General features: G+C 43.1%; 6 protein-coding genes and 1 pseudogene across 13 annotated transcripts; 3 read left to right on the forward strand and 4 right to left on the reverse strand.

Moving 5' to 3' along the window:
* Positions 1 to 1,311: 1,311 nt before the first annotated feature.
* LOC308498186 (large ribosomal subunit protein eL37-like) lies at positions 1,312 to 4,953 on the reverse strand (annotated as a pseudogene). Its single transcript, XR_013995427.1, has 2 exons — positions 4,047 to 4,953; positions 1,312 to 2,475 (listed from the first exon to the last, which is right to left on the reverse strand). The product of XR_013995427.1 is annotated as a large ribosomal subunit protein eL37-like (transcript).
* Positions 4,954 to 5,089: 136 nt separating this feature from the next.
* LOC308498182 (polyadenylate-binding protein 2) lies at positions 5,090 to 18,897 on the reverse strand. Its single transcript, XM_081049693.1, has 7 exons — positions 9,384 to 18,897; positions 8,927 to 9,041; positions 8,170 to 8,237; positions 7,759 to 7,865; positions 7,159 to 7,246; positions 6,916 to 7,067; positions 5,090 to 6,012 (listed from the first exon to the last, which is right to left on the reverse strand). The coding sequence occupies exons 1-7, from the start codon at positions 9,735 to 9,737 to the stop codon at positions 5,973 to 5,975; spliced, it is 924 nt and encodes a 307-aa protein (XP_080905819.1). The 5' UTR covers positions 9,738 to 18,897; the 3' UTR covers positions 5,090 to 5,972.
* On the reverse strand, positions 16,156 to 21,079 carry BCL2L2 (BCL2 like 2). Its single transcript, XM_081049699.1, has 4 exons — positions 20,976 to 21,079; positions 20,589 to 20,676; positions 19,683 to 20,122; positions 16,156 to 19,069 (listed from the first exon to the last, which is right to left on the reverse strand). Exons 3-4 carry the CDS (start codon positions 20,112 to 20,114, stop codon positions 18,920 to 18,922), a joined length of 582 nt encoding a protein of 193 aa, XP_080905825.1. The 5' UTR covers positions 20,115 to 20,122; positions 20,589 to 20,676; positions 20,976 to 21,079; the 3' UTR covers positions 16,156 to 18,919.
* On the forward strand, positions 20,149 to 40,663 carry PPP1R3E (protein phosphatase 1 regulatory subunit 3E). 6 transcript variants are annotated; one of them, XM_081049697.1, is made up of 3 exons: positions 20,149 to 20,475; positions 21,475 to 25,198; positions 25,504 to 29,984. In XM_081049697.1, the coding sequence occupies exons 2-3, from the start codon at positions 24,782 to 24,784 to the stop codon at positions 25,924 to 25,926; spliced, it is 840 nt and encodes a 279-aa protein (XP_080905823.1). In that variant the 5' UTR covers positions 20,149 to 20,475; positions 21,475 to 24,781; the 3' UTR covers positions 25,927 to 29,984. The 6 variants fall into 6 exon arrangements, 4 of the variants coding, with proteins under 4 accessions (XP_080905823.1, XP_080905820.1, XP_080905821.1 ...); XR_013993440.1 differs by lacking the exon at positions 20,149 to 20,475 and adding an exon at positions 40,591 to 40,663 and having other exon boundaries at positions 21,144 to 25,198; positions 25,504 to 27,716; XR_013993441.1 differs by lacking the exon at positions 20,149 to 20,475 and having other exon boundaries at positions 21,144 to 25,198; positions 25,504 to 27,716; positions 27,795 to 29,984.
* Positions 34,376 to 47,285, forward strand: HOMEZ (homeobox and leucine zipper encoding). Its single transcript, XM_081049692.1, has 2 exons — positions 34,376 to 34,562; positions 39,764 to 47,285. Exons 1-2 carry the CDS (start codon positions 34,523 to 34,525, stop codon positions 41,350 to 41,352), a joined length of 1,629 nt encoding a protein of 542 aa, XP_080905818.1. The 5' UTR covers positions 34,376 to 34,522; the 3' UTR covers positions 41,353 to 47,285.
* Positions 43,518 to 64,144, reverse strand: RNF212B (ring finger protein 212B; the record flags this gene model as incomplete). The annotated part of the gene is made up of 14 exons (XM_081049700.1): positions 64,027 to 64,144; positions 61,805 to 61,857; positions 61,329 to 61,403; positions 50,639 to 50,754; positions 49,942 to 50,002; positions 49,220 to 49,248; positions 48,121 to 48,167; positions 47,859 to 47,901; positions 47,635 to 47,695; positions 47,194 to 47,242; positions 46,199 to 46,238; positions 45,814 to 45,914; positions 45,064 to 45,125; positions 43,518 to 43,583 (listed from the first exon to the last, which is right to left on the reverse strand). The coding sequence occupies exons 1-14, from the start codon at positions 64,124 to 64,126 to the stop codon at positions 43,518 to 43,520; spliced, it is 903 nt and encodes a 300-aa protein (XP_080905826.1). The 5' UTR covers positions 64,127 to 64,144.
* A 17,837-nt stretch (positions 64,145 to 81,981) lies between these two features.
* Positions 81,982 to 131,711, forward strand: SLC7A8 (solute carrier family 7 member 8). 2 transcript variants are annotated; one of them, XM_081047844.1, is made up of 11 exons: positions 81,982 to 82,861; positions 95,588 to 95,792; positions 96,962 to 97,113; positions 116,726 to 116,851; positions 118,433 to 118,586; positions 119,584 to 119,707; positions 121,157 to 121,260; positions 124,840 to 124,936; positions 126,595 to 126,744; positions 128,864 to 129,041; positions 129,573 to 131,711. In XM_081047844.1, the coding sequence occupies exons 1-11, from the start codon at positions 82,711 to 82,713 to the stop codon at positions 129,737 to 129,739; spliced, it is 1,608 nt and encodes a 535-aa protein (XP_080903970.1). In that variant the 5' UTR covers positions 81,982 to 82,710; the 3' UTR covers positions 129,740 to 131,711. The 2 variants fall into 2 exon arrangements, with proteins under 2 accessions (XP_080903970.1, XP_080903971.1); XM_081047845.1 differs by lacking the exons at positions 81,982 to 82,861; positions 95,588 to 95,792; positions 96,962 to 97,113 and adding an exon at positions 107,385 to 107,543.
* The last annotated feature ends 4,220 nt before the right edge of the window (positions 131,712 to 135,931 follow it).

Genomic DNA, 135,931 nt, shown 5'->3' on the forward strand with positions numbered 1-135,931 from the left:
AAAGTTACATGAAGTGACATGAAGGCCACTCCCATTCCCCGGTCTACCTAGCCTGGCCACCACGCAACCAGTTTGTACTGATTACCCACTACGGTCTGGTGCTGCCTTAGGGATATGGTCCTTACCGGCAAGAGCTCAGACAGCTGAGACAAATCATTACAATCCTGTGGGGCAAAGGCAGAGAAATGTAAAAAGTGCTGCAGCAGCTCTGAGGAGGGAAGGATATACTCTATTGGAGACAGTCAAGGAAAGCATCTCAGAGATTTCGACTGAACCTCAGAGGCAAAGGCTCGAGTTTGCTGTGGACAGAAAGGAGGAAGAACAGTGCAAAGCCTAGAGACATGACAGAACGTGGTGTGCACTGAGAACAGCAAGTGCTTATTTTAAACATCTATGGAATAAAATGCATCTGTGAAAACCCACAGCTAACATCTTATTTATCAGTGAAAGGCTGAAAGCTATTCTAAAATCAGGAACAAGGCAAGGATGTCTGCTCTCACTACTTCAACACTGTACTGGGGGTTCTAGCCAGAAAAATGAGGCAAGAAAATGAAATAAAATGTACCCAGAATGGAAAAGACAATATAAAACTCTGTTTGCAGATGACATGATCTTGCATACAGAGAATCCAAAGAAATCCACACAAGAAACCATTAGAACTAAATAAACAAGTTCAGCAAGGTTACTAAACTGCAACTGAACTTGCAGGATACAAGATCAATATACAAATCAATTACTTCTCTACAGTAGCAATAAACAATCTGAAAACAATTCCATTTAAAACAATTCCAAAATACTTAGGAATAAATTTAATAAGTGCAAGACTCATACACTGAAAACTACAAAACGTTGAAATTAAAACACATATGGTGTTCATGGATTGGAATACGCTATTATTAAGATGAAAATCCTCTCCCAAATTGATCTACAGATTTAATGTAATCCCTATTCAAATCCCAGCTATTCTTTTTTGCAGAAATTGACAAGCTGATTCTAAAATTCACATGGAAATGTAAAAGACCCAGAATAGATAGATAAACAATCTTGAAAAAGCAAAATTGGAGGTCTCAACACTTCTCATTTTCAATTCTTATTAAAAAGCTACAGTAATGAAGACAGTGTGGTACTGGTATAAGGACATATAGGTCAATGGAATAAACTTGAGACTCCAGAAATAAACGCATACAATCATGGTCAATTGATTTTCAACAAGGGTGCCAAGACCGTTCAATGGGGAAAGAATAGCCTTTTTAACAAATGGTGCTGGATGAATGCATATTCGTATGCAGAAGAATGAAATTGGACCTCTACTTCACACCATACACAAAAATCAATTCAAAATGGATTAAAGACCTAAACGTAAGAGCTAAACTATAAAACTCTTAGGAGAAAACAGGTGTAAAGCTTCGTGACTTTTGTGTTTCAAAGGACACTATCAAGAAAGCAAAAAAACCCACAAAATGGGAAAAAATATTTGCAAATCGTATATATCTGATAAGGATCTAGTATTTATAATATGTAACAAACTCTTACAATTCAATGATAAAAAGACAAATGACCCAATTTAAAAATGGGTGAAGATCTGAATAGAGGTTTCTTCAAAGATATAAAAATGGCCAATAAACACATGAAAAGATGCTCAACATTGTTAAGTCATTAGGGAAATGCAAATTGAAAACATGAGATACCACTTCACACCCACTAGTATGGCGATAATAAAAAGATAGACAATAACAAGTTTGGTGAGGATGTAGAGAAATTAAAAACTTCATGTACTGCTAGTTGAAATGTAAAATGACGCAGCTGTGTTGGAAAACAGTCTGGCAGCTTTTCAAAAGGTAGAAACATGGTTACCTTATGACCTAGCAACTCCACTCCTAAATATACGTTTCCCCGAAAATAAGACCTAGCCAGACCATCAGCTCTAATGCGTCTTTTGGAGCAAAAATTAATATAAGACCGACGCATTAGACCTGATGGTCCGGCTAGGTCTTATTTTCAGGGAAACACAGTATACCCAAGAGAAATAAAAAGGTATGTTCACACAAAAACTTGTACAGATGTTTACAGCAGCACTATTTTTTTTTAATTTTAAAATCAAAACATTTATTGTGCAACTAATCGTTGAAATCCTTAAGAGGAACTGGATGCTGCAACAGCTGCCCTCTTGGGTTTAGGTGTCGTTCCTTCACGGAATCCAGGCCTGAATCTGCAGTATACAATTTTTAGGTGCCTCATTCGACGAGTCCCAGTGCTATTTCGTCTTTTAGCCTTAGCACTCCAGTTATACTCTCTTCCGCTTGGCAGGGTAGTCACACTTGCCACAGGTAGACTTCTGAAGGTGGTAGGCCTTAGAGCCACAGCTGCGGCATAACGTGTGCGTCTTATTGTGACGCTTTCCGAACGATGACGTGCCCTTCGTCATCTCGCTTCTGCCACCGAGACCAAAAACGCCAGAAAAACAGCAGCACTATTCTTAATGGTCAAAAAATGGAAACCCAGATGTCTATCAACTGATGAATGGATAAACAAAATGTGGTATATCTACACAAAATATTACTCAGTCCTAAAAAGGAACGAAGTACTAATATATACTACAACGTGGAGGAATCTTGAGAACATTATGCTAAGTGAAAGCTAGACACAAAAGGCCATATACTGTATGATTCCATTTATATGAAATACCCAGAATAAGCAAATCCAGAGACAAAGATAAATTAGTGGTTGCTAGGGGCTGGGATGAAGAGTGGAATTGGGAGTGCTTGCTAATGGGTATAAGGTTTCTTCTTGGGGTGACAAAGATGTTCCCAAATTCGCTAGTGGTGATGGTTACTACACTCAAACCCACACACACACCACTAAATACCACTGAATGGTACTTAAAAGGTAGATTTTATGGTATGTGAACTATATCTCAACAGAAAAAAATCCAGAGCTTTCTGGTGAGAGAAGCAAGTCTGAGATATGGCAAATTGACAGGTTCTTCAGCAAATAAAATTTCCTCACTAAGTTAACTGTTTTCTGTAACAAATTCTAGCACCTAAAACAGTGCCTAGCACTTAAGTACGCAGTAAATGTCCCCCCACCCGCCCCGCCAGTAAATGTTTGTTGAACAAATAATTACCATAGACATAAAAAGGGGGAGGCATGAGAAATTAGAAGAATTGAAAGACATTTTAAAATTAGCTCGATTTGAGAAAGGCTACTCATTTAAACTACATATAAGAGCAAGGAAAGCCATACAACTGAAAAAAAAAAAAAAAACCAGCAACTGTTTTCTCTATTGTTGATATCAGTTAAGGCAAACCAAGCCTGAAAATGCAATGGGTTGTCTTCATTCATTTTGTATCACCTTGAGACCCTCACTCTAGAGAAATTTGGTAGACAGACTCCCTGAATGTCTCTTCTTTGAAGACACTTCGCTCCTACGGAATCCCAATGAGACCAGACTCATTCCTGTCCTGTGGTTAAGAGGGAGCTTATCAGGAGTGATTGACAGAAAACCAACCAATCTTTCCCAAGGAAAGCAACTTTCTTTCCATGCCACTTCCTCTAAAATCAGAGAATATAAGAAAAAACCACCAGGTTGAGTAGGAAATCTTGATTCTTACTAGATACCAGTAGCTTCAGGATAAAGGGGCCTCTCACCCTCACATTAATTAACATCTTCTAAGCACCTACTAAGTGGTAGGCACTGAGCTCGTACAAAGGAATAATCCATGCCCTTAAGGAGCTTGCAGTCTAATGAGGAAACAGTAATGTTAATTATTTTAATTATAAAACCATTAAGTTCTAGAGATAGGAGCAGTTTGCACCGAGGGCATTGATTCTTTTTGACTAGGAAATCAAGATTTCCTAACTATGGTACTTGGTTTGTCTTGATTCTAGCAGGCGGTTTGGGCACAGCAGGCTGGAGGAATAGCATAGGCAACACATGTAAGTAAAACTCCCTGGAATGCATAGTGCATCAGTTGTAGGGCAGAATATGGCAGGGAAATTTAATCAGGACCAAACTGGACAAGGACCACACTTGAGTTTATACTTACTGGTGGTAGCATAGAGGTTTTCTGGCAACATGAACAGTTTGGAGCCAGAGACATCTACCAGGAGCCCACTGCAATGGAGTCGGGCAGGTTGCTCAAGCAGTTCAAGTAGAATGGAGAGGATGTTGAGAATTGACTGAACATACAAAATTGAAAACAAAGGACCCAAAAATTGACATTCTCCAAAATCCAAGAATTTATAGGAGATTTCTGATAGCCATTTAGCGTCCCCTGGTGGATAGAGACCTTCCCAGCACTGATAGAATTAAGCCATTTAGGATGTTTCACATTATAGTAAAAATATTGAACTTTAGCCAGCCTCTTGCTAATCAGCCCCTGCATAAGTCTCCACAATCAATTACCAGGTGTTATTCTAGTTGAATCTATTTAAAGACAGATCTTCCAAATGCCTAATAAATCACACAATAGGAGCTAGTACACAACAAATGGCCAAATGCTAAATTGGTCAATACTGACCTGAGAATTCAGAACACAAAACCATTGAAAAAATGAGTTAAGGCTTCATGCACATACGAGAGTCACTTAACCTCTCCTCATCACTGAAGAGAGCATCTATGTCAGAGGCAATCACGAACATCCTGAAAACAGGAGCGAATGGCACATATAGAGGTTTAAAAATCTGAAACCCTGTTAAGTAATGGAGTGGGAGTAATGCCCAATCCGACATTAGAATATAAAATGGAGAAATTATTAACATGACCAAGTAACTAAACTTAAGGATACTAAAACAATGAAAACCAGTTTTGAAGTTCTTATTGATCACTCCAATCTGGCCATTCTTTTACTTACTTTCCCAGGCTCATTTAATTTACCTCTCAAATGCCAATCAGGGCTCCACCCTGTCCAGAAAACCCATCATCCTCAACTAAATACATAATGCTACTGTTAGTTCTAATTTTAACTCCTACTTAATTCATAACTGAGAACTTTCCTTCCACAACACCAGCACTTCCACAAAGGACAATTAACAGCCATCTGGGATCTAAGAGAAAATAGGAAGATAGATAAATAATCCTTACACCCAAAAGGCCAAACAATTTTTATTTTCAAAAACAACTTTATTCATGACACATATTAAAAAAAACTCCCACCCCCTGGAAATGAGCTAAAAAAATAAACAAAATCCACCTCCCACCTCCCTGTTCCCACTTCCTCCCATTCCCTCCAAATAAAAGGGAAAAAAAGGCAAAGGAAAAAAACAAAACAAAAAAACTGAAAAACAAAAAACGCCCCCAAATCCCCCCAAAACAAAGTAGTGCATTTCCCCAAGGGGAAGGGGAATTTACACTGGAGCCGCTGGGAGCGGAACGGAGATCTTCCGGCTACAGAAACCTGCAAAGAAAGACACTCAAAACAGAAAAAGAAACACAAAAGGAAACAAAACAGATCACCAGGCAATCTGCAGGGGCAGGGAGGCGGAAAAGAGGGGTGGGGAGGGTGGTAGACCTGGCAGGACAGGAGCAGGCAGGCAGGGACTGTGAAAGTTAGGGAGAAGATGGAGGGAAGGTAACAAGCAGAACAGTTTGGTGTCCTTCCAGAGCCCTGGGTAAAAAAAAACCCCTACCACCCATGCCCACCTACCCTTGAGCAGCCCCCAAGGGGGTGAAGTGGGGACAGGGAAACAAGGGGAGCAGCTTGCGCAGTTGACACGTGTCCATGGAGAATCCCCAGAATGAATGAGCAGCCCCCTGCCCCACTCCCTGGGCCTTCCCCTACTCCCCAGAGCAGGTCCCTCCTCAGCAGTTAGTTATGGGATTCTCCCCCCTTCCACAGTATATCTTTTTTTTTTTTTTAATATTTTTTTTCCATCAAGGTCATCTTCTGTTTTTCTTTTTTTTTTTTTAATTCTTTTTTTTTTTTCCTTCTTTCCTCTTTTTTTCCTCTCTCTCCTCCTAATACACACTTTTTTTAGTAAGGGGAATACCATGAAGTCGCTCTAGCCCGGCCCCTGGAAGAAAGAAGGAGAGTTAGGTGTTAACATCATCACTAGATAGTTCAGTCAAGCCCCTCCCCGTGGGCCCTTGCCCCAGTTACTGTGAAGGGAAGGGGGGAAAGAAGTTTCCAAGTGTCCTAAAAATGACCCCACAATCCCAGAAATAATGACACAGCTGGCAAATGGGAGGGGGGATTGACAGAATACTTCTCCAAACAGTGGCAATAGAGAAGTGCATCTGAGACACAGGGGCAAGAAAAAGGGCTCATTGTGTATCCAGTTTTTAATTCTCCACAGCTCTTAAACCCTAGGCCTTCACCAACAGATCCTCGCTAACTCCTGGGAGCAGACAGGTAAGTATTATGAAAAGCCCAGGTCTACTACATGTCTATCTTATCTATTTAAATGAACAGACAGAAGTAAAGCAAAGTAACGTGGGCCCAGTAAGAAAATTAACCTTGAGAAAGACTGACTCAGTTGAAGAATAAATATCGCAATATCCTCCTACATAGCTGTTGAGGAGGAGCAACTGGCCTCTGGTATTCCGCCAAGAGACATTTAAGCTTCAACACCTCCCTAATTCTAGGAAAAATAGCAAACGTCCAAGCAGTGCTTTCACTGACTGCTCTGAGGCCCTGCTCTTCCCCGCCTTCTGTGTAAACATTGTCACTGCCACCAACTCTCAAGGAAAAAGGCAGGGGGAAAAAGCATCTCTCCGAACAAAGTGGAGAGATCCAGCCCTTATCACCAATTCCTGTTCCAGAAAAAGATGATGAGACTGGCCTCCTGGCCCGGCCTGCAACTACCTTCCTGCAGGCTGAGGGGAGGGTAAGGGAGGGAGGTTCCTCAGATCAGGAAAGAAGGAAGCATACAGGGCTCATGGGAGGCGGGGGAGAGGAGCAGCCCATCTATCCTGACCTGTAGACGCGACCCCGGGGCCTGCTGTTGAAACCACTGTAGAATCGAGAGCGGGAACTGTTGTAGTTGGTGGTCCGGGCCCGGTATCGCGCTCTTGGGAAACCCCGGTCTGTTGTGCTGATGCCTGGTCTGTTGGTTCGTTTCGGGATCACCTGAGAGGGAGGGAGGTCCAACAGAGAGCCTCCGAGTCAGCCTCGAGACCTTACAGCACAGAACCAGAGCAGCACTGAGCACGGGGCTTACCTTGATTTGTCTTCCTCTAAACAGGGACTCATCTAAGGCCAGGGAAGTCCTCACGGACTCTTTGTCTGAGAACTCTATGTATGCAAACCTGCAAAGAGGAATTATCACTTCAGCTATCTGAGGTTGCAAAGAGCAGCTCAGAGACCAAATCCAACATGCAGGCAGGCTTTGTTTGGGTACAAGGGATTCACATTGTTACTTACTGGTCAAAAACTTTTTAAATGGAAGATTTTAATCAAAATTTCCAGTTACTCTTGGAAAATGATACAACAGGACACACAGGGCCCGATCTCCATATGGCAGAACCAGCTGGGGCCAAACAGAAGCAGGCCCTTACCTACCGTGTTTCCCCGAAAATAAGACCTAGCCGGACAATCGGCTCTAACGCGTCTTTTGGAGCTAAGATTAAGTAGCTTTCATCTGTTTTCTGTCTGGCCTCTGAAGGCATTTATGTGCAACCCAATATATACCAACATTAATGCCATATCTTAAAAGACAAAGACCACTTGTTTTAACAGCAAGTTAATTTAGTGCTCAATATAAAACACAATTCCTTTTTGAACTGTGGTTAAAACGATCTCAACTTACTTTCATACTTACCCTTTGGGATGGCCACTAAATTTGTCACAGAGTATGGTAACACGGTTGACTGAGCCACAGCCATGAAAGTGTGCTTCTAGCTCTTCTGCTGTTGCACCATAGTCCACCTGTGGGGTGGGGGCAGGTACATTAAACAGGTACTGGACAAACTCCTGTCTCAACAGGTACCTTGCCAGCCTTTGGGCTGGGCATCCATATACAGTAAGGCACATGAAATCTGACTCGAAGGAACTACTCTCTTTTCTTTCCAACACCGAGCCTCTGCTGATTGCCATTACCTTTTACCTCCTCCCAACCCTCTCTCCACTCCCTAAATCCACCAACTATCCTGGAAATGTTCCTTTCAAGACTATTAAATAACTCCCCCAAACAAGAGCTTCCCCCAACCTCAACCAGGGCCCTAGTACATACATTGCCAACATAGATGGAACGGGCATCAGCCTCCATCTTCTCCTCAATAGACATAATCACTGGGCCAGCTTTGAAGAAAAACAAACAAACAAAAAACACTTGTTTTCTGCTTGACCAATATAGGCCACCACCACCACCTCTAGCGAACACAAAGATTTTTGTCTTCTCTTTGCTGAACCCATTACCTAGAATAGTGTCTAGTACATAGTAGATGCTCACTAAATATTTGACAAATTAAGAAACAGATTAATACATTCTTAAAATCAAAGAAAACAGTACAGGAATCTGCTCCAACCCCCAAATTAAGTCTCTCCTGAATAGCCTTGGTTGAAACGCTTTGAAAAATGAACAAAATTATGTGGGATTTGACATTTGTAAATTAAAGGGGAAGCCCCTGAAGCTGAGCAGTTTCTCTTAGGACTCCAAACTAAAGTCTCTCCAACTTAAGAAAGAACTATCAGACTTGAAGGTCAAATGCCAGCTGGCAACCTCCACAAAAGATAGAAGTAACTAAGAACAAAGAGAAACACATTTGTAACAAGGACAAAGGGAGGCACAAGTCAATCATCACAAAAACATAGCTTCTGTCTCATAAAGGTCAGAGGAACACACAATGGACTATGACCGCGGTTCCTGACCAGTAATTGCTCGGACAAGCAGCTCCACGGTCCCCAGCATCTAATCCCACGTAACCCGTGCTCCCACAGCCCTTCCAATCCGAGGACCTCGGCTCTGCGTGTAACCGACAGTTACTCACCATTGCCTGGAGGTGGACTCATATTCATCTGCTTCTCCACCTCGTTCTGTAGCTCCTTTAGCTTTTCAGCTTCTTCCTCCATCTCCCTGACTCGCGCTTTAATCGCTTCCAGCTCCTACAATGAGTGGGGAAGATACGGAGAAGAGCTTAAGAGGAACCAACGCAGGGGCTCTGCCCTGCTCTCGGTCTGCTGCCCCAGCCATGCTCAGCCATTTCCCTCGCCCCACGCGAGGGTCATGATGAGAAAAGCACGCTACCTTCTCTAGAACAACACTAGGTACCCATGACGCCCGAATCAACCCAGTCGGGCCTCTTCTGGCGGTCGAGGATCCGTCGCCGGCCCGGCCCCAGCCACGTTATTCTCCGCCCACCCCACCCCACCCCCACCCGCCTCCCGCTAGTAGCTCTGGGCCTCCCGTGATCCCGCCGGCCAGTTCACTCGCCCTCCTTCCCTCACCGGGTCCTCAATGGCGCCGTCCCCCGGGTCACTCTCCACCAGTCCCGGCTCCTCCTCCTCCTCCTGGCTGCCGGGGGCTCCCGAGCCAGGCCCAGGGCCCGGAGCTCCCGGGGGGGCGCGGGGCCGGGGAGGCTCCTCTTCGGGCTCGGGCTCGGGCTCCGGCTCCAGCAGCAACTCCCCAGGCTCCAGTTCCTCAGACTCCAGGCCGTTCCCGTAGTCCCCTGCGCCCCCTGGGGCCCCCTCCCCGGCCTCCCCACCGGCCCCGGGCACAAGATGGCGTCGCCGCCCCGGCCCGGAGCCCCGACCGCCCGCAGCCCCCGCTGCCGCTGTCGCCGCCGCCGCCGCCGCCGCCATCGCCGCTCAGACTGGGGCCCGCCGCCCAGCGATTGGAGAGGGGCGCCGGCCACGCCGAGGACTCATTAGTCAAGCGGCCTGCCCGTCACCACGAGCTAGGACTCCATTGGGGAATATTACTTGGCAATCAAATAAGACCCCACCTCTAAGGCGGGATATTACGCCAAACTCTCAAATCCCGGTAGGGGAAATCAGTCTGTCAATCAACACACGCTCCCACTTCCTCTCAAGTCCTTAGGTAACAATACCGCCACGCTATGACGACATTCCTGCTTCTCCCGCCTACTGGCGGGTCCGCGAAATATATGACGCTCCATGATTGGCCGCTGGCAAGGCGAGTGGAAAGGACCAATCTTCCGCTTGCCTCGCCGCAGTGGCCGTCTCGATGTCGATTGGCTCGCGAGATTTGAAGGACTGACACGTTTTTGTGACAGGTGAACCTTGCCTCGAACGGACTTGCCGGGCTTACAGCAAGGGAACCCGAGGTCACATGACTAGTCATTAGGGGGCCGCCATCTTGATACGATTGGCTGCCAACTAGTGAGCCGTTGGAAGGTAGAGGCCAGAAACATGCGGCGGTTTCTAGAAACTGGCGTCCTGACCAGGAAAGCACCAATAAATTGTATAATATCTTGTTGGAAATGGAGGGTAGTACTGAACAGAGCTCCCCAGGAAGGAGCTTACTTTTCCCATCCAGGTTATTGGCACCACCATCCACCAGGTCTCTGAAACTAGAGGAATCCTCACTCCAGAACTGCTATGCACGAGTCCTGTCCGTTCTCTGCAGAGGCATGTTTTCCAAGCCCTCTGCACATGCCCCAGTTTCAGCCTGTTCCATCTCTTGGACTGCTTTGCTGCAACCCCCTAATGGGTCTCTCAGCTTCTAGTGCCACCTCCAATCGGCACCACGCCCAGACTGAGCTGGCTCCCCTTCGCTGTCCAAGTAATCTCAAAACTCCCTACTGTGGCATTAGAGACCGCAGGACTAGGCTACTTCCTAAATGTTATTTCCACACTCCTCTTTCCAGGGGGTGTACCTGCACCCAAGTCAGTGCCTCTACATGCAGTCCCTCTTCTACAAGACCACTGCAAACCCCACCATCACCTCTCCAGAGGAGCCTTCCACTAGCCTCCCTTGCTCTCCCATGACAAGTGGGCCTACCTCCACTGTACCGGTAATCATTTCGTCGTGCTACGTTTCCTAACTAGATTGTGAGAGCTTGGAGATGACGCTGGCTTCTAATTATAGTTGCATCTCCTCCTTGGGGCAATATGCCTAGCAGATGGTAGGTGTCCGATTATGCTTGTTGACTGAAGGATGCATTGATCGGATACCTGGGTACCACCCTTCATCTTCATAACTTTCCCAGCCCCCAAAACCTTCCTTCAGACCCCAGAGGAATTTCCCAGGTCAGGTTCCCACTACACCGTTGCATTCTGAGATACCAGAGACCTAGTCCTGGAAAGCAGAGTTGCCATATTTTAGCAGTGATCCTATGTATTTATTAAAAAGGAAGGAACGGCGGCGCTAAGTCTCCAAGAAGGATATTTGTAGCCAGACCAAGCTACAGCTTGAGAGCCAGGTTAACACGAGCCCAACCAAATAGTTAAACAACCCCCACAAGATGTTCATGGCTAGAGTAGGGGGATTTAGAGTAGAGGAAATCCCTATTAGCAAAACCAAAAGTCAAAACCTTCTCAGTATACCCCACTCTTCCCCTCACACTCACTTTTTCTCACGAATCCTTACCTCAAGAACAGGGGAACTTGGAGCAGTCACAGTTGCTTCAAGTTTCATTGAAAATTACTTCATCAGCCATCTCAGCTTCAGTGGTCTGGGAGAACTAAGTTGAACACCGAAGATAAACTCTAAAAGATTGTCAGTTCACTGGAAGAAAAAAAAATCTTTTCTACTGATCCTAATCTGATTAAGATATAGATATTTTATTGGTACCTAATTTAATCTAAGGAAGCCAATTAAGGGTAATAGGATTTTTTGTTTTTTAGGCCTTGAATCCTAATTTTGTTGAGCACTTGATTTTGTAATAGGCACTATCCTAGGTTCCTTATCATCTCATTGAATTCTTACAACAACCATAACCTTTTTTAGGGATGAGGAAAGAGTGAAGTAACTCACCCAAGTCATGGAACTAATTATAAGTGAGCAGGGAATTCAAAGTCAGCTTTCAAAGCTCAGATCAAAATTACTGTAAGGTCTGCTTTAATACACAAAGATTACATTATGTATGATATTGAAATTGAGAAAAAAACTAAGTTCCAACAATAGACAAATGTTTAGGCAAACTATAATTACATCCAAAGATTATTATGCACCTATGAAAAGATTTGCACACAGTGTGATAACATGAAAAAATAATTTTTGTTCATTCAAAGAAGTAGGATGTAAAACTGTATATAAAGTAGATTAAAACTAACTTACTTAAAAAAACAAACAAACAAACTTGGGCATTGGGGATTAAAAGGAACAGGAACCAGTAGAGTCTTTTCTTTGGCAGTGTGTACCAAAAGTTTTAAAATGTTGAAATTCTTAACCCAATAATTGTATTTCTTATAATCTATTCTAAAGAAATAATCTAAAAACTGGGAAAACATTTAAGAATAAAGATGTTCATCAAAGTGAAAAAATGTAAACAACTCGAATGTTCAAGTGGGCACTTTCAGGAAAATTATTGTACAAACATAGATGTAATTTTATAAAGTTATTATGCCTTCAAAACATTTTTAACGACAAGGAAAAATGCTTGCAATAATGCTAAGCAGGACTGTTTGAAGTATAAAAAATTATATATACAGTATGATCATAAAATATAAGCACAGATAAAATATGGGAAAAAGTATGCCAAAATGTTAATAGTGGTTCTCTCTGAGTAGTAGGATTATGACTGATCTTCTTTATAATTTTCTATGTTCTATGATTTCCCCACAATATCATATATTTATTTAAAATTAAAAAAATACTGACTTCCAAAGTTATTCTAATAAGCAGAATTACTTTTACAAACACACACATTTAAAAAGATATTTGAATGATGACTTGTAAAGGTAATTCCCTATTAAACTAAAAACTGTAAAAGGCATGGACACCGTCTTACTGATATTTGTATTCCCATTGCTTATCACTGTGTGTGCAATAAATAAATGTTAACTGAAGGAATGCTCTTCTCTAATAATATGATTTAATATTTTGCATGTTATTATTGCATAGAGAACATCAAAAAGATAGGTTTCCCTCTGAGAATGAATTTTTTAAAAAATTAGGATGTAATAATGTGAGATTCATTTGTTATAATAGGGGGCCATGGAGTTTTGGGGAAAGTTAAACTCAGTGATGTTGTGTCCTAGAAGAAGGAAAAATGTGTTAATAAAAGAGAGTGGCAGTGGAGTTGAACAAAGGAGAATTAAATCAGTAAAAATGGATGAGGGCATCTCCAGTTCTGTCCAGAAGGGACAAGTTTTCTCACTTAACATAAACATTTGGTTTCTTGGTAGTTTTATGCCTATTTTCAACTCCCACTTTGAAATTTTTACCAGCTACAATCATTCTCTATAATCTAGAACTATATTGTTTAATATGGTAGTGACTAGTCACACATGACTACTGAGTACTTTAAACATTAGTAGTCCAAACTGAGATGTGCTGGAAGGGTCAAATATACACCAAATTTCAAAGATTTAGTGTGTAAAAGGGATTGTAAAATAATTTGTTTAATATTAATTACAGGATGAAATTATAATAGTTTTTATATACGGGGTTAAATGAAATATTATTAAAATTAGTTTCACCTGTTTCTTTTTGCTTTTTTAATGAGGCTGGAAAATGTAAAACTACATATGTGGCTTGCATCATATGTCTATTGGACAGTATTGATAACAGAACTTTAGAGCCTTGATCATTTACTTACCTCTCTTTTGGAGCAGACTCCAAATCTTTTCTAATCAAAGTCTGGCCCCACCTACGTTAACACCCTAGGTCTGCCAAGGTATGGAAGTGGGGTGGCTATTTAAATGAGAAGGAGCAGTTGGGCTGCTTAATTTCCATTCTGCTTGGTTGACGGTTTAAAAACTTTGTACTTGAAAAACTTGTTTTAATATACTGCAACAGAAATGTGTCCCTTACCAAGAAATGAGAAAATACTGAAAACAAAAAGAACAAAATAAAATTACCCATAAAATCCACCACCCAGAGATAATCACTAATGATATTTTGGTATATAACATTTCTGACATTTTCAATACACAATTACATATAAAGGCGTGCATGCACACAAAATATGTATGTATGTATGTATGTATGTATGTATTTAATGGGATCATACTGTACATATTCTTTTCTAACCTATTTTTCACCCAATAAGATACAGAAACACCTTTCAATATCAATAAAAATATTTTTCCAATTCATTTTTTTCATGACTTTACTCAAAAGTCACCTTAGAAATGAGGCCTTCCCTGACCACTCTATTTAACATTGAAATCTACACATACACACACACCTTCCAGTCCCACCCTAATAAAATCATTTTTCTTCACAGCATTTGTCACCTAACACGAAATGTTAATGAATACTGTGAAATTTATTTAGTTTTTGTTTTTTTCTCTTACTAGAATATAAGTATCGTGAAAGCAGAAATTTGTGCTGTTTGTTCATTTCCTATCTCAATGTCTAGAACTGTGCGCTTAGCACACAGAAGATGCTTGAATGTTTGCTGCATGAATGAATGATTGAATGAAGAACTATAAAGCATTCCACTACATTATGTTTTCTGGTTGATTTAAAATGTTGTTAATTTATTTATATCTCGCCTGTATGCACATTTAAGGCAGCTTTTAAAGTTTTCAAAGAATCTGACCTCAAGTAAAAATAGTATTTCTAATCCATCCATTGGCTAAAAATTGTAACTAAATGTTGCTTAACTTTTATGAAAAGTACCATGTGGAGAAATAACATTCACAGAAAACTGTCTGAAGGATAAACAATCCATCTGTCCATTTATATAGTCTGAAATTAGCCCTATATTAAACTAGAGCATCATAGAGCTATTTGGGCTAAATTGTGATGAGCTCGATAAAACAAGGGTAGGACCTACTAAATAAATCCTCATTTGGTGTTTCTATAAGAAACAACGGTGCAAAACTCAACATCATATTTGCTGCCAGCTGTTATAGAGGGTGGTGTCCTCTATTACTCAGTGTCTTCTTGGAAGAGCTACAAAACTTTTTGCCTATCTTGGGAACTGATAGGCTTTTATAAATCCTAAGAGGAATGTGAATCTCATTAAGTTTTCCAATTTGTTTTAGCTGCCAAGAAGCTCAGAGCTGAATTCACAACCTAGCTTTAGTATTTGGGAAAACTGCTTATAGAATGCATTTCTGTGCATTAATTTTCCTTTTGCTTTCATTTTATTGTAATATTTTCAATTTTCCCTTTACCCCTACTTTAAAAATCTGTATTTTCATATTGTTTTGTCTTTTGTGTATTCTAGTAAGATGTCTCAAATGCTTATTGGAACTAGGCAAATGTAAATCAATCAATCATTAAATCAATCACATTGTAGTGGAGACATAAATGCACTATCAAAGCCTGATGATATCAACTATTAAGAGCATCTAATTCCCTTTTCCCTAGTGCCATGTTCATCAAGCTACTCTCAGATTTTAATATGGCTTGCCCTGTGGATTGTTCTAGAGAGAGAATGGAAATGCAACACTGGATTCCTATAAGCAGTATACTTCTCCTACAATTTAACACAAACCCAAACATTTTATTGCACTGGATTATAGAAAGACTAGAATTTCCTTTTTGTAAATTAAAATTAGGATCACTATCTCTGTCAGACATGATTTTGATATCCTAGACCCGAAGTACAGCGAGATGGGCTGAGAAACTCCTGTAGTTTCCATCCAACTTAGAAATTTGCATTAAATTTCTTGAAACCAGATGTCTTGGGACCAGAAAAGGAAGGAGGGGCTCTGTTTTTGCCAGACTTTTTTTTTAAGTCTGAAGTAGACAGCAGGGTATTGTGGAAAGAGAAATGCTCATTATCACACACTCCTGATTAGAGGTTGAACCACAACTGGGGATTTGATTACCATCACACAAAGATTTTTAGTAGGTTTTCTTTTGTTTTTTGTTTGTGGCCATCCCAAAGTATACACACACCCTCTTAAGGCTTGGGCTGGCACAGATGGAGTTCTTGGCTTTGCGCATTTGACCGGGGTGGGGGATAGGGGAACAACTCTGATTTTCTTTTTTACATTTTTTTTTGTCTCAACACTTTCCAAAATCTCTGTTACTCTAATTCTTGCCCTTAACAAGGTCATGAAGAGATGATTGGATCAAGAAATGTCCTGACCCCAGGCTCTATACAGTGTAGAAGTCACAAACCCTGCTCAGTCCTTCTCATTAAACTTCTGGGCTTTATTTATTTTTTAATACGACCATTACATATTACACAAAAATAAAAGTCAAATGAACTTGGTATTTATAAATTATTAAATAAAAATACAGGAATATATATTTATATTTATAGAGCTTTTTCTTTTCTTCTAAACTAACCAAATCTGTTCTCCCGCCGTTTTATGATTTAAAAAAGTAAAATAGTGTATGCCCTAGAATAAGTGGGGGATGGGATTAATAATCGCAGGACCCAGCTGCCCTACTTCTGTTCCTTCCTTGGCCTAAGCAAGTCCTTATTTGTCCCTTTGGGCTCTGGAGAGCAAGAAACACCCTCTCCACCTAGTTAATCTCTGAAAATGACAATTAGATTTATTTCCCTTATTTAAAAAAATGAAATAGATTTAAAAATTGGGAGCCATACTCAGCCTTCCTGGCCAAGAGCTAATCCCAAGGAACTATATGGCTCTAGAAGACAGTCTCTACTTTTCCCTGACAGAAGAGTCTCTGGGGTTTCCGTTGCCCCTCTAGCTAAGAAGGGAAGGATAGTTCAAAACAGCCCACTGTGGTCCCATCCAAGCTATGCTTCTGGGAATCCAGACCATGCCCTTTATACTTTCAGAAAACAGCCTCTCCTTTCACCCTGGTGTGAAGGCCTCAAAGCAGGGCATTTTGGTAACCATGGGCCCTGCTGCCCGTTTGCTAAAGGCCCCCCGAAAAGAGCAACAGGGATAGGCGTCCTGTGGTAGAGGGTAGGGTGATGAGTCTGCCCCAAACCTGGGGGAGCACAGGCTCCAATAGGAGCTGATGGTCTAGTCAGTGGTTTTCCAACTTTTTTTCAGCAGCAAACCCCTTAATGCAAATAAAATCTTACCCTGAACCCCGATATGTAAGACAGCTACAAGGGGAGCTGTTCTGTTTGAGGGCAAGTAGCCCAGCCTGCTCACCTCCCCCACCTTCATCTCCCCGAAGGACTCCTGAGGCAACCCCTAGGAAACTTCGGGGCTCTGCCAGGCAGTTTGAAAACCACTGGCCTAGTTTGTCCTGAGCAAGTCAGAGACCCCCCACCCCAACTGCGTGCCACAGAGCAGCTCTGAGTTTCTGGTACCAGCATACTCACAACAGACCAAGTGGCACATGCAGCCTACCACCTCCCCCATAAATACCATTAAAAAGTGCAGCCCTCTCTAAAAAGCAAAAGTCTGGGCTAAACACCTGAGGCCAATTTTGGTCCCACATTCTAGTGAGTACAACTATGTTGCCACCTTCTGGGACCAAGTGAAAATCTCCAAGAAGAGTGAACCATGGTCAAGCTAAGCTGATCAGTGCTCAGGATCAAGGGCAGGGTTCTAGAGCACTGTGTCTGAAGGAGTAAGCATTGGAGAGCAGCAATTTTAGCACCTTGGAAAGTGCAGCAGTGAGGTCTGGCTCAGGGCATGCATCTGGAGTGAAATCATTTCCTTCTCAAAAGAAAAAGCTATCATCTGAATCTGTTCTAGAGGACTGTGAGCTCTCAAATTAACATCCTCAGACTCTGAGGTACAGACACGTAACACCCATGCAAACAGCGTGGCTCCAAAGAAAATATAAATGCTTCCAGATCATGGCACGTACTCTAGAACCCACACACCTGGCCCTTGATAAAGCAGCGCCAAAGCCCACCACACAGAACAGGTCACAGAGCACACGTCACCCTCACACCCATGGGGTTCAGAGCTGGAATGTTCCTCTCAAGGCATCTACAGTCTCACTGAGACACAGTGCAGGACCCAGAATGTATTCTAGATCAGCATTTATGTCACACACTCAAAAGGAAAACTAATTAGAGCCCCAATTTAGAGTTTCAGTTTGGGTATAAAAGGTCCCAGAGATAGGGAACACTTTAGGCACCAGTGTGCCCCAGTGGGAGAGGAGGGCGGCAGGCAGGTCCCCCTACCAAAGCCTCTACCCACTGCAGGCTCCGCAGCCCTGCCTTTCTGTCAGAGCCCAGGAGGCAGCAGCACGTGCGTGATGCACATGGAAAGGGGACCGTGAAGGAACAAGGCCAGCTACAGAACTGCTTTTCTCTCCAAAGCCCTGCTAACCACTTTCTGCAGAGAAGTGCCCAAAGCCCTAGTCTGGATACAGTGTTTCTCCCTCAGCCTTGAGGCACCAGGACAAAGGGGGGGGGGCGGGAGGGGGGAAGAGAACTGCCCCTTGTTCTTGCCACTGCAAGAGGGAATGTTTTCTCCTGATGTATCCCACTGCCACCAGATTAGACAAGCAGCCCAGCATGCACATGAGCACGCGTGCACATGCACACGCGTGTCCAAGCAGCCCACTGTCACAGCCACCTCTCCCTATCACCTGAGAAACCGAGCTTCCATTCCAAGGGATGTGCCTTCTGTGTTTTCCCCAAGTCCCATTCATCCAATGGAGACGCCAGCCCCTCCTGCAAGCCCACCTTCCTCAGGCTGCAAGCCAAGCTCCAGTTCCAGATGCCCGTGCCTCCACCTACAGGCCTGACCCCCCCCCCTCCACCTTCCCCCAACCCCAGGATGACTCCACCTCCTGGCCTCCTGACTTGCCAGATACATTCCCCAAGATCTCCAGATCACTCTTCCTACCATCTGCCTGGCACACTCAGCTCCCTCACACACTACCCTGCCCACTCCCATCCCCGTGTCATGCCTATCTAGTCACCCCACTTCTTTCCAGGGCATTTCTCTGTTCTGTTCCTGCTCTCCTGTCCCCCAGCCACACAAAGCCCCACCGGCCCTGGACTTCTTCACTTGCTAGCAAAAAAGGCCCCTACGGTTACCAGGGCCCCCAGTGCCACGGCCCCCGTCAGCACTGTCCTCACTGACGCCCAGTTCCCCTCCCGCAGACGCCGCGCCTCCTCCAGGGCCCCGTCCCCGTATAGAGCTGTGAACTCCGCCTGTGGGAGAGAAGGGAAGTAGGAGAGAAAGAAGGAGAAAGGGATATCAGGAGAGGAAAGAGTGGAGAAAAGAGGAGAGGAAGAGTTCCAGTTCCATCCACTGCCAGCACTACCCCACACCCAGCTCCTCTCCAGCCAAAGCTCCACTGCTTGCAGTCCCCCATGAGTGACTGGCTCATCTGCCCTCCCTGCCTCAAGTGACTCCCAGACTTTCCTTGGCCAAAAAGTCTGCTCAGAACAGGTGTCATTTGCCAAGGCTTGCCTGACCACCACCCATCCGATTCCTGTCCCCATGCGACACGTACTCAGGTGTAAAATGTTCCTGACGACTGGATGCCATTTCCCTGCAGGCACTCCCCTGAGTACTGTGTATTCTGTCCTCTGCTTTGGACCATGAGCCCATCCAGTGATGACTGCATGGCAGCCCTGGAGTGCAGAGCCCAACATGATGCCCAGGGGAGGGCATGTGATTCCACCCAAATAGGGAGACTCAGCAGCCCCCAGGCCTCATTCCCAGCACAGCGGGGCCCCAGCCTCCAGCCAGGGCCACCCCCCTTACCCCCCCTCCGCTTTACAGGTGGATAGGCAGAGCCACAATTGAGAAGTTTCTTACCCAGCCCCCACTGCTGTGGATCCAGTCAGCTAGCCGCGTCTCCAGGTAGGCCACCATCCACTCCTGTACTTGTCCCACAAGTGGCTCCATCTCCTTGTTGACACTCTCAGCACACAGAGCAGCTCCAAAGACAAAGAAGGCCACAAGGCGGCCCCAGTTGGGACCCCCTTGGAAGAGTTCGTCAGAGACCTGGGTGAAGCGTTGCTGAGCTGAGCCCGGGGTCACATGCAGCTGAGCCGCCAGATCAGAGAAGGTGCGACGGAAGCGGGTCTCGAACTCATCTCCAGCTGCCCGCATGGCTTGGTGCAGCGGATCAGCTGCTGGGCCCTCCCCGGGCCCAGCTCCACAAACATAACCCTTCTGCCTCAGCTTATAGCCTACAAAGTCTGCCACTAGAGCCCGTGTGTCTGGGGCTGAGGCTGGGGTCGCCATCCGGGCGGCTGTAACAGTCAAGGATGAAAGACTGGAATGAATATATGGTTGGAGACCCAGAATGGGGCCTTTCAGGTTTGGCGAACCCAGTGGGACAGGGAGGGAGGTGGCAGGAAATGCTCAGAGACCACTGGGCAGGGAGAGGCAAGAACAAGGAAATTAGGTCGTGGTGAGGGGCCAGAGCAGGAGGGGCTGGCCATTAACTTTGTAATAAGCCAAGTTAAATATAAACAAGTCAATTTTATTTTAAAAATATTTTAGATTCTTTCCATAATAACACCAGCTCTATGACACCCCTACAAACCTCTTCTCCACACTACACACCTTTTGGCTAGAGAAGAGGCTGAGGACCTCCCCAGAGGTAAGATGTGAAGATGCTGGCAAAGGCACAAGATGGGGGAAGAGACAGGGGCTGAAGGGAAAGGTGGGAGAGGCAAAGGGTTGCCTGGGACAGAGAAGGAAGGGAACACTCACCCAGCCTGGATGGCAGCTCTTAGGACCCAGCGCTGGTGGCAAGGAGCCCCCAGCTGGGGCCTTTCATCCTCCTGGCCAGCGTGGAGCCCTGGGAAGGGGAGGACGACATCAGAGCTAGGTGGAGAAGGCCAGGGATCAGGGTCTAGGCTGAGAAGGGCTGGGGTTGCAGCTCCTAGGACAGGGCCCCAGCCCCCATCGCTCTACCAGCTGTGTGGCCGAATCCATGTTTAATGACTGTCCTCCCGGGAAACCCAGGGCCAAGGGCTTCCTGCCGACACCATCTCTACTCCAGGCTCCCCCCAGAGCAGCCCAAAGGCCCAGCTCCTCCCTCACCCCCACCCTCAGCCTGTCTCCAACCCCGCCTGCCAGCCAGGTTAGGGATCTCACGGGTCAGGCCGCTGCCGGGATCCGGGCTGTTTCCTGGTGCAGGAGCTGGGAGGGAGGGAGAGAGGGAGGAAGGGAGGGAAGGAAGGAGGGAGGAGAAAGGGGGGGTGGGAGGGAGGGCCCGGCGCCGGGTGATGATGGGGCCCAGAGATGCGTCCAGAGAGAGGGGCGGGGCTGGGACGCAAGCTTGGGAAGGGCCACAAGTCAGGAAGAGAGAGGGCTGCAGGAGGCCAAGAAGAGCAGGGCCGAGGGCCAGGCCGGGCTCCTGAGCCTGGAGGCTGCCCAGAGAAACTGGCTGGGCCTCAGGAAACCTCGGAGCATACTCAGCATTTGCAGAAGATCTCTGACGTTCCACGCACTTGTTGAACTTTTCCGACCCTGGAGTGGGTGCCTGGAAAGGAGCAATTCCCAAACTGGTGGGAACTGTCTGCCAGGTGACTAGTCCTGTGGAACTGGCAGGCAAAACCTGAACACCAAACATTTCACTTCCTCCTTTCTCCAGGACCTTTAAGCCAGCGGTCCCTTCGTGGGCTGGGGCTCTAGCCAGGCACCAAGGAGCCAGGACTTGGATAGCAAGCAGTTGCTGCAGGTAACTTTTCATCTTCTTTTCTCCTTCTTTTGTAATCAGGTTGGTTTTGTTTTTAATTCTTTTTAGCTAATACATGAGCTCATTCTCATTATGAAAAAGTCAAACAATAAAGAGGTATAGAGAAAAAAATACAAGTCCTCCATCTCCCTTGCTCTGCCCCTCCCACAATTTCTCCTCCCTTTCTGGAGGTTGCCAGTGTCAATCAAGGTTGACATTTATCCCTTCAGATTACACACATATATATATGCACATATTTGTATGTTTATTACTTATACTCGTACATGGCAGTACATTTACACAGGGCAGTTCCCAGGGTTTGAAGCTGTCTGCCCACAGCTGATCCACAGGAGGGCACTCTCAGGCATTCTGACAGGCCCACCAGCTCTTGCAGCTGTCACTTCCTTCAGCTCCATTTGGAAGGATCTCCAACCAAAGGCCAGAAAGAGGTAAGCCAGTTCTCCTTTCCTGCTGGTTCCCTTTGCTTTTACCTTCAGTCCAAGCCTTGGTGTTCCCATCTGCCCCTATGGGCACGGGACAAGCAAAGTCTTTTCTGTAATAATAATAGTAACAACTAACATCTTTTGAAGACGTCTTAGGTGCTAAGTGCTTTTTTTACATGCAGGATATTTTTCCCTCACACCAGTCCTTACGTTGTTCTATCCTCATTCGATGGATAAGTGAAGCTTGGAGAGGTTAAGTGTTTTGCTCCAAGCCACTTACTGAGAAGCCGGACTCAATCTAATTGGGACTTGAAAGCTTTGTCTTAACACCGTATTGCTTCGAGGTGCCTTTTTGCTTCCGTTTTTCAGTGTTGTTATGCTATTTCCAAGTCCAAACTGAATCCGCGCCATTTATAAGCACAAACTCAGTTTTCCTTTGAATTCTGAATGCACAGCCTATTCCACTCTTTCATGACTGTATCCTTTCAACCATCCTCATTTCTTCTTTGCTCTTAGGCTGATCATTCCTGCTTCTACCAGCAAGGTCGCTGCCTTCTTTTGAGAATAACCTAGTCTAGTTCTTCATCTGCAATATTTCTTCTAAGACATTTAACTGAAATAAAAATATTTTGAAGTATCAAGGTCCAAATATATTTCTGTCTGCCCGCCATTTATTTGTAAGCTCTGTGAGAGCAGAAACTGAATTTTATTCACTTTTATGTCCTCAAGTCCTAACAGAACTTCAGTAAATGTTGACTGAATGAATCACTCAACTCCTCTGGCCAGTTATTGAGCAGGCCCAGTTTGAAGATAACTGCAGTTGAAGATAACAAAGATAACTGCAGTTTGAAGATAACAAAGACTGATTTGGAATAAAGGTTCAATGTCAGTCTGAGCTGCCAGGAGAACAAGGTGCTGGACCAACACAAATTACATCAGGTCCAAAGCTGTGTACCTGAAGGATCTTCTCAGACCAACACCACAGAGTCAAGGAATGGCAGCTCAACAGTAGACAAGACAACAGAGTTTTTACCAGAAAACTTCACGCCACATAGGCTAACCTTGAACATTATCTATTTCGTTAATGACATATTTTACCAGAGCAAAGAAGAGTTTTAAACTGCTTGACTGTAAAACAAATTAGTGTAACATTATTTCATACCGTAAGCTATAAAACGAATATTCCATGGGTTATATACATACATATTAAATAAGAAAATAAAACTGAATCACTTTAAAAATCAGTCCTGGCTTGATAGTATTGCTATAGTTAATACTAAAGTTAAAATGCAAACAGGAATGAATTCTACAATAATAAGGTAGTATACGTCTCCCTGTGTATTTCCAACTTAGTCACTTGTTACAGTTAAACTCTCCTGCTGTTTTAAATTTAGAGATTCCATTTCTATTCTAAGACTCCCCACTTCAATACTCTGAAGATGTTAACTATTACCATTAACTGTTTTAATCTTATATAAACAAGTAAATAAGAGAGTGGACTCCAGAGGTGGACTGCTGAGGTTCTAATCCCAGCTCCCTAATTATTATCTTATGTGGCTTTGGGCAAGAGTCTTAGCCCCTCTCTCCATCAATTTTCTCATATGTAAAAATAGCCATAATAAGACTCCCTGCTCCTATGATGGCTGCACTGTATGAGTTAATGTTTGTAAAACTATTACAACCGTATCTAGCACACTGTAAGTGCTATGTAAGATCAGTAGGGAAGTAGAAAAAAAATAAACAAAACTTCACACGCTCTTTTCACTAAAGTAGGAAAAAAATGAAGAAAAACACCCGCCCTGTGCCCTTCTTGGAACCTCCCACTGGAACTAGAACCCTATAGTCCCAGCTCCAAGAGTGTGGTGTGTTCATTCATTCGATAATTTAAAGGCCTACTATGGGATGAACTATCAGACACATCCTCTGTCTTCAAAAGGCTTAGTCAGGATAGAGATCAGAATTCGAACCCATTTTTTTACAGATGAGAAGACTGAGGTTACAAAGATGTTGTGCCTTGTTCAAGGTTATACCGCTAAGTAGCACCAGAAGTGAGACCAGAAGCTTTGTCTTTCTACGACTTTTAGTTCAGAACTTTTTCCAATGGGCCACCCACCCTTGTGGGCCGCATCTCAGTTTTTATTTGGGATTCTGCCTAGTTTTCATGACCTTCCCTTCTTTGCACCCCCCGCCTCACCAAAACCTGTAAACTAGAGTTTAGATAATAGTGAGCCCTGAAGAGAAAGTCACACACTGAGCGTTTTGAACCTTCCCCTGCAAGAAAAGGAAATGTTACTCTTTACATCCTCCATTAACTCATCCCATGCCATAAAGGTTGAGGTCGTTAAAAAAAATTTAAAAGAGCAGAGTGGTCTCACTCAGGACGGAAAGGGTGGAGTCCCCGCCCCCTAGTGCAGCAACGAAGACAGATGGGAGCCACCTGTCAGAGGGCTGTGGGCGGGGGCCTGGGCCGCGACGGCCGCGAGACCCGAGGATGTGTGCTGCTGAGCGCACGCACGCTCAGAGCAGACAGCTAGCAGGAGACAGGAGGTGATCGTCTAAGATCCTGGAAGCTGACAGCAAGAGGGAAGAAAAGGTAGTCATCAAGGCAAAGCAGAACTACGGGAGGTGGAGGATCCTGGAGGTGATAGCAAAGAGTACGCAACTGCGAGGGGCGGTTGAAGCGGGCCGGCGGCTTCTGCGTGGACGCAGGCGAGTGGGCCATTGGGAGCGAGGTCAGAGAGGCGGCGCTGCGGGCGGGCCCTGCCGGGGCGGGGGATGCCATGTCTCGAGAGCGGCCCCCCCGCACCGACATCCCCCGCAACCTGAGCTTCATCGCCGCGCTGACTGAGCGCGCCTACTACCGCAGCCTGCGGCCCAGCCTCGAGGAGGAGCCGGAGGAGGAGCCAGGCGAGGGCGGGACGCGCCCCGGGGCCAGATCGCGCGCGCACATTCCGAGTCGGGGCCGCCGGGCTCGCTCCGCACCCGCCGGAGGCGGCGGTGCCCGGGCGCCTCGCAGCCGCAGCCCCGATACCCGCAAAAGAGTGCGTTTCGCCGACGCGTTGGGGCTGGAGCTGGCGGCCGTGCGCCGCTTCCGCCCTGGAGAGCTGCCCCGGGTGCCCCGCCACGTGCAGATCCAGCTGCAGAGGGACGCCCTACGCCACTTCGCGCCGTGCCAGCCCCGCGCCCGCGGCCTCCAGGTAGGCGGCAGGTGCACGCACGCCCCTTCCCTGGACCTCCCCATTTCGACTGCGGCGGGCATGGGGGAGTGGATTAATCAAGGAATACCCATCTCCACCTCCAACCCCGGGATTGCTCTTGCACGTCCCTTTTGGGGCTCCCATTGGCGAGGGACTATCGGCCGCTCTCGCAGCTGGGCCGCACTCTGAGGGCCCGGACTTCGGGGTCGGCGTCGGATTGGTCCAATTACTCGCTATGACCCCGCCCCTCTCTCTGCCCTCACTTCGCCAGGGCTCGGTGCTCCCTCTCCCTCTTTCGTCCCCAGGAGGCGCGCGCCGCCCTGGAGCCGGCCAGCGAGCCCGGCTTCGCCGCCCGCTTGCAGGCGCAGCGTATCTGCCTGGAACGCGCCGAGGCGGGCCCGCTGGGCGTGGCCGGGAGCGCGCGCGTGCTGGACCTGGCCTACGAGAAGTGCGTGAGCGTGCGCTGGAGCGCCGACGGGTGGCGGAGCCAACGCGAGGCGCCCGCGGCCTACGCCGGCCCGGCTCCGCCCCCTCCACGCGCGGACCGCTTCGCCTTTCGCCTGCCCGCGCCGCCGGTTGGGGGCGCCCTGCTTTTCGCCTTGCGCTACCGCGTGACAGGCCACGAGTTCTGGGACAACAACGGCGGCCGTGACTATGCTCTACGTGGGCCCGAGCACCCGGGCAGTGTTGGAACCCCGGAGCCTCAGGGCTGGATTCACTTTATCTGAGACGCCTGCGGTACCCAAAGATTTGGCGGGCTGCTGTCCGAGAGCGTCAAGGGCTGGAGACATCGAAGGGGTTGGGGGAGTGGGTGGAATCCGCGAAGGTCGAAGAGATAGGGGTGGAAAACACCAATTAGATGTGAGTGGAAGGAACCCAAGGTACCGGAGAAAGGAGACCGGAAAGGGCGCTAGGAGGATTCGAAAGAAGCAAAAAATGAGGATGGTGACGTTCTCTTCCGTGAGCGGGCACTAGGAGAAAGTTCGGCAGGCCTAGGCAGTGGAAGGTTAGGGCACGTCTTTGGGGCTGAGTTGGTGTGTTGTGTGAAGCAGCAGCCTCCTCAGTCATTTTTATTTAGATTGCTGGCTCTTTCTTTCCCTTTGCTTATCTACCTTTGCCATCTCAGGTCCCCCAACCCTGTCCATCCTAGCTTTAACTCAGCTATAGTTGCCTTGCTGAAATCCCAGAAACTGGCCGTTGCTCCCCAATCCCTGGCATTATGACAGGATTCCCTTGTCACCCCTGACAGTCCCTGGCTTGGGTCTTGGAGAACTGGATGGGGAGTGATGGGACGTAGTAGTCAGAGCTCCTTCCTCCATCCTCTTTGCAGCCCTGGGGGTGTGTAAATGAAGACAAAACCAACTCCAGACTTGTGCTTGTAGCCAAATAACGAGGCGGCTAATGGGTTGCTACACTCAGGGGCTTCCAGAAAAATGCCAGCCTTATCGTTCTGGGGTGCCTTCTAATGACCTCTAAGCACTTTATGGACTGTATTTATCAAGGGACTGTGAATCACAAGAATCACTATTCTGATTCTGCCTCAAGAGTAGGAAGTCACTGACTAGCTGTATAATTTTGGGCAAGTTCCTTCACCTTCCTGGGCTCCCATTTCCTCCTGGGTAAATTGGATTTGGTTTAGGTGATCTCTTTTGGCCCTTTCTTGCTTTGACATTTTATGATTTGTGAGTGGCAGAGTGTAGATCAGAAGCCACATTCTCCAACCTACAGTTGGAGTGCTACAGTTCAGAATGCACAGCACCCCAAGTGTTTGGTTGGGGCTGAGGATGGGTCCTCCAGTTTTTGACACAAATGTTCCAAAGCCAGGAAGCATCCCCAAACCAGCCTGCAGCCTCTGCATATTAAGGCTTCTTTCAAACCACAGCTCATCCTCTGCCTCTTGCTTTTCGCTCTGGCCCTCACAGACTTCCAGCCTGGATGCTCTGAGACAGCTTTGGGAAGGTCTCTTGGGGGAAATGATGATTGGGAGTCCCAAAGATGAAAGGAAACAATGTTGGGGAATTTGTGAGGATAAGGGATTACGTGTGTAAGAAATAGAAAACACTTCAAGAATCAAAACAACTTGAAAATTAAATGGCACCAGAAGATGGCAGTGTGCTCCATATCCTGAGCAAGTGAAATGGGAAAACTGGACTCTTACCCCTACACATTCATGCCATATGTCTCTCCTGGTTAACCTCTGCTAGTTGTTGGGGTTTCACCCCCCCACACCCTATTCCTAAGCTCTGCTTTTTTCTTGTCCCTCTCTTTTCACTTCCATTTTTCTTTTAGCATAATAGAGTACTTACCTTCATTTTCTCTATTTCCAATTGCTTCCCTCTCGTTTTTTGTTGATCTGTGCTATTCCTTCTCCCTCCAGAAGGGGTGGAGAACCTACTTGCTTTTCTCCAAGACCATTGTAGATCCACCTTCCTCCTTCAGGCTCCTCCTTAACAGTCTTCTAGAAGGGAGAAGAGGGAAAAGCAGCAGTTCCTGATGCACAAGAACAAGGAGCTCCCAGGTAACCAGCTCCCCACCCCTTTATATCTGTTACTGATTTCTCAAAGCAAAATTTCTGGATCCCCTTCTTCTTTATCAGTAAGTGAGAGAGTTCATCACGTGTACCTGTACATGCATTCGGAATAGAGTATGGGCTTTGTTACCATGCCCATCCTACTGAAAGCCTTAATCCTTTGAAGAAAGATGCCTGAAAAAGAGGAACCCCGAGTCATTCTTCAAACAAAGGGCCATTTAAACATCATCCTTACCTGGTGAAAACAATCTCATACATCTTATGGATCACCTTCGGGTCCAAGTCCCAGCAGCGTGAAGAACGACACTGTACTGGAAGCCACCAAGCAATGCACTTGGTTATCAGTGAAGAGCCCACGGGAGGGTAATGGAGAGGGAGACTGGCTCCGTGTGTAGTAATCTTGCTTAATGTGTGTGCATTACTGTCATGTTGTATTAACAATCGTAATAGCTCACATTTACTTACCCACTAACTCGGGTATCTTGCTTGCATTATAATCTTCAAAATAAACCCAGGAGTTGAGTCATATCATCCCTGTTTTAGAGATGAGGGAACAGCTCAGAAAAACTCAGTAGTTTGTTCAAGATCATACAGCTAGTAAAAGCAGAGCTAGGATTGTGAACCCAAAAAATCTCCAGAGCTCCAGTGCATAACCATGATGTTATATATTTTTTCCATTGAAAACCTTGCCACATATCATCTCCTATTAGGAAAATAACACAGTTTCTAATAGTGCTCTGTCTTCCCATCCTCCCAGTCTCCTGAACTGGCTTGGAGAAGGCAATGCACTGAGGGTCCCAAACTTCATCTGTTCCTTCTGGAGCTTGCTGTCTCCTATGCCAGTGTCCCAGGTCTGCACAATCATCAAGGGACTAACTCACCTGCCTGCTAGAGAACTTGGAACCCATTTGAACTACAGCCTTTGCATACAATTCTCCCCTGGCCTTAGTCAACCCTCCAACCTATTGGTGTGCCACCCCCCTTCCCATACCCACCACTAGCCTTGAACAGGCCAATTGCCTGAACTTTCTCCTAGAAAGCTCCCCAGCTAGAACTGGATGCTCTGTGCTCTGGCCCTCTCTGAGAGCCGTGGTATTACTGAGTGGATAAATGCAAGGGGAACCAAGGATAATCCATTGTTCCCTGAGCTCTTTCTCTGTAAGAAATACTGTGGCTCACTCATGCCCCCATTCTCAGCTTTACAGACCCAACATGTAAGTCTTCTGGTTCTCATACAGTGCTGCTCCAGGGCCTGGGGATGAGCTGATAGCCTAATCTGATAAGGTAAACAATAGGAATTTGGGGGAATCTTTAGGGGTGTGTTGTGTTAGGCACTGTGCTAGGGACTTGCCTCTAAAGGCTGATGACTGGATGAACAGGAGCAATTTAGGGTATAACGTGAGCTGTGGAGTCGGAAGTGCCACAAGAGAAATCATTACCGTGGTCAGGGGCTTGGGTCCTTGAAGCAACACAGCAGGAGCACTGTTGCCCTTTCCTCTCATCCAGACCTCAGATGTCTGATAGCCTTCCTTCATTTCCTTTGTTTCTCTTTATGAATGTAGTTCATCATTTCTCTTCATCATAACCCCTAACCCCTCAACTGTCCAATCTAACTCCCACATTCCTACTAACACCTGTGTTTCTCTGGCGCTCCTCTGGATTCTTGTAATCTACACATCATAGAATCAGAGACCTGGAAAGGCTTGTCTTTAGAGATCACTGGATCCTCCACAAATAAGGACAACAGATCCAAAGATGAGAAGTGACTCCCAACAGGGTCAGATGATTTTTCAGTGCAGCTTGAGATGGGGCTTACACCTAGGCCTCCTGACCACATCCCATTTCCAGGGTACAAAATAGGCCTTTGCACAGTTAGATCCACCCATTTTTCATGGCAAGGGATAACATCAGAAATGTTTCATTTTTTGCTACTAGTTTCCATTCCCTTCCCCATCTAGGCATAAGGAAAAACAAAAGGGACTGGTAGTTTTTTCTGTGTCTCCAGCTGTGGCACTTCTTTGGTGATATTGCTAAAGAAAAATGAAGTTGCTGAAAACACTGAATAATCCACCCATTGAATAGCAGAGCTGGAGAACTCAGGCCCTCCCAGAGCTTCCTCACCCCCTTCATAGTGCAGCCCTGTTCACTGGGCCCCAAACCCACTAGTACTGTGCCTCACTTCAGCTGCCTTATGTACCTGCTCTCCCTTCTGGATAAAACACCTCATGTTTGAAATAAAGTTGAAATATGAAAAGAATGTATATCATCGGATATTGAGTATTGTTTGGGCTGTGGGTGGCAAAAGACCCAGCAACAAGGTTCTTCCCTCGCACCCCCCATTTCTTGGTCATTTCATTTCTTAAAGGTCCTGTTCCCTGTTACTGGAGTCCTCTGGCTATGCAAAAGTTGAGTGCATATGGAGGAGTTGGGCAGCCGTGGTATAAAACACTCCACAAGATCCCACCACCATTTGGGGTAATAGTAGGGAAAGTGACCAGGGCCCAGCGATTTAGTTCCCTGGCACCTAGGACCAGTTGCTGGTGTGGTTAAAGGCAGGAGCTTGGGTAGAAGCCCCTAGATTCCCCTTTGGTGGGGGTTTTTCCTTAAGGGGGCCATCTAAGTTACATTATGCTCCTTAAGCACTGGAGAGAAGAGCAAAGCCCTCCCCCCCACCCAAAGCCAAGGATGAGAAATATGACAGGAAAAGCAAGGACCTCTGTCTAATCCAGAATGGAGCAATAAAAATAGATATTAAAGGGAGGAATCCCAGAAAAAGATAAAGGTCTAACATAGTATTGACTCCTGCATCACCTGAATGATGAAAGAATCCAATTACCTGTAAAGTAGACAACGTTCCTAGTAGGGAAGCACCAGCCCCAGAATAATCAGATGCCTCCCCATTACATCATAATGGCCAAATTGTGATGTCACTGCAGAGTACCCACTCTTTGATATGTGTTGTAAGTGAAACCAGATACACTGAAGAGTAGAGTCAGAATGATGATCAGACACCCAAGGAGAGGTAAGTGGGGGCTTTCCAGGGGTTCTTACTATGGCTTGTTGCCTAGGGTCCCTCTTTGGCACTAATGTCTTTCCAGACTTTGTACACCTTAGTTTGGCAGTAGGTGTGTCTGAAATCTTCCTTCCACAAACTCCTTCATTGCAGCTTTTGCTATCCCAAATTCTCCATACTTGCAGTTCTCATGGGTCAGCCCTCAGCTTTGGTATTTCTTAGGAGATAGAGAACAGGGTTCTCCTAAATAGGGCAGAAACTCACCATATCTATTTAGTTAGGCCCAGGGTAGATCCAACTTTTGGGTACCTTAATCATACCTTTTTAAAGAAAAAATACATTAGTTACAAAAGTGAATATATTTTAGAATGAGAAAAGATATGAACAAATTACAATTTTAAAAAAGATAACAAGTACCACAATATCACAAATTCAAAAATAAATTTTAAAACTTATCTACCCAGTAAACCTATATATCTTTTCCCACAATTCTGTTTTTGGCTGCATGCTCTTTGATAGCTTTTTCAAAGGATGATTATATATAATATTTTCTATAAAGAGTGTAGGAAGGTACTTTATTAGATGGTTCCTTTTGTAAATTCTCGATAATTTAGGAACTTACCACCTTCACACCTTGTATGTGATAATGTCACATAATTTTTTAGAATTTTTGTCAAACTTGGAAAAATTCAAATTTCTTTGGTATATGTGGTATAAGATTTCGGAGCATTTCAAATTTGCAATTACTAATGTCATATACAATAAGTCTTCACTTAATATGTTGATAGGTTCTGCGACTTCAAGCGAAACAATGTATAATAAAACCAATTTTACCATAGGCTAATTGATTTAAATAAGAGTTAAGTTCCTATGGCATGTCAACCTTACAATGAAATGACATTGAACAACATGTTGTTCGAGGACCTATTATATGCTGAATTGTTGACTTTAGGAGTACTCTAAAAGCTATATATATTAGTTTTCTAGAGCTGCCATAAACTACTACAGAGTAGTTTAGGTGGCTTAAACAACCGAAATTCTCTCACAGTTCTCGAGGCTACAAGCCTAAAATCAAGGAGTCAGTAGGGTTGATTTCATTCTGAGCTTCCTCTCTCCTTGGCTTACAGGCAGCCGTTTTCTTACTATATCTTCACATGGTCTTTCTTAAGTGCATGTCTGTGTCAAAATTTCTTTTTATCATAAGGACACCAGTCATAATGGATTAAGACTGGCTCTAAAGGCCTCAATTTAATTATCTTTTATAGACCTTATCTCTAAATACAGTTACATTTTGAGGTACCGGAAGTTAGGACTTGAACATTGTAGGGATACAGTTCAACTCATAACACTATACCTATTATTTAACTATTCACAGAAGTAACTGCAAACCACAAAGCCCAAACTAAATGTATCCCTAACTCAACTTTCTTAGCCACTCCCAAAATGCCCAAACCCCCACCATTTATACCTGACAAAAGAGAAAGTATGATAGAATGGAAGACAGGAAGGAAAGAGACGTCAATCTTAATGAATTACAGTTTAAATATTTTTTCCAAATTTTACAAAAAACGATGACCATGTTAACATTGCTGGGGCTTCTCCAGTGCTTTGGAAGAGGTCTGTGGAAGGGGGGGCCTGTAACTTCAGCTTCCTTAGCTATAGGGTAAATGTTCCGGTGGGCAGTCCTAATATTTGAGCCATGCAAAGAGAGAGAGGATTTTTACCGATGTGGGATTAACATTTCTACACTGAGGATGACCTGATGAGTCCCCAGTCTTCAGTACTAGTGTCTGGAAGAGCTGGGAGGATTATTGTCTTGCTAAAGGAGGGATTGTCAGCCTCTTCCTCTCTTCCACTCCCCGACTCAGTCCACTCCATCTGCTAAAGCTTTAGGGTGAAACCCACATAAAAGCGGGGATTTCAGCCTACACTCCAGAACTGGGGCAGAGGAGTGTCTTCTTTCCTTTGGTTCTTCTCCTAAATCTGTCTTTGATTCTGCTCCCTACTCTTGACTCTCAGGAGTGTCTTTCTGAAACAAGAAAGGTGGCTGAGTTCCCCACCTGTCATAATCCCAAACCCGTGATCAGGGATGCCCAGAGTGACTGATTGACCCCTCCAGGGTTGAGCACTGAATTCCCCACAGATGGTTCCTGCCTGGCTTTCAGCCACACAAGCACAAGTTTAGTCTCATTGTTTGGATCATGAAAGAATGACCTCTCTGCTAAAATCTGAGGGCTGCTGCTGCCTAGTGTTTCACTTCTCCCTTCCTTCATTACATACAAACCATCAGGTACTGTAATAGTCATGGTTTAGAAGTTGTATACACCACCAACCCTGGGTTAAACCCTGAAGGATCAAAAGCTTCTAACTCTAAAGCTGAGTGTGAATGTCTTTGTTACCCTTGTTTTTTTTGCTGAATACTAGTTTGAAGGACGTGGGGCTGGCTCTTAGTTGAGATTGTCGCAAAATATAATGAGGGAGAAGGGGCAGGCAGGGGCAAATACAGGGCCAGTAACAGAAAATAGGGCTCCACACTGAAAGGATCTATCTCTGACGTCTGGCAACCCTGAAGCGCTCTAGATCTTAAGAGTGGAACAATGAAGAATCAAGTAACAGTTATGGTGGTTGGCTTTGGGGGGATACAAGTGGAGGGGTGAGGTCTGCATAATACAGGGCAAAGTCTGCAATTGTTTTCTAAATTATTGCAGCTTATAAAAGCTACTAAATGACCTGAATAGGCAAGAGACTTTTTCAAAGACCAGCATAAGAACAGAAGAGTTACTTCGGAAAGTATGTTCCCCAATTTTAGTCAGAAGACAGAATCCTAACTATACATACTTTTGGCCCACAACGTCGGTGTATGGAATGCTGCTTTGGTGGAAAGTCCATTTCATGGTTATTTCTTGTTTGACGGCGAAAACCAAGGTCCCTAAATATGAGGCAGTGCGCCAAGTCCTCTTTACTAAGTGTAGGGATGGGGACCTGGGGGTCTGATAGGTCCCAATAAGGTGACCCCTCCCACACTTCCTTGGGAACACCTAGGCGGTGCCAGCTGGCCCCGGGAAGCGGCCGAAGGTGCCACGCTCCTAGCATCCTTGTCTTTCTGGGCAGCAAGACATTTGATCCATCTCGAGAACAAGTTCCCGGCTGCTCCAGCCACTTGGTTTACAGTGACCCTACTGACAGCGGTTGGCCCCTTTGCTGGGAAGGAACTGCTCGTGTGAAAGGCTGCCAAGCGAATGCTGAAAAGGTCTTCCCTCAGGAGGAAGTAGTTGGCGGTCTGGACACTTCAGCAAGTGCTGTGAATTCCTTGGAGAATTCTGGGAGGAACATGGCCCCCTGTACTTCGAAGGTCCGGCGTCGCTAGGTCGAGGGTGGGGGAAGGTACCATTCACGGCACCCAGGCCCCGGAGGACATCTTCCCTGCCCCACGCACCCAATAGCCACCCCGGCTGAGGCCCACGCAGCCAATAGCCGACTTCAGCCGAGACACACGCAGCCAATGGCCAGCCCAGTGCGTTTCGCCGGTGCCCGCCTGCCTGCGTCCACCAATCGGGACTCGGGCTACCTTGGCACCGCCCTTGGGACCCGCCCCACCCATCCGCCCCGCCTCCAACTCGCTCGAGCAGGGCTGGGCTACACGGGCGCGTTCTCGGGGGCGGGAGGGGTAGTCCCGGTCCCGGCTCTCCGCGCGGGTGGGCTCGGAGCAGGCCGCACCGGGCGGGAATCCCACTCCCACCCCGGAGGCCCCCTGCCCTTTCTCCCCCTTTTTCCCCGGCCCATGGTGCAAGGCTGGGAGCCGCCGCCCGGGCCGGACCGCGGTGAGTGATCCCCAGCCCCTTCGACTTACCTTCCCTGCCCCTGTGCGGTCTCCGACCTCCGGGAGCCCTTATCCCCGCGCTGGGGGGAGGAGAATTCGAGTTTCGAACTACCCCGGTTCTCTTTTCTCCTCTGGACTTTTCGATTCCCCGTTGTAACTGGGGGAGGGTGAGTGGGTGTGTAGGGAGGGAGGGGAAGGCTGGTTTGGGACGCCCTTGGCGAGGGGAGGATTGAGATTCGCCTGCTCCCTGGGGCTCATCGCCCCAAGTGTAGCAACTTTTGTTCTCTGACCCAGTTTGGAGCCTTCTAGACTGCCTGTGAAATGGAGGATAGGAGAAACGTTTCCTTCCCAGGCCTCCCTCCTCCTCCCCATGACTACCTCCTGGCGACCTCGACACACGTACGGAGACCTGGTCTTACTTCTGGGGAGCAGTGGACTTGGGAATGAAAGGTTTGGGAGAAACCGTCCCTTCTGACCTCCTACCCAGCCATACTCAGAAAACCAACCAGGAAAGTAAGAACCCGAATCCTAGAGGTTCCTGGTGTTGCGTCTTAATCTGAGACTTCTAAACCGAAAGAACACTCAGCTGAGACCTGTTTGATAATGTGGGCCCGGATCAGATCTTTTATCATCTGAACGATACATTTGAAGCCCTTTTATATGATATAATTAGAATAGGCAGATGGCAGTAGAAAAACAAAGAATCCAGTTAGAGTTGGGAATTTAAAAAACGATGCGTACATGTCTTAAACATTGCCATTAAAAGTCTATTCATTTCACCAATCTTTTGGGGTAGTGTCCAGGCGTTTTCTTTTTGTAAGTCTTCTGATTAGAGTTCCCAATTGTCTTTCTAGAATAAACTACACAAACAAATCTCAAATCTGAGAACTGTTTAAACTAGTGATGCCTGGGCCCCAGTCCAGACTTATTAAGTCAGAATGAGGAGGAGGGTGCCCTGCTTTGAGTTTCCCAGGTAATTCTAGTGTGTAGTCTGAGATGGGAGCCACTGCCTCTTGTCATCTATGATTTATTTTCAGGTTTGGTTTCTTTAAAGTGGAGTGAGGACTTCAACACTTGTGCAGCAATCTGAATGCAGAACCCTTTTGAGATATTTAAGTCCTTTGCCCCTCCAATCTTTTATACTTGTCTTGCCTACTCCCAACTGAGCAATTTTTATTTATTTAGGGAGGGCGCAGCTCACGGTGGCGCACGTGGGGATCGAACCAGCAACCTTGGTGCTATTAGCACCACACTGTAACCAACTGAGCTAACCAGCCACCCCCCAAACTGAGCAATTTTTAAAATGTATACTCCTTTAGTCTTTCCAAAGCATTTGTCTTTGTTTTCATAGGAACCATTTTTAATACACGAATTTTTCATAGGTTTATGTGATTTTAAGAACATTATTATATAAATACAGAAGAACCATGGGCACAGTAAGTAGGTAGGTTTGAAATCACACACAACTGACCCAAGTACACAGGGCAGCTGAAGGAAGCAGGTGATTTTGGCACACGAAACAGCAGCCTACCAGCCTCTACCAGTGTACTGTGGGTATTGATCATGTAGTCCAGTGGGTCAGTTAAACCAGGCTCTTGGCCCCGTTGAACACTACTCCCTTCTACTCTCTCCAGCTATCACCAAAACCCACTTATTTAAGTTCTCTTGAGTCTTCCATCCATGCTTTCCATTCATTCACATCAAGCTGTTTGTTCCTCTTTAAGCAGTTACCACCATTGCTTTTATTAAGGTGGGAGAACATAAGGCAGAGGTTCTCAAGCTGGGCTTCTGAGCAGCCAGTGAACTCCCTGAGATTACATACATAATGTGTAAGTGTGAATGCTCATTTGGGGGTGGAGGAGTAGTCATTGCTTTCTGAGGGTCCGTAACTTTTATCTGATTCACAAAGAGGTTCATGATTCACAATGTTGAGAAGCACGTAAGTTGAATATCACTAAAAGTCCTAGGCCCTTAAAAGTGTATCACCAAAACACATTTCAGGCAGTACTTCAATTCTTCTCTGAATAAAGATGTAGGGAATTGAGCAGGATCATATCTAGTCTCTCACTTGAACTGCCTCCTGCTTTAACCGTAAGCCTCGGCTCAAGCCTGAAGTTTTGAACACTTTTTTCCGTAGGATTGTGTGTGTAAACACCTAGACGGGAAGTTTAAGGTAGCCCATTCTTTTCTGCCATCTGCCCAGCGGTATGGAAAGCAAGCCCAAAGGAAAAGAGGGCATTGTTCTGACTCTTTTTTTAATTGGTGACTTAAAATAGCAGTAGGGCATATCTGGCACATTCAATAAGGATACGGATTTAGTAATTATTCCGAACTGATAATCCCACTGCCACCTCGGCCTGTAGGAGTCGTTCCTGCCGCTTTGATTTCCTTCTTTTTCTACCCTCCCCGAATGGAGGCCCAAGAACACAAGACACTGTAGTGTCTTCATTGTGGTTTGGATCACTCTAAGGTCTGCCCTACTGGTTATAATTCTCATGAGCCACTCTGATTATAGTTTCTTTCTATTTCAAAGCCAGATCCTTCCAGGGAGGTACCAGCTGTACAGCTGTGCCTTGATTTAAGCCACGATTCTGTATTAGGACATCTTCCATAACTTGTGTTTTGTATAACTGGAACACTGGATGTATACAGTACACCAAATACGGTATTTGCATTACTGCATGCTATATTGAAATATCAAGATGATGCCATGTGAATCCAAAGGCTAGCAAACCCCATGAATGAGCACAATGTTTCCTCCTAGGCTTATAACGGTGCCTGCTTTATTTCCTGTCTGGCAGTCTTCACCTCATACTGGGCTGCCTTCTGCCTTATGCGACATTCTTCTCATATCCAAAGTGTTATTGTGTCCTTAAAGAACAGGACACAAATAAGGTTAAGTAGATGTCAAGGGCTGCAATCATAAAGTATCTCTAGTTTAGGTTTGGTCCTGTTCCTGCTGAGCCATGGTTTCTAAATGGTGGGTTAGCACCTGGCTGTGCAAGCAGTTTCTCACTGGCCCGTCAGCTGTGTCTAGGCTGAACCTGAAGGGTAAAGGTAGAGCTACGACACTGGCAATTCACCTGGCAATCAAAAAGGGTTTATGTTCAAATTACGGATTTAATTCAGTGATTTTCATACTTTTTTAAAGCAGCAAAATCCTTCTGGAATTATATCCAACTTCCAAAATATAAGAAGTATAAAATCACAGACACCCTGGTTTCCTCCAGTGCTCGTTAGAAATAGGACTATGCAAAAACATTGAAAATAGTGATTTTAAATAGTCTTTGTCTCACTTCCCCCATTGTCTACGAGAAGCAGTACCTTATATCAATTACCCCATGAAGCTGAAGTAATGATAAAAGCTATTTATTGAACCTTTACTTTGTTCTAGGCATAATGTCAAGTGCATTTTTTTCATTTAGTCATAAACTTGTGAGGTAGGTGCTGTTATGACCTCCCCTTTTTCTGATGGGAAACTAAGACTTAGAGAGGCTAAATAACTTGCCCAAGGACAAGCAGCACTGTAGGACGTGGTGGAGCTTCGATTAATCTCAAATCTATTTCACCCCACACTTCTACCTCTAACAGCTGCTCTAAGCCCTGCCTACACAGGCCACCTAGTACGTAGTAGGTGCTTAGTAAAATAACTTTACACTCAGGACTGTCTTCATTTTGTACATATGAGGAAACTAAGGCTCATGTAAGGTCAGTAACTTTTGCTCACATTGCTAGCTGGTGGCAGAACTGGGGTTCAAACTGCAGGTTGGCCTTACCCAAGAATCATATTTCTACCCACTGTGCCGTGCTGCCTCCATTTACCTTCTTAAGATTCTCTTCAAGCTGTATTGCCTTTAGGATCTGCATGTCCTTCGGTTACGATTTGCTTGTTGATGGTGACACACATTAAAATAATTCTGAATTTTTCTAATATATAAAATCCCTGATATTATTTGTAACTTTCTAGACTTGAGATTTTTCTCAATTCATCATGTAGCATTTACATAGGAATCCTGTCCCATCCTTAATGTATCAGAAGTAATATTTATAAACTCGGATGGGATTCCTCTAAGAGTAAAGGGTGACAGATGTGTTAAAAGTCTCTAATAAGGCCCACACAAGTTGCTGAGTTAAAATTTGGTTAACAGGATTATTCTGGGAAGTAACTTGAGCAGGTATTTCTGGAATCAAGGTGGTCAGGGGCTATCCCTGCAGTCCCAGAATCCCGCACCCAGAACCAGTGCTGCTGCTGGGTGGCTTGCAGGACCTGGTTGCAATTTACAATGAATCTGCCCACCTGGGCTCAAGAAGAAAGCTGGTCTGAAGAGATAAGCACTGCCGGCCTTCCGCCCTGTGTGTGGGGGGCTGCTAAAGTCTGAGGGAGCTCTTTAGGCTCCCTAGAGAGAGACTGAGCAGTTGGAAGAGACAAAGGCTGGCGGGGGAGGGGATAACCTTTGTTCTGAGGATGACTTGGAGGAGGAAACATTCCCCTCTACCCACAGGGACCCAAACCCTGGGAGGCGAAAGCCCCATTTATCCTAGATAGCTGACCTATCTTTCATCCTACTGAGAGAAAAACTAAAGCTATCAGGTTTGGGCTTAAGGTTTAAAGGTCCTATCCATCCCCCCCCCCCCCCAGCTTCTACCACCAAGAAGGGAAAGAACAGGGGGCTGGGTTCTGGGCAGAGGAACGATGCTATCCTACCATCTAGCTTCTCATACGTTGTATTCCCATCCTATCTCCATATTCTAGAAATAATAATAAATTGTTAGGAGCTAAAGCATTTGTAACAGTTCGGAAATTACTGCTCCTTTTGTTTTTGTTGTTGAGTCTTCATTTTGTGACTCCTGTTCCATGAACTTGGTGAAATGAGTTTGAATTGGAAAGGTAAAGGCTATATAAGGATGTTTTCCTTCTTCTAAAGACAGAGTTTTGTCTTGGTGACAACACTCCCTAGTCATGTGACAGGTTAATATAACTTCTATGGACTTTGGTTTTCTCATACAATGGGAATTTTAGCAGACTGGTGACTCATAAGGTTATGAAAACTAAATGAGAAATTGTTAAAAACACTTTAAAAACAAAACAGCACAGTACACATAGAAAGTTGACTGTTTTGGAGTGCAACATTTTGTTTGGTAAAAATTGAACAATGGGCCAAAAGAGGAACGCCAATGATTGAGCTGTGTTTCTTATTACAGCTATCTCTGAAGGGCACAAATCAGAAAGCATCATGCCTCCTAATAAAGAGGCCAGCAGTCTTAATACCTCCCCTGCGGGGCTCATCTGCCTCCCTCCAATCTCCGAGGAGCTCCAGCTTGTGTGGACCCAAGCAGCCCAGACCAGTGAGCTGGATGGCAATGAACACCTGCTACAAACCTTCAGCTACTTTCCCTATCCCAGTCTAGCAGACATTGCCCTTCTCTGCCTACGCTATGGGCTGCAGATGGAGAAAGTCAAGACTTGGTTCATGGCCCAGCGCCTCCGCTGTGGCATTAGCTGGTCATCTGAAGAAATAGAAGAGACTCGAGCCCGGGTGGTCTATCACAGGGACCAACTCCATTTCAAATCTCTTCTCTCTTTTACTCATCATGCAGGACGGCCCCCAGAGGAGGTGCCTCCTTCTCCAGTGCCGCCTCCAGAACAAGTTAGTCTTGGAATAGTGCCCTTGACTCTTACTGAGCCCACCCAGGTGAAAGGATTGAAGGTAGAGCCCAAGGAATCCCCAGAGCCATTGAGTCACCACAAAGCAAAGGAGCCCCTGATGGCACCTGGCAGTGGGGCATTCTCCCAGCAATCCGAATTTTGGCAGGATCTTCAAAGCAGTGGCTTCTCTAAGGAGCAGGCAGGCAGGTGTCCGGGCCAGTCACATGGCCTAGGTCCTGCTTCCTGGAACCACTCCACAGCTGCCCACCAGCCGCGTGCTCGGGATAAGCCCCCGCCAATCTCATTACTTGCCAGTAGTTGTAAGCCGGGGTCAGCATCTAATGTGACTCCTTCTTCCTCTACCTCTTCTTCCTCTTTCCAGGTACTGGCTAATGGAGCTACAGCCACCTCTAAACCCATCCAGCCACTGGGCTGTATCCCACAGCCACTGTCACCCACTGAACAGGCACTACCCCCGTATGTGGAGCCAGTCTCGCCCCAGAGGCTAAGGCATAACTCAGTCCTAGGTAGGGTTGGCCCTGCAGAGCACCTTTCCCTAGATACACGCCAGCGAAAGACCAAGCGCAAAACCAAAGAGCAGCTGGCTATCCTCAAATCGTTTTTTTTACAGTGCCAGTGGGCACGGCGTGAGGATTACCATAAATTAGAACAGATCACTGGTTTACCCCGGCCTGAGATCATTCAGTGGTTTGGTGACACACGCTATGCCTTGAAGCATGGGCAATTAAAATGGTTTCGGGACAATGCAGTACCTGGTACCCCTAGTTTCCAGGACCCAGCAATGCCCACACCACCGCCTTCCACCCGCTCCTTGAATGAATGGGCTGAGACACCACCTCTGCCGATACCGCCCCCCGCACCAGATATACGTCCCTTGGAGAAGTACTGGGCAGCCCACCAACAGCTCTGGGAAAGTGATATCCCTCAGCTGAGTCAGGCATCAAGGCTTAGCACCCAGCAGGTACTGGATTGGTTTGATTCTCGATTACCTGAGCCAGCTGAGGTGGTGGTTTGTCTAGACGAAGAAGAGGAAGAGGAGGAGGAAGAAATGCCAGATGATGAGGATGAAGAGGAGGAGGAGGAGGAAGACGACAGCGATGAAGATGTGATCATACAGGACTGAATGGGAGGCTGTGGGAGGGAAGGTCTGTTACTAAAAGATGAACCAACTTAGTAACTGTTTAAACAAACCACATTTTAAAAATTACCTTGTGGCAAAGAACTTGAAAAGCTTTGTGTTCTTGAGGCTGGGGGGCAGGGCTGTAGCAAGGGTGGACCAGGGAGGATGAGCATAGGGCACAAAGGGAGGAAGGGAATTGAATGGGCAGAAATGCAGACCTCTAGCCTCAGTGTAGACAGTGCTAAGGATCTGGTCCAAATTGGGGGCTGGGGAAAGGCTCTTGCTGTCCTCATATCTGCCGTCCTTTTCCCTTAGTACTACAGAGAGGCCATATCCATAGGAGGATTGGAAAGCAGCAGTAAAGAATTCTGATTTAACATGATTTCAGTGCATCCCCTAGTCCCACTATTTTCCCTGGAATATAAGGCTGCCTTGCTCCCCTCCTTTTCTCTCTCAGCACAAGTCCATGCATGATGCAGCTAAGAATATCAGTCTGCCCCAGTCTCACAAATATTTTCTCTTCCTCATACCACCTTGACTTGATATATTTTACCTGCTTCATTACTGAGTTACACAGGAAGCAGACTGTTTTCATTTCTGATACTGGGACCACTTTGCCTTGTACCTTTTTATCTCTTTCCAAAATTCCCATTCTGTTACTATGTCTCAGGGTAAATCTTCCCCCACGGAGCTTGTGAAAAAGTTTAATAACTGGGTGGAGAATAATTTAGACTGGATATTTATTGGAGGTGGGAATTAGGGGAGATGTCCTTTTAAAAAAAGTAGAATTAGGTTACAGAGGGATAGAGGAGAGGGAGTGATTTCTACTGTTCAGAGGACTGCAGGTAGGCTCCAGGTTTGGTTTTACAAGCCTGACACTCCGTCCTGCCTAGCTTGACAGACAGATTTTTCATCTTTTTGGTGTTGGTTCAATTTGTATCCAGAAGAGAGATCTCTCTATAGGATCTGTCTTGAGGACAGAGGGACCAGGTCTTGAACTGAATTTATAGATGTTTTAGAATGGTTTTCATTGGCGTCAGATATAAAGATATCAATGGGTTACCCACCTAGACACAAGAGTGGAAGCCCCAAATTGCTAAAATAATAATAAAAAGGCCAAAAACAAAGTTGTTTCTCCTCCACTTTGCCACTTCTATGGTTTAGAGATTAACGGAGCCAGATCCATTAACATTCTGATCTAGTATACTTTTATTTTTGAAGCCTTGGGATATATTGAGATAAACTAGAGGCACACAATCTTTGAAAGGCAGTAGATCAGTATCTCTCACTATGCAGATTGTTTCCTGCACCTGCTACAGCACAGGCTCTTGCTCAGAATAGGTGTGTCTAGAAATGCCTTTAAAAATAAATTCAGAGTTCCAGAAAGGGTAATGAGTTCAGCTATGAGGTCATTCCCAAGACCTAATTTATTTCTGGCTGATGCTTGCTATCTTTACATTTTCCTAATATTTTTGCTTAAGGTCTGCCTGCCAGTGGTCCACTCATTTAATTTCTCATTTCTACCCCTTAGTAGCCAAAGAAGAATAAATAGTTGACCTCAGTGGCAGTGTTCTTTGCCCATCCCACCATTCTAGAACTTACAATACCAGTGGAGCTGCAGTAGCAATAAAAGGGCATCCTTTATTATTTATGTACTTTAGTAAGCTGGAAGTCTATGTCTCCAATTATTATCAGACAAAAAGGGAAATCAATATATTTAATAATAACTAGGCATAGAGGAAACAATAGGCAAATAGAAAAAAGTATAATTTTTGACAAGGAACAGAATTGTTAGTTGTTAACACTGGCAATGGAAGAATATATTTGAAGATAAAAAATGAAATCCAGAAATAAAACATAGTTAATGAATATATTGCCCCTCATCCCAAAGATGCCAAGAATTGTTTTTACAACCTTTGTTTCAAATTCTAAGAAATGAAAGCTACATGTGTCTTGTGGGATAAATATAAACATCTTCCTGCGACAGTAGCCTTATGTAAAATCCTGACCACTTCGAGGAGATGTATATGGTAAAGACTGAGAGAAAGTACAGAGTGAAACCAGGAACCCTGGCAGGGGTACATTTTCCAAGGCCAACATGCCTAATGGGTATTGGATGCTACAGTCCGTCCTTCAGCGGTATACATAGATCAGACCTTGAAGATGGTCTATCTGGGAGTGGTCCATGCTTCTCTCTCCCTGGCTAATCCCATCTGCCTTTGTTGGTAGAGAGTCTGCAGCAGAGGACAAGCAGATATGATTTTTATAACCGAAAGGGCAAGTCAGGCCCTCTCCCAAACCATTTTATGAATTTATCAGGACAGCAAACCACCACTGTTGCTTCCTCATAGTTTTCGCCATTGCATAACTTTTCCAAACTAAGATTGCTATATCTAGTGTGACATAGGTTTTGTTGTTACTTATGAAACTGTAATATTTCAGTGGTTTCTGGTGTTAATAAGAATACTGGAAAATCAAACTATTTAGGAAGACCTGGAATATTAATACCACACTCAGAGATGATTACCAGGGAGGCAGAATTCATATGCCTCTGGGGAGGTAGCATTTCAGTAACATTTTAAAAAAACTTTATTAGGGAAAATTTTTAAAAAGACAAAAGGAGAGTAGTATAATGAACTCACATGTACCCATCACCCAACTTCAATAACTCATGGCCAATTTTTCATTTTTACTCACTGCCCCTTTCCACTAGATTATACTAAAGCAAAACCCAGGCAATCATTTAACTTCCTATCCATAAACATCTTAGTACTTATCTCCAAAAGATAAAGATTTTTTAAAAATGTAACCACAATAGCATTATACCTACAAGAAAGCTATTAACGATGCTTAATATCAAATGTCCAACAGGTATTCAATTTTCATCAACTTGCTCACAAATAGATTTTTAGTTTGTTTCAATCACGATCCAATTAGGGCCTATATATTTGTAGATAGTTTCTATCTCTCTTAAATCTTTCTCATCTGTAGGTTAATCCCTCCATTTGTGAGGATCTTAGAGAGGGACGTTATTTCCCCAGTTGCCTCTTAGGGCATAGACCCTAATTTCTTGCTGATGGAAATAAAGAGAATAATGGATATGAAAACAAAATATCTTAGTATGGCCCTGGAATCACCTAGGAGTTTAGCATGGAAAAAGGGCTTAAATATCCTCAAAATCTAAGCCATAAAAGTTAACTTGAAAGACTAAACTTTTCATTGAATAGAGCTCATTACAAACCTCGTTCCCATGCCCTTTTCCTCTTTTTATCTGGATTAGAATCATAGTCCCATAAATTTATAAAACATTCTAGCTATTTCAGGAGAAGTAAACCAAAAAAAAAAGGTTTTTCCTAGTTCAAGCAGTACCTCTACACAAAAGGTATATTCCATTAAGAATACTTTTGTGAAATTTGGGAATGCCAATTGTGCCATATACTTAGTTCACCTTGGCCAAGACCTCTCATAGCCTTTCACTACTATGTTACCTAATTTAAAAATCCCAAACCAGGAAGCTAATCTGGGACAGAATCTTTGAAACTGAGACCATTCTGGAAAATTGAGTAGATAATCGTTACCACACTTGAAATCCATGTCATTCTCCACTGGTTACATTCTGCCACCTTAACAGGGGACCAGAAAGAGGCATGTAGTGTGCAGGCCTAACCGTGGGAGTTTTTCATACGCAGACAAGTTAGAATAGCCAGGGCTTACCTGCAGGACCGGTAACTGGAAACCCGGAAGACTCTCCAGTGGGCTTCTGCTGTCCCTCTGACCTGAAGGATAGAATGGAATGGGGAAAGATAACTTCCTTGGGTAGTTCTTTGGTAGTGTTACTCGTAGATCAGGGTAAATAGATAGTTCTTAATCTGTGGAACACTCCTCAGAAGGGAAAAGACTATTAGCTAAGCAATTTAAGAGGTGGGTTATAAAGTCTGTTCTTTTCCTGTGAAGATGGGAAGAGATCTGAGATTTGAGTTTATGAGTCGAAAAATGTAGCAACAATATAAAGATATAGATGAGCTATGGAAGATGACAGCCGCTTGTCAAAAGGACAGGTAGCTGAGGTACCTTTTCGAAAAAGGTGGGGAGAAAATAGGATACTAGTTTTATTCTCATTCAGAACTGAGTTCCTAACAATGTTCAAACATAGGGATCTCAAACAAACAAACAAACAAACAAACAAACAAAAAACCAGTTTAATTCTACAGGTCAACGTTCTGCCCAAATAGCAGGACTCAACTAGTGACTGGATGAGTGCTATTTATGCAAAAATCTTAAACCTCCCTTCACTGTGAAGGAAATGCGAAAACTTAAAGGATTATTAAGGAGTCAAACTGAAGATAATCCTTTTTTGGCGGGGTGGGGGCAAATCCCAACTTCCTTTTTACCTCAAAAGTATTCATTTTAGTATATCTGTCCATGGTTGAAGCTACTATCTTTTGGGAATGTTACTTAACTTACCTGAATTATTGGGAGTGAGGACGCTTGTGTGGCCTGAATCCCCACCATTTAGGGATGGTCTGAAAGAAAAAATCCCCAGTCCAGAAGAGGCAGATGAAGGTCTAAGGAGGAGAAATAAAAGCATCAGCAGACAAAAGGGAAGATAAAGGTAAAAAGCATATGTAAAGGAAGAGCCTATACATTTAGGCTAGAAAACCTGCTTGGAAGTGAGAATAACGTAAATTCCAATGTATATTAGAAACAGTTCTAGTCAACCTCTTTTGTTTACAAGGTAGATTATAAACTTCAGTGGTACAGGCCAGTGGAGAAGTAACCCCAGGGGTGCTGGCAGAGCGTCAGTGTGAACAGATTCCAAGTGAAAGGAAGCATACATGGTGTTACTCACCTATAAGACAGGCTGAGAGTGGAAGCTGGTGAAGGGGTTTCTGGAAAGCATAAAAATGAGCCTGTGAGATAATCCATGAACTGGAGAAGAGATTCAGGTATACTCGGGGTCAGTGCAAAAGAATTGGGGATCAAACATTTTCAGTATATGTGTCAAAGAACCAACTTTTGGTTTTGTTGATTTTTTCTATTGTTTTTCTATTTTCAAGTTCATTAATTTCTACTATAATCTTTATTTCTGCTCTAATCTTTGGTTCTTTGAAATGATCAACAAAATGGACTAATATTTAGCCATGCTGCCCAAGAAAAACAGAAGGAAGCCTCAAATAACTAAAATCAAGAATGAAAAAGGGAACATTACTACTATCCTAACAGAAATAAATTGGCTAGCACATCTACATTCTCAAGGGGGTGAATATGAAAGAATTGGAGGGAGACTATTACGTGAATTTCAAAAATGGTTATCCAGAAAGATTTGCAAATTTCAAAATTGCCTCTTTGGAAAGAAAGGGAAATCTTCTCTGATAAGTATTCTCTATGGACTGGCTAATGCCCTTGAAAATAGTTAACAGTAATAGTTCTAAGGGGAAAGAGACAAGAAATTAAGTGAAACCAAAATATTTCTTCACTGGAATATTTTTGTTTAATACATTACCCTTTAGGCTAACATAATGGGCATCTAGTTAACCTTCCTTTTAAACCTAACTTCTACTGCCATCTTGTGGCAATTTTAAAAATCAAAGTCAATTATTTTGAGTCAAGTTACCCATCTGACTAGAAATTTTCAGACTTTCACTCAGATTTTTATTTTCCTCTTGTAAGTTTGAGAACAGAAATATCATTATTTGAAAAGCAGTAACATATGTCTAGATAACTGGAATCACTGGAAAAAACAAAGTAAAAACGCATTATATTATGCACAGAAAACCAGAAATCTGATGGTGTATGCACAGAACATGTTGGTTTCTGACACCTAACCCCTCTCTCTCCCCTCACCAGTATAAGAGTCTCTGGGAGTGCTCCTTCCCTGAAGGCCTCTGGCTCCCTGAGGGACAAATAATAAACATCAATTAAAAATATATCCTGGTTTTCTGCCTTCCATATTTCTAGCTATTTCTGTGTATCTACACATTGAAGCATATTTTGTTCTCCTGAAGTGGGCATGCCAGTCCAAGAAGGATCCACATTTTACTACTTCCAAAATGAACATGATGACACTGTTCATTTAGTCCTTGAACGCTTCCACTATTCCACCCCTATTCATTCTGTGTCAGCTTCTAACATCAGGTCTGCATTGCCAAAAGAAAAGCGAGTCCAGGCATGGCATCGGGTAATTTATGCTAAAACCAACATAAGTTTAATATTCTCGCCTTAAATCTTTGCTTTCATTACGCATTAGAAATCTCAATTGGGAAAGAGAAGGTAACTATTACTTACTTGTCCCACGCTACCAAAGCCAGCCACTCTATAAGGGATAGACTCCACTGAGGAGGACCTACTGTATAAGGTGAGACAAAAAGAAAAAACACAAAAACCTGGTGTTAAACTTTTATACAGACCTAAAGTCTCCTCAGTCCCTATCTCAGCCACATCTAGATATTTCTTTCATCTTCCAACTTTTGCCAACAGTTTCAATGTTGCTATGTAGGTTTCCTACTCACCTGACCACTTGGCTGCTATGCTGAGAACTAGGTCGTGGAGTAACTGAAAAAGAATAAAGTGCACAATGGAAAGCTGCCATCAATAGTATGCTCTGCCTTGCCTAGCCAATCACCTGTAAGTGGGTATCTGATTGTATGATTTTTTCATATCATACAGAAGATTAGGAAAATTACATTCTAGGTTCTGAGAGGAAGCCATTTTCCATGTGGGAAGAGGATATTTAATCATCTCACACAGATATTTGGCAAAAATGTTCTCTACCTAACTGTGATGGGGAAGTAATGCCCACTGGTCGAGGTGTGGTTGACCTGCAAGGAAAAAAAAGAGTCAGCTCTAATATCTTTAAGTAGAAGTTAAATGCCACATCAGAGGATAAATCAGATCATTGTTTTTAGAAATAATAGCTTCCCCTGTGAGCACAAATTTCTCACTATTATGTATTAACAGGTATTACCCCAAATTATGGAAGCAGTTTTCATATGAGACTCCTTGGCTCTCTAACTCCCTAAGTGAAACCTTCTCCCCTTCTTTATTGCCCATAATAGGAGAAGTTTTGAAGTCCTTCTTTCTTCTCTCAGCGTCTTACCAAGTACTCTCAACTTTACATATATCTATCTGTCCATCCATTACTACATCTACCATTCCCTCACTCTCCATCCCCTCATCCGTCTAGCAGACAAGCACTTATTTACTGCTTATATGTCACAGATACTGAGATTACAAAAAATAACTAGATTATAATTCCTATCTCTGAAAGGCTCATAGGCTAACGGGAGAGAGAGAAAATAAATAAAGCAATGTTTAAGTGTTATAATGGGTAGATCAGAAGTACAGAAGTATGAAAGAACACTAGACTGTAACTTCTGTGAGTACAGGGACCAGGTCTTTTTCAATCCACCAATACAAGGCTGATATTAAAAATATTACACAATTACCAATTAGAATAACTAATGATGTACACCCAACACCTGATAAACAGTAGTCAAGGCTATTAAAAATATTTAACATTACTAATTAGAGTAACTAGTGATGTACACCCAGCATCTGATAAATAGTAGTCACTTAATGAATATTTATTGAATAAATAGACCATCTAACTCTGCCTAATGAAGTCTTCATAAAAGAAATGACACGTGAACTGAATTTTGAAGGATGATAGTATTTCATAAGGTGGTGGTCAAGAGTGAGCATTATGTTCAAGATTTTACTTTACCACTGTTCAGTAAGTAACTATTGGAAAAGTGAAAGATAAGTTCATCAACCATTTCCTCCACCTCATAGCCCACACAGAAGTTACAGCCAAGAGTTAAGAAAGAACAAATTTTCAAAGAGGGCTAGTATGGAGCCTGATAAAACTGACCTGCTTCCTTGGTACCAACTTGGAGATTCCTGTAGGTGAAAAAACGGGACTGAAGCAAGCAGCAGCTTAAGGGTCCTAATCAATGGACCTTACTTGTTAGATAACTAAGCTGCAATGGATGCTAGTTGTGATTTCCAATAGGAGAAAAAAATAGCAGCAGTGTTTCCTTAGGAAATTTTTAGCTTTGGGGGAATAAAATTTTAGTTTCTCTTCATAAAAACACATTGGGAATCCTGCAGACTGATATACGTGGGGAAATAGGGGGAGAGAAAGAAAAATGACAGGATTACAATGTGCTAGAATAGTTATAGGAGTAGGATCAATAGGAACATTATATAAAATACAAAGAACATTTTTAGGAAGAGAGAAATGTCTAGGAAATAGAGTTTGGGGGAGAGGAAGGGTGCTGAGGTGCTGTGGGATTCTTGAAAAGAAATTTTAAGTTACAACAGATGCCTCTTCTATAAGAGATTCCTAAATGGTATGCGGTGACTCACTGATGTTTGAGAATGGGCTACCAGTGTTCTAGATATTGATCCTTTCAGCCCGCCAAGGTCTTCTGTGGCCTCATCCATTTATTACACTGTGCTTGTGGTACAAATATTATCAGTTGTATGTGCCATGATGTGAAAAAGGTTAGGAAACACTGTTCCATTCAGTCTGCTAGATAGATGGGAAAAGTAGGAGAGAAAATAATAGGAAGGAAAATTCATTTCATTCACCTTCAGGATGGCTAGAAATTTCTTCAGTTCTCCATTCTCCTTCCTTAGGACTGATAGCTCTCTAGGCAAAAGATGGAAACAATCAGTTCCAGCAGGTCAGTGGGATAAAAATCCTGATTTTTATTATTATCAACATCTAGTTAATGCTTGTGGAGAGATGCTGAGATGCAGAGTATTACTGTCAGAGATCTAGTGATTTAGAGAGACAATGGCAGGGTTTTGATGGTGAGAAGAATCAGGTGGACAAAATAAGCAGTCACTTGGTATGATTTCAGAGGAGTACATAGAATTCCATTTCCTCTCCACACACAGCCCTGGCCTGCTAATGTCTGAAAATTTCCATCAAGGATTCCATCTTTTAGCTTAAGATTTCCAAAATATACCTTTTTACAGGTAACGTTTTAAATGCTGTCTCTTTATCACTGAAAAAGCTATGTCTGATTTCTCTGAAGAAGCAGTTTTTGATTGGGGGAAATAGAAGAGGAAAGCTATAAAGTGAGGAGGGCCCCTTGAAAGAAGAAAGATAAAAATAAAATGGAGATTAAGGGGACCAAGAATTCTGTACCTGATTTTGTCCAAAACAAACATAAACACACATGGAGCAATTTATAGGCTTTGCAACCATAAGGAATTAAAGGCAACAGCTTCTCTGAAAAAAAAACAACACACAACTCTGGTGATTTGATTTGTTACTTACTTTTCCTGGCTGGTCACTGTTTGCTGTGCCTCCAGCACAACTGCTTCTAACTTTGTAATTCTATGCTTATAAAAGGCGATGAGGAGATCTGTTTGTTTCTTCTGGAAACTCCACACCTACTCAGGAAAAACAGACCTTTGATAAACAACCCCATAACTCCTTTCCCCTTACTTCTGGCACAAAGGGAAATCCACCAATTTATACTTTATTACAGATTATTTTCTTCTGGAACATCTGGGCTAATTCATTACTTTCCAAAAATACAGGATTCAATGCTAGGGAAAGCCAAAACTTTTCATTTTCAGACAATGATTTCCTAATATTCTAATGGGAATATTCTGACATAGTAGAAGGACCATTTAAAAATATAATCTTTCATCTTAAAGAAGAAGAGTGACACCTAAAAAACTTTTTCAAGTTTAGGATTGGTTCTGATCTAACTTATCAGATTAGTATGAAATTATCTTATTAGTTTGGACTCAGCTTCCACATTCCAGAGCACTAGTAACCAATTTACTTTCCCTAAAATATTCACACAGAGGCACTTACAGGCTGTTTATGCTGCTACAGTAATGGGCAGAGAGGCACAAAAGGGGATTACCTATTTCTGAATTTTATTTCTGAACATGGACAAATAATTTGATCTTTTGCTTTACCATTTGAGATACTGATGTGCCTATCATGGGAATACTGAATGAGATCAAAAGTTAATAATTAGAAAGGGTTTCAGCCTTGTCGGGCTCTACTTTTGAATACACAGCAGTATTTATGTCTCATCTGCTTCCTTCCTACTCAAGATTATAAACCTTTTGTCTAAGGTCCTTCCTTAGATCTTGGTATTCTTGTCATAAACGTTTCTTCTCACTTATTTTGCAAGTTGCTTTTGTCACTTTACCACAGAGTTGTACTTAAGAGTTTATATAGTCTCTAGCCTCTTTTCTTTATACTTAAAGCAAACTAAACTAATTCTAGGTAAATAATTCCTTGTCTATTTTTCTTAAGTTATTCTCAATATGCTCATTTCAGAAAATCTGAACAGTGCAGAAGCAGAAAAAAGTCACTCAGAATCCCGAGAGTTACCTAGAATGGTGGTGGTGGGGGAAACAATAGATATTACAGACAGATGTAATATGTAGCCAAGAGACAGTACCCCAAACATCCTAATCTCCCGTTAGGATCAGTTTGTGGTGAAACTAAGTTAGTATCAGGCTAGGGCCAAGAAAAGCCAAATCCTGCCCCAGACTGGTTCTCCTTCTGAGACTACCAAGGGTCATACATGCACAGGGAACAGACCCCACTGTGGAACTCCAGGGAGCCAGACTGGAGTGCTGAAGGGCCTTCTGCCTAGGCCTAAGCAGGCCTACTTTGCCTACTTAGCCCCAAAAAACTCAAACCCAAATCTCAGATCTGATCATTCCAAGAAAAGGAAAAACAGATCCAAAAAACAATCACCCACAAAAAGTGTTAGAGGACAGGAACAAGTGGTTTGGCCTGATGCTAGAGTACAAATGTTTAGCCTATTTCAAATGCATCTACCAAAGAAGATTCTAAAACTTAACTCCGTAATGAATCTTAGTATTTAAAAAAATCTTAATTGTTAGCACACTCATTAATTTTGCTCACTTTTTTTTTGTTTCGTTTTTTAAGTTGCGATTGTTTTGTTAATAAAATAACATAGAGCAGATAATAAAAGTAGTTCTGTTGATAACACTAAACACTATCTGGATATCTCCAAGTGTTAAATATTGTCTATTTTATTGGAACAATGCATGAAACTACCAACTTCTAGATCCAGATTTCTCTCCTATACCTCTATACTAGAACCAGGTAAGGGTATCCTGCTCGTCATTAGGATTCCCAATCATTTCAGAATTGATAACATGGAACATAAATTTTATTTTGTTTACTTAAGAGAGTATTTTAAAACTTCAATTCTGAATTAGGCCCAGGAATGGCAAGAGGCTGGAGAAAGCAATTGAGAGAGGCACCATAATGAAAGCAAAGGGGGAGCTCAGTAGTTTATTACGGTAAGACATAAGATATTTGGTCCAACATGGGGTGTGCATTTTACTGCTTTATTTTTAAAAAGTGGTTTTGTTTATTTATAAAAGTAATATATATTTTAGAAATGAATATTAGCTTGACCGACTGTATTTTTTGTACTAAAGAATGGCTTTCCTAATTCTTATTTTTAAATGTCAGAGTTTTTATTTTATTTTTAATAAATTTTATTGGGGAATATTGGGGAACAGTGTGTTTCTCCAGGGCCCATCAGCTCTAAGTAGTTGTCCTTCAATCTAGTCATAGAGGGCGCAGCTCAGCTCCACGTCCAGTCGTCGCTGTTTTCAATCTTTAGTTGCAAGGTGTGCAGCCCACCATCCCATGCTGGAATGGAACTGGCAACCTTGTTGTTGAGAGCTTTCGCTTTAACCAACTGAGCCATCAGGCCACCAAGAATTTTTCTTTTTTTTTTTAGTTGAAGATTTATATTCCCATGAAATGTTAATGTTTTGAACATTTGTTAGGTTGGTGTAAAAGTAATTGCGGTTTAAAAGGTTAAAAAAAATTGCAAAACTGCAATTACTTTTGCACCAACCTAATATAAAGGCGTTGCTAAGTTTTAGAAATTTACTTTAAAGGGACTGGTAAGTTCACCACCTCCCACTGACACTCAAAACCTATTCGTTTGCCTTACATATCTGTTGTGAAGCTGACTCCTTTATTCCATAATATCTAAAGGTCTAAGTATTTTTAAATTATTTCTCAAGTTAATCATACAGTTGAGAAAAGGAAATTTCTCTTTATAGACATATTCCAGCTAAAAACAAAAATGAGAAAGAAATGACAAAATTAAAATATCAGCATTTTGCAACTCCTAATGACATGGATCAATGTAAAGTTCATCAATGGCTACCATCACACAAGAGACAGAAGACCATTACATAACGCCTGGTGGAATACAACACTGCTATAACATATTCTTGCCTTCCATCCCCTCAGTCAAATGATTCTGATTAAGCCTAAATCTGTTAACTTACCGGAAACACAGAGCACAGATGAACATATTAAATGATGCCATGGAAATATAATGAACAAAATCCACAGGGCTGTGAACAGCTCAACAGAACAAAAGACCATTTTCTTCAAAAATAATAAGAAATGAGTGGAAACATATAGTTTAAAAGAAACTTAAACGATATAACCAACTGAACTATATAGACCTTATTGAAACCCAATTCAAACGAAGTTTTAAAATAATCATGAGACCACTGGGGAAATGAGAATGCTGACTGATGAGTTGATATTAGTGAATTGTTATTTTAGCATGACATTGTTACATTTAAGAGAAGAGTCCTCATCTTTTAAAGACACACTCTAAAATATTTACAGATTGAAATGATACCTAGTTTTGGCTTCAGAATAATTGGGATGACATGGCAGTAGGTATAAAGGAAGACCAGCTATGAGCTGATAATTGGAGAAGCAGGGTGATGGAGATACATAGAACTGTATGAATACTATGATGAATAGTATGGGTCTTTGTCCTTTGATAGTTCATCACCAAATAGTAGAAGAAACATTCAGACATGTGCACCAATAAATAAAACACAGGTGATATGCAGAACCGAAGTATGTCTAAAGTAAGAAGTAATGATTTAAGAGACATCGGAGTGTGGAAGTCAGGCATTCCAGGCACAGAGTTATGAAACTACACGGTATATAAAAGAACTGCAAAGAACTACGTCTACTTTATAGATTAGGTAATAAATAACCTACCTAAGAACTGTTCTCCTTGGAACTTTCTTCCCCATGGGGCTGGGGTGACTTTACACTTAATAAACACTGTTTGACACCCCGCCTCGCCCAAAAAGAGAGTTGTTATTAGCAGAATCTGGAGTAGTTATTATCCGTTCTTTTTGATATTTTTGGTTGTGCACATATTCATCTTTCAACCATATTATATCCTCACAGATCCTGGTTAATTTGTGTTATCTCAGTTTATCACCATTAGTATTATAAATAAACACTTCCTAGCTTCTGGAAAATAAAAAGAAGATATACAAATGGCCAATAATCACATGAAAAGATGCTCAGCCTCATTAGTTGTCAGAAAAATGCAAATCAAAACCACAATGAGATGCTACTTCACAACCACTAGGATGGTTATAATGAAAAAGATGGTTAAAAACAAGTATTGGTGAGGATATGGAGAAATCAAAACCTTTATACACTGCAGGTAAGAATGTAAAATGATGCAGGCACTTGGGGAAAACAGACTGGCAGTTCTTCAAAAAGTTAAACATAGAGTTACCACTTGACACAGTAATTCAACTCCTAAGTATATATCCAAGAGCAACTCCTATTGACAATTACGTTCGCGAACTTGCCACCGTGCGCTTACATTGGCAGTGCTGTACAAACAGCTCGGTAAGGTTTCGTTACATTGGTATATCAGTGTCTCACAGCTGTGTTCGTGTTGATGGGTGGTGGTGTCTTGCTGAGTGGCATTCATTATTGTTGTTGCATGTTTTTGTGTGCTATTGCAAGAAGATCTGAGCTTGTATTAGAGAAACGAACAAACATCAAATTTGTTAAATGTTCTTGTTAAACTTAGCAAGAGTGGAAATGAAATCAGGGACATGTTAGTCCAAGTTTCTGGAAATAATGCCATGAAGAAAACAGCAGTGAATTAAACGTTTTTCTGAGGGAAGAGAACGCATCACTGATGAAGAGAGGTCAGGGCGTCTAGTAACAAGCAGAACTGACAAAAAAATTGCAAAAATTGATCGAATTGTGTGTCAAAATCATCGGCTGACTATGGGAAGCATAGCAGACCAAGTAAACATCGATAGAGACAGGAAAATCTTACGTGAAAATCTTGGCATGAGAAAGATGAGTGCAAAAATAGTTCCGAAGGAGCTCACTGATGAACAAAAGAAAAGGAGAGTCGAAGTTTGCCAAGACCTTTTGGAGAGGCAAGATGATGTTTTGTGCCATGTTATCACTGGTGATGAAACATGGGTGTACCAATACGACCCTGAAACAAAGCATCAAAGTGCACAATGGAAGTCAGCCGATTCTCCACAACCAAAAAAGTTTTTCATCAGTCCAAATCGCGTTGAAACAATGTTACTAACTTTTTTTGATATTAGAGGGATTATTCATTATGAATTTTACCAACTGGACAAACAGTTAATCAAGTTTAGTATTCGGAAGTGCTGAAAAGACTGCATGAAAAAGTTAGACGACCTGAACTTTTCACCAACAATTCATGGCTCTTGCATCATGACAATATACGGCACTGTCTGTGAGGGAGTTTTTAGCCAGGAAACAAATAACTGTATTGGAACACCCTCCCTACTCACCTGATCTGGCTCCAATGACTTCTTTCTTTACCGGAATATAAAGGAAAAATTGAAAGGAAGACATTTGGATGACATTCAGGACATCAAGGGTAATATGACGACAGCTCTGATGGCCACTCCAGAAGAAAAAGAGTTTCAAAATTGCTTTGAAGGGTGGACTAGGTGCTGGCATCAGTGCATAACTTCTCAAGGGGAGTACTTTGAAGGTGACCATAGTGATATTCAGCAATGAGATATGTAGCACTTTTTCTAGGATGAGTTCGCGAACTTGTCAGGCCTCATATTAACACAGTAATTAATGGAATATTAATTATTCTGCCATAAAAAAGAATGAAATCTTACCATTTGCAACATCATGAATGGACCTAGAGGGTATTATGCTAAGTGAAATAAGTCAGAGGAAGACAAATACCATATGATCTCACTTATATGTGGAATCTAAAGAACAAAATAGATGAACAAACAAAACAGAAACAGATTCATAGATACAGAGAACAAACTGATGGTTGCTAGATGGGGAGGTGGGTTGGGGGACTGGATGAAAAAGGTGAAGGGATTAAGAAATACAAATTAGTAGTTACAAAATAGTCATGGGGATGTAAAGTACAGCATTGGGAATATAGTCAATAATACTGTAATCACTATGTATAGCACCAGGTGAGTACTAGACTAACTGGGGGATCCTTTGTAAATTATATGTCTAACCACTATGCTGTACATCTGAAACTAATATAAAATAATATTGAACGTCAACTGTAATTGAAAAATAATAATAATAATAATGATTTTAAAATAAATCAAGAATGACTCTAGATTTGGTTTGGTCATTATATGGATGGTGGTCATCATTCATCATGATAAAAACAGGAAGAGTAATCTGTGTTTATGTGGGGGGGGTGGGCATGGTGGTAGGTTGTTCCGAATAATGAGTTAAGTTTGGGATATGTTGAATTAGTGAAGATATTAAGTCAGCAAATGGATATATGGCTCTGAAGTGAGAGAGAGAGAGAGAGAGAGAGAGAGAGAGAGAGAGAGAGAGAGAGAGAGAGAGCTCTCAGTCATTCAGCAAAGATTTACTGAGTGCCTCCTATATAGCAAAACTAATCATTGCAGGGGACACAACAATGAACAAAACAAAGTTGGTCCTTGCCTCTCTATGAAGCTTACAGTCTATGAAGCATACAATAAATAACACTAAAAAATTGTGTATTATCCAAGTGTTATTAAGGAAACAAAACGGTTTCTATGACAGAGAGTAAAGAGAAGACCTAACTTAGTAATCAATGAAGGCTTCTCTGAGGTGACATTTAAGCTTAGATCTTTACTGGCGATAATAGGTTTGGAAGTCATCCATATGTCGACAATAACTGAAGCATGGGAGTAAATGAAATTATCCATGTAGAATATAAAAGATAAGGAAAATATCTATTATAGAACTCTGAGAAATATAAATAAGAGATAGATAGAGGAAGAGAAACACAAAAAGAAAACAGAAGTTGATTACAGTAGCCAAAGAAAAAATATTTTAAGGAGGAGAAAGTGGGCCTCAAATGTTGCTGAGAAATTGCAGTAAAAACCAAAAATAAGTATCCACTGGATTTGATAACAAGGAGGCTGTTACTGTCCTTGCAAGAGCAGTTTCAGTGAGACAGTCTGAAGCCAGACTGCAGTGGATTGAGGAGAGGCTTGGGGGGCGAAGTAGACAGTATAGACACACACCCATCATTGCACTCGAGTGTAGTTCTCTTTCTCAAGACTCTACTCACCATGCGCTTGTGAGGGTCACCACCAATCCTCATGTTGCCAAATCCAGTCAACCTTCCTTTGCCCTCATCTTCATCTCTCAGTAGTATTTGACTCAGCTCTAGTTATTTCTTCTTTCCTGAAACATTTTCCTTTCCCAGTTTCTGTGACACCACACTCTCCTTATTTTCACCTCTCTCTTTGCGGCTCTTTGCTAACATTTCTTCTCCTGTACCTAATCACTAGATATTGAAGCCACTCTTTCTCTGGGTGATCTTATCTAGTCCCAAGGCTTTAAAAACTATCTATACCCTGATGAGTTCCATACTTATATCTCAATCATTGACCTGTGTCCTAAGCTCCACAATGGTAAATTTTTCTGCCTTTTGTGTTTGCTCTTCCTGGATTTCTAACAAGCATCTATAACCTAATATGTTAAAAATGGTATTTTCCCTCAAAATGGTTTTCTCAGTCTTGGTAAAGTGTACAGTTATTCCTCTTAGCTGTTCAAGACAAAAACCCACATGTCTTCTTTGATTCCTCTCTTTTTCTCATCCTCCACATCCAAATCAATAGCAGTTCTACTAGTTCTTCCTAGAAAACATATCTCAGATTTAACGACCCCTCTCCATTTCTATTGCCAGCACTTTAGCCCAAACAGTCTTGCTTAGATTTCTTCCATAGCCTCCTAACTGGTCTCCCTGCTTCTACTTTTAACTTCTCTATGGTTCATTCTCTACTCAGCAGCCAGATTCTCTTTGAAAATTATGTGTCAGACAATGCCAATTCCTTGCTTAAAACATTTCAATGGTGTCCCACTGCACTTGGAAGAAAATCTAAATTCCTTACCTTGGCCTACAAGTAAGTATACTATCAAGCCTCTCTCTCTGACTTTACCTTGAATTATTCCTCTCTTCCTCCCAACCTTGATGTGCATTCATTCATTTAACAAACATTTCTTAATGCGGCTAATTTGTGCCAGGTACCTAGTTAGGTATTGGGCAATACAAAGATGATACCAAAAGCTTCAGTTTAGTGAAACAGACATATGAACAAATAAATTAAAAACACTTTTGCAGAGTTAGGTATTATATTTTTGCATAGTTAAGAACAAGGTGGGACTGGAGTACAAAGGACTTTTGCATAGTTAAGAGCAAGGTAGGACTGGAGTACAAACTCCGCCTACAGGAACCAAAGAAGGCTTTACCAAAGAAGGAACAATTACTGCATGCATGTGAAAGATGCTAGTTGTGGATAACGGTGCATGTAGTCTATGACCCGGGAACAGAAGAAAGCTAACAGACCCAAATGGGGCTTTCCAATCCTCAAAGACAGATAGTTTTATCTAGAGGTGAGTAAAAATTTCAAAACAAGGGGCAGCCGGTTAGCTCAGTTGGTTAGAGAGCGCGGTGCTCTTAACAAGGTTGCCAGTTCGGTCCCCCCATGAGCTACTGTAAGCTGCGCCCTCCATAACCAGATTGAAACAACTACTTGACTTGGAGCTGATGGGTCCTGGAAAAACACACTTAAAAAATAAATAAAAGTAAAAAAAAAAAAAAGAATTCAAAATAGGCGGCTTGATCAACTATTGGCCATAGAGTAGTAGAGCAGAAAAATGCCCTTGTCAGGTCATTAAAGAGATTGGGGATGATTAAAACACAAATGGATATTTAGATCAACATTCCATTCATTCATTCATTCAACAATTTTTTGAGTGTCCAATACATATTAAGAACTATCTGAAGAGCTTGGTATACAACCATAAACAAAACCAACCAAATCTCTGCCTTCATGGAGTTTACTACATTCTAGTGCAGGATTCAGACAGTAAACAAATATATAATGTTAGAGATAAGAGCTATGATGAAAAATAAAGCAGGGTAAGGCGTAGAGAGCGTTGGGCCTACTATTTCAGATATTAGAATCAGTAAAGGTCTGACTGAGAAGGGAAAATTTAAGCAAAATCCTGAATGAGGCAATCTAGGCATTACTTGGATCAGTTATTCAACTTCACAAATTAGGAAAACACATTTTCAGACATTGCTGACTTCACCAAACTGACCCTTCACTAAAGTGATGATTAACTGACCCCTTTCCATTTATTTTATCTTGATTATTTGACCATGTGTAATTGGTCCCATGATAGGTAGGTTAAGATTCAGACTACATATAATTTCTCTACTAATCATTAACCAATCCTGGGTTTAGTTATTAACCAAAGGTCTGCTCTTTCTCTTGTTCATGTGACCTTGTTTACATTTCTCCTTCAGTCTCAGCTGGATTTTATCTCCCCATAATGTTAAATAGTATCTAAAATATGATGGTTCACTCAAGCAGCTAAAAGCAGGATGCAGCCGAAGCCTCAATTCCCCTTCCTCTATCTCGAGAGTTAGAACCAAGGAGTGAGATACCAAAGAAAAATTAAACCTATTATCTTCAGCCAGAAAATGACTAAGGCTCCTTTTCATATTTAGAAAAGAGACACTCTCCTAAGAATGAGAAGTAAGAGTAAAAAAATAGTGATAAAATCTCAAGAAACATATCAGGATAGGAATCCCATTAGACTATGAAATAATTCCAGTGAAGAATTGGAGAGTGTGAGGGAAAATCCAAGGCTTTTACAATTTGGGAACTCTCTCAAACAGTTGTCCCGCCTTCTCTCTAGCTTCTACATTCCTACTGCTCCTGACCAAGTCAATGGTATGCCAACATATGATGTATCAGGAAAAGAAAAATATTTTCTAAAATTCAGGCAACCAATTATGAACACTAACTGAAGAATTAAATATATATGCATTACTAAGAAAGGTTACTGAAAAGTGAGAATGGGAAACAAGAAGTCCCTTCTTGAACTTATATCTATAAGCAAAAGGTTGAGTTAGACCATTAAATCCAATGTTTGTAGGGTCAGGTCTACATATTCAAATACATTTTCAAAAGATGCATTAATCTGCACAGAAAGATTATAAATCTCCCTAGAACCTTCTTTATTTTTGAAAATTACTTAATAGAACTAGGAAGTACAAGGCAAGATGTCAGCTACATAGTGGTTTTTACAGCCTGTCACAGATTCTGGGTCAGTAAAAAGTTAACTGTTGAGATTTGTATCATCAGTGAAGAAAGCAAACAGCAGCCAATTTCTCTCCACTGTGTACAAATGGAGAGGAAGTTTAAAGAAAACCTTTGGGGGTGGCCAGATGGCTCAGTTGGTTAGAGCGCAAGCTCTGAACAATGGGGTTGCCTGTTCAATTCCCACATGGGATGGTGGGCTGCACCCCCTCCAACTAAAGATGGAAAAAGGTGACTGGACTTGGAGCTGAGCTGTGCCCTCCACAAGTAGATTGAAGACAACAAGCTGCCGCTGAGCTTCCGGAGGGGCGGCCGGATGGCTCAGTTGGTTAGAGAGGGAGCTCTCAACAACAAGGTTGCCGGTTGAACTGATGGACCCTGGAGAAACACACTGTTCCCCAATGTTCCCCAATTAAAAAAAAAAGTTTTAAAAGAGAACCTTTGATAATGAAATAAGATGCTCTTAGAACTAGCCTGGATAATCGGATTTTTTTCACCTTTGTTTCTCTTACCTGAGAGATGTGACTAAAATGCTGCAAAGCTGTCTCTACAGGGCTTTTGAAGTACATCTTCTCCTGAGGTTTCAGCTATGAAGAGAGTAAGACAAACACTGCGTATATCCACAAAGAAATCAAATAAAATTCTGGTAGATACGGCAAAGGATGTACCACCCTGTCTAAAGCACCTGGTATTATTTCACTGAGCGAAGTGAAAGGGCAATCACCACTGCTCCAGGAGATGCAGACTATATGTCCTAATTCTCCTTACCCTGTGTTTCTGTAACAGCAGCCACAAATAATTCTCCCATCTGTTGTTTACCACCCCTACTTTTTTCTTTTTACAATTACTATCATCGAGTTTTGCTTGTTTCTTTTCTTTCTTTCTTAAAAATTTCGGTGATTAGTCCCTCATCAACTATACTCTTTGTATACTTCCTACAGGCCAGGAATGGGATAAGACGGTTTGTGGGAGGGGAAGAAAAACTTACATTATCAGAAAGAGCCAGATGCTTGCAGGCAGCTCCACAAACAGAACATTTTTCTAGGGGGGAAAGGGAAAAAAATGTTTGGTTCTCATGGACATGAGGTAAGATTTTCCTAAAATACACGGTAACAGTCAAGTAGGCTAGCAAGAGAAGAAGAAAAGAGGGTTCTTACTGAATTTAGAATACCATTTGCTATAAAAGGACATCTACTTGAGCTCTGTTCTCTACATCAGTATTTCCAAACTTGTATGTTGATGACATGTAAGCCTTTCACACTGTGCCTCTACCCATCTCCCTCTTTATAAATCCCCAATTATCTTCTGTGGGGGAGGGACAGATCTAACGCCCCAGCAGGAAGTGCTAGAGTACATTTATAAGAGTACTGGGAAGAGTACAAAAGTACCATTGATCTCAATTTTAAGTTACTCTTTTTCATTCCATCTACCTCACACTTAGCACACATTACTATAAAAAAAACTCCCCAATTTTTTCTGCCCTGTTCTTTTTTTTTCTTTTTCTTTTTTTTTTTTATTAATTAATTTATTTATTAGTTTCAGGTGTACAAAACAAGGTAATACTTAGACGTTCATCATTTATATCCCTCATACTGTGAACCCCCCTCCCCCCATCCACTATCCCTCCGACCTCACACTGAACCATCACATTATATATATAAAATTATAGTTGGCATTCATTAATGTTTAGCTTCTGATGTACAATGCCATGATCAGGTATCCACAGTATCCCTGAGGTGGTCTCCCAAATAGGACGCATGTCCATCGGATACCCAACAAAATTTTCTGCCCTGTTCTAACTTTGCTAATATTCCTGCATCTTGTTCTGAAGCTCTCCTACTCTCCTATCTAACGAACCCATTCTGAAAGATGAGAAAATTGAAATTCCTAATCTTTCCTTGGAAGTTGAAATTTTAGTAGTGTTGCTGGTTATTGATTAAGATAAATGCCATGTCAGGAGAAAACATCACATGACAGATGCTTCACTGAGACAAACAGCTCCAAAGTGAGCTGCTGTTACCAGTCAACAGCTTCGTTAACATTAGCAGACAACTTAAAAGAGTCATGAGATTCATGAGGTTAGGTAGCTTCTCCAGAGGCTACCTAACCTGGCTCTTCTTTCATTGGGGGCTAAGCTGTTTCCCAGACTTCCCTCCATATTATTGCCAGAGTGAGCTAGCAAATGCAAACCATGCTTCTGTTTAAGAAAAACACAAAGCAAACTTCCACAGCTCTCCATCACCCGCAGGATAAAGTTCAGTTCTTTAGCCTGGCATATAGAGCCTTCCATAATCTGGCCACTGCCCTATCTCTTTAGCCTCATCTCTCACCATTTCTTACCTTGTTTTTCATGCTCTAAAAATCTCAACCATGTGTAGTCCCCTGCACTATGGTTTTATGATGTGGTGTGCCATTATACATGCTGTTCTCTTAAACTAGAATGATCTTCCCTGCTATCCACTTGGCAAACTACAGGTTTATTATTCAGAACTCTACTGAAGCAACACCTCTTCTGTGAAATCTTCCTTGATCAAAGTATCCTATCCTAAGTCCCTCTTCTGGGCTATTTCCATACTGCATAAGTATTTTAGCATAAAAAAACCCAAACGAACAAACAAAAAAACCCCATCATCTTGAATTCAAGTCTCACTTCTAAGATTTAATGGCTCCAAGAACTTGGTCAAAATCACTTATCCTATCTGAACCAGTTCCTCATTAGTAAAGTGGGTCTACTAACAATTACCTCCTGGGATTGTGGTGAAAATATATAAAATCGGTACATGTGGAAACTTTTTAAATTGTGAAAGTATCACCACCACCACACATCATCATCATTTCGAATCAAATTGACCTTAGAGGCTAGACCACTTCCTATTAGAAATGGCTCTTGTTACCAACCAAACTGTCACCCATTCTATTTGTTATTCTTATTTTTTTCTTTTCTCTAATCAGTGTGATAATCTTGTGGCTTTCCCTGCCACGGGCTTCAAAACACTGACAAGTACCTTTGATTACTCAAGTAATGCACATTCCATTTGCTAAATCATTCTTTATTAATGGATTTCTGCGATTTCCATAATTAAGTTTCCTACCGTATCTCTACCACCTTTGGCCTACTAAGTGATTTTTATCCCAAGTCACACAGATAAATGACTAATCATTATTTCTAGGTTAAAAACGTTTTTGCCTGAAAACAATTAAGTCACTCACCCACAGTCATACACTTTTTACAGAAAATATGGCCACAGCTGGTGACAAAGAAATGGTCCCCATCTTTTCGGAAACACCAGTTGCAGTGAAACCAATCCATTCTGGAGCAGATAAAGAGGAAGAGTAAGAATAACCTGGGACATAAAAGAACTGTAACTGGTCCAAAAATCTATGTAACAATGTTTGCTTAGCTCCTGCTATCTTATTGGGATGTGGGCATATTATTGTGGGTATTCCAACCAGTTGTAAGGAAATACATATACCTCTGAAGTGAGAAAAGCAGATTTCAGACTATGTTACATGATTAAAAAAAATAAATATATATATATTTAGTAAGACTATGATGGGACTCTTTTTAAATGGTGTGATTGTGTGTGTTGCTTTTACAGTCCCCACCCCCCCAAGTTTTCTGGATTAATTCATGTACCAATTTGTAATTAATCTTTAAAAAAAGAACCATCCATTTTTTTCCTAATAGTTTCCCATGATACCATGAGATGAAACCAGGAACAATGGGCCAAATAATAGCCACTCGTGAAACATTTTAACTAAGGGAAACACGGTCGTGAATGATAACGTTATCTCAGCTTGTACACTTTCCCTTCTACTCTACAGAAACTCAGAATCATAGATCTGGAAGGGGTCTTGAAAATCATTTAACATTTTATCCAATCCCATCGTTTTTCAAAAAAGGTACCTGATGTTCACTGACATTCAATGACTTGTCCTAAATTCCGTCTTTAGTTAGTGGCAGCTCTGGGATTAGAACCCAAATCTCTTTATTCCGTGTCAAGTTCTTGCTACCACATTAAATAAGCCTTTGTGTTATACATAGCAACCATACATCCTATATTTTCTGCTAATACTAATTACATATAATTTGTTAAGTACATAAGTATATAAATGGGACTTTGTAAGATTTTTAAATGAAGAAATTGACGTCAAAAATACGGAACTGAGCTGATACATACTGAGCTGTAATTAGCTCATATGGTTAATGAATTCATGTTTAATTTCATTAATATTCTATTTAAGAATATAATATCTGTTAGTTTGATTTCTTTTGAAATTGGGAAAATAATTTAAAGAGAAGGTAAATTTTTCCTCCCACCAAAGTCTTCTCTTTTAAAAAAGTTTTTAAATGGTTTATGGAGAAGTTTGCTGAAAGAATGATGGCTAGTTTGTGCCGCATTCTAACATTTTTATCACATAAGGCAAGATTCATGATTAAACTTACTGAATAAACAGTTCAGTGCAAAGGAATTACGCAGTCTGAGCCATGAGCTTCAGATTTCTATTTGTTGCTCACGATACACTAACTTCTACCAAGAAGTTGGTCTACAGAACTACTGAAAACGTCCCACTATACACACGCTGGTTTGTTTAGGGGCAGCAACAACAACTGTAGTCAAATGGCTTGGCCAGATGAACCCCTCTAAGAAGGGGAGTTAACAGGGTTTGTGAGGGCAAGACTTCCCTGGCTTCTACGGGTGGTGGGGATTCAGCAGAGTTTCAAATTTAGCGGTACTTCCTTCCCCACCCACTTGGCCGCCGTGATCCCCAAACGCCTCTGATCTTACTGAAATCACCCACTTCTCCTCAGGAAGGGCTGGAAATGGCGGGAAAATATACAGCGAGCCTCGCAGCAGGGAAAGGCAAGGAGCAGGGCGTGGCCCGCGCCGGCGTGCGTGCGCGAGGCGTGGGCGGGGCCGGGCTGTGCTAAGTGCGTGCACGGCCGGCGGCTGCGCAGTGTAGGGCAGAGTGGGGCTCACGGTGGTCGGCAAAAGGCGAGCGTGCGTTTTGATAGTCAGGAAAATCTACTTCGTTAAGATTGGGGACAGATAAGGAATGGGACCTAATCCCGTACATGTTACTATGGAAACAACAAGATGAAAATACAGTAAACCTCAATAACACACTAGAAAAATGTGATCATAAAGCAGATGAAAACGTCAACCTAGTATGTTTAAATGAAATAAAGAAAAGAATAGATCCTTTGAAAGAACAGTATAAATCAGAATTAGAAAAACTAAAAGGTGACATGGATGGAGAACAGTCGGGTATTAAATGAGAACTAAGAAATCTCGGGGTGAAAAATCTAAAGTTTTTTCAGAAATGAAAAATGGGAAAAAACACAATTAGGGCTGAAAGGAGACTGTAAAAAAAGGAAGAAAAAAGTTTTCAAGAGAAAGTGACAGATACAGAAAACAAGCAAAAAAGATTTTACACACACGCATACACACTTATTTATTCTCCCAAGGAAAACCAGAGCAATGTATCAGAACATATTTAAAACCATTTTTGAGAAAATTTTCCTGAAATAAAATAAGACCTAAGTCTACGTATTGAAAGGGCATACTGTATGTAGGATAAAACTGACCCAGAACAGTCAAAATCAAGACATTTTGTAGTGAAACTATTGGTCTTTAAAGATAAGGGAAACACCCCTTTGAGCAGCTAGACAAAAAAGTACTAGTCACCTACAAGGAAAAGAAAGTTAGACTGGCATCAGACTTCTAGTACAGCAGCATTTTTTGCTAGAAACAATGAAACAGCATTTTCAAGATTTTCAAAAAGAAAATATGATCCAAAAATTTTATATCCCCTTATACTTGTTCAGGTATAAAGGTCATTGACAAAAATGTGAACATGAACTTTTTCCTGAGGAATCCACAAAGTAGTGGTTCTCAAACTTTTTGGTCTCAGAAGTCCTTTACCTTTTAAAAATTATTGAAGACTCTCTCCCCAAAGAGCTTTTGTTTATGTGGATCATATCTATTAATATTTACCATTTTAGCTATTAAAACTGAGAAATTTGAAAATATTTATTTACTAATTCATTTGAAAACAAAAAGAAGGTTCACTGAGTTATGCACATTGACACATTTCATTACACAAAATTAAAAACTGACACATTTCTTTATACAATATTTAAATTCAGTTTTATTAATATCACTACCTATCTCATTGGAAAAGTCTTTGAGTATTGGGAAACTGTCAGTCCCACAGCTGCAGATACAAGTTTTCCAAAATTCTAATTTTCATCTGAAAGTTTGAGTTTTATCATTGACAACAAGTACTGTCACTTGTTTTCTTTGACATGACAAGCTCGTTTTGTTTGTTTTGGACAAAATGTCTGCCAAGTACCCAAGTCTGAATAACTATAGTTTGTTAATTGTTCTTTCAAGTAAAAATTATGTTCTATATAAAAAACGTGATTAGTTGAGCTCACAACTCAAACCATTGAATAAATGGTTTTTCTAAATATAATCTTAGTTCTATGTAAATATTCTAAGTTATAGAAAAAGGAAAAAAATTCCAAAAATATTGATGAATAAACTTAACATTGATATCAAAAAATAATAAATATCATACAGATAAAATAAAACAAAACTACAGAACAGTCTTGCTTGTGAATATTGATGCAAAAATCTTAAATAAGATATTGGCAAATAGAATTTAACAACACATTTTAAAAAATTTTTTTATTGGAGAATATTGGGGAACAGTATGTCCTTCCAGCACCGGTCACCAGCTCCATGTCAAGTCGTTTTTCTCAATCTAGTTGTGTGTGTGTGTATGTTTGGAGGTGGGGGGCGCAGTTCAGCTCCAAGTCAAGTTGTTGCCTTCAATCTAGTTGTGGAGGGCACAGCTCACTGGTCCATGTGGGAATCGAACCTGCGACCTTGGTGTTATGAGCACTGATCTCTTAACCACTGAGCCAAACAGCCACCCACAGGCAGCTCAACTCCAAGCTCAAGCCATTGTTTCTCACTGGCCCATGTGGGAATCGAACCAGCGACCTGGAGCTCTGAGCACTGCACTCCAAACACTGATCCCACCAGACACCCTAACAACATATTTTTCAAACTACACATTATGACCAAGTGATGTTCATTACAGGAATGAATGGATGGTTCAATATTAGCAAATCCATTGATGTAATTTATTATAGTAATATTTCTAAAAAGAAATATGTGATAATTTCCACAATTTCCAATAAAGCATTTGTCATAATTCACATCCATTTCTGATTTAAAATCTCAATGAAGTAGCAATCAATAAATGTTTCTTTAACATAATTAAAAGGTGTGTGTGTGTGTAAAAATCAACATTTTAAAAATAGGAAACACTAGAGACATTCTTGCTGGTCAGGAATGAGACAAGAATGCTAGTACACTTAACATAGTATCAGAACATTAATTTAAAAGAATAAGATAAAAACATCTCTTTTAGCAGATTATATCATTGTATATATCTGAAGAATCAATGGGAAACTACTGTAAATAATAAAATTAGGTAAAGTAACAGATTATAAAAGTAACAAAGAGAAACACAGTAACTTTTCCATATTCAAATACTGACCAGTTGGAAGCTAAAATGGTGAGAAGACTATTTAAAATATCAACAAAGAAGATAAAATGCTTAGGCAATACAGAAATATGCAAATATATATGAAGAAAACTTTGAAACATTCATGAAAGAGACAAATGTTAACATAAAGAAATGGATCTTGACATGATCCCAGTAAAAAACACTAACAGGTTGCCTTTCTGTAATTAAACATATTGATTATAAAGTTCATGTGGAAAACGATCAAATGAACAAACAAGAATATCTAGGAAAACCCTAAAAATATTTAGTGTCATGTGGGTGGAAAGCTGGCGACATCCAATATTACAACATATTATAAAGCCTCTATAATTATAAAGTGTGATATTGGTAAAAGAATAAACATACAAACCAATAACATAGAATGTCCAGAAACAGAATCATGTACATTTGGAAAATTGAATTTACGATAAAGGTGGCGAATTCAATGGAGGGGAGGAGTTGAATTTTTTAATGAATTAGAGTTGGGACAACTGGATAGCCATTTGGAAAAATGTGAAATTGGGTCTGTATCTCACATTATTCCCTAGGATAAATTTCAAATGGATCAAAAATCTAAATATAAAAATGAAACATGTGAGTACTAGGAGAAGAAATGGGTGAATACTTATAACCTAGGAGGGGGGAGAAAAATCTTCCTATGAGACTTTTATCAAATGTATGCTCCATCTGTGGCTTGTCTTTTCAATCTCTTAATAGTGGTTTTTAAAAAGCAGGTTTTACTTTTGATAAAATCCAATTTACCAGTTTGTTCTTTTTGGAGCTTTTTTTTTGGTGTGTGTCATATCTAAGAAATGTTTATCTAATCCAAGGTCACAAAGATTTTTTCCCCCCATGTTTTCTTCTAGAAATTCTAGAAATCTAGACTTATAGCTTTTGATTTACAGTTAGGAATACGATTTATTTTGAGTTAGTTTTTCTATATTGTATGAGGTATAGATTAAAGTTCTTTCCTTTGTATGTGTTTGTTGTTTTGTTTTTGTTTACTGCATATGGATATTCAATTGTTCCAACACCATTCACTGAAAAGATGATCTTTTCTTAACTAAATTGCCTTTGTCAAAAAAATCGGTTGTCCATGTGGCGGTCAGATGGCTCAGTTGGTTAGAGTGTGAGCTCTTAACTACAGGATTGCGGGTTTGATTCCCACATGGGCCAGGGAGCTCTGCCCTCCCCAAATAGATTGAAGACAACGAGAAGCCGCTGAGCTTCTGGAGGGGTGGCTGGATGGCTCAACTGATTAGAGCGCGAGCTCTTAACAACAAGGCTGCCAGTTCAATTCCTACATGGGATGGTGGGCTTCGCCCCCTGCAACTAAAGATTGAAAACGGCAACTGGACTTGGAGCTGAGCTGCGCCTGCCACAACTAGATTGAAGGACGACTTGACTTGGATCTGATGGGCCCTGGAAAAACACACTGTTCCCCAATATTCCTAAGTAAATAAATAAATAAATCAGTTGTCCATAAGAACACAATTCCAATTATAATAGCATCAAAAAGAATAAAATACTTAGGAATAAATTTAACAAAAAAAGTGCAAGACTTATACATGGGAAACTACTTAATATTGTTGACAATACTACCCTAAGTGATTTACAGATTCAGTGTAATCCCCATCAAAATCTCAACGGTGTTTTTTGCACAAACTGAAAAACGCATCGTAAAATGCATGTGGAATTTCAAGGGACCCAGAGTAGCCACAACGATCTTGAAAAAGAAGAATAAAGTTGGAGGACTCACATTTCCTAATTTCAAAACTTACTAAGAAGCTACCATATTCAAAACAGTGTGGTACTGGCATAAAGATAGACTCATAGACCAATGGAATAGAATTGAGAATCCAGAAATAAACGCTTACATCTATGGTCAATTGATTTTTCAACAATCATGCCAAAACTATTCAATGGGGGAAGGAATAGTCTTTTTGATAAATAGTGCTGGAGAAACTGGATATCCACATGAAAAAATGAATAAAGTTGGGCCCTTACTACATATATAAAAATTAACTAAAAATGGATCAGAGCTAAAAGTAATAACAAAAAGTATGAAAAAATATAGGAGCAAATCTTCATGACCTTGGATTTGAGAATGGTTTCTAAATGTGACAAAGAACAGGCAAAAAAAGAAAAGAAAAAATGGGTATATAGAATTTTATTAAAACTAAAAACTTTGTGCATCAAAGTGCATTATCAAGAGAGCAAAAAGGCAATCTACAGAATGGGAGAAAATATTTGCAAGTCATATATGTTGTAAGGGTTTAATTACCAGAATATGTAAAGAATACCAACAACTCAACAACAAAAAAACAACTCAGTTGAAAAATGGGCAAAAGAATTGAATAGACATTTCTGCAGAGAAAACACAGATGGCCAATGGACACATAGAAAGTTGATCACTATTATTAGTCATTAGGGAAATGCAAATCAAAACCACAATGAGATACCATTTTATACCTATTAGGATGGTTGTAATTTTTTTAAAAGGAAAACTACAAGTCTTAGGGAGGATATGGGGAAATTGAAACGTTCATATACTGCTGGTGGGAATGCAGAATGGTGTTTTTGCTAGATAACAGTTTGGTGGTTTCTCAAAAAGTTAAACATAGAACTACCCCACCATATGACCCAGCAATTGTGCTCCTAAATGTATACCCAAAAGTATTGAAAACAGGGACTCAAACAGATACCTTTCCGCTAATATTCACAATATTGATGCAGCACTATTCACAATAGCCAAAAGGTGGCAACAATCCAAGTGTCCATCAAAGATGAATGGATAAACAATGTGGTATATACATACAATAGGATATTATTCAGCCACAAAAAGGAATGCAGTTCTGATACATGCCACAGAATGAATGAACCTTGGAAACATTATGTTAAGTGAAATAAGCCAGACGCAAAACAACAAATATTGTATGATTCCACTTAAATGAAGAATAGTCAAGTTCATAGAGACAAAAAATAGATTAGAAGTTAGCAGGGACTGGGAAAAGTAGAGAATGAGGAGTTATTGCTTAAAGAGTTTCTGTATGAGTTGTTGAAAAATGTTAGAACTGTTAGAGGTGTTAGAGGTGATGCCACAATTTAAAAAAGAGGTGAAGTGTCCTTCTCATCACATCATATCAGGAGGTTCATGATATTCACATGACAAACTGGTGATGTTACTCTTGGTCACTTAGTTAAGGTAGTGTTTTCTAGGTTCGTCCACTTTAAAGTTAATATTTTTTCCATTCTATATTTTTTGGAAGAAAGACTACAAATCCAGCCTACCCTCAAAATAAGGGAGAAGTTTTTAAGCACCAATTCATATAATGAAGAGTATTTATGTACATTGTTTGAAATTCTTCTGTAAAAAAGATTTGTTTCTACTCCACATTCAGTTTATTTCTTCAATCATATATTTACATCAGTATGGATGCATGTATATTTATTTTATATTTTGGATTATAATCTAATACTACATTATTTATTTTGTTGCTCAAATTATTTCACTTGGCTATTGGGAAGCTCTCTCGGGTTAACTCCTCCAAACCTTTGAAATTTTAAACACTTCTTTCCTTTCTGGTATTTCAAGATGCTCCAGACTTATTTTGTATTTTCCTCGCCCCAGCTCTAAAAGCCGATATTTTTCCAAGGATCCTTGGTTGCTTTTATTGGAGAATGGTATTTTAAAAATCAAAATCTAGGCACAAGGTGTGCTCCTTGCTATGGCGATGTCATTGCTTCTAGGCCCTCTCGGTGGACAGCACTAAGTAATATATGTATGTATACTATTTCATGTACTCGTATACACACATATCTATCATTGCTTCTGTCTCTTTATCTGTATATATATTAAGCTAAACATGATTTCATACTGATCTCTCCAACTCTATTCCAGTACCAAAGGGTTCATTCTAGGCTTCCCTTATTACTTGTCTGACAGTGAGAATTCTGATTCCCAAGATCCATTATACATTTACTTATTTAATCAACCCCAGAATACATGTAAAGCAGTTTCAGAATTGTTAACCCATACACCACGAGAAATAAATTTACCAGCTAGAGTACAGTGCCTATATACAGTATGTGGACCCTTTTTGACACTTGAAGAACTTTGATTTTGTACTGGATATTAGTTGATACCAAAAAATTATTGTTAATTTTGTTAGCTGTGATAATGACCTTGTGGTTATGTAAGAAAATGTTCTTATTTTAAAGAGATGCTTACTGAGATATGTAGGGATGGAATGATGTCTGGAATTTTCTTGAAAGTGCCTCAGCAAAGAAGACAAGAAAAATGGGGAGGAGACAGATAAAGCTATGTGGCAAAATCTTGATAACTGTAGAATCTGGGTAATGATTCTGGGATATGAGTTCATTGTACTCCTCCCTACTTTTAAGTATTTTGAAATTCTTCATTATACAAAATGTTTTATTATTTAAAATTATATTTATTTTTGATAGGCAAATTATTTACTTGGTGAAAATTCAAAAGGTATCAAAGGACATACAATGAAAAATTAGTCTTCCTTTTTCTCCTGTTCCCAGCCACCAAATTCTCATTTCCAAAGGCTATTAAAGTGCTAGTTCTTGTGTAGCTTTCCACAGATCATTTATATATTTACAAATATATGCATATATATACACATATATTTCATTTTCACACACACACAAGTAGAAGCATACTTTATATTCTGTTTTTAACCTTTTTAAAAAACATTAAATTTTATAATTTCAGACTTATAGAAAAGTGCAAATATAGAAGAATTTCTGTTTACTTTAATCCAGATTCCCCAAATGTTAACATTTTACCAAATTTGCTTTGTTATTCTATTATTATTATTTTTTGTTCAATTTGAGAATAATTTGGAGATACAATGCCCTATCACTCCTAACTATTTCAGTGTATATTTCCCATAAACAAGGACATTCTCTTACATAAACATAGTGCCATTATCAAAATCAAGAATTAACACTGATATGATACTATTATCTAACCTAGAAACCTTATTCAGATTTCACCAATTGCCCCACAAGTGTCCTTTATAGAAAGAGAGAAAAAATGTTTTTCCTACCCAGGATCATATGTTGTATTTAGGTGTCCATTAAAAAAAATTAAAGCACAGCTTTATAAATTGGAAAGTGAAAGCCCATGGAAAGCCCTTGATCCTATTCTCTAAAGACAAACAGGGTTCACAACCTTTATATAAATCCTTCCAGAATTTCTTTCAATGCGTATACCAACACACAACACACAACACACATGTATGTCACACATTTAAACAAAAATGTGATAGCATACACAACATCTACAATTTGTTTTTAGTTACTATTCCATTTTTATCTTTATGATTCATTTTAAAGACTTTAAATATCATAAATTACACCTTAATTTAATTATACCTTAATTTAATTAATCGATCCCATATTGATGGGACTATAGAGTGTTCTGATTTTTAACTATTGCAAAAATATGCTGTAATAAACATCTTTATTCATTTATCTTTGAGCACCCACGCAGTTATTTCTAAAAGTAATATTTTAGACATAGAAGTATTTGATTATGTACATTTAATAAGTATGTCTTGAATCCATCGTCTTCCCATTTTTACCACTCGTTTTCTTTTTTAGTCCCTCTTGATTCCCTACTTTGAGTACTGTAATTGCCTTCTAACTGTTCCCTGCCTCTAGATTTGCCCAACTCCATTGCATCCTACCCCTGCTGCCCGATCCAATTACTGTTCTGCATAAAACTGCCCAACACTTTCAAGACAATTTACTGAGCATGGCAGTCAAGATCTTCATGATCTATACTTCTTTTTGTATCTCTTAATGTTGGTCAAAAGCACCGTGCACTTCAGTCTCATTGAATTTAAATCACACTCTCTCACCTGTGTCTCTGTGCAAACTGTTTGCTTTGCTTGGCATAGCCTCCTGATGAACTTTTATTCATCCTTCCAGACTCAGTTCAGAAATCACTGTCTCCAGATGCTTACTCTGCCCTGCTCACTGAGGGCCCTCCCAGGGCATCCTTTGCATATCTGTATCAGGGCCCTGTCTCACCATGTTATAATTGTTCTTTCTCTCTCTCTCTCTAACCAGATAGGGACGATTTTATCTTCCCTTTGGAATTGCTGGTCTTTCCATAGTGTCTGATATGTTGTAGGTGCTCAGTAAATATTTGATAAATGATGGAATAAGAAAGGAAATTATCAGAGATAATCTTACCTTGCTTCCAGACCCACTTCAGCATACTCAAAAAGAAAATACATCTCAATGGGAAAAGAGAAATTTAGGCCTAAAATGAAGAAGATTGGTGGTTATATAAAGTTGCCACCAGTAGGTACTATAGGAGAAAGATCCATTTGACAATTAAACCATTCATTCAACAAATATTTCCTGAGTAAATGCCACAAATCAAGCATAATTTTAGCCATTGGGATTATAGCAGGGAAGGAGACGCAGTCTTGGTTCTGTGGAGTTTGCATTCCCCTGGGGCTGTAAAAGGGCAATTTTATCTAAGCTCCTACCATATCCCAGGCACAGAGCTAGATGGGGATAGGGATGGGGTACAAAGACATAAGAAATATTATCTCTCCCTTCAAAAAGCCAATGACGTAATAGGGAATCCAAAAGTATATACAAGTACACACACTACAAAGCAGAATGTGTGATCAATTCAGAAACGTTAATTCACTCAGTCAACAAACAGTATTGAGCTTCTGTATTACATAACAACTGTACATGATAACAAATATGGCTCTTGCCTACAAGGTTCTTCCAGTATAAGAGAAAAAGACATATTTTAAAAATCTCATAAATAAATATGTATTAAGTACATTAAGTACTGACATAAAAGACAAAATACCAGGAACTATGACAGTGGATAATTTGGGAAATCTTTCCTGAGGAAGTACGGAATGCTGTGAGAACACAGAGATAATAAAGACCAGGTTAATGTAGGCTAGTTTCCCAGAGGAATGGGTATTTGAATGAGCCTTAAATAATACAGAGGTGGAGGGGAAGAGGCATTCCTGGCAAAGGAAAAGCCTCAGTAAAGGCATCAATATGGGAAAGTACAAGGTGGTCCAGTGTGACTGAGGGAAGAGTGAATAGGGCATCATGAGGGATGGTGAGGAAAAGATGTTAAGGGAAAAGAGCCGAGAGATAGACTGAAGCCGCTATACATGAGTTTAGATTTTATTTTCTAAGCTAGTGGTTCCTGTAAGCAATAGGCAGATCCACTGATTTAGAATCTCAGAGAGAATTTGGTGGGTAAAACGACGATGGGCCATTGCATGAAGTTGCCACCAGAGGGTACCAAAGGAGAAGGTCAATCTGAGAAATTATTGAGCACATCCTTCTGTACCAACTACATATTTTAAAAGTTCTTCAGGCGATTGTGATGTTTACTCAGTCAGTCTTAGGGGCCACTGCTCTACTCGTATACAATGGAGATCCATCAGAGGCTTTGGAGCAGGACAGAAACATGATCAACCCCATATTTTAGAAAATATAACTCTGGGTACAGAATGGAAAGGGTAGAAGGTCACATACAGGGAAATTTCAGTAGGCTATTGCAATAGGACAGGATAGAGATGAGTAGTCATGGCATAGGGCACCCGCTATGGGATAAAAGGAGCCAACTATGAGACAATTTTCAGAGGCAGAACCAACAGTACTTGGTGACCAACTGAATATGGGACTACAAAAGAAACGGGAGGGGAAAAGATAAAGATCTTAGGCCTGGGTGACTAACAGCATGATGATATGATAGAATGATATTATATTATAGCCACGGCCAGGAATGGGGAACACCAGAGAAAGAACAGCTTTGTCTGGGGAACTAAGAGAAGTTTGGTTTTGAACCCAATGACTGGTATGACCTAACGTGGCTTATACCGGGGCTCAGAACTGGCTCCTGTTTTCTTGTCACTTAAAGCACCTTTTCTGAGTGTATGAATTGTAATTTTTAAGAAGTTTTTCTTCTGCTCCTTGCATCATCTATGTCTGTTATTGTCTATGGCTTTTCATGCTGGAGCTTTCCTCGAATGTCCCGGGATCTTTTGTTGTAGAGTCCAGGTAACTAAGCTGAACTGGGCTTTAAGAGGTAAGAGAAAGATCTAAAGTGTCTGTCTTTAAGGTCTTTGTATTAGTCAGGTTTCTTGAAAGAAACAAAACCAGTAGGAGATAGACAGATAGATAGGTAAGGATATACCTATATCAATATCTATATATCTATATCTATATCTATATCTATATCTATATCTATATCTATATATAGGAAGAGAGAAACAGACTTACTATGACAAATTGGCTCATGTGGTTATGGAGCCTGAAAAGTCCCACTACCTACGATCTGCCATCTGCAAGGTAGAGACCCAGGCAAGTTGGTGGTGTCATTCGGTCCTAGTCCAAAGGCCTGAGAAGCAGGGGAGCCAATGGTTTAAATCCCAGTCCTATGGCTAGAGAAGATGAGATGAGATGTCCCACTCAAGCAGGCAGGCAGGAAGCAAAAAAACAGGAGAATTCCTCTTTCTCTGCCTTCTGTCTCATTCAGACCCTCAAAGGATACCCACTCACGTTGGGGAGGGCAATTTACTTTATTGAGTCCCCTGATTCAAATGCTAATCTCATCTGGAAACACCCTCACAAACACTCAGAAATACTATCTAATCTGGACACCTGTGGCCAGTCACATTGACACGTAAAATTAATCATCAGAGCCCTTGAGGTCCTTGAGGGTAGATAGTTTTTGTTCACCATTATATTTCCAGTATCTAGCACAGTAAACAATTAATCAATATTGGCTAAATATGTGAATGAAATTAATTGAGCACACCCAGGTATATATAATCCAATTTCTATTAGAATTTCTTTCTCTATTAATCTGATAAACTGTGTAGTATTGGAAATTTCCTAAAAGACCACATTCTCTTACTATGGATTTTATACTCTACATCAGTGAGCTGCACACTATAGCCTGGCAAAAGTTTCAGGTGACTGGGTTCATACATTTCCACCTAACTAAACTTCTTTATTTCCTTCCTAACTTTGCTACACATTTCTAGCATAGGAGATCACCGTTAGTTATCATGATTAGGCAAGAAAGATGTAAAAAGAAATAAGCTATACTTTTTTTTTTAATTGGTCTTTTTATCTTTTATTTATTTATTTGTTTTATTAGTTTCAAATGTACAAAGCAATGTAATAGTTAGACACTTACACCCCACATAAAATGATAACTCCCCTCCCCCAAGCTACTACCCCTCTGACATCTTATACAGCTCTTAGGATACCATTGACTATCTTCCTTATGCTATACTCCACATCCCGTCACTATATATATATATATATATATATAGTTATATTTGACATTCAATATTATTCTACTTTAGCTTCAGGTGTGCAGCACATTGGTTAAAAATTGGTCTTAATAAGAACAATTAAAAGCATAGCTTTCACCAAATTAGCCACTGTCATTTTTGGCATTCCCACATTAGGATATTCTTGGATGCAAGGCTTGGAAGGAGATACTCTTTGTAAAATCCTCCTTTGGAACTTAGAATTTAGATTTTCAACAACTGGCACTAAATGATTAAAATTTATCTTGAAAATATACCTTTATTTTTCTAACTGATTCAATATGCAATAACTACTGAATAAATACGTATTTGATTTTGAAAAAGGCATTTATTGGGTGCCTAGCTGCTTTTCTATTGTGTTAGATTTAAGAGCAGCTGTGCTTTCTCAATATGTATTGCATTGTCAGAAGCAACAGCACATTATTTTTTGAGCTTTCAATGAGGATTCCTCATTTTACTCTTTCCATTGTACGTTTTTAAAATTGATTTTAAAAAGATATGAGCCCTCATCTTTGGTAAAGATAAATCCTCAGTGAAAACTAATTAGGATATGAAAGTTTCTATATTTAAGTACCCAAACCTGGAATCATTTAAATCCTTAGAAAGAATACCAAAGCCCCACAAGAGATTGGGCACAGCATAGGAGTTACAGATGTGAAACCTGCCTCAGGGAATGTGTCTTTATTTCTTTCCCACTAGTGTGCCGGGCTGGCTCCATGGAATCCAGCCAAGTGCAGCAGATAGAAAAGTAATTTGCTGGAATTTTTGTTTGTAGTGTCAGAGCAAGGATTCATCATTATATCTAGAAGAGCATGAATTAATTGACAATCATAACAAAACAAGGTCATTCCATCCAAATTCTCAGGACTGCATTAACCCTAGAAGATACAACTTCCTTTGAACTTATGAATATATCCAAAGGCAAACAGAGCATACACTAAAAGGGCTCATTAACTGACTGCATCTCCTCATTTCTCTTCCTTTCTTTCTTTATGATCTGTTTTGGCCTTTTTTTATTTCTTTCTGTTTGTTCACTAACTTTCATCTGCTTTCCATTTTTAACGAAATAAAGGCTCCTAGAATCACTAGTTCAGGAAGCCACTGTTTGATAATAACCAGTGGTTACTGGGACTCTAGGAAGAAAGTTGGCTTTAATTGAAATCAGGTTTCCTTCTGACTCTGGACATATAGGTGCAAGAAGAGTGGAGTAGGAGCATGGACTGTGAGGTTCCTCCTGGAAAAGATTTGGGGCCTCTATTAGTGACCTCAGACTTCATAGCTCTATTACAAAGAACAAGAACAGAGTGCTTACCTACGGTCTGGGCGGGGTGGGAATCAAGAATGGAGTGAATGAGCTTTGCATTCTACTTCTTTGCATTAACAGATACTTCTTACCTATTGTTTCAAAAAGGGCATATATTGGAACGCGACAGTTGTTTTAGTTTAACTATTATACAAGGAGCATGTTCCCACGCCATATCCCTCTTTGTGCAGTAGGTGTCAGCCTCACACAGCCTTTCTCTTGCTAAATCCCTATTCATAAGGAAACGACCCTTTTACTTACCCTTTCTCTGGTTAAAATAATCAATTTTTTCCCATCTGAAGCATCCAAAACAACAGGGAACAGTCACCCAGATATTGGAAATAGTTGTAGTAAAATATTTGGAAAATGACCAAACTGGGAACTGTGTGAAGGGGTGACAAATGTTGGAAGTGGTGTGAAGGGCAGATTAAGTCCTATGGGTCTCACTGACCAGATATTAAGTGTTGGTTTCAAGGTGGATCTCTAAAAGGCACAGTTATGACACCAACTCAAGAAGAGGTGAAAGTGGCCTTACCTAAGGAGTCTTCTGTTTCCTTCAGACAAAGGAAGTCGAGGCAACAGCGAGTAGCTATAGTGTCCTGGAGAAAGCTCTCAATGTAAACCATGGATATCCTGCTTGTCCATGACTAGGTTAAGTGTCTGGTCTTTGACCTCAGGTAAGACACTTCTCTGAGGCTCTGCTTTCTAATCTTTACGACAAGAAAATATAACTGCCTTATCTACCCAAGGTGTTTAGTGAGAAGGAAAAAAATTAGAATGTTGTGCATAAAACAGTTTGTAAATGGTAAAGCACTGTTTAAATGTAGAAAGTAGAATGAAAGATATAAAAGCAAATGTAGAATAGTAAAACCGAATTCAGTGCTCAAAGTTTAAGAAACTTCAGTTAATAATTTCTACAGATTTTTTTTCAACATGTTACACCAAGACTTTTCTTTCTCTTCTGTGTTCAACATTAGTTATGTGGAATTTTGACACACTTAGGGTTTATTTCACAAAAAGATCCCAACCTGAAAAGAGCCATATAATATGAATAAATGGTCCTGTTGAAGGAAGGGAGAGTCCTTTCCTAGCTTTTACTTTGTACCATTAATAGACAGTCATAATCCTCTTGCAAAACTCCAAGTGCTAAAGAAATAAAAATATTAATCTTCAACACCTTTCCTTTTCAATTTGTTATGCTTAGTACCACTACATCCCAAGAATGTATTTGATCCCATAACCCTCTGTAGCTTCTTAATTCATAAATTGAGATGGCTAAAGCTTACCATATTGTAGTCAGTTTCCACTGGTTTGCGCAAGAGACTTCAAATTCACCCCCATTCACGTTCTATCTCATATTAAATCTACGTTCTATCTTATAATTTAAATTAGAAATACAAATATTACTGAAAGAACTTATGTTTGAAAAGCAGAAAGGTTATTTGTTTTATACTTCGATGATGAAATTTGAGAAATCTTCAAATCACATTATTTAATAATTAATGCATCGATTTTTCCATCATTGCTTTCTAATGTTGTCAGGAAAGGCCAGGGGCAATTCAAAATATTTCATGTCCCATGACTCATCCCCTCCCATGGAGTTTTGTGCTATATTCCTTGCCTTGTCTTTTTTTTTTGCTGAGGCTTTCAATTTACAGTATCTTGAACTGGAAGAGAAAAAAGGGTTGAACTTTCACTCTTTGAAATCTCTTAATAATTGCTGAGTGGTCATGGAGCAAAGTGGAAAAGACTGCTGATTGGACTTTACCCCCATTTGGAAAAACCTTTACTACAATAGCTCAACCACCCCTGTTGTAAGAAATCAAGTATTTATTTTCCTTAAAATCCAAAATCTTTTGGAATATTTTCTAAAAACATTGAGACCTAACTTCTGTACTTAGTGGTCAGCTTGGGGAACTTTATTTTTTAGACTTGCTATAAAATCAAGTACTTTTACATAGTATATTTAATACAGATTCAAAATACTTTTATTTTAGATTTATAGTGCTGTCTGCTATATTGTTTCTTGCTGATTTTTCAAAATACTTTGCAATTATAAATAGACATCATTGCTCTGATGCTTAAGGCAGCAGTTTCTGGGTGAAATTCTTCGGGGAAGCCGATATCAATATGGTCATAAGTTAATCATCTCTTAACATCAACAATCTGCTTCATGATCAGAGAAATGCTGATAACTCCCCACTCCTTCCCGGTCTGTCTTTCAAATAATTTATAGATGCAAAAAACGTCAGAAGCTGAGAAAGGCCCCATTCCACCTGATGGTGTCTTTCTTTCCTGGGACCAGGGTGAGAGTCATTTTGTTCCTGATTCAGCTAACACTAAATAAGAGCTGTAAACAGTGAGGCTTCCACCTCTTCCTAGTGATTTTGTTCCCACTACACTCCACAGCTCAGGATTATACTAAATGAACCTCTTTTCCATTATTCTTAATTCTTTCCGTCACCCATCTCCACCGGTGGATTTCCTCCTTTCAGAAACTTGAAGATAATGTCCCTACAACCTTCTCTCCAGTATCCTCAAATGATCCAGACATAAATATTTTAGTACGTTCACCAGTGTCCTTCTGATGGTATAAAACCATCTACACAACTTGTCCCCTATTTATAAAGCTCACAAATGCCGTATGACCTGTAAGGCTATACTAGCTAATGAACTCTCCGGGAACAGTTGACAGGGAAGGATTTTACTTCCACTTCTTTCGAGAAGATGGAGAAAAAGAGATGATTCCAAAGAGAAATATTTTAACGCATCGTCTCGGTGATCTTTGGGGGCTGGGTGGTAATATTTAAATTGCAGAGGAGGGAGGAGACGGAGTGAGGATGGAGAGGAATGGACGGAGTGAGGGCGGAGCTAGCTCAGCACATATAAAGCACACGCGAAAAGGGAAGCACGTTCGTGTTTGCCAGAGCCACTCTCCTGCACCCAAGATAGATGTGGCAGTCTGTGCGGTGAGCACGGAGATCGGAAGAGGAAAACAAGGACAAGAAGACAAGCGAGACAGAAGATATCTGGAAAAACCGGAAGGCAGAAGACAGGGAGAGGAAAAGAAACCCACAGCAGGTGGAAACAAGATCCTGAGCAAACCGGTTGGGTCCACAGTTGTTTTTCTGCAAGAGAAGAAAAGTAGCGGAGGATTGCCTTTTTACCCTTCAGTTAATTAAAAGTACTTTTATCCTCATAAAAGAAAAGGCTAAAGAGACGTGAAAATCTGTTTTCTTAGAGGAAGAGCTAGGGGAAATTCAGATTATCTCTTTTTGAAGTATCTGAAATAAGCCACTGCCTGGTACATATTGCAGAACCATCCTGTTTTCTGAAGCTCTACATCCCTTCCAGGAGAATTCCAGCCGGAACAGCTGGTACAGTTTTATTTTTCTATTTAAATATCTATGTCTTTCCCTCCCCTTTAACACTTTCCTTGTTTGTAAGCACAAGTGACAAGAAAGTGTCAATACAGAAATATTTTCAGCTTTCTTTTACCTTCTTGTGTATTTTTTAAGAGGGTGGAGAGTGCTCCTTATTTTGGAAAGGACATTTTAATTTGAAAGGCTCTCTCTCTAAACACCAGTGCACATTTAGAAAGAGAGATACCTTTCAGAGGTTGAAATCCTACTGAGAAAGATGGAAAAAGGAGCCAGGCACCGAAACAACACTGAAAAGAATCACCCAGGTGGGAGCCAGTCGGAGACTAGCCCTGATACTGGGTCTGGAGGAGGCGGAGTAGCCCTGAAGAAAGAAATTGGATTGGTCAGTGCTTGCGGTATCATTGTAGGTGAGTCCAATTCTTTTCTGCACCGACCACTCCTTCCCACCTCTGGTGGTCCTCCTGGGGAACCTTAATCCCTCTAAAGTACTATTTGTGCTCCCTACTCCCTTAGAAAAGGATTGTCAGTCACTTGTGCTATAACCTATCCCTGCTGGTCAATTTTAAGAGGTATGGGAAGTGGTTGGTGTATGTTATACATCTCTTCCTCCAAACCAGGCTGAACAGTTCTGTCCAGTGTTCATAGAATGGAGCAAATAGGCATCACGCACCTGACTGATGGAAACATTGCCTGGGAGCTTGTGGAAAAAAAATACAGGTCTCCTGGCACCCCACTTGAAGATTCGGATTCAGTAGGCTTAAGGTAGGGCTAGGGAACCTGAAGTTTTAACAAGCTCGTATGCAACCATCTCAGCAGGCTCTGGACTAGCTTTTGAGCATATTTAGTAAATATTTTGTTATTTTATGTTATATAAAGGAAACGATGGGCCTAGGGGATGTGTAATAAAAATAGCTACAACTGTGGTAATAATACCTTGCCTTTTTATAGCTTTTCCACTTTATGCAGCACTTTGTGAAATAGATGTGACAGGGCTCTTATTCCCATTTTACAGATGAGGAGATAAGGAAGAAAAGAAGGACGGATTGTGCCTTTCTGTAAATATATAATTTGTAGTTTCTCCAGTTGCCTAGTGAAGTCCACCTATCTCCAAATGTGCAAAGAAGACCCTGTGAGGTTCTTGAAGGGAACTGGGAGTAACTAGAATGTGGAGTCAAGGAGGAACTGCTGGGTAAATGTGTCCCGGCTGGAAAGTTTGAAGCTGGGCAGCCTAGGTGCCCCTGAGAGTGCCATTGCAGGCCACTCCAACCCCCTAACTGTACTCCACACAGCAAAGGGTCCCAAATGTGACTCCATCTCCAGAAACACATCCTTCTCTTTCCAGAGAGGCCCTGGAGATGAGTGGGCAATGGCACATACTATCCTCACTTGAGAGGGTGAGAGTTTCTCCTGTTGTCTTTGGCAGAGGGCTTTACCTTCTCCTCATAATAAGAGGTGCAGGACGGTCAGGCTGGATATGCTCTGTGTCATCTCTTCAGAGTTCTTTTTGAAAGCTTATTGTGTCCTAGTGCCCACAAACCAGTTTCTCTGAATGACCCCATGGTCCATGTGGTAGCACAGGGACATTTCTGGCACCTGTGCAGTAGTGACACTGGAGAACACCCTTGAAATCAAATAAAATCAGTACAGTATTCAGATAATCCTCTTCACCTCTACACCCAGACTTCAGTGATAATGTTATCTCCACTCTGGTTTTAAAATAGAATCCCATTTCATCTAATTCTCTGACTGTGGGAGGTTCTCTAGGCATCTACAGTTTTAAGAAAGGTAATGTTATTTTTAAAAATTATAGTTGTGATCTGAATCTGTCATAACCTTTTCTTTGCCTCTCTTTCATTTCAATTGCTTTTAAGAAATGAGATCAGCAAAGTACTCAATATGTACAGCACATGCCAATTTAAGGTTTATAAATAGCCCAGAGCCTGTTACCTCTTTCACTAGTTTGACTAGAGGATTAAACATTTCCCTCCCTTTGGGAAGGTTCTGATTCATACACAGACGCACAACCTCCTCCTTCCTTGCTCACCTACCCCTATGTGTGTGCAGGTTTCCACGGCTAGAGGATATTTTCCTATATACGGAGGTTGTTTTGTCTCTTTCTTCAACATTGTTCTAAGACTAAGAAGAAATGGGAAGTATAAACAGTACGACGTTTCATACAAGCTCATAAAATTTCTTCACAATCATCATTGATGATCTAAAGGAGACATAACAGAATGGCTGGTGCTGCAGGAACATAAAATGAACTAATAGAAGACTCATGCCCTAGAGTTACTTATAATCTGACTGGGGAGATGAGATTCATATGCATTAAACAGAGAACATTGAAAATGAATGATATGGGGAGTTGTGTAAGAGGTAAAGGAGGGCAAATTTAGGGAAGCACTAAGAGGGAGAGGTTCTTTCTCACCCAGAACTAGATTAAGAAGCGTCTTGAAGGATGTGGAGAAAGACAGAGTAAAGAAAATGATTTGGGGGAGATTTTGTGGGTAAAAGGACAATGACTGAACTGTTATTTGCTTGAACAAAAAACAAATGTGTCTTATACATCTCTGAGTCTTTACCGTTTAGCAGTCTGCCTGACACGGAACAATCACTGAAATGATTGATGAATTTTATTGACTCTTGAACATAAGTCTGAAGACAGTAGTAAGAAGAAGTGTTTATCTGAAGGGCTGTTGGGAACCTGGCTTAAAAATCGTTAAGCTAGGAATAATTGCATCAACCTGGAGCATTAGGTTGTTCCATTTTCTGTTTCTTTTTTTTTTTCTTTTCTTGTTAAGGGCTGCTCTTTTATTAAAAATCAAGCAAACATCTTCAACATATCAAATGCTTTCATTTACCCTTCTGTCTGTAGGCAATGACCACAACTATACAGACCCAACACAACAAAAGCAATTAACACCGGGTAATTAAGTGGTAGGTATATATTAATAGTTAAGTGGCCAGAGAGTGAGAACCTGTGACGCCGCTGGCTGCCTAGTCGAGCCCCACAAGGGTCCTCAACACTGGATTCAGAGATCTGATTTAGTCAGTTCACCTGCAGTGTTGATCAGGGCCAAAGACCCAGGGGGCTTTAAACGTGTATAAAACAGAATTACAGATCAGAATGCCAATTTACCTGCAGGGCTCCCGTTTTCATTTTTTAACATCACCTTTGCTCTAATCTAAATAGGCTATTGCTCTCCATGTACTTGGCTAAGGAAACCTGTTGGCAACAGATGAACTTAGATTTCTCCATGAATGTGGAGTTCTTCCTCCTACCTCCAAATCTAAAGAGAGTGTGAAGGAGCAGCAAAATCCATTTAGTAATGATTCCAAAGCCACTGTTAATAGCCATCAGTATGAAACTTTTATTGTTTGCCAGACATCCTATTACCTAACATGCAGTACCTTATTTATCCCTCACAATAACCCCGTGTAGTAGACACTTATTAACCCTTCCTCCAGATAAGGAAATAGAGGCTCAGAGGGATAAGCAACATGGTGAAGGTCACACAGCTGAAAAGTTTTGAAGGCAAGATTCAAACCTAGAGCTTGTCTGAATCCTGAATCGAATTCTTAAGCATTATTTTCTGCTCTATTTTTATGTCCTGAAAGGGGTGTTTTCCTTTAGACCTGGGGCAGAGGTCTTTATTGGTTTTTGTAGCTGAAGCAGTTAGTGTTGTATTCCTGAAGGAAGTGTCCCAGCGTAAAGGGGAGTTGGGCAGGCAGCTGGGGTGGAAAAAGGTAATGTTCCTGGTGCAACTGAAGGAAGACTTGCATAGGGGGCCTGAGGTATGTCAGCTACTACGGGATCTGGCCAGCACAGACCATGTTCCCATTAACTCTCCCACATGCACACCTTTCCTTTCTGGATCAGTGGTCTTCCCAGCCATGGAAGAGGGGCCAGAGTTCTGGCTGTTTAGGTTATTTTATACCAGTTAAGTATTTAGGTACATACCCAGAATCTAGTTCTGAAGGCATCACACCGGCTGCAGAGCCTAAGAAAAATGTTCATAATATGTCAGACCATTTTGTTTGTAGCACAGTGTGTGTTCGTGGGGAAACTTGCTTTATTTGCTGCAGAGCCATACTTGATACAGGTCTAGCTACTAGACCACACTATCTCAACTAAAAAAATGTTTAAAAACAGTATTTATTGAGCGCTAACTAAATGCCAGGTTCTGTGCTATATACAATATAAACTCGTTATTTATATTATTTTATTTAATCCTGACCCAATCCCGTGGAAGTAGATATTATAACTATCACTATCTGGATTTTAAACATCACAGAGCTGGTAGGTACTTTGCCCAGGGTCACACAACTGATTAGTGAGGTGGTCTGACTCCATAGCCAAAGCGCTTAGCCATTCTCCACTTTAATTGGTAACTAGGAGAGGAGGGAGACGGGTGTATATTGTGTAGTGGGGAAGTGGGCCATGGAGGGCCATCATCCTGAGGTTGGAGTCTGGAAAGACCATGGATATCTGATACTGAAAAATTTGGGGGAAAACTTTTTTTAGAGCTATTTGTCAACAAAGAAGTGTGGCTATAGTTATAACCATATTGAAATGACCGTGGCTGATTTGGAAAATTTTCAAGTCCAATAGATTTTCAGATCCATGTGTTTTACACCACTTTAGAAGATTTTACATTTTCGCCTCTAATATGATATATTAGCTTTCTAATCCCCAAAATGTCTATTGACTGTTAACCGAGGGATAGACTGTGAAAATAGCTTCATGAGTTTACACTTCAATTATTGTTTTTAATACATGGAGAGATTAGGATTTGGTTCATTCAGGATGAAAACACGTTTAAAACTCTCATTATTCTTAAAGAAAACTCTGAGACAGAGGCCAACTGGGAGACTTGTGAAAACAAACACACCTTGGTGAATAGAGAAAGGCTATACCTAGCAGTGTAATAATAACAATAAGTAGATACCATTTACTGAACAGTACTATGCACCAAATACATTGTACCTGATCAGTGCTTTATGAATATTTTCATCTAATCCCATGAAATAAGTACTGTTACTAAAAGGAAGGATTTGAATGAATAAGTAACTGGGCAATGGCAAAGCCAGGATTCTACCCAAGTCGTTAAACTCTGAAGCCATTGGGCTTAATCAAAATGCTCTACAGCATGGAGCTCAGAATGGCTGGGACCAGGGATCCTGTCGCATGCTTCCTACACCAGGAACCAGGGAGCTCAAGGAGCAATCTGGTTGAGCCTGCAACTGACAGGGCTACAGTATGTTCTCTCAAAGAGCAGAGTTATGCAGAATGAGTGACTAGCAGGAGATGCATAGGGTTAGGGAAAGAAAATAGGAATCCAGCAGATAAAAAATTATGTCCAAGAAATGGAACCAAACAACCCATTTTATTTAGAACAACAACAACAAAACACCCTGTACCCAGATCAGATGCCTTCTCAGAGAGGCCGGCACCGTATAGTATATAACTTTTCTGAATTAAATTGGCATCTTGAAGCTCCTGGAGGTATCGGACAGACTGGTCAGGCTTTTCAAGTTGCCTGGTTACCAAGGTTTTCTGCTTTCCTCTGAGGATTAATCCAGCAGCACAAACGTCTACCAAAAAAATGGCTCAGGAATTTCTGGCTGTTGCTCTTGTTGTTATTGTTTGGAGTGGTGAGGGAGTGTTAAAAAAGCAGGTATGGTCAAATAATCCCAAGAATATGTTCTGAGCTAGGGAAAACAACAACCATTCAGGAGCCAGGGAACTAGGAACTATTCCATTCTATTTTTTTTTTTTTTTAAGATTTTATTGGGGAAGGGGAGCAGGACTTTATTGGGGAACAGTGTGTACTTCCAGGACTTTTTTCCAAGTCAAGTTGTTGTCCTTTCAGTCTTAGTTGTATCCCTTGCGGGACTCAAAGAATTGAAATGGCAACATTGTGGTTGAGAGCCCACTGGCCCATGTGGGAATCGAACCCGCAGCCTTCGGAGTTAGGAGCAGGGAGCTCTAACCGCCTGAGCCACCGGGCTGGGCCAGCCCCTCCATTCTAATTTTTAACTCCTGGATGAGCATACAGAGCAAGGAACATGTCTTGTTCCCCTTGTGTCTACAGAGAAGGCCTCTGTAGTTTCACATTCAACAAACACTGGTTTAGTATATTATATACTAGGTAGGCCCTGTGCTGAGCAATGGTGAGTTTTATTTCTAAGAAGCAGAATTATCCCTTAAGTCTATTTTAAGATGTTTTATTTATAGAAGGAATAAAGTTTGAGCCAAAAAGCTTTATTGATCACATTTCGTCCCTCATCTTTTGTCACAGTCACAAGTATTCCCACTGGTTTGCTCCCTGCTTTAACTCTCCTCAGCATTAGCAGTGACTTGTGGGGAGAGGGTTTCAGAATATGCCTTAAGATGTTCAGGGCAACCTTATACTAAATTTCACGTTGTGAAGGCGGATTACCCAGAGAGAGTACCTTCGCTGCAGAATTATTACTATACTTTTCGCATCTATATATAGATTTTAAAGGTGCCTGTACATCTATGAAATGCATAAATGCTTTAGCTGCTTCTTTAAAGTACAATTCTGCATAGAGTGTTTAGTAAGCAGCTGATATAGACAGGTGGGGTTGGTTTAGGGAAAAGTGGGTGGGCCCTGATACCGGAAGTAGAAAACATATAATGAATTTTTCCATGATTTGCATCCATGTGTTGTGGAAACCATCAAAAATACAGCTGAGAAGGAAGGGTTTTGGAGAGAGTATTGGGTTTGCAAACTGCTTTCCTATTTACTCACTTGTAATCTGGACTAATTACCAGTTTACTTATCTGTAAAATGGAAGTTTCTTGTGGAGTATTTGAGATCTTGCTGCCTGGCATGTGTTATCACATAAACTCATAAAAAAATTCTCAGAAAATCAAATAAAATATAGCTGGCATCTTATGGTATTTGTTCAATAAATATTAGTTTTCTTCTTTCCTTAAGCTCATTCTCCACCCCCCCACTTCCTGTCCTACCTCAACCCAAACACACACACACACACACACACACACACACTAATTCTGGTTCAGAAATTTTGATTGGACTGATCTGGTGCTGAAAACTGGCCAACTCAGCCCAAGTCTGACCTGCTTATTGACCAACCAATGCTTTCCCTTTTCTCTTTGTTGACTTGAATCAGCTTACTTGTCAGAATCCGTCTTGTATTTCCCCTCTTCCAGGAAGCTTATTCTGAAGAGCCCGTGCCAGTGACCTTCTCCATCCCTAATACAATGTCTTGTCATATCTTGCAATGGCACTCACGCAACTTCCACTCTACCGGGTGTTGTCAGCGCTTTGCTCACGTACAGGTCTTCCCTCTGCCACACAATTCCTTGAGGGCAGGCATTGAGTCTTACTCATTTTCATATCCCCGCGTGTTCAGTCTGGTATGTGGTAAGTGCTTAGAAAGTATTTGTTGAATAATAGCAGTCAGTCAAAAAAAAATCATCCACTGGCGGATCTGTTTCCTCACATTGTGAATATACTTAATGCTACTGAACTGTACATTTGAAAATGGTTAAGATGGTACGTTTAATGTTCTGTTTTTTACCACAATAAAAGTAAATTCAGCTTAAAACTGAGTTATTCCCATGAACAATAAATTTGTGTGCTTGGATTAAAAAAAAACAAACAAATAAACCAACATCCAAATCATCGAAATTCAAATTTGTAAAGGACGTTAGAGATTATCCAGGTGATGACCTTGAGGCTTGAAGGTAGAGCAGGGTTTCTCTACCAGGGACATGATTACCTTTTGGGCCAGATACTTCTTTGTCTTGGGGGGGCCGTCCTGTGAATTGTAGCATGTTTAGCAGCATCCCTGGCCTCCAACCACTAGATTCCAGTAGCGACAACCAAGTGTCTCCAGACATTGCCAACTGTCCTCTGGGGGTTGGAGAATGGGGCAAAATTGCTGCTGGATGAGAACCAGTGAGATAGACAAAGCCTCTCACTGCTGGTGCTTGGTTCCCCAGCCAGACAGGGAGACGCTAGAGGCCAGATGTGAACCTTGAATCACATATTTGAGGGCTCAGCACTCTTAGCCCCTCAGGCCATGGTGCATGTCTTTCAGTGGCTGGTGGGTGGTGGCTGGCTCCCTCTATTTCATTAAAAGTCCATGTGTGAACAAGTGCTTCCCAATTACCTTCTAAAGCAAGCACGTACAGAGTGGGTGCTCAATAAATACTCTTTGAGATGCAATTACCTGTTGGCCGCCCACCTGCGGCATCTAAAAATTATATCTAGACAAGCAGACAAATGATTCCAAGAATACTTCATAGTCCTGCCTCTACAGAGCTGTTTTGGAGCAAAGCCTCACATTTTTCTAGGGATGGTCTCTATTCCTACTGCTATAAATTCTAGCAATTCCTTACATTTGCCAGCATTTCAGAGACTATAAAGTCTGTGAAGATCACACATATGTGATCTCCTTTGATCCCCACAACAACCCTCTCAGCTAGACAGGGCCGGAACAATGATGCCCATTTAGCAGGTGAAGGAAGGAGTCCTCAGAAAAATTAGGTCACATGTGAGTGACAAAGCAAGGACTCAACTCGGGGGCTCCTCCGAGTCTAGACCCCTTTTCACTTTTCAGTAAGGAATCCAAAACAGTAGAGTCCTGTAGCACTTCCCACGTCTGTGTTCTACAGGAGATGCTCTGTGGAGACAGGGCATGTGTCAGAGTCTTCACTGGCTCTCACCCTGAGGCAGCTGTTCGTACAGTCCTGATAGGAAAGTGTATACAGGGTGAGAGGCATGGTGAACTTCCAGGCTTGCCATGAGGATCAAAGCCCAGCTTTAATCTACTAGACCCTGCTTCCACACTGTTCCCTCAGCCCTGAAAATCCTGAGATCCTCCTCGACATTTTATGGGTAAAGCATAAAGAAGGTTCACCTAGGCTTTCTCCGGATATTGTGGAAATGGACAGACCCTACAAGCCGCAGGAGGCTTGTAGGCTATATTTCAGGCTCTGGCTATATTTCAGGACTAGCATGAGTTAGTAAGGAAGGCCAAAGCCTTTTGGATCTGAGGGTCTGTTGGGCGTAAGAAGTCTGTAATTCCATGCCCTAGGAAATTCTTTAATGGCTACAGCATTCCAGTGTGGACAGGCCTAGATGTGAGTAAAACCTTTAATAGGAGTCACAGGGGTATTGGCCCACAGGTTGGGAAGTTAATGATTATTCATGGCAAATGTAGATTTTCTCAATCCCAACAATTTTTCTAGTGAAGACTTGCCCGCCAATACAACTTGGTCCCTTTTTAATGGAGTGGTTTGCTTGGCTTTACTTTGACAGAACAAGCCAAGTTGGAGCTCATTGTCCAGGCATCCTAATACCCATTTTTCACTAAAGAAGATCTGTGTAATACAATGATTATTTTATTAATTGGGGTAGATGAAAGGGAGGGTTGAAACACCAACCTCCAGTACTTGTCTATATCAGATGGGTGCACATCTCATTCTTGAATGGCTTTATAGATAATGAGTCTAAGAGTAAAACAGTGGAGAGGAAAAAATCCCACCCTAATCAACTTTCTTCCAACCTTCCATCAACAAAGTTTCAGAATCAAGGTGGAAGCTTTTTCTCAGTTCTCCTTTTCCAAAGCCACTCCAGAAAAGTCTCATTTGGACAGTATCCAAGTTTATAAGTCGTGCAGCTAAAATGTGTGTTGTGCAGTTTCTACGGAAGAGGCAGCATGGGGTAGCAGAGGAAATCATGGGCCAGGAGTCCAAGGTCTTGGCCTCTCGTCCAGGCTTTGCTACCTACTCAGTATATGACTTAGGTCAAGTCTCCTCACACCTCTGAACTTCAGTCTTTGCAAAGGTAAATAAGAATGATAGTACCTGACCTATGCACCTAAGGACGTAATTATGAGAATCAAGTAAGGTAATGGATGTGAGTATTTCGTACATCACCATTGAAGCTGGTATCGAAATAGAAGGAAGGAATCAGACCTGTGTTCCAGTTCTTTAATAAGCATCTTCTGTGAACCATTCTCATTGCTTATAGAATGGAGCATATAAAACTGATTATTTTCAGGGAAAAGCTTAAGGCTGTGACAGAAGATTAAGGTTCTAATCCAGTTGCTACTAACTTACCCTATGATTTAGGTAAATAACTACTTCTCTGGGTCTCAGTTTCTTTATCCATAAAATAGGGATAATAATAACTCCCTCATTTTCCTCATTTGGAAAATGGGAATGATAGTTGTCTTACTTTCCTCTCCTCTAAATTGGGAATGATAATAATAGCCAGTCTACTCTCCTCAACAGTGAAATAACTGGGTTGCTTACTCATTTGCCTACAATATACGCTTGACATATTTCACAGGATTTGGAGTTTCCAAAGAAACCAAAAAGGTATATTAAAGTTCTAGATTGATGTCAGATATCTTTCATTCAGTAAACATTTATGGAATGTCAACTACGTGATACTTCACAGGCCGGAGGAGGCAATACAGTTCATATTCTCATAGACTTGCAGTCTAGTGGGGGGAGATAAATATTAATCAAGGAATTACACTAAAGACTGTATATAGTAGGCATTACTTTTGGATAAATGTAATGTGAATGTTCTTTCAGTTCCAGAACAGAGCTGTGCTGTGAGTGACATTCCTCCCCCACAGAAGCTCCAGAGGCCACTAAGGTGGAGGAAATGTTAACTGATTCTGGTTTTCTAGGTAGCAGCTTCCTAGAATCAGAAAGAGGCATTCCTCTCCTTCCTGTTCTCTAGCATAATTTAAATTTGTTTTTAGATTTTATCTTTGTATTTTTAATTTGGTCAAAATTAATATTATTGGGGGAAGGGGAGAACCAATTTTTATAATATGATGATTCTTGTCTCAGTGCCAATCTATTGCGACTTTTACCATCACTCCAGCAGCTCCATGGATTGACATGCTATCCAAGAATACTGTAAGTGGAGGCAGGAAGTGGTCAGATCCCAAAATGGGCTGTTGGTGTTGCCCATCCCACCTTCCTCGGCTCCCTCCACCTGGAATGAGGGAGGCAGCATACACTCTGGAAATGTCAGAATATCAGCCAGAGAACAGCAGTGCTTACTGATTCCCATTGCAAAATTTTGTTTTCCAAGAACTCTTAGTGGAACATTAACATTCTTCATTCCTGAGAAAATGGTATCTTTTCAGTAACAACCATCCTCACTTGTGACCTTGTGACAGCCATTCCTGGCTCTGAGAAACACCTAGCCGTTCCCCAACTACTCTTTCAGCACCTTAAAGACCAAAGTCAAACTTTGTTTTTCTCCTGTATTGATTGCTTTTCTAACTCCTTGAGCTAGTTTTATAACCCTCATTGTATTGCTCTCTTCTTGGCTGGCTTTGAAATGCCCTACAGATCACTCTTCTGATAAAGACCTGCTAGGCAAGGAATTTAGTACCATCTTTTAGTGCTAGTTCTCAGCTCCCAGCAGCACATTTAGTTTAGCAGTTGAAGGGTCACTTGACAGGGTGACCATGTCCTAAGTCCTGGGCCTTTTAGTCTCTACTCACCCAACATTCGTGCACACATGGGGACTGTTTAGACCCCTTCCCTCCCCTATTAGTCCTCTCATGTTATAATTTTTTAGTTTGAAAAGGGGCAGCTTATTCTGCATCCCAGAGGAATAGGACATTATTGCTTTTAGAATGTAAATATCCTCTTCTCTTCCCCTTGGACTGAAATAACTGGATGCATGGCCTGGGATTAAAAATTAAATTTTGGTTTAGAAGTGAGTTTCAAGACTGGATGGAGGTTGAGTTATGGTTGAGATCTGTAAGTCCAGTTTTGAAAGCTGAGGGTAAAATCTTGTACTGTGCATCTTGTTCAGCCCAGCACTAGTTCCAAACCACTAAAGAGACTATGGTGGGAATTTGAGATGTCCTCAGAACTCTTGTCAAATCCAGCTGGCCTCATAGTATTCCATCCAGCTCTGCATTTCTCCCCAGATCCATCTAGCTTCTGCTTCATCCCTCAGGCCTTTAATGGTGCAGTTGGGTGGGGCTGGAAGAGTTTTCAAAGCACCTGTCCAATGGACCCTGATCACCATCTTAAATCATAGGAATTACACAAAGGAAAGCTTGGGGAGGAACATGTCAGGAGCTGCCCTTAGAATCCTGCTCCTCCCCTGCCCAACACACACAGCCCAGTAGCCAACCATCCAGTCTTTGCTGCCGGCCTCACCTCTCAGGAGAAACCCAGCCTCTTGCATACAGAAGCAGAAGTGGATTAGACCTCTGGATTAAACATTAGGAGACTGACATTTAGATCCAATTTTACCCATCAGTAGCTGTGGAATTTGGAGAAAGCCGCTTAACGCCTCTGTGTCTTAGTTTGTAAAAAAGAGAAAAACCTGTCCTTCTTCTTCTACCTGAGTTTCATGAGGTTGTTTTGAGGAGAGGGAATGACCTTTGGAGGAACATAGTGCTGAGGCTCTGCACAGATTGCACTCCTACAAAACACTTCTAAATGACTAGGACTGCTTTTATAGGGTTATTTCATGCTTCTCACCAAGGGTGGGGCTATCGTGTCTGGGTGGAGGCCAACCTCCAGGAGTGCTATCCATGCTTATGGGTCTCAAAACCCCCAGGCATGGGGTGTGACCATTGTCTGTCCCTTTGTCTCACTTTTGAAGCTAATTGGCAGCTGGTCTGTGAGAACAGCCCACTTTTCCAGCCCTGCTATTTCTAGGCAGTCTTAAGACCTTTGTCACTTCGGATGGACCATGTGCAACCCAGTCAGAGGGTCCTGAGGTTCAATACCTGTGCCAGCACTTATTACTGTGTGGCTGGGTAATTCACTTCGTATCTCTGAGACTCAGATTCCTCCTGAATCTCAGGAGGAAAAAGGATATCTGACTCCATAGTTTTGTCCTGAGGATTAAAGGAGACATGTAGAGTACCTGACCACGTTCTTGCTCTCTACGTGCCTGTTATATGCTCCTTCTCCCCTGCTTCTAAGGAGAATTATTGCTAGACATACCTGCCTAAAGGTGATTCATGCAACACAGAGGCATTTAAGAATCAGATCAGAGATGAGACCGCCTCTGCAAATGCCAGTCCTGCCAACTGTGCTGACGCCACTCTCTCCCCCGTACCTTTGGTGCCTCGTGCAGGGAACATCATCGGCTCTGGAATCTTCGTCTCGCCGAAGGGCGTGTTGGAGAACGCTGGCTCCGTGGGCCTCGCTCTTATCATCTGGATCGTGACAGGTCTCATCACAGCTGTCGGAGCCCTGTGCTATGCTGAACTCGGGGTCACCATCCCCAAATCTGGAGGTGACTACTCCTATGTCAAGGACATCTTTGGAGGACTGGCTGGGTAAGAGGCTCTGCAGAGGCCTGAGTGGTCTAGGGAGCCAAAGCCAGGGGTTTCCAAGGTGCTGAGGGGAGCTAGAAAATGGGGTGCCTCTTTTGCCTCCAAGTCATGGTGGCAAGTGAGGCCTTGTGTCCCCTTGATGCTCCTGAGAGTGGCAGAGTAACCAAGTTATAGTTTTAATCTCTGTTGACCTTAGTGGGCAAGATTCTATGATAGAGCTATGTGACACCTCTGACTGGAGATTCCCTGGGAAAGCACATCACAAAACAAAGCCCCTTTCTCTTGACAAATGAACGTCACCACCTAAGAGATGAGGTACCCTTCTCATATTATCAAGGATAATGGCTTCCCTCTAGAGTCAGGTCCTGATCTTGAATTCCTCAGCTTCTTCAGCCCTGCTACTAAACAGCTCAATCCTCACCAAGGAGCGCAAGGTGTGGAGGTCACTTCCCTCACGATGCCCGCTCAGTGCCTCCCCAGGCACGTGCTTAAGTGGCCACACCCTTAGCATGTCCTGGCTGGCAAAATTCTGGGATTGCAAATTTTATTTTCCACCACTGGATACTGTGGGCCAGAGTGGTAGGGAAGAGATGGTTAAAGGAGAGGGGAGAGTGAAAGAGTGCCAAGATGTGTGTTAGTACTACCATGTTTCCCCAAAAATAAGACCTAGCCGGACCGTCAGCTCTAATGCGTCTTCTGGAGCAAAAATTAATATAAGACCTGGTCTTATTTTAATACAATATAATATAATATAATATAATATAATATAATATAATATAATATAATATAATATAATATAATATAATACAGGGTCTTTATAACATAACATAATGTAATATAATATGATATAATACCGGGTCTTATATTAATTTTTGCTCCAAAAGACCCATTAGAGCTGATTGTCTGGCTAGGTCTTATTTTCGGGGAAACAGGGTAGTTGAAACTTAGTTCTTCATCTTTAAACCATTTTATTGTCATGGCAGAGGGCTGGGTGTTTCTTTTGAGGGGGTACTGCGTTCCTCAGCGTCTTGAAAACAAAAAGGAAACCCACACTGCCCAGTGACTTGTCCAGCCTTCCCCTGATGACTTCTGAATCCCTGCCTTGCCTTTGGTGGGGACGGGGGAGTCTCCATTGCTATCTTGGGTCAAGTCCCATCCTGTGTCCCCTTCAGGTTCCTAAGGCTATGGATTGCTGTGCTGGTGATCTACCCAACCAACCAGGCTGTCATTGCCCTCACCTTCTCCAACTACGTGCTGCAGCCACTCTTCCCCACCTGCTTCCCTCCTGAGTCTGGACTCCGACTCCTGGCTGCCATCTGCCTACGTAAGTGTCCTCTGGGCCTTGCTCTCAGGGCAGCCTCTTTTAGCCTTTCTGGTGGTCTCCATGTCTCTGCTTCTCCTTCCTCTCCCTCTTTCTTTTCTTCCCTCGTTTATTTATTTTTTTCCCTATTACTTTTCTTTCCATTTCCTACATGTGTGCTTTGAACGAAGGCACTCTGCATATAATTACCTGGTGTTAAAAAAGAAGAAACTTGAGTTGCTGTACAGAGCCACAGTAATTTTCATTGGCAAGTTTCTTTACATTATACAAAGCACTTTGACTTCCATGATCTGATATGAGCAAATGACAAATCCAGAAGCTAAGCTGGGCAGAATTATCATTTTTCCTAGTGCTGATAAGGTAAATGGAGCCAAGCAGTGACTTACCCAAGGTGGCAGGCCCTGAGTGGATGCCGGTCTCCTGATTTCTTCTCATCCCAGCACACACACTGCACTGGAGGCCCTGCTACTCGTAGGAAGGTTTTTCTGGCCTTGTCCACCTCTACCTGAACCTGCCAGTCTGAAAACGTCTTAATACTCTTTGGATGGAGAGTTTAGAAGTGTGAGTTGGAGGGAAATGTATGCATTGTCTGTCCACGGTTCCTTGATAAGTTTTCTGTCTAACTGGGGAGAAAAGCCATATAGACAGATTTTGTGGTTAGGATTCAATTGCAGTAAGACTTCAAAGAAGGAGGAAAGAACTCTGTGAGCTAGAACAGGTTAGAGAGGCTTTATAGAGAAGTTCTGCAACCTCTACTTCTAAGAAGTCTCAACACTTAGTTGCTGATATCAGGGATCTCAATGGATGTGGGAATTTTGCATCTTCCAACCAAAAACTAATTTCCAAAGTAAATATTTAGATCTTTCAGAGGCTCCACTTCTAGAGTTAGCTCTGTCTCTACCTTCCCATACCTTCCAACACACATACACTTAGCTGGGGGTAGTGACCATTCTGGCCACACTCTTTCCCAGGTTTTGACACTTTCCTTCTGTTAGCTGGTGGGATGGCGAGGGAGGGGTCACTTGCTCATCCCAAAGCCTCTCACAGGACAGCCAGCTGGGCCCCAAGGCGTGGTCTCCTGGGCAAGCATGCCCTCTTCGGCAGTGATATTCAGCCCTGGGACAGACCCCCACCATCCAGACAGGTGGTACTGTGGAGCCAAGACACTTATTTGGGGTGTATTGCCTGTGCTTGGTCAGGCCTGCTCATGGATCGAGAGAGGGATGAGTTTTCCAGAACCAGATGGGTGGAGGCCACATCTCCACACCACTTTCTAACTGCTATGAGTGCTTGGCAAAGTAACCCGCCCCTCCCTGCTGCAAGATGGAACTGGAATCCTGCCTGCCCTGGAGGTCGTGATTGCAAGGACTGCAAGAGATAACGAATGTTCTTAGCCCTGCGTCGGGCGCCTTGTGGTGCTATTAGTCAGTGAGGGTGGTCAATGAGGGTAGTCACTTGACTCTTGCTGGCTAGCTGGATCTAGAGCTGGGGGAGGCGGGTAGGGGAAGCGGGTGTGGGAATGCAGGAAGAATTGCTACATCTGCCATTGGACAGGCTTACGGGGTTGGAAGGGGCCACATGAGTGCTGGCCACTGCTATTTCAGCGTCTCGTGCACACAGACAGGGCTTCCTCTTTTCTGCTCATTCTGCTAAAGTGTTTCAGACAAGAGGCCACCCTTACCCTCCAAGTAGAAATCGAGAATCCCGAGGCTGCTCAGTCCATCCTCTAGGAGAGAAACCAAGCCACAGAGGGTATTTCCCTGGGCAGCTGGACCCCACAGCTTCTTTTGCATTCCCCAAACCCACCAAGGATTGGTGATTTATTGAGCAAAGACTCTCGGCAGTAGTGTAGCCTTGTAGATATCCCCTCAGGCCAGAGAGGTGCAAACCCTCCCAAGAGATAAGGACCGCTCCTGCCTGTAGCCCAGCTCCAGAAAGACAGGTTGTACGCCATCCCTTCTGCAGTCCACACCTCACCTGGACATTGCTAGCACCAAGCCAAGAACATTTAGGAACTCTAACAACAAAAAACAAGATCCTCCCCTCTCCCAATTCCTGAGGTTAAAGGTTTCATAAAGCTTATCTGGCCTGTTCTCTGCCTTCTAAATAGAACTGCAAAGAAATTGTGACCAACTTTAGTCAATTTTGCTCTCCAGAGATAGGAATTTTTCAATGTCCTTGAGACATGTGTTCAAGTATTTTTCCACCTTCATAAGCAGGAAAATCTTCTTCAACCTAAGTTTATTTCTCCTTATTTCCTTGGGGGAATAGAAGACAGCTTCTCACCTCACCCTCTGAGCTACCCCTGTCCTCCCAGATGTGAAGGCCATGTGGAGCCTCCAACTTCTCTCCCCACAGGAGTGTACACGTGAACATAGCCACGAACCCATACTTCCCCACCAGGCACTTCCAGGTACTTTGAGAACGTGTGAAAAGTTTCTGTTTTCTGGTTTGTTGAATTTTTGTTTGTTTGTTTGTTTGTTTTGAGACCACTTTTAGAGGCCCCTCAAATCGTCCCTTAAGATATCCAGTAAAATAGGATACTGGTTTTAAGTGCTGATGTCTGTTATTCCAGCACCCCTCCCACCATCATCTACCCGCACCCCTTCCTCTTAGCATGAGCTGGGCAAACTGCCCATGTAGAATAGGCCCAATGTTCTTTGGCAGTAGGGCCAAGAGTGACCCAGTCGAGCCATATTCTTGAGAGAAGCAGTAGAGAGCTTGGCGATGATCTGAACATATTTGATATATGAAGCTCTGCTTTCTGCTGTGTCATTTTGGCATGCTGATGACAGGCTGGATCCACAGTGGAAACGAGTTTTTGAGGGAGAGGCCAGCATCTGTGGAGAGATCGCCGGTATGTAATGGAGGGCATCTCAGTTGAAGGAGCTGGAGGACAGGGCAAGAGCCCAGAGTGGAGAACCAGTGTGGCAAAGCCCCTGGCTGGGGTTCATTGTGGGAGGGAGGAGATGAGGTCAAGTCTGGTTCCATGGGGTTGTTTTGGAACAGATCCGATGAGAAATGATGGTGGAAGGAGCCAGATGGGGGTGGAGAGGTAGAGAGAACCTGCTGTAACTGGCTTGCTTGCACGGAGTTTGGAGGGGGAAGGGAGAAGAGGAGAGGGAATGAGAGTAGGAACCGCAGATTTAGATCACACTTATGCAACTGCAGCTGCCACTTTGCGTTATTTTATGATTTAGGTCAAAGCTGATTATTCACTGCTGAGTTGGCAGAATATTCCTAGCCACCAGGCAGTGAAAAAAGACATTATTTTGTTTTAATTAAATGAAAATCCTTTCTCCCTTCTCCAGAGCAAGCATATTAGTGGGTGGAAAGAGTTAGGAAGGAGGGGAACAGGAGGTGTTAAAACTTGGTTTTGGTGCCTTCTTTTATGATTTGCTTGAGTCTTTCTTTCTTTCTCTCTCTTCCTCCCTCTTTCCTCCTCTCTCTCTCTCTCTCTCTCTCTCTCTCTCTCTCTCTCTCTCTCTCTCTCATTTCTTTCTTTCTCCCTTTCTCTCTTTCTTTTCCTTCTTTTTGTTTGTTTGTTTCTGTTTTAGTATTTCATAGGTAAATGACTGTATTCTCTAAGTACAAGGTGTTCCCCTTATTTTCACCCCTCTCTCCTGCCCAGTCGCCCTGGTAACAGTGGACAGGTATCATTTCAGTTCTAAATAAAATACATCTATCAATGTATGATCTGGGTATATAGACATACATGTTGATAGGTTATTTCTGCAGCTTGCTCTTTTATCATTTAGCTGCATTTACCTGAGTTTCTACTTATAAAAAAAAATGGTCCCACTGACACAGAAGGAGCACCAGGTGTTGTGGGGTCTCGCATTTGTGCTTCTTGCTTCCTAACTCTGGGTTTTCCTTTGGGATCTGTTTGTCCACCCTCTTTCAGAGACCAGGCAACCTTTCACTCAGGCAGCTCCTGGCTTCCTTCCTCTCTTTTGGGGCTGGGGTCATGTCTAGCATCGGAAGTAGATTTTTTCTTCTCATTCAGGTCCCCCTCTTGTCTCTGAATGCCTTGTACTAAAGAAGCTCCTTTTCCTTTCTCACCCTGAGGAGAAATGAGTATTCTGCAAGCATTTCACAAGTGAAAAATGCTTATGTTGTATTCTGTCTATCTACTGAGATTCCTAAGAGGCTGGTTTTCCAGGGCTTCAGATTTCTTCTTCTTAAGGACTTCACTGTATGTATTTCTTCTTCTCTCTTTTTGTTCTTAACTTTTTAAAAATTTATTTTAAGTGTGTTTTTCCAGGACCCATTAACTCCAAGTCAAGTAGTTGTTTCAATCTGGTTATGGGGGGTGCAGCTCACAGTGGGCCATGCGGAGATCAAATTGGCAACCCTGGTGCTAGGAGCACTGCTCTAAGCAACAGAGCTAACGGGTCGCCCCCTGCATTTCTTTTAACCCTGAGTTGTTCTGCAATTCCTCTACAGAAAATTTCTAGCCATTTGATGTAAGGTGCTGTGATAGAGAAATTCGTGTGTGTCGTTCTGCACATCTCTTGCAAATTAATCCCTCGACATCAGAGGATTCAAGAGCCTTTCCTAGCATCTAAATCCTTTAATCTCAGTTCATTTTCCTTTAAGGCTATTCTTGAGCCCCAAACTTCTCATCCCTGGCACTAAACATATTGTCTCCGATACCTGGGCAGCCTTCTTGACCTTCCCTTGTCCCCAAAGAGTTATTTGGCTGTCTCATCAGCCTTGTATATGGATATGAATCCAGACAAATATAGACTGGCCTAGATTTGACTCCCGTATATCTAAGTCCCCCTTTTTTAATGTACATCTTCTAACTAACCAACATTTAAAATCTACATGTATTAAGAAATCTCTTGGTTTTTACACAATGGTCGATTTGACTAAAATCCCATTTTTCATTTTTATAGTGCGTTAAGATGAAAATTACTTTATAAATGAATTTTCTAGAAAAAAAGAAACTACAAATCCATCAGTTAATTACCAGATTGAGCTCCTACACTGAGTGAGGACAAAGCATTATTTATATAGTCTTGGAAGACATTAAAGGCTAGTGAATTGAGTGGTGTACAAATAATTACAATACAATGTGATGACAAAAGGTGTTTTAAAGTTGGGAGAGGAGTACTAGGGAAGGCTCCCAGGTTGAAAGGCAAGTAGGTAGGCTCCAGAGGGGCATAAAATAGAACGACCAGGTAGAGGGAAGGACACGGGCAAGACTTGGGGTCAAGAGAGAAATGACCTGTTGGAGAGAAGTAAGTACTTTTGAGTAGGTGGAGCCTAGGAGAGTGACAGGAGATGAGGCTGAACAGGTGAGCAAGAGCCAGACCTTGAACGATCTTGCAGATCACACAGAAACTAGCAGACGTCATCCAAAGGACCGCTGAAGGATTTTGAGCAGAGGAGTGATATTATTAGGTTCGCATTTGAGTGAAGAAAAGATCATGACCCTTGAAGCAGGGAGACAGGTTAGCAGCCTAAGCATTTGTCCAGGCCAGGGAAGCAGTGGCCCAAAATAAAAATAAAGCTACAAGGTGACAAAACAAGAAAGACTTAGGGGTTGAATCAGCTAGCCGTATTAATGGATTGACTGTTAAGAGGAAGGAATCTAGTACAAATCAAAATGAAATATGTTTCAACTTAACTGTCTCCAGCATTTGTGATGAGCAGTTATTTATGTGTTCCCTGTGTTTCTGCTTTCCATGTCCTCTCCAAAGCCCTGAGGAGCACTGAACAAGTCTGTGGTTGGAAGTCTTCCTCAGGTGGTTACCCCAGGATGCTGAAAGTGTGACAGCAAGTAACTTAGACTCTTGGGAAGCATTGTATAAACAAGAATCACAATATTTTGTTCATTCAACAAATATTTATCGAGGGCCCAGGATGTGCTAGACTCTTCTTGGCACATGGGATACAGTAATGAGCCAGAAAATCCTTATTCTCATTGGTGGCAGCAGCAGCAGCATAAAATTAAGCCTTCTCTCTTAAGTATTTATTGAGTCCACTTGTGTGTCCTCTATTGGTACAGGGTACAGAATCGTTCGATCATTATTAAATATTCAAGTGTTTGTTCTGCTCCAGGCACTGTGTTAGGCATGAGGATACTTAGTTCCTATATTAAGGAACCCACAGTCCAATGGATGATTTTGACAAGCACACCGGGAATTTCAGTTCCAACTGGTAAGCTCCCTAAAGGACAACATTTAGGGAGCTAGATGTAACAGAAATGGAGGCCCTGTGGGGGCGCTCCAGGTAGTTCAGTATAGCCACAGCATAGACTAGGAGGTAGGAAATGTAGATAGAAGTGGAGATCCAGCCATGAACGGCCCCATGGGCCATGCTAGAGAGACTGAGCTTTACTCTGAGAGCAATAGGAAGGCGTTAAAGGGTTTCAAACAGAAGATTGACATCATATTTATATTTTAGAAGACTCATGACTGCAACAACTAAGGAAGGAGGAGAAGAAAGTAAGATCGGAGGCAGGGAGAGCAGTCACAGTGTGGTTACAGGAAGCCAGGTTAGAAATAATGACGATGCGGATCAGAGATGGGGCAGTCGGCCTGGAGAGTAGATACACAGTCGGCCCTTGAACAACATAGGTTTGAACTGCGTGGGTCCACTTATATACAGATTTTTTTCAATAAATATACAATTGGCCCTCCATAGCCCTGGGTTTCACATCCATGGATTCAACCAACCTGGGATTGAAAACAGTAGTTTTGTCCTGTGGTTTGTGAATCTGTGGATGCAGATCTGTGTGCATTGTTTTATGCAATTTTATATAAGGGACTTGAGCATCCATGGATTTTGGTATGGGGGGGGGGTGGGTTTCTAGAATCAATCCCTCTCAGATACCAAAGGAGGACTGTAGTTAAGTTTCTGGGGAGTCAAAAGTTATGTGTGATAGACACAGACAATAGTTTAGTGATTACCAGAGGGTAAGGGGGTAGGGGGAGGGAGATGAGGGTAAGGGGGATCAAATATATGGTGATGGAAGGAGAACTGACTCTGGGTGGTGAACACACAATGGGATTTATAAATGATGTAATATAGAATTGTACACCTGAAATCTATGTAAATTTACTAACAATTGTCACCCCAATAAATTAAAAAAAAAGTTATGTGCGAATTTTCAATGTGTGTAGGGGGATGGCACCCCTAACCCCCACATTGTTCAAGGGTCAACTGTGTTTGGCATTAACTGTGTTTGGTAGGATTGGTAGGACTTGGTGATTCAGGATGAGGGAGTCAAGGATGGCACATTCTTGTTGGAAGACAGGAGAAATAGAACAAGGACAACACTGGATTATGTTTTAATGTCTTCTCAGTGGTGTGGTTCAGACTGCATTGAGTTGGCCCCCCTCTGTCTTTGCTACTCGTCCTGTTCACTCTCCAATACTTACGATCTGTCAAAGGCACTTGAGGAAGGCATCCCCTCTGCTTTTGGATACCATGCCGATAACAGCAGAGTAAATGCCCATTGTTTAGTGGTATTGCACCTCCTCTCTGCCCTATACAGGTTCTGGAGTATTCCTTGTGCCTTTCCTGGAAATGAAGGTATCTCCGTTACCCTCATCTTACGTTTTTGTTAAGAACAATTCAGTCTTGAGCTCTAATAAAATGAACAATTATTGGTACAGTGCTTTATAGTTTATATATCATAGTAAGCAATTACAAAGGTCACAGAATTCAAGAATGGAGGTTTTCTTCTATCCATTAGTCTCTTCTCAGATTGGGCTTTAGCCACTGGCTACCTGAGAAGTCAGGGTCTTCTTTTTAGTTTCAATGTGCTTCAATTTCTGGTCCAGATCATCTCCACTTTCCTAGCTTCCTTATCTCTTCTGGTCTCCAGCTTGTTCTCTCAGACTGGAGTCCTGCTGTTCAAAGAGTATACATAGCCCAACTCCTGGAAATTGGGAATTGAGAAGCTTATTCCTGGGAATGTGTCCACCCCTGCTTGGAAGAATAATGAATGGGATTGAGGCTCTCTGAAATAGGGAGTTTTACTAGGGTTCAGCTTCCACCAGTTTGGAAACAACTTATTGACTTTCTCAAACCAGCCTAGAAGCTTAAATTCTCCACTGGCCTTTTGACTCTTAAGGATCACATCCTTCCCCCCCACCACCCCAGAGGAGCCTGTACCTGTGGTTTAGGAAGTCACCCATTCATAGTGTCTGGTAAAATTTTAAGGGTTAATGTGACACATCAAATTTATATTACATACCAAGGAACATAAAATCATAAGACTGTTGGTAGTGAAGCCTAGTAGTACTGGGAGCTTGGGGGAAGAGGAGAGAACAGGATTTGTTTTGAGAGTTTAACAAGTTTGAACACGAGCTGCCTTTAGAATTGGTTTATAACTGTAGAATGTCCAAACCTGTAGAGAACTTCTATAAAAAATTTATTTAAGTCAAATAGAGGATATACCTGGAAGCACAATCTCAACAGACTGAAATAAATGCTGCCGAGAATAATAGTTTGCATTTCTTTGATGCATTTGAGATTAAGGAGTAAACGTAAGGAACATCACAAGAAGGCATAAACGTAAGGAACATCACAAGAAGGCAAGAGAAAGCAAGGCTAGGATCAGATCGCAAGATAGTTAAGACTATGTGCTCACATTTTAGAAGCAGGGATCTGAAAGGGGGCATTTCAAAGGTGTATTAACCTAGATGCATAGAAACAATGGACAGGGCTTGCTTAAGGCAAAGATAAGCCTTTTACTAAGGAAGTTATATGTCTGGGCTCTGACTACCCACCACGACCTACCCAGTTAGGAATTTAGGATCCGATCATTCTGTGAAGTTACCTTTTGTAGAACTCCTTTTTCGTCCACACTGACCAGTCTTGGGAATTTTGCAGCCTGAGCTCAGGCTTATAGTCCTTGGTGGATACTAACAGAGCCCACAAGTCTTCCAGTCCAGGAACCAACCAGACTTCCCAGGACCTACACCCTTTCCCCCAAGGCTGAGGATGATGGAGAGTCAGGCTAGCCCTCCCAAGCTCTGTGCAGACCCCTTGGAACCCGTGCCATCCCCCTTACTCTGAGTCTGGGACACATCAGCCCTGAGAATTGGGGCATGAGATAACAAGAATTCTTCAGGCCCAGGCTGGAACAGTAATGAGTAGGATTAAAACAGGATTCCCCAAGGTGGCGTGGTGCACTATCTGTCTCCCCTACTTTCCGGGCTTTTTCTCTTCTCCCCCACCGCAGCTCAGGAGCCATGCTTAGCTGATGCTGGAGAGAGAACTACTCAGCTCTTGGAAAATGCTGAGCTGGGTATTTCAGCTTCTTGGCTGAACTAAGTACTGGATGGTGATTCAGCAGAAACTCCAGGTCTGGCAACTGGCACTTGCCACGGACAGATCAGGATAAGAAGGAAGGGGAAGAGAGAGCCAGGAAAGGAAGGGGCAAGGGTGAGGCAGCATGGCTGGGCCTTAGCTGAAGGTGTCCAGGGAAAGCTGTGTGATTCAGGACCTCCAGAAGCTCCACAGTCTCTGCACCCTTCCTCCGCTGCTTGTTTGTCCATGGCAGAGAGAGCCCCTTCCAGAAGGTTCAGCACACCTCCTCCTCTTAGAAGGGCTCCTGAGATTTCTCAAACCATGTCAGTTCTTCCAGACGAAAAGGGCTGGAGAAGGGCAAAATGTTACTGTAGTGTGGTAGGCAAGATCTATTTCAAAGAAATTTATGGACCTAACAGAAGCTAGGATCAAAGCTTAGTTTATAAGGACTGGCTGCTTTGATTTTTTTTTTTTTTCCTTTTTAGTCGCTGTTGCTTTGTTTTGATGTTTTGTCTTCCACCAGTCAAGTTATTTACACATACAATAATACCAACCTTTGTTTTGCATTGGCAGAGACTTGAGACTATTATTATGGGGCTCCTTACCCCATATGAAAAATGTATTGGCCCTGAGTTAGCAGAGAAGGATTCTAGGAACCTGGTTCTGTGTGTCCTCACTTCTACCCCAATTTCCCCCCAGCCTCTCTGAGATCTATGAGGAAGAAAAATAGCTGAGGCTGGCCTGCATAGGCAGAACTGGAACTTTATCAGAGCCTTGAATTGCATGAGTTAGAAATCAAATAGGGCTCCGTGTTTTCTTTGCCTATCAGTGTCTTTTGGCAGCTGGTACTGGTTACCTCCTACTTCTGGAAACGGTCAAGCAGGCCAACTCGGAGCAGCCTGTCCACAATTAGAAACACGTGCCCAGTTCCTTCCACTAGCGGGGTAGGCCGCCAAGGAGCCCCATCCAGCCTATCACAGAGCCGAGCGTCGCCACACCCCCTCCCAGAAGGCTGGGCCATCACCCGCAGTTCAGCGTGGGCACCCGAGGGCTGGTCTGAGGGGCATCGTCTAGCCCCTTTTGCTCCAGGTCCAGAGGGAGGGAGTCAGGGGAAGTGGGCCAGAGAGTTGCAGAAGGCAGAGAGGTGCACGCCCAAGCAAAAGGTGAGACAGAAACCTACGCTCTGGCAGGCGCATGACCAGGTGAAATTTACGGCTGCTTCAGAGGGCTGGGGAGTTCCATCCCAGAAAGGTGCTTATTTTGAAGTTCGGGAGAGGAACAGGGTGTTCTGATTTCTACAAAGTGGCGTCACTAGCTTCCCTTCCCTGTTCAGCAGCTGTCTGCTTAGTACATTCCCTCTCTTTTTTTCTGTCCTGGCCTTCTCTCTCTATTCTGTTCCTCAATCGCGCGCTCTCTCTCTCTGTCTCTCTGTCTGTCTGTCTGTCTGTCTCTCTCTCTCTCTCTCCCCCTCCCCCTCCCCCATGTGTATTGTTTCTCTTCCTCCTTCTTCCCCTTGTTGTTTCTCATGCTCATTCTTCCCCTGTCTTCTTCACTGCCTGTCTTTATGGACTTGAGCAAGTCTAAGCTTTTTTTTTTCTCCCCTTTTTACACTCCCTGTCTTCTCTTATTTGGAAAGATGGGAGAGGCCTAGTTCTGAAATGCTAAAGGAAAACAAGGCTTTCCAAACTGCCTCTGGCCCACACCCGAGAAATTATTTTCTAAAGCCCTGCGTGTGATGGACACAACTATTGGTTTCTGAGGAGTAGCCATCTTCGTCTTTCCCTTTTTGCTACATTGACACCTTACATCTTGCTGCCCAGAAAGCAACCTGGCCAGTATCTTCAAGTGACAGACTCAGAGCCCCAAGTGACACTGTCAGCAGTGATCGTGGGTACCACTGACAGGAGCAGGAGAGAGAAAGAATGTGGGAATGGGGGAAGGAAAAGAAGAGTGCTGTGTGTGTGATAAAAGAAAAGCAGGAGTAGTGGCAGAAGAAGCAACTGGGAATTGGGGAGCAAAGAAACAGTCCTGTCTTTGGCACTAATTAGCTGGAGTCTTACTTCACTCACATATAGTATGAGGTTCTGGGTCTCAGGTCATTCCTGGCTCTGATTGCCCCCGAGGCTGGAAACTACCTCTGGGTAGTAGAGTTCAGGCCTCAAACATCTCCCTTCAGTGCCAAGAGCTGTCTCCAGGGAGAGCTCCAACTGTTTTATGCTTCTGAGCACTGTTGTAACAATCAATCCAGCCCCCTAACCGTATGGGCCCAACCCAACTTTCACCCCATCTCACCAAAACAGTATAGTTCCTGGAGTCAAAGCTGGCTTGACAAAAGGAATGAGATTAGTTTAGGGATCCACATGGGAAACTGTTCATTGACCCTCTGATGAAGACACAAATTAGCTCTTTGACAACCAAGCTCAGGAAGAGGCCAGATTTCTGTACCCAGAAGCGAGAGAGCACCCAAAGACAGTCATCCAATGGTCCCTGGGGATAACCTGTGTTTTGTGAGCTTTCTTAAGAGAAGGAGAAGCGGCCACCATATGTGCCTTCCTCTGGCATCACAGACACTTGCTTGCCCTGCTTTATGAGGCTGTCCCATGACATTTACCCTGACATTTACTTCCTAGAGAAGCACAGTGGCTCCAATACACCCTCCCTGTATAGATGTGTCCATCTATCCATCCTCCATTCAGTAAGCATTAGTACCTACCGTGTGCCAAACAGTGTTATAGGATCTCAAGGTCACAATGACTAGCAGGGTGATGTTTATGGCTGTGTGTGCACTGCTGGCTACAAGAAGAACAGGGAAGTTTCATTGTCCTCTGGGCCTGAGTAGAGCAGCAGCAACAGAGCTCCTTGGATTTCTGTAGGGCATTCCTTCCTAGCAATGATTTCTAAGGGGTAGTGTCATTTTCTTCACTTGTGGAAACCAAGGCATAGGGACATGCTTGAATGTCTAGGCTCCGGTCAGTGTCTCAGCCTTATTCTTACCAGGCCCACAACACGCTAATACACCTTTGTGCCTGTGACCCCACACTTTCAGACAACTTGGGTTGAGGGACCCTAGACCAGGTAATTTGTGGACAAGCATCCTCCTGAGAAAAAGGTGAAACAGATGAGAAATTGAGGAGCAGGGTCAGGCGTAGAGGAAGAAGCCACGAGGAGAGGCAATGTCACAGTGCAGGATATGGCTTCTCCAAAACCCTCCAAACCATCCCCTTCCTAGTCTACTCCGCTTTGCCTCTGATCGTCAGTATTATCCTGAGCAAATCATGCCTTCTTTTTGAGTTTTAGTTTCTTAATTTATGAACAATAAGAATGACCACTTAACATTTTATACAGCAATACACAGGTAACAGAGCCATCCTCATGGGACTAAAATGGACCACACCTGCATTTTACAGAGAGGAAAGTGAGCTCAAACAGTTGGACTAGCCAGTCCAGGCTCCCTGAGAGTCAATGACCAAGCTCGGAATGGCACCATGGTCATTGGGTTCTTCGAGTTCTAAAGTTCTTGATTCTTAGAGTCAGCCCTGGCTGCCAAGGCCCTCTGAGGGAGCCATCTCTGCCTCCGTCCCTTTAAGCTACTCATCCCCCAACCCCCATTCTTACCACTTCACTCCCTGCACAAACTACTCTGAGCCCTTTTACCAGTTCTGCACTCAAAAAAGACACCAGAAACCCACAGGGTTCTTCACTCACCAGGCTTACGAGGCGGAGCTGAGGGGAAGAGTGATAAAGTCACAGCCGTGGCTCTGTGCTGGTTGGAGGGACTTCAGACTAGCCCCACAATTCCTTAATCCATTCTTAAAATTTTCTAAATGAAGATTTATGTATTTGCTTATGCTAATGATTCACTGACGTGCTGTTTCAAAATGGACTAGAAATAATCATTTTAAATTACCTTTTACCTATAGTCTATAATATATTAACTTAAGGTTAAAGTTCCCCAAACATGTTGTTCCTATTCTCCCCTTCTAAGTTCCCCAAACATGTTGTTCCTATTCTCCTCTTCTAAAAATTTGTAATCCTTTAACCCCATGTGCCGTACCTCCTACTGAGACAGGTTGGGTTGACTCCACCTAGGTCTGCCAAAGTGCATTTGGTGTTGTCCGCTACAAGATAGCACACAACGTGGCTACTCTTTACCCTCCAATTTGAGGAAGGAGCTCAGACTCCAGACTCTTGAGTTTATCTATTGGCTTTCCATCTTGACTTCTTTTTTGGCCTTTAATTATAGCCTCTGCTCACTAAAATTAGGAGACCAACAAAACTATGGGGGCAGAGAACAAAGGAATCATGTCTGTGGACATCGTGCATTCCACTTACCATGCAAGAAGCTTGTAACTCTGGGCCTGTGTTCATACCGTGTTTCCCCGAAAATAAGACTGGGTCTTACATTAATTGTTTTGTTCCAAAAGACGCAGTAGGGCTTATGTTCAGAGGATGTCATCCTGAAAAATCATGCTAGGGCTTATTTTCCAGTTAGGTCTTCTTTTCAGGGTAACATGGTATGTGTATTTGGGTTGTGTATGTGGGCTTATGGAATATGGAGGAGAATGGAAGAGAACCTGGGATTAGATGAAGGACAGGTATTGGGAGTGTCGTTTGCCATAAATTTTATTCAGAAGAAAAGCACAGCTAGAGTTATTATAGGACAAGCCTATTTACTGCTGTATTGAATTACAAAGGGGAACAGGAGGGCCGGCCTGGTGGCTCAGGCAGTTAGAGCTCCATGCTCCTAACTCTGAAGGCTGCCAGTTCGATTCCCACATGCCAGTGGGCTCTTAAAAAAAAAACAAAAACAAACAAACAAACAAACAAAAAAAAAAAAAAACCAAGTGGAGCAGGAGGAGGCAGTAACACTCTTGCCATAGGTTTTGGGAGGTGGAAGAGTTGGGATGCTGTCATGTGGTGTGGAAATTTGCCAACTAGGTCAGCACATTGGTGACCTCAGTTTCACTGCCCACTTCTAGAGAGCCCCACCACTTCCTTCCACTTGGTGTCCTGGAAGGCCAGCAAGGCCAGTGGGTAGGCACTCCTTTGGGGTCCTATTGCTGCTGTAACAAATTACCACAAACTTAGTGGCTTAAAACTACACAGATTTATTATCTTATAGTTCTGGGGGTCAGCAGTTCTAAATTCAAGGTGTCAATAAAGCTGTGTTCCTTCTGGAAGCACTGGGGAGAATTGTTTCCTTCCCTTTCCAGCTTCTAGAGGCCCCTACATTCTTTGGCTCATGACCCCTTTTTCCATCTTCAAAGCCAGCAGGATGGCATCTTCAAATCTTTCTTGCTCTTTGATCTCTGTTTCGGTCATCATTATCTCCTTTTCTAACTCTGACCCTCCTGCCTCCCTCTTAAAGGACTCTTGTGATTACATTGGGCCCATTCAGATAATCCAAAATAATCTCCCATCTGAAGATCCTTAACTTAGTCACGTTTGCAGAATTCCTTGTATCATGTAAGGTAACATATTCATAAGATTAAGATGTTGACATTTTTAGGATGCCATTCTTCAGCCTACCCCATGAGTTCTGATGTTATTGTCTGAGGGAGGAAGTAAAGTAGAGGCTTCTGTGACTCCCCAGGGATAAGGGCTGGGAAGGGGGCTGGGGGGACACCATCTCTGCCGGAAGCAGGAACTTGCCCCTCCCCTCTACAGAGGACATATTCCAGGTCAGTGACAGGATCTGGACTGTCATTGATCTGAGAAGGACTCTGCATTTCTCTGCCAGTCCTGCAGCTTTCCCACAGGCAGGAAGCATTGAGCCCACCTCTCCTACTTGGCAGTTGAGAAGCCCTGGGCACTAGGCAGGGCATGAGATTACTGGGGCTAATCTTACCTGCCTCATTTTTTGTATTCCTCCTGTCACCTTGACATTAGGCTTTTAAAACTGGGCGGATTAGGTAACCAACCCCTGACTTCAGCATGTTCTTGCAGTCTCGTCTTCTTGATAGTTTTTCACCTTTTTTGTGTGTTGTTGTTAACCTGGGAAGCAAAAGAAAAAGAAAGCAGAAAAGACCCAAGAAGCACAGATAAGCCTGGACTTCCATAGAGGCCTCTAGAGAAGCGGCAACCAACCCCACAGCCAGAGTACAATGGACAAGAACCAGAGTTGTATGCCTTTTTATTTATTTTGTTCAGCTAGGCCAAAATTATAAATGTTTCTCTGATGTTAGGGTCTCCCCCCCATAAGAAGCATCTCTGGTTCCCCTGGGCTGAGTTAGGGGATCCTCCTGGATGCCCCTTGGCTTCCATGAAGAGCTCTGCCATCACCACATGGTTTTATGATCATCTTTTAGCTCACCCACCTCGCCTCTTACGGTGTTAACTTTTTGAGGGCAGGGATTTGTATCTTATTTATAACTTCCCTACCTACCAAAGTGCCTAGCATGTGTAGGTCCTTTGTAGATGACAACTGCATGGATGGGTGGATTGATGGATGGATGGATAGATGAATGGAAACTGTCATATTTCAAGCTGCTGTGGCCACTGGTCCCCACCTACACGTGGCTTCCCTGAGGTCACTGTATCTCAAGCATGCAGAATTCATAGTCTGGCTGGGAAGAGAGGGCGGACTTCGCCATCAGCAACAGAAAGGGGTGCTGGATAGCAGATGGGTAGAGGCAGGCCACCTAACAGGGCAGGGGCTTGGCAAGCACTTAACAAGTGTTGCCTTCACTCACTGACCTTTCCTCTCTGGATGGAGGCTCAGGTTTCAGCCTGCTATGAGGGAAGCTGTCCTGTGGTACCAGGAGACTGAAAGTGCCTTCTTTCCCCTTAGTCACATGCTGTGATCACCCAACTGCAGGGTGAAAGGTCAGATGTGGCCTGCGGCCATTGTTCCAAGGAGATTGGTGTCACAGGCAGCCTGTCTCCCTACCTCATTCTCAGGATTTCTCTTTATTTTTGAAAGACCCCTGTAAAGGGGAAAGGTTAAATATTAGTCAAGGACTGGGTTCTTGTGAAGGTGCAGAGATAAGCTCAGGCAGGACAGAAGACACCCACCATAAGTTTATTTGACAATGTCTCTCCTTCAAACGTCTCCGATTCCACCGGTATACTCTGGAGCCGACCTCTCGAAGGAGTCTTTCTGGCTGCCTTGACAAGGTCTCTCTTGACAAGAAGATGATTTTGTGTTTTTTGTCTCAGTACACGGGGAGGTGGCCACATTGCCGCTCCTGTTTGGTCGTCCTGCTCTGCTCTTACTTCCCTTCAAGCACTTTCTTGTCAGCTCCCTGCCCTCTCTCTCCTCCCCTTAGTGGAGGATAATTTTCTTCTCTGCTCCTTGTTCTATAATCCTTACCTAGCCCTGAACCACACGAGTTTTGTGTCCTAATCTTCCTTCCTTTAATAAATCAATCTCCTTTATTTATTTTTTCCTTTATTTATTATTATTAATTATTATTATTATTATTATTTTAAGATTTTTATTGGGGAAGTGGAACAGGACTTTATTGGGGAACAGTATGTACTTCCAGGACTTTTTCCAAGTCAAGTTGTTGTCCTTTCAATCTTAGTTGTGGAGGGCGCAGCTCAGCTCCAGGTCCAGCTGCCATTGTTAGTTGCAAGGGGACGCAGCCCACCATCCCTTGCGGGAGTGGAACCTGCAACCTAGTGGTTGAGAGCCCACTGGCCTATGTGGGAATCGGCAGCCTTCAGCTTTAGGAGCATGGAGCTCCAACCACCTGAGCCACCGGGCCAGCCCAAGCTCCTTTATTTTTTACACATTGTTGATTGTGTCTGCCTGAACTGCTGGGACCCGGTGGGCCCGCTCATCCCTAGCATGCCCCAGGGCCCTGGGGAAAAGCCCAGATCACAGGCCCAGTTGCTTAGAGTAATTTGGGTTGGATTGTCACCAGGCATGTGATCTTAAAATCCTTATTGAATTGAGTAAAATAAACTAAATGTGTATTTATCATGACATCTCAGTCCATCTGGAACATTTGAGTATTTACAAAATGTTCTCCCTGTTCAGGCACTTAAAATCCTTCCTCCAACAACTTGTTTTGGTTCTCCTTATATGACACCATCTTGGATAACAGCCTCCCCATGAGGAGTCAAGCGTTTCTACTCTTGAAGTCAAGCTTCCTATTGCTCTTTTGGCTCTGTGAAACCAACTGGGGATCATGTCTCCTTTTGATGAGTTTCCTGGAGAGCAGGGGGATTGGTGTGCATTGTGAAATGTGTAGACTGAGAAGAGATTGGAGGGCTAATGAACTGGGGCATTTTCTTTATCCAAGTATTAAATATTTGCTGAGCAGCTGCTATTTGCAGGCACCAGTGATATGCCCTGGGATTCAAAACATGAAAAAGTCACAGTCCCTGCCCTCCTCGTCTACAAGGAGACAGAGAAAAAGAAACAGATCATTATAATACAAAGAAATAAGTGCCATAGTTAGATATAAACAAAGTGGTCTGGGAAGAGAAAGGAGGGACAAACTGTTCCTTGTCTATAAAATGTGGCTGATATATCTTACCTGGTAGGCACATTATCAGGAATAAGTAAAATAATAACGACTTACAGAACAGGTGACATTTGAGCTGGATCTTGAAAGATGAGAAGGAATTTGCCAGGTAGAGACGGCCCAGGGAGGAAGGTTACAGACGGATAATGTCAGGTGCTTACCCTGCCAAAATGTTCTCAGAATCAAGGAAGGTTGAAAACTACTTGGAAAGTGAATGCAGTTTCAGGATAAGGTATTGTAGAACTTGATCAGCTGTACAAGTGAAGTCAGAGTCCCGGTTAGAGGCTTGAGGAGAGGGGAAAAGTCCCATGCTTTGACATGCATGACTTGTCCCCTTGGAAGACTAGGGGTCATCCGGTCACTGTTTCAGAGGACGGGAAAGCAAGAGAATTTTAACTTTTCCTCCTTTATTCTCAAGCATTTCATAACCACCAGGAGGTTGAGAGATCCGTTCCTACAGCACAGAGCCCCCGTAGGTTACTTAGAAAGTGTGGCAGTAAAACAGAGAACCCCTCCAGCCTGGCTTTCAGCCTCTGAGCTCTCCTCCAGCCCTGGAGGTTCCATGTTATTGAGATCTCTGTGACTCCTAGGAAAAGAGGCAGGTTAGAAGCCACCCAAGAAGAGATGGCGGATATAAGCAGAGGAAAGCATGGTCAACATCATTAGTCACTAGGGAAATTCAAAGCAAAGCCTCAATGAAATACTACTTCACACCTATTAGAATAGCCAGACTTTTGAAGCCTACAGTAGCAAATGCTGACAAAGACGCAGAACAACGAGATCTCACGCACGTTGCTGGTGGGAATACAAAATCATACAGCCACTTTAGAAAACAATTTGGCAGTTTCTTATAAAGTTTAACTTACATTTACCATATGACCTAGAATCCTACTCCTAGGTATTTACTCAAGAGAAATTAAAACCCCTTTCAAAGACCTCTACAGTCTACTTAAAGATTTCTGTGCAAGTGTTTATAACAGCTTTATTTGTAATAGCCTAAAACTGGGAGCAACCCAAATGTCCATCAGCCAGGGAATGGAAAAATAAACTGATACATTCATATAACGGAATACTACTTGACACTAAAAAGGAACAAACTACTGATAGATGCAGCAACAAGAATGGACCTCAAAAGTATCATGTTAAGGGAAAGGAGCCAGACACAAAAGGCTACATAGTGTGTAATTCCATTTATGTGACATTCTGGATAAGGCAACAGTATAGTGACAGAACTCAAATTAATGATTGCCAGAGATAGGGGAAGGGGATTGACGTCAAAGAAACACAACATACAAGAGAACGTTTTGGAGTGTTGGAAATGTTCTATATAGAGAGCGTGGTAGTGATTAAACAACTAAATGCATTTGTCAAATCTTCATCAAATTGTACACTTAGAAAAATGAATTTTACTCTATATTATACCTTGATAAACCCAAGTAACAAAAGATTCCCCTAAACCTCTGTTGCCCCAAAACCACACTAGGAAGAGGACATCCAGGATCCCACAGGCGGCTCAGGGCATCCCTTAAACATACAATGACTTGAAAACATAAACCACACTAGTGCCCTGACCAGCTGCTGATTCCTCCCCCCCCACACACCCCCTGCAAAGCCAGTTCATGCCTACTTCTGGCTTCTAGCCCTGGGCAGGGCATGTTTTGACCAAGTTCTAATTTGTGGCATGTAATCCCCATTTGAAACTCATTAACCTAGCCAAAGTTTCTGTACACTGGGCCTGAGCATGCAGGATATTTGGTTCATCTGCTACAGTCTCATCATCAAGAACAAGGAGCATTTCTGCTCCTGTGCAGAGGGTGTCCTTCAGCCCTATTGTGGCCCTTCAGGGTATGTTTGGGGGTCTGTCATTTCAGTGCTCCTCACATGGGTCAACTGTTCCAGTGTGCGGTGGGCCACTCGGGTTCAAGACATTTTCACAGCAGGGAAGCTCCTGGCCCTGGCCCTGATCATCATCATGGGGATTGTACAGATCTGCAAAGGTGAGTATCACTGGAACCATGGGCCCTGCCCAACTTTCCACCCCTCGCATGCGCACACCCCCTCACACTCTCTTGGGATGTGTGCACTCCCTGAGATTTCCCAGGTCTGGTCTTAAATGACTTTTCTTCCTCACTTGTTTGACAAAGAGGAAGAGAAACCATCTTCCCAGGAAGTAGGGCATGTTTGGCCTGTTAGTAGATTTAGTCCTCCCATGGCTCTGAAGATCCCAGATCTCTGGGCTCCTATTGCCCTCTTGCCCCAAACCAACGGAAGCTCTCTGCATCTTATACTACATCTTGTCCATATCTTAAAATGGGGGGTGGAGGAGGAGATTTTATGTTTTAAAATTACTCATAATCTCTACAAGAGAGAGTTCTACATTCCTGGGGCTCCTGCCAACATTCCCCACTGGATTTGGTCCTTTCCAAGCCCTAGTCTGTATTTGGTTTCCATGGGACCTGTAGCACCCTGAGGCCCTGCCCAGTGTCATTGCCTCTTGGAGAGAAAGTCAGATGACAAGCAGGAGACCTCCCACCTGCCCACAAACCCTGAAGGCAGTGTGCGGTGCCTGGATTTTGACTCCAAGAAACATAATTAAGATTCTGCTATATAAAATGTCTGATTATTTTAATCTGCTGGATTAAGTTCTTTAGCAGGTTATATTGTTTTCAGGAATTAGATGTAAGAAAATCACTGTGTTATCTTTTCAAAAGTAGTGAGTCCCTCCTCACCTGTTCCCAATGCTTTCTCCTGCCCACTCTGATCTCCTTAGTTACTGTCCCAATGCTGAATTACAGATGAGTAAGTATGGAAAGTTACTCTGTGTCTCATTATAACCTCAGTCAGCGTCCTTTCTTAAGGACCCTCTGTGTGCAGGACACTGCTAAGAGCGGGGAAGGCAATTTATTTTATTTTATTCTATTTTATTTTATTTTATTTTATTTTATTTTATTTTATTTTATTTTATTTTATTTTTTTGGGGGGAAGGCAATTTTAAAGCTCTTTGTTGAAGGATCCCTGTCCTCAGGGAATCTATACCATGAAAAGGGAGACCAAACACACACCTTAGAAAAAGACAGGAGGAGATTGACAAAGAAAGCAGAACAAGCCTGAACTAATATAGCATTATGGAAGCTTATGTTTGAGTGTTTGTTGTTCCTGATGCTTTCTTCATGAAAATGTACAAACTTAAATATCAGGGAGGGTGGTCAGGAGACTACCAGGGGCTCTAAGCCTCCAAATCCCAGCGAGCCAGCTCCAATTTGCCCTGCTAGCCCCCCAAGTTACCCTGCCCTCCCCAGTCACGTTCCCCTGGCCTTTCCTTCCAAGTAACTTTGCCTTTTAAAAAAAGAACATTCAGACCTGTGCTTTGAACTTGAGCCCCATTGGACTCATGATGATCATACTCTGGGAGGTCCTGGACCTGTATTTCCCTGCTCCTTTTAGTCCCACTTCTCCAATACATGGGATTCACTGGAGATAAGATAGAAGTAAATCATCACCACAGGGAGGTGCGATACGGGACCATCCAGGCCTCTGACTGGTCTCTCTGAGAAGTCTCCTGCCCCTTGTGTCCACAGGAGAATACTTCTGGCTGGAGCCAAAGAACGCATTTGAGAATTTCCAGGAACCCAACATCGGCCTCATTGCACTGGCTTTCCTTCAGGGCTCCTTTGCTTATGGAGGCTGGAACTTTCTTAATTACGTGACTGAGGAACTTGTTGATCCCTACAAGTGAGTTGAAATAGCCCAGCTCTTCCTCACTCCCTAGAAAGACTTAGGCACCTGCTACTGGGAAGAGGGAGCCCACTTCGCCTCCTCCCAGCCCCCATCCTGACCATGACCTGATCTATCCTGAAGAAATAGTTCATTTCCCAGGAATTTAACCATTTGCCGTCCACCCTGGCAGGAGAAGAAAAATGACCCAATGGCTGTCCCAGAGTAGGTTAAAAGCTAAAAAGCAGGGGCTGGCCCAGTGGCTCAGGTGGTGGGAGCACTGTGCTCCTAACACCAAAGGTTGCCGGTCAATTCCCACATGGGCCAGTGAACTTCACCCTTTACAGCTAAGATTGTGAACAACAGCTCTCCCTGGAGCTGGGCTACCGTGGGCTACGTGGGCTACCATGAGCTACCGTGTGCTGCCATGAGCGGCCGGCAGCCAGCGAGAGCTGCTCTGAGCAGCAGATTGCCTCAGCCCTGGGGGGGTGGGGGTGGGGGTGGGGATAGGAGCTGATAATACCAGCATGGGCCAGGGAGCTGTGTCTTACACAACTAGACTGAGAAACAACGGCTTGAACTGGATTTGGGATGGGGGGAGGAGGAAGAAGGGGGAAAAACTAAAAAAGCTAAAAATGGTACTGAGATAACACCATTGCCTTAGAGAGTAAAATGTGCCCTGAGAGTTTTCTAAGCACCTTACTTGCCTGTTTCAGGACAGGCAGATCTTTGTGTTTTGAGGCAGGGGAAGGGGTGCATTGTAGACATTCTGGTCAGGAAGAAGTCAACAGGTGTGGAACGTATTTCCAAAAGAAATGTTTCATTTCCTTTAAATTATTCTGCCCATATTGAGACAAAAAACCACCACCACCACCCCTCCAGGGAGACGGAGCATCACAGAAGGCTGCAAGGTCAGCTTCATGCAGAAAGACAGAAGGCACTCCCCAGACTCCATGACGAGGCAGGTGGTCCAAGGTGCCAGGCCTTCCCCATCTCACCTCCTCTCCCTCTACAGGAACCTTCCCAGAGCCATCTTCATCTCCATCCCACTGGTCACATTTGTGTATGTCTTTGCCAATGTCGCTTATGTCACTGCAATGTCCCCCCAGGAGCTGCTGGCATCAAACGCAGTCGCTGTGGTAAGAAATCAAACTTGCAGTCCCTCAAGCCAGGAATGTTGCCATAGTCTTGCCTGCGTAGCCCCCTCCCTTTCCCCTGATCCATGGATTTGTGGAATTGGAAGTCATCCCAAGTCTTTAGGGCAGAAATCACATCTTCAAGTGCCCTGGAGCCAACTGACAACCGTGCTGTACCTAGAACAGTCACAATGGCAGAGCTGAGTAGTTGCCACGGAGACTGTGTGGCCCATAAAACCGAAATATTTACTCTCTGACCCTTTAAAGAACAAGTTTGCCAACTCCTGAACTAGGGCACTTTAAACTCTAAATATAACGATTGTATAAAGGAGACAGGCACCTCCCCAGAAAGACATAATCTTGCACAAGACGTGCCATTTCTCTCTGCCTCCATTTCCTCCTTTGGAAATCGTGCGATCTGACTCATTCCCTCATCAGGGAAAAGTATGCGCCAGTAAACAATTTGAAAGTAGGAGTGGGTTGTGCTCTTTGGGGAAGGAGATCATGCTGGTCCAAGGCATAGGGGTCCTTGACATGTGGGAAAGACCTGGGAGCCATGCTGTTCCCTCCCCTGGCTTCACCTGGGCCACAACTTCACTCTGCCAAAGAGTGTCATCACTTGTCTTATCTTAAGACTAAAGAAAGAGGCCCTCGAGTATCCTGGAGGGACAGCCTGCTCCATGATCGCTAGTCTTCCCCAACAAGACAGCTATTCGAAATAACCCCTCCACCATAATATGCTATAAATCAAGTGTGCACTTGGCTCAGAGAGCATGGAAAAGCTGGTCCCTAACATTTTATATTACTTCAATACACGGAGACTAGTCTATAGCTTCACTGCCTTTTCTTCCTCAACCTGCATAGTAGCCTCCAATCATTTCCTCCCACAATGTCATTTGTTTCTGTGAATTTAGAAATTCTCATCCTATGAGTTAGGATTCATCTCTGTTTTACAGATGAGAAAGGGAGGCTCAAAAATTAAGAGTCTCACAGCTCCTAAGTGTTGGGCTGAGATTGGAGCCCCAACCTGCCTGACTCACTAGCATGCAATGTATGCTGGACTCACACAGGTCTAGACTCACACAGCTTGTTTCTCTCTGCGTGTGTGATCCTAGGCCAGCTACTGAATTGCTTTGTGCCTCAGTTTCTTTGTCCATGAATCAAGGATAACAAATGTTTATTATTAGCAGTATTATTAGCAGTATTCGTATTATTACCGTACACTCTCTCCTTCAGTTCGCTCAAGACACTTATTGTCTCCCAGCTGTATAGTGGTCACTGTGGGAAGTGGTGGTGTGGGAAGAGGGTCAGGGCACAGAAGTCATCTGTCCTCTCAGCAGCTTAGCTACAAACCCCACAAGTTGGGCCTGGGAGGGAGCATTCCCAGCAGTGACCCACAGGTGCAAGGTTGTACCCTCTCCTTTTCCACTCACCCCTTGTTTTGTCTCACAGACTTTTGGAGAGAAGCTCCTTGGGGTCATGGCCTGGATCATGCCTATTTCCGTTGCCCTGTCCACATTTGGAGGAGTCAATGGGTCTCTCTTTACCTCGTCCCGGTGAGTGCTATCCAGGCCCTTTCCGAGTCTAGGCCACTTTATTGTGCATATTGCTCTGTGTATGTGTGCGGGGCTTGTCTCCGTCAGCAGGGGTCTGTGTGGGCACCTGGGTGGTGACCTTGCAGGGGGTGATTGTTCACATGAGGGCATGCGTGTATCAGTATGGATGTAGAGGGATGCGTGCTGCTCACGTGGTTACTTACAATGTGTGTGGCTTTACATGTAGTGGTGAGAAGCCCTATCCCACTTCATTTGGGCAGTTGCCCGGGGGGCTGAGAAGGCCCCGGCTGCCTGACGCAGTCCCAGCTCAGGGGCTATGGTTGGCAGCAGGACTGTCTTGGCTGTAGCCCCAGAGCTCCCTCTCCACTCTCCTGGAAACAGGTTGTGCTGGCTAGAAAGGAATCCCACTTTGAAAGGGATCAGGAGGACCCTGTGCCTGGGGCCTCTGGGTTGGCCTTTCAGGAAAGCTCTGGGATAGACTTCGGGTGGGACGGGATCATCTCTGAGCAACCTGTGGGTGCAGGCTTCTCTCTACTCAATAGACAGGCAGCTGGGGGAGGTCTTCACATGGCCACCCTTCACGTGGCACTCAGGTGGAGCATGTGAAGTGAGAGGGCTCGGAAGAGAGGAAGGAAAGCATTTGTCCAAAGCCACATCCCCCACCCGAAAACTCTCAGGGAAGCTAGAAGCTCCAGTGGGCCCAGGAGCCCCTGGCTCCTGCCTGCACACATTCAGGAATCTGACCTCTTTGGTGCCTCTTTTTGCTATCTCCAGAATGGCCTATTGAGGCCAATAGATGCTGATGTGGTTCACGGGGTCCTCCCAGGGCTCGTAGAAAGCCCCTCTGTGCCTAGGGCACAGTCCTACTCAAAAGATACAACAAAAAAGTTAAGTCCCTGAATTCAGCTGCTTCCAAAGCCACCCAACACATCAGAGAGGAGCTCCCGTGAAATGACAAAGGAGTGCTCTGTTTTCAGGACCTAGGGCAGGAAAGAGGGAGGTGGGCGTCCCCTGTTCCCCAGGACCCTATAACACTCATCCACAGCAACCTCGTGTGCATGTTACACAGGAGCAGTGACCACCTGGAGGCCCCAGCCGTGGGCGAGCGGTGGAAGAGCAGTGACCCATGAGGCTCTCTGGGATCTATTGGAGGAGAGTGACTGGCTACAGTCACTTTAGAGTGGGGTTTGTCCCTCAGACAGGCCAAGTAGCGGCCTGCACGCATGTGGTAGCTGTGTGTGCATGCAGGAGATGCGGCCCGGGGTACTCGCCTCTGATTCCGAGGCGCGGCTCACCCACCAGGCCTCTTCAGTTCATCTTCCGATTCCTTCCTTCCTTTCTTCCTCCTCCTCCTCCCCTCCTTCTCTCTTTCTCTCTCTCATTCTTTCATGTTTTGGGATGTGGAGAGGATGATCCTTCCTGAAGAGTGGGAGTGTGTGTGGGTGTGTGTCATGCTTACCGTCCATGTCTCCTCCGTTGTCAGCTAGCTGGGCAAGGATTGTCTCTTGTGAACTTGACACTTGCAAATGCTGTTGGACCTGGACAATTCCACTTGGCCCTGGCTGCTGGTGGAGGAGGGCTGGGATTGCGTGACCCTGGCTATGTGCATGATGAAGCCCACAGAACAGCTGGGGCGCCGCTGGCTGCATGAGGTGGCACTATAGAGGGGCAATGCCATATGGCTGCATGAAACTAGTGACACTGGCCTAGTTATTTGCTGAGGGCAACTGATGGTGTGCATATGTGTACTGGGGGCCATAATCAACTCCCACACTGCGGGTGAGTTGCAGCTGTTAGCGCCACTCTCTCCTTACACAAATTACAAAGTGACAGTTCTCGTCAGAACATCCAGCATGTTGGTTCTGTGCCTTTCTGTCCCCATTACACCATCTCCTTCCTTTTAGCCCTTAGGTGCTCCTTTCCCTACAAAATCCAAGTAGAAGAAAAAGTGGTCTAATTCACACCAACATGTAAATGACTCCTGACAGTTTATATTATTCTCTTTTCTCTCGGGAGAGGAAAGGGGAAGAAGACTTGCTTTTTAATGTTAAAATTTCTCTTTTTAAAAATAACTCTTAAACGTCAACATCCTCTTCATAATATTGTACGATAGTTTTATAATATGTTACCAAGGGGAGAAATTGGGTAAAGGATACATAGGATCACCCTATATTATTTCTTACAACTGCATGTGAACCTACAATTATCTCAAAATTAAAATTTTTAATATTTTTAAAGTTAAAAAATAATTTTTTTTCTGATTGCAAATTTACTGTCTATTTTAGAATACTGAAATTTTTTCTTAATGCCTAAGGAAGAAAATTTAAATTACTCATAATCCTACCACCCATAAATAATCAGTTGGTATTTTAATATGTTTTTACATGCACTGTAAATAATTTTTTAATTAATTGGAACATATTGTATGGAATCAATACAGTTTTCTATCTTGCTTTTTTCATTTACCATTATATTGTGAGCATGTTCTCAAGTAATACGTTTTTTCCTAGAACATCATTATGACTGCATAATATTCCATCTATGGATATACCATATTTATGTAATCAATTTCTTACTTTAGGCATTTAAGATATTTCCAATCTTTTTATCATCAAAATATCTTCGTATATATACTTTTCACTAACTCTCTATTCCCTAGGATGGTTTTTTGGGAATAGAATAAGTAGCTTAAAGATATAAATTTTTGGGTGTTCAGTTGGCTCACTTGGTAAGAGCATGGTGCTAATAACACCAAGGTTGCTGGTTCGATCCCTGCATGGGCCACTGTGAGCTGTGCCCTCGTTAAAAAAAAAAAGAAAAGAAAAGAAAAAAAAGAAAAAAAGGATATAAATTTGTAGGTATAATTTTTTTTATGAGTTTATTTGAGCCAAACTGATGACATATGCTGAGGAGCAAAATCTCGAATGCTCCCTTAGGTATAATTTACATACAAGAAAATATACACCGTAAATGTTCAGATTGATGCATTTCAATAATTGTAGACAGGAATGTCACCACCACCCACAAGATACAGGACATTTCCACATATCCTCCAAGCTCCCACGGGTCCCTTTCTGGTCCACCATGCATTCCCCACTCCCCAGAGGTAACTACTTTCTAACTAGGATATGAATGCTTTTAAGGCTTTCCTTGTACAGTTCAGTTACTGTGTATTCTTTGAGGATAGGGAAGGCACATTTTTAAAAAGGGGGTTAAGGCCTTAGGCGAAGGAGAGAGGCTGCTTCTGCAGCAGCACTCCAGGCATTAAGAGAGACCCACAGAGTGATGGTACAATCATCAGTAACCCCAAGCCATCCAGGCTACACTCAGGGTCTCCACTTACCCGGGATCCATCCACTTATCCACTGCCTGCCTCTGGTTTGCCTGTACCTGCATTTGTGATTGTGGGTCCTGTGACTAGTGGGCTGGAAGGTGTGCATGAGAAGGCGAGTACCTGGTTGGAGGGGGGATGCTCCTGGGGGGGCAGGAGTGCATGGATGAGGTAGGCCCAGCTGGGGAGGGAGCGACCTTGAGTGGTCCATGGGCCATCCTAGGCTGACCTTCTTTTCTCTCTGCCAGGCTGTTCTTTGCTGGAGCCAGGGAGGGCCACCTTCCCAGCGTGCTGGCCATGATCCATGTGAAACGCTGCACCCCCATCCCAGCCTTGCTCTTCACGGTAAGGGCCCCTCCTTTGGCCAGTCCTACACAGACCCTTCATCTTGTGCTTGCTCTGAGCTGGGAGTTCACACATCCCATGCATATCCCTGTCACCCTTCTGGTCTGCAACTAGGTTTCATCGGGTCCTAGATAATCTGGCAAATGGTATGTACATAGGCTTTATTAATATGAAGAGCTATAGCAAGAGATAGGAGTCCTGAAACACCTTAAGGCTCTCAGGTCAGGTCGTTTCCATTCTCCCATTCTTTTGGATCAGACTGAAGTGACTTCCTCAAGACTCCATAACCTCACAAAGAAACCTCTCCTTTCTTGGCTCCCTTCTGCACCTGTTGCCCACAGGATTGCAGCTTTGGGCCTCTGCTCCCGGCTGATCACTGCACACCCTCTCCTCTCCCCATTGATCTTCTTGCCCCAGGAGGCTCTGCCAGTTTCTTGGGAACATCACTGAAACAAATTCAGTGTTAAGGGTACACCAAATAAGAAAAATCACAAAGAAAGAAAGACTGGTACACTGAAAATGGAGAAAAGGAAACTTGGGATGAGGAAAATACAGGTGTAAAATAATTTCAGAGTGGAATCATTTAGAGAGAGTGAAAAGAAGGAACAAAGAGTTATCCCCATTAAGTCTTTTAAGTTATTTTTTTTCTTTCTGGATCCTGAATAAAACATTGAAAATGCCTTTGGTCCACCAGAGAAGCAGTTAGACCAGGACACTAGAGATCTCAGAAGTCAAGGGCATTTGTTGTACAACATTAGGGAGAGTTTCAGAATGTTCAGATGGAGGGTGAAGGTCATCGTGATTGCTTAGTTGTGAAAGGTGACTGCAGAAAACTCAATACTCCCAACAGGCCACAAACATTTTTCAGTTTGAGCCATTGGTGCAGCACTATGACTACAAGACAAGTGCTGTAAGAATCTGGCTTATTCATCGGTTAAAATCTTCTCGATTATTTTTACCATCAGATCTCACAGGAAAACGGAACCTTCTATTAGCCTTAACAAATGAGCAGAGGGAAAGAACATGGTTCCGTGAAAATCACTGAGATCATTTTGAAGTTGGAAAGTGGACTCTATCAAGAAAACTTCACAGGGATGTTATGAGGGTTAAATGAGTTAATATTTGTAGAATGCAAAGAATAGAGCCTTGCACCTAGTGCGTGCTGTAACTATTTATGATATATTAGGGGAAAAAGGAAAGGAAGGAAGGAAAATAAATTAGATGACTCAGACAAGAGAAGAGGATGAAGGCAAGATAAAGCCTTAATCTGAAGTTAACAATCTTCTCTAAGGGATAAAAAATGAAATTAATTTGAGCTATAAACAAGGGAGAACTGTAAATGAGACTAGGGTGAACATAGAGCCAGGTGTCACCAGTATTTAAGGCCAAAATCTTTTCTGAGTAATTAGTGCCCATGCCACACCAGTGATTAAATATTTTGATTATCACCCCTGCAATCAGGAAGAACTTCCTGGTAATGACTGTGTTAGCAATGGCCTGGGTTTCTAGGGGGAGGTTGTAAAGTCTCCATTTTGAGACATTTCCTTTATGAAATGGCACCATTTTCCCGAGGAAGGGGCACAATCCCTGACCTGTAAACACTTCCATCTACAAATACCCTTCTGATCACTGATGTGCTTCTCCCCACCCCTACCTAGTGCATCTCCACCCTGCTGATGCTGGTCACCAGCGACATGTACACACTCATCAACTACGTAGGCTTCATCAACTACCTCTTCTATGGGGTCACAGTTGCTGGACAGATAGTTCTTCGCTGGAAGAAGCCTGACATCCCCCGCCCCATCAAGGTACAGAACCTCCCCATGGGCTCCCCTTCCCCTCCTCTACTGGTTCTAGTGGCAGCTCAGATTTTCCAATCATCTTTTTCTCAGCTGCTGACCACAGATCATCTCTATGGTGGTAACAGACTATTTGGGAAACAAGGACCTTGTATGAATGGGGCAGCCATTTATTTTCATTCTCTGCTGGGAATAGGACCAGAGCAAATTGCAGCTGGAGCAATAAGTTAGATTAAATGATACTTTCATCACGTCATTCCTTTGTAAACTCCAGCTGATTGTTCAAGGCTCCTTTCTGTCTCCAATATTTCCCTGGACGCTTCAGTCTCACCAGTCTCCTCCTTGTCTGTCCAGATAGCTGGGTCCACTTGTGCTATGTTTCTATCCCAGGATGAGTTTCCTCCTCCCATCTGCCTATCCTAACCACTTCCTACATAAGCTTCAAGCACCTCCTCTTCTTTGAAGTTTCCCAGTCCACTCCAGCCATCCAAGACCCTCCCTTTTTAAATTACTACGATTACTGTGGCCCTACATGAAGCAGGGTACCCAGTGAACCTACTGATTGCTGTGAGAAATAACTTTGTGATGGAAATGATGGGTGTCGTGGGGGGGGGGACCCTGCTCCTGCGCCATTTGTCATGTGGGGCGTCCGGTGGGGTCTCTGGTCCTGCTCCCCACATAAGAACACAGGATATGGTGAGGCCAAAAAGGAACACCCACGGAGCCAAAGATAGGTGAGTCAAATCAATATGTTCTCGCTGGTGGCTGGGCTGGAGACACAGGAAGCAGTATCTACATAATCTGCAACCCGCCATCCTAACAGCAGTCCACGCTTGCCAGCCACCATCTTCTTGCTAGCCCCCATTTTCTGCTAGCGTAGCCACAGCAGTTATATTAGTGGCCAATGGCTCACTGGTTACAGCTGACGGCCAACTAGCCACAGCTGATGGCCATCTGATCACAGTTGATGGCCATTTACTACCCGAGCCAGCACCTTTCTATGTGAGGCCGAGAGCCTGGAAACTGCACTCCTGGCTCTGTCTCCACAACCAATTATCGTATTCCAGGATATTATTTTTCACACAAATATCGTTATTGATTTCTAGAATTACACTTTAACTCATAAGCATAAATAAAAGAATTGAAAACACTTATAGAGATACGAAATTAGTACTACCCATGTATAATGCACATCCTTATTTTTCCCTCACAAATTTTGGCAAAAAAGTGCACACTATACATGGCAAAATATGGTTTTTTCCTGCAAATTAGAAGAATAGATTATAGCCCTCAATTATTTGAAAAATTCTATTTTGGAAACAGAGGGAGACTGGATGCTTCTAGAAGATTTTTCCAGCTGAGAAATCGAGGGCTCTCTCCAAAGCTCTGTTTTCCACTGCCACTTTCCTACCACTCTTAGAACGCCTGCTAGAGGGCAGAGGAGGTAGGAGAAGCCCCTCTCCCCACCACATGCATACTCTCTGAGAGGAGAGGACATGGAGGGGAAAGGCAGCTGAATCTAGAGGTATGATGAGGACTCTACTGGGAACTCCCACCTGTGGTCAACAACAAGGAATGAAGCCCAGATAGAGACGCTTCTTTCTGAATAAATTGCTTGAGAGAGACAAACTGGGACTGACCCGATGAGAGGGATGGCCATTTGCCACGGGCCTAGATGAGGGTCCTGCTTAGAAGTGGGCAAGAGGCAGGGAGCCTGATTGACGCAGGTTGTTGCTTTCTTGCCCTCATTTCTCCACCTCTCCTCCACCCTAGGACCTCAGCAAGCATATACCAATGTACCAGCGAGCTTACCAGTCCCCATGGGCTGCTCTGGCTGCCACAGGCACACGGCATGGATGACAAGGACTTGTTTGATCCCACCTAGGAGGGAGGACATGGGCAATGAGCATCGTTCCCTCCCTGGGTCCCCTTCTTGGCCTACTGCCCAAGTTCACCAACATTTGTTGACACAGCACTTGCCTTATCAGGGCTGAGGGTGTGACAGCCACAGAACTGAATAAAACCCAGCCTTTGCACTCAGAGATGTTCCCTGAGGGTGAAGAAGAAGGAAGGGACGCTGATCCTGGGGCCACAGGGCCGCACAGCTAACAGTACCTCTTCTCCACAGATCAACCTGCTGTTTCCCATCATCTATTTGCTGTTCTGGGCCTTCCTGTTGATCTTTAGCCTGTGGTCGGAACCTGTGGTGTGTGGCATCGGCCTGGCCATCATGCTGACAGGAGTGCCTGTCTATTTCCTGGGTGTTTACTGGCAACACAAGCCCAAATGTTTCAATAACTTCATCAGTGAGTTGTTGAAGGCTCTGGGTGGCTAGAGGGCCTCCTGATCTGGGATACAGTGGTCATGGGCCGGCAGGGGAGCCCCACCAGAATCAAGAGGCTTGGGCTGGGCCCCAGAGCTCTGGGGAAGGAGTTGGGGGTGAGGAAAGGGCGGGTACCTTCCCAGGGTCCTCTAAGGAGAGGGCAGCTAATGTTTCCACATAGACTTTAGACCTGTAGGTATAGGCAACTTGACAGCTATCCTGCAGGAGCTGCCCTGGGCTGGCTAGAGACCAGTGGAGACCCTGGAATTGGTGGTCATTGGGCATAGGCACAGTGGAAAACTGGAGCCTTAATGAGCAAAGAGCAGCCGGCAAACATGCTGCCCACAGACACAGGAGACAGGTGAAGTGGCATCTCCTAGAGGAGGTGTCTCCTGAAGGCACTGGTGGCTCTGCTGAGGCAGAACACAGGGCAGGAGAGTGGGGAAGGGCATGACCCACCAGGCTGGTAGGACACTGGGCACTGACCTGGTTCCCATGTGACCTTCTTCCACAGAGTGGCTAACCCTGGTGAGCCAGAAGATGTGTGTGGTTGTGTACCCCGAAATGGATGGGAGCTCGGGGACAGAGATGATAAATGAGGACATAGAAGAGCAGCGGCAGCCCATCAACCAACCCATTGCCTCCAAGGCCAAGGACTCAGTGGAACAGTCCCAGCCCTGAGAACCACCATCCCCACTCAGCTGCGTCCTCCCTTCTTTACCTCCTTTTTGCTCTCCTTCCCTGCCTGGGTCCCCCCAACACACACACACACACACACACACACACACACACACCCTTTGCTTTTGTCAAGCAGGGGCAGGAACTGTGGGTGAGTGGTGAGAAACTATAAACAAAAACACTAACATTTGTACCCAAAGAACCAGAACTTCACCCCCAGGACCTGTGTCCAAAGCCCAAAGCCAGGGCTGCCAGTGCTCCAAGCTGTTAGAGGAGAGTGGAGCTGCAGGAGTCACCATAGGGCCCTCCCTCCTGGGCCCACACCCTTATTGTCTCCTCCGGAGCATGAGTTCAGTACTGCCTTCCTTCCCCATTCCTGAGCCCAAGGGAGGCCTCAGCTCCTCGAGAAGAGGCAGCAACAAGCAAGAGTGAGCCATTTGGGGAGGGACAGACTCAAGCAAATCAGTCACTATTAAAGGTCGCCTGGAGAGACCAGTGTCCCCTCCCTTCACTAGGGACCCAAGAAATCAGAGGCAGTACTTGCTTCTTCCCTCTTCCCAACCCCTCTGCACTGTGCCTCCACCCTTCCCAGCATGGGCTCCCGGTCCAGAGTTAGATTCCTGTCAGGACAACCCCCAACTGAGCTAAGGACCAACAAAGCAAAATAACTGCCCCTCCCCTGACGCCCAGCCAGCCTGTGGAACAGATTGGGAAAGGCTCAGATTGCAGAAACCCAGCCCTGCCCCTGCCCCTGCATCCTGCCCACAACTGGGTGCCAAAGCTTCCTGAAACCAGAAAGATGTCTCCTAATGACAAAGCAGCTCAGCTCCTCCTCGCTCCCCACCCCCATGGGAAGGAGCAGGCACCCTGTCACTCTGCAGCTATGCTCCCAACATACCCCCACGCAGCCAGCACTGCCTGTGCCCCCATCAGGCCCTTTTCCTCCTCCCTGGACTTTGGCTCCAGGACCTAGGACTGGGTGTGAAGGCTCCCCAAGCTCTTCAGGCCTGAAACCCGAGCCAAATCAGCCTTAAGTCACCTCCCATCCAAGAACTGGACCTAAAAATACTCCCTTATTTCTAACCTTCAGGGCAGACTTGGTATGAAAATCTTTTCCAGGAGGAAGGGTGCTTTCCCATCTCCCAGGAAGTACTTACCCCATAACCTCCTAGACTGGGGAGAAAGTGTATTCTGAAGGCCAATTTCTCGGTCCTCCCCCAACTCAGATAACCCCACCCTCTTTTCCAGTTCCACCACTGTCCTGTCTTTGGACAGCCTCCAGGGCTAGGTGAGAGGGGAGTAGCAGAAGCCTCCCACTTTGGAGCCCTTTGGAAAGCCTGTTGTCCATGGTATGTGGACTCTGGCAGAGGCTGCCTTGTGCTCCAAAGGAAGGAGGCAGTGTTTGCCCTGGGCCTTGAGCCTTCCCCACCGCACCTGTTGTGCTAAGGACTAGGATCCTTTTATCCCAAAGCAGGAGTTCCTCCATTCCCCCAACTCCCCAGCACATCTGCTTAAACTGGAATACTCTGGAAGCCCTCCTGGCCTGCTCAGGTCTCCCAGCTTCTGGCCCAGCCCTCCTGACCCTGCATTGGTGAGTTGCCAGGTTTGGTATGAGCTATGGCCCCTTCAGAGTGAACTCCAAGTGGGCTGGGGCTGCCCCTGGAGGGTTAGGGGACCATCCTCTTGTTCCCCCTTCTCATTCCTCCAACCTCATTTCCCCCTTGAATTATTGTTGTGTTTTTTTTGTTCGTAAAGTGGATGCCTTACTTTTTGGATAAATATTTTTGAAGCTGGTATTTCTATTTCTTTTGGATTTTTTAATGTAAGGTTGTTTTTGGGAGCAGGGAGTTAGTTATACCTGGATAATAATCTTCTGTCTTTGAGTTGGTTTAGGTTTTAGAGGGTTTGTTTGTTTTGTGAAGGGTTTGGGGGGGGGGGCTTTTCTTTTGATGTAATAAAATTTAAAATGGAAATGAAGTCGCTGGTACGGTAATTCAATGACCTTCTGAGACAGAGTCGACAGGTATTTCCTATCTTGTTAGGAGATCTTTGGTTGCCAGATTCCTTCCAGGATGGCATTCCTAAAAGCCCTCGCTCTGTCCCAGCGACCCAGTGCCAGCACTTTGAAACAGCTACCTCTTGTTTTCAACCAAAACTTGCTCTCATTTCTTCCATGAAGTCACAGTGTTATTACGTTCCTGCTATGTGCTGTGCTGAGAGTGTGCAGACTAGCAGGCTAGGAAGAACCTCCTCACTACTTAAGGTGGGCACCAAGTGAGTGAAGGCAAAGGCAGAGGTGGTCCCCAAGGCCTGGTGGTCAGCAAAGTCTCTGGCTCCAGGACTGCCAGAGCCAAATGGCAAAGGAAGGGACAGCCTGAGTTTGTGCAGAGACACAGAGGGGGAACTTGGAGAGCACCCAGCTGGGCCCAAGAGCTTGAGGGGAGGGCCTGAGAGGTGACGTGGGGTCTACTTAGCTGGGGTCTACTTCCGCAAAATAGGACGATTTCTAGGTAGAAGACTAGGAGGATTTGCAGTAGCACAAATGAAGAAGTGGTTAAGGTAGGAACTAGGGCCTCCCCATGCTTTGGGTTAATTGCTAGAGGAAGTTGACAGGATTAGACTCTGTCATTGCTTGGAGTCCCTCCTTTGTGGGCATCCCTCCCAGCTGCCTGTCCTGGGATGGCATCACTCCAGAGTCAGCACTGCTGGAAGACACAGGCAGGAGGGGGCTCTGGGGTGGAGGGGGTTAAGACATCACCCTTCACCACCTGGAACATGGTGAGGACACAAGCAGGCAAGATGTCTCCACTCGTGTCCTCCCGTCCCCAACACTCCTACGTTGTGGTTGACGTTCTAGACTAAGGTTGGATGCTCACCATTCACAGGGGCACAGACTTGGCTCTGAATCCCAGGTCAGCCACCACACAGCTGTGTGTCCTTGGGCATGTCAACCAGTTTAGCACTTTTAGAGGGCCAGGGGAAGCTCATTGAACCTAATTTCAAAGTGTTCCTCAATCTCCCAGCCCAAGGTTGTCCCAAAAGAGTGAGGGCAAAACTAGGCAGAGGCCAATCTTGTGCAAGAGACCCCCTCTAAGCCTCATGGCCACCCTTTGGGATCATCTCTTCCCCAACAAACACTTTTCCTTTCCCTGGGCTGCAGGAGGTCTCCTCCATGTCACCCCATTCTGGCAAGGCCGGCAAGTCTCCAATCTCCTCTCCATAGAGACACTTGTCCCTGGGGGCCCTCTCTCTCTCTCTCTCTCTCTCTCTCTCTCTCTCTCTCTCTCTCTCTCTCTCTCTCTCTCTCTCTCTCTCTCTCTCTCTCTCTCTCTCTCTCTCTCTCTCTCTCTCTCTCTCTCTCTGTAAGGTGACACTTGCTGATCTTTTCAACCTGGTCAAATGGGCAAATGTGGGTCTCCGCCTGAGCAACATGCATTTATTTTTAACCTGGGCCTTTCCCCTGTCTTAATCCTGTCAGTCGCTTTAATGCTAGGAACTCAGATGCTCAGACCTCAGGGAACTTGGAAGCCTTTTGGAGGTCACTGAAATCGTAGCTGCTTAAGTATTCATTAATTAATACAGTCACCCAACAAATCTTTTTATAACCATTGTGTCCAGGGATTTTGCTCTGTGCTGTGGAACAGCACACTTACTCTTGAATTTTTTAACTCAGCACAGACTTCAAATATTTTGTTTCATTTTCCCCATGAGAATATTCATACATGTCAAACCACCTGTCCCTAATTTTAATTCGAGCATATGGTCACTACAGCTAAAAAGGTCCGAAAGATGTATCTGACCCTACCCTCAAGGAGCAGATAGTCTCCAGGGGAAGAAGGCAAGAATGCACATGGCACAGATGTGCGTCCTTACCATGTCACTCACCGGGCACTCCTGCTGGACCCAGGGGCGGAAGCTGCCAGATCCCTAGAGCCTGCATAGGGCCTGGAACCTAAGTGCTCAAAACGCTTGTCAAACTGAGGCATCAGATGAGGCTGCAGACAGTGTATCTGCTTAGGAGACACAGATAAACCACAATAGGCGGTCAGAGGAAAGGCAGAAAGAGACTGAACATTGCTTTCTGTACATTATCTTATGAAAGTTTAATTAAACAACCTGACAAAATAGGCACAACTACTGCCGTTTTACAAGATTAAGTAACTTGCCCAAGGTCACCGAGATGATGACAAAGGCAGAATTTGAGCCCAGTTCTCTCTGACACTACACGGCCGTGCTTAGCCACCTTTCTGTTGGAAAGACATGGTGAAAGGGATGGCTTTTGAACTGAGGCCAGTGACAAAGTAAGATAATACACATGCATTGCTTCAATTAATGCAAACAGGTAGCAACTGCAGGGGCAAGATCTGACTGACCAGGGAGGCTTTCTTTCTGCTCCGGAGCGACTATGCAGAACCCAAGAATCCCCTAGCCCTTGACTGGCACTGCCCTCCCCAACACCCTTCCTACCCAGCAGCCCCGTCTCCCCTGCCCAGACATCAGAGCTTCTCCTGCCCAGCCAAACCCCTCGATTACTGGGAAGCACTGATGTCAGTGTGCCAGCCACGTCAGCCACCGGCCTGGGAGGTGAGGGACGGAGATCACTTATCTCCCCGTGGCCGGGGCTGCCTGATTTTCTCATTTCCTGCCAGCTCTATTTTACACACTTCCCTGCTCTTCCAGCGCTTGGTTCACTCACTACTGACGCAGTCTCCCTCTCCCCCAGGGTGGCTGACTGAGAGCAAAGAAGGCTCTCTGAATCACACAGCTCTCCCTTTCTTTTCCCTTCTTGCCTTGGGGTTTCAAGAACTAGCCATTGCCCTTTCCCCCAAGATCAATGCTGTACCCTTGTATGACCTTGGGCTTCAGCCTCTCTGCCTTGTTTTCCTCATTTATAAGGCAAGGATAAAAGTACCGTGTCTTGCTTACCTTCCTACTTAACTCACAGGGAAACTGTCAGCATGGAAAAGCGAATGTTTCAACGATTGAAAGCAAAACACCAGAAAATGCCAGGCTTTCGCCATCATCACCAGTATTTCAAAGTTGGGGAGGGACAGGATTTCTCACTGAGACAAGGCCCTGGCCCCAGTCTTCTCAGCCTGCCCACTCTCCCTGTAACTGCACTGCAAGCCCTCATCCCAGCCATGTTTCCTCTTCCTCCTACAGACTCTTAGCCTGTCTTGTGGGTGCCAGGGTTGTGGGAGGCTGCCCTCTGTTGTCTACCTGATGCCTGGCCACTGCAGGCCCTCAAGTCCTGAATTTTGGACCAATATTGTCACCTGGTGGTCAACAGAGGCACTGCTGCCAAACTGAAGTAACTTGGCTGTGGTACCTGTCTGTCCCAGACAGGGTCCTTAGAAATCAGGAGAAGGCGGAAGAAATCTCCCCACCTGGTTCCTGAAATCTGTCTCTGGGATGCACACAGATCTTCCCAGGCCAAGTCAGGGCTTTCAGAGAGAGTACCTCAAGCCCTGCACAGAAAGCTCCTGGGGTAGTGTGGGAGTGAGGAGCGAGGGAGAAAGAGGATACTAGTTAGACGGGTAACTTGCCTAACTTGTAGGCAGCCCTGTCTACATTTGCATACTTTCTTTTAGTGTTCAATGCTACACATATCCCCTCTGCATTTGCCCGCTGTGGCCTGGCTTTTGGTGTACCTACCTTATAAAGCCTTCCACCTCCCTACAGGGTACCCACAGCAGTTGCTAGTGACAAAAGAGCCAGTGCTATATTTCTATGTGTCCTTTCCTTGTCACTGGATATAGTTCCTTTTATATTCGACAAGTGAAAGCAGGGTCACAGCCAGTGCCTCTGACAGAAGGGAATGGGGAGTTCCCAGAGAAAAAGAAAAGGGAAGGAAGAGGGAACCCAGCATGAGACTAAAAGTGCAGAGAACAAGCCCTGGGATTCTCCCAAAGACCCTGAAACAGAGACTCAGGAAGAGGTGATGACAAAAGACAAGGCTTCTCAAGCCTCACAAGAGGAAGTGGACCCAAGAGACACATCAAGGTCAGAGAACGGCCATGAAGAAGGAAAGACAGCAAACTGAGCTATAGCGAGTGCCTGAGCCCTGCGGCCAGGGCACAGGAAACTGGGCAGAGCCCCAGGACCAGAGCAGGGCAGTGCGCCAGCCTGAGGCTCTGGCAGCACAGCACAGCTGGAAGAGAAAGGCACTGAAGCCACCAGAGGAGCACAATTGTC

Source organism: Rhinolophus hipposideros, assembly GCF_964194185.1.
Source record: "Rhinolophus hipposideros genome assembly, chromosome: 5".
Classification (NCBI taxonomy): domain Eukaryota; kingdom Metazoa; phylum Chordata; class Mammalia; order Chiroptera; family Rhinolophidae; genus Rhinolophus; species Rhinolophus hipposideros.

Bases quoted from the DNA above. Each gene is read 5' to 3' on its own strand.
- PPP1R3E (XM_081049697.1), top strand. From the start codon at position 24,782: ATGTCTCGAGAGCGGCCCCCCCGCACCGACATCCCCCGCAACCTGAGC. The intron at 25,199-25,503 runs GTAGGCGGCAGG...TTTCGTCCCCAG, and splicing joins CCCGCGCCCGCGGCCTCCAG to GAGGCGCGCGCCGCCCTGGA.
- SLC7A8 (XM_081047844.1), top strand. From the start codon at position 82,711: ATGGAAAAAGGAGCCAGGCACCGAAACAACACTGAAAAGAATCACCCA. The intron at 95,793-96,961 runs GTAAGAGGCTCT...TGTCCCCTTCAG, and splicing joins ATCTTTGGAGGACTGGCTGG to GTTCCTAAGGCTATGGATTG. The intron at 97,114-116,725 runs GTAAGTGTCCTC...CTGTCATTTCAG, and splicing joins CCTGGCTGCCATCTGCCTAC to TGCTCCTCACATGGGTCAAC.
- HOMEZ (XM_081049692.1), top strand. From the start codon at position 34,523: ATGGTGCAAGGCTGGGAGCCGCCGCCCGGGCCGGACCGCG. The intron at 34,563-39,763 runs GTGAGTGATCCC...TTCTTATTACAG, and splicing joins GCCGCCCGGGCCGGACCGCG to CTATCTCTGAAGGGCACAAA.
- LOC308498182 (XM_081049693.1), bottom strand. From the start codon at position 9,737: ATGGCGGCGGCGGCGGCGGCGGCGACAGCGGCAGCGGGGGCTGCGGGC. The intron at 7,866-8,169 runs GTATGTACTAGG...CCCACCCCACAG, and splicing joins GTTCCATCTATGTTGGCAAT to GTGGACTATGGTGCAACAGC. The intron at 7,068-7,158 runs GTAAGCCCCGTG...CCTCCCTCTCAG, and splicing joins TTAGAGGAAGACAAATCAAG to GTGATCCCGAAACGAACCAA.
- BCL2L2 (XM_081049699.1), bottom strand. From the start codon at position 20,114: ATGGCGACCCCAGCCTCAGCCCCAGACACACGGGCTCTAGTGGCAGAC. The intron at 19,070-19,682 runs GTAAGAAACTTC...TCTCTCCCACAG, and splicing joins TCCACAGCAGTGGGGGCTGG to GCGGAGTTCACAGCTCTATA.